This window comes from Pithys albifrons, chromosome 31 (assembly GCF_047495875.1).
Source record: "Pithys albifrons albifrons isolate INPA30051 chromosome 31, PitAlb_v1, whole genome shotgun sequence".
NCBI lineage: Eukaryota > Metazoa > Chordata > Aves > Passeriformes > Thamnophilidae > Pithys > Pithys albifrons.
The window spans coordinates 874,375-1,014,961 of record NC_092488.1 but is presented as its reverse complement, the minus strand read 5'-3'; the positions used below and the strand labels follow the sequence as shown (position 1 = coordinate 1,014,961).

General features: G+C 51.5%; 7 protein-coding genes and 2 pseudogenes across 8 annotated transcripts; 5 read left to right on the top strand and 4 right to left on the bottom strand.

The window, feature by feature from the left end:
- Window positions 1-10,631: 10,631 nt before the first annotated feature.
- On the bottom strand, window positions 10,632-11,597 carry LOC139684096 (olfactory receptor 14A16-like). Its single transcript, XM_071579696.1, has one exon. It carries the CDS (start codon window positions 11,595-11,597, stop codon window positions 10,632-10,634), a length of 966 nt encoding a protein of 321 aa, XP_071435797.1.
- A 17,776-nt stretch (window positions 11,598-29,373) lies between these two features.
- LOC139684095 (olfactory receptor 14A16-like) lies at window positions 29,374-33,133 on the top strand. The gene is made up of 3 exons (XM_071579695.1): window positions 29,374-30,287; window positions 31,530-31,622; window positions 33,106-33,133. The coding sequence occupies exons 1-3, from the start codon at window positions 29,374-29,376 to the stop codon at window positions 33,131-33,133; spliced, it is 1,035 nt and encodes a 344-aa protein (XP_071435796.1).
- Window positions 33,134-64,080: 30,947 nt separating this feature from the next.
- On the bottom strand, window positions 64,081-65,862 carry LOC139684094 (olfactory receptor 14J1-like). The gene is made up of 2 exons (XM_071579694.1): window positions 65,856-65,862; window positions 64,081-64,673 (listed from the first exon to the last, which is right to left on the bottom strand). Exons 1-2 carry the CDS (start codon window positions 65,860-65,862, stop codon window positions 64,081-64,083), a joined length of 600 nt encoding a protein of 199 aa, XP_071435795.1.
- Window positions 65,863-74,251: 8,389 nt separating this feature from the next.
- LOC139684093 (olfactory receptor 14A16-like) lies at window positions 74,252-75,217 on the top strand (annotated as a pseudogene).
- A 15,947-nt stretch (window positions 75,218-91,164) lies between these two features.
- Window positions 91,165-94,370, top strand: LOC139684026 (olfactory receptor 14J1-like). Of its 2 annotated transcripts, XM_071579635.1 has the most exons (3): window positions 91,165-91,309; window positions 92,393-92,581; window positions 93,291-94,370. In XM_071579635.1, exon 3 carries the CDS (start codon window positions 93,318-93,320, stop codon window positions 94,281-94,283), a length of 966 nt encoding a protein of 321 aa, XP_071435736.1. In that variant the 5' UTR covers window positions 91,165-91,309; window positions 92,393-92,581; window positions 93,291-93,317; the 3' UTR covers window positions 94,284-94,370. The 2 variants fall into 2 exon arrangements, with proteins under 2 accessions (XP_071435736.1, XP_071435737.1); XM_071579636.1 differs by lacking the exon at window positions 92,393-92,581.
- A 13,791-nt stretch (window positions 94,371-108,161) lies between these two features.
- Window positions 108,162-109,128, top strand: LOC139684092 (olfactory receptor 14C36-like; annotated as a pseudogene).
- A 6,736-nt stretch (window positions 109,129-115,864) lies between these two features.
- LOC139684091 (olfactory receptor 14A16-like) lies at window positions 115,865-117,147 on the bottom strand. The gene is made up of 2 exons (XM_071579692.1): window positions 116,236-117,147; window positions 115,865-115,879 (listed from the first exon to the last, which is right to left on the bottom strand). Exons 1-2 carry the CDS (start codon window positions 117,145-117,147, stop codon window positions 115,865-115,867), a joined length of 927 nt encoding a protein of 308 aa, XP_071435793.1.
- A 5,490-nt stretch (window positions 117,148-122,637) lies between these two features.
- LOC139684027 (olfactory receptor 14J1-like) lies at window positions 122,638-126,149 on the top strand. The gene is made up of 2 exons (XM_071579637.1): window positions 122,638-122,782; window positions 124,773-126,149. The coding sequence occupies exon 2, from the start codon at window positions 124,796-124,798 to the stop codon at window positions 125,759-125,761; it is 966 nt and encodes a 321-aa protein (XP_071435738.1). The 5' UTR covers window positions 122,638-122,782; window positions 124,773-124,795; the 3' UTR covers window positions 125,762-126,149.
- A 3,712-nt stretch (window positions 126,150-129,861) lies between these two features.
- LOC139684089 (olfactory receptor 14J1-like) lies at window positions 129,862-130,832 on the bottom strand. Its single transcript, XM_071579691.1, has 2 exons — window positions 130,649-130,832; window positions 129,862-130,616 (listed from the first exon to the last, which is right to left on the bottom strand). The coding sequence occupies exons 1-2, from the start codon at window positions 130,830-130,832 to the stop codon at window positions 129,862-129,864; spliced, it is 939 nt and encodes a 312-aa protein (XP_071435792.1).
- Window positions 130,833-140,587: the final 9,755 nt, after the last annotated feature.

Genomic DNA, 140,587 nt, shown 5'->3' with positions numbered 1-140,587 from the left:
AACACAGGTATATATGACCTCAAGTGACCCCGCCCCAGGTGCGGTGGTCTGACTCCAATTGGTTGAGGCTGGAAACATGTCCTTTTAAGGTGAAAACGAAACTTGTGAGGTGGTCCTCCAGACCCACCTGAATTAGAGGCTGCAACATCTCCCCCTTTTGTTTCAAAGAACAAAGCAAAAATGCAAACAACATAATACACATCATGCATATTGCAACTTGAACAGAAAGGCTGAAAATTTTGAAAATTGAGAAATAACATTTTGAAAATTTCAAATTTGCTAATTCAAGACCTAACAGGGTATTTGCAGGTTACACATCCCTACCTCCCCCTCTCTTTTCAAAATAGACTTTTTGGAAGGAGGTACAGTAACCTTTGTAAACTAACACAAACTAATACATGACTAAGACATGTATGTTTGGAATTTGCAAACTTACAACTAGTGCAAAACAAGAAACTTTTCTTTCACGTGTGAAATTGTGGTCCCTCCTGTGCAGTGGTCACCGCACAGACCACTGTAAACAAACTACGAACTTTATTAAATTTTGTGCAAAGTGTCCAAGAGTGCAGAGTGACTTAACTTAGCAAAGAAGCAAGTTCAGTCCAGCTGAACTAAATCTCCTTATGTTCAAGGTCCATTCTCAGAACATCTGTGTGGCCATCACAGAGGTTTGAGAATGAAGCTTTGATTTTTAGTCACCTTATAGACTTCTGGTAAAGCAGTAAACAAGTGTGAATTCACAGAGAAAATTCACAAAGGCTAAACATAACTACTTACATTGTGCAGTGCAATAAGCTTAAAACTGCTCTTTAACTGAAAGGTAACAGAATTTCAAAATCCAGGCTAAACAACATGCTCTTGAACTGGACTGTTCTTGTTTGATTGGACAGTCAATGACTAGTCCTAGGCTACTGCTGCTTGTGGTTGTGGTTGCCATATGGGGAAGGCAGCGTGGCTCCAGTTTCCATGAGCTATTTGACTGGCTGCGCCCCATGGCTTGCAGCCCCTCTGGTTTTTTGGAGGTCCAGTTCCCCACCCCATGTTTGTTAGAGGAGTGCCATCCTTTTTATATTTAGAATGACAATCCTGGGCTTTGTGACCAAGTCTGTGACAACGGTTACATTCTCCAGTGAACCTTTGAGTTCTGCTATATTTTGGTTGTGCTGGACAAGATTTTGTTGTTAAATTCCAGGGTCTTTTCTTCCTTTTTTGGGTGGATTGTTTGCTAAGAGCTGTGGCTAGGGCAGAGGCATGTAGCTTTGCTTTTTCCTCCTCTTCTACCCAGGGCAATCTGGCACAGGCTTCAATTAACTGTACCAAAGTAGCTGTAGCTGGTAGAGAGGCTATGAGCTGTTTGCATTGAGGACTGGCATTATTAATTACCAGATCTTTCAATAATACTGGTTTCATTTCAGGGGTAAGATTTGGAGCCATGTCCAGGGCTTCTTTTACTTTGTCTACAAATTCCATAAATGTTTGTCCAGGTTTCTGCATTACTTGCATATAGGGTAGAGAAGGTTTTCCCTTCTTAGGCAGATTAGAGAATGCGGTCAAAGCAGCATTCTTTGACTGTTGCAGAATATGAATATGTAATGCAGCTTGTGTTTGTGGGTCTTCATAAGCTCCTGATCCCATTAGCTGGTCTAAAGATGCTAATTTTAAGGGATGTCCAGTTTCTAAGTGTATATTTTTTGCCTGTTCCTCCGTTAACTGCTCTTTCCATTTCTGTAGAAATATCATATAAGCAGTAGAAGGTAGAATAAACTCCATTAAAGCTTTAGTGTCTGCTGGGATTAGGTTATTGTATTTTATGAAGGCTGTGATTTGGTTTTTTACTAAGGCATTGTCATAGCCGTATTGAAAGACTACACTGTGTATTTTTTGTGCAATTTTCCAATCAAGTGGCTCCCATTTTGAGCCTTGTGTAGTGTTCATCACAGGCGCAGAAACCAGGGATTGCAGGGAAGGTGAGGGTGTACCTACTTCTGCAGCTATGGATACTAACTCTTTGTACCTTTGCTGGGTATTAAATGTGAGGTCGCGAGGTGGCTTTGTGTCTCCATCTGCAGCATCTGGTACCTGGGTATCAGAAAGCTTTGAAATTAAGTTAGCAGCATTTTTGGACCTTTCAAATCCCTTTTTTACTACATCGTGATTCCCAGCTCCCCCCAGCATGTCCCAAACAGAGGCTTCTTTGTCTGTTGCTCTCCATTCCGGGATGCAGCCGGTGGGTGTGGCTGTTGGTGATGGAGGCTGCAGGTACCAGGTTGCCGGCACAGGGGCAGTCTCTACCGGCGCGGGGGGTTCCAGTGCCGGTGTTGGCAGCTGCGGGCAGCGCGAGGCTATCGGGGAGAGGGTCCGAATTGGTGCTGCAGAGCTTGGGTCCTGCGCGCCCAGCGCTGACGCTTGCACTGTGAATGGCACGCAGTGAAGGGAACGCTCAGGGGGAGCTCCGGTGGCTCTGCTCCACTGGGGAGGAGTCTCTCCCCTCTCCATGACGCGGTCGATCCACGCTGAAGGTGGTGGGGGTGGCGCGGGAACTGATCCGCCCCTGGCCCCTGCGGGCTGCGGCGGACCCGCGCCTGGCGCATGCGCTGTGATTGGCAGGCAGTAGGGAGGGGGGTTGGGTGGTCCTGGCGCCTCGTGGTCAGGGCGCGCCGTTCCTTTGTTTGATTTCGCGGGCTTTGCCATCACGTGGTCTCTTTCTTTTCCTGGCCACGCGGTTATGGCGGGCAGCTGTAGCCCTGCTGGAATGTCTGCCTCAACAGTCTCCTACCGCAACGGAGCGACTCCGGCGTACCCGCGGGGTGACGGGGAGCGCGGCGGCGGGGCGACCCCAGCCCCGAGGTACCCGCAGGGCATTGGCGGCGGCGGCGGTGGAGACGGCGCCGAAGGTGGATGGACAGGGAAAGAGAAACTCCACGGGGTTTGTCCCCCCCTCCACATGTCTCTCTCGGCTGAGGGCATTCCCCATCGCGTCTTCTCGGAGTTATGATTTAAATAAAACTCAGTCACGGTTTGGTTTTCTGCGGCGTGTCTCGTGGGGTTCCAAGGTTGCTGCTGAGGTCCGGCCACTTCTACAACGGCAGCCGGTGGTCCCATTTGCTGTGCACAGGCTGTTTCCTGGTAGTTGTAAGGCGGTGCAAAGACGACTTCTTGGCTTTTTGCGGTGACGAACGGCGTGGAAAAGCTTTGATTCCATGGTTGCTGTGGTCTTGCCGGGTTTTCCGGAGCGGGAGTGGGCGGTGCCGCGTGTGGGTACCGTGACGGGGGTCCCGCAGGCGGCAGCGGTGTGGCAGAGGGGTACTGCGGCGGCGTTTCTGCGAGCGGCGGTGCCCACGGCGGTGCAGAAGGATGTTCAGGGGAAAAACTGCTCTGTAGAAGCTGAGTTTTCTCCCTTCTCTCTGGTAGCTCGAGGTTTTTACGGGCTCGTTCTACCTCTAACAGCATTTTCCTTACAGCTGCATATGACGAAATGAGCTGTAAAAATTCGTCGGGTGCAGTTTTCACTAAATTCCACAAATCTGCCCCAATTTTATCACACACTTCTATGGAAAGCGTGGAATTGGCATCTGTTAGGTGCCCTCGAGTGAAACACCAATCCAAAAATTCCTGTAATGCTTGTCTTTCAATGTTTGTTTTTGTAACACGAGCTAGTTTCTCAAATTTATCAAGCAATAAGTTCGTTTTAGTCGAGTTGGAATTTCCCATGTTTCTTTAACTCACCGGTTCGAAGGTCGTGGTTCCTTCAGTCCATGTTCTTCCAGCAGCTCTCAGGGCCACTACACAAAACTCCCAAGTTTACGGGAGACAGAAGCTCTCAGGGGCTTCTCCACAAAGCACCCAAAAAACCTGGGGCATAGCAGCTCTCGGGGGCCACTTCTTAAGGTTCTAGGCAGGTGTGCAGGTGGGTTTCATGTTCTGAGACACGTTGGGGTCCACCATTTGTTGCAACCATGCCTTGTGGAGACTGCACCCACCAATGTGATGTAAAGCAAATCCCAAGTTTATTCAAAAACACAGGTATATATGTGACCTCAAGTGACCCCGCCCCAGGTGCGGTGGTCTGACTCCAATTGGTTGAGGCTGGAAACATGTTCTTTTAAGGTGAAAATGAAACCTGTAAGGTGGTCACTAAGACCCACCTGAATTAGAGGCTGCAACAGCAGGGCATGAGCACAGCCCAGGTGTGGGCACCTGTCAGAGCCCTGACACTTCTGGCTGTGACTCCAGGAACAACCTCCACTGCTGCAGTGAAATTCATCTCACAGGCCTCACATAGTTCCATTGCAAATGTCCCTGTCTCCTCAATTGCCCTCCTCTGCCTTTCTGTCCCTTTCATCCCACACCAGGAAAGCAGCCTGGGGACCATCTCACCTGAGCAGTCAGAGAGGCTCTGTGAGCAGGAGGGGCAGTGTTCTCTAGAAGGTGCTTTTGTCCCCTTTGACATGGCCCAGAGCACAACTTGGGACTATGAAAACATTCCCAGGCACGAACAGCTTGGAGAGATCTTTGAAGGCAAAAATTGGGAGAGGAAGAATAAAAGAGGCAAAATTAGAGATATGAAACCTGCCCAAAGGAGTTCAGGAGCTTCTCTGAGCAATTTTCCTGCATTCAAATAATTGGTAGGAAATGTACAATGATGAAAAATAATTACACAAGAATTTTCACATAAACAGTGAGTGAATCAGATTAGTACATGTATGTGGTGTTGTCACTGAAAACAATATGAAAAGTCATTGAAATTAAAAACAAACAAACAAACAAACTCGACCTTGTAATGACAGGCCAGGGAGTCTTTAAAATTATCAACTTCTGACTGCAGAGGTTTCAGATGTGTCCTAAAATCCACACTCCTGCCTTCAGGCCATGACCTCCCAGAGCAGCCACCCAGTTGGTCACTGTCCCAGAGGTGCCCCGGGGCAGCTCAAGTACCCAAGGGTGAAAAGTCCCCCAGGGTGTGTGTGAGCCCTTGTGGAGCAGGAGCTGGTGGGCAGGAAGGGACCAGCTGGGGAGGGCAGGGAATCCCCCACCTCCAGCAATGCTGGCCAGGCTGAGGAGGGCCCTCTCCAGCACAGCAGAACATCCTGTCCCCTGGAGGGCTGGGCTGTCAGGTGTGTTCCCAGGGACTGACCGGCCAAGGTGGGCAGGCAGATGCTCAGGGGTCATGAAGGGCATCACAAAGCTGAGCCCATCCAAGTGAAGGATTTAGGTGAGTCAGGAGGAAGTGGGACAAAAGGAATGGAGTATTTGGGGGAGGGAAGAAGAGATGGCCAAAAGAGAGGAAAGATTTAATGAGGTACAAACAGGTTCAGTTCATGCTGAGGGTGTTAAAATAAGGATTATGCAAACACTCCTGATGGACCTTCACCTAAACTTTGTGAGCCATTACAAGTTCTGTTAGGATGTGAATATAACTTGATTCCCCTATTTTTACCTCCAGTCATTTTCTCTCACAAACAAAAGGAACTCTGGGACTCTGTGGAAACTCATGGAATCAAGGGTCCTTTGTGACCCTTTAGGTTCTTAGGGAGCCAAAGGAACTCTGGGACACTGTGGAATGCCTTGTTATCAATCCAGTGGCCATTCTGACACTTGGGAACATCATGGAATCAAGGTTCTGTTGTGACACTGCAGGACCTCATGGAAACCAAAGCCAGTTGTGACACTGTGGAGCCTCATGGAAGGAAAAGGGACTCTGTGAGGCTGTGGAGCCTCATGGAATCAGGAGATCATTGTGAGACTACAGGGCCTCATGGACTGCAAGGAGTCTTGGAACACTGCAGAAACTCATGGAATCAAGGAGTCATTGTTAAACTGAGGGGCCTTATGAAGTCAAAGAGACAATTGTGACAGTGCAGAACCTCATGGAATCAAAGGAATCCTTGGACACTCTGGAATCTGATGTAATCATTGTGCAATTGTAACACTGGGGAAACACATGGAACCAATGGGCCATTGTGACATATGAAGCCTCGTTGAAGCAAAGGAGTCCTGAGACCTTTGGATTCATAGAATCAAGGGACCATTGTCAAGCTGCAAAACCTCAGGGAATCAAAATGCCATTTTGACACTTCAAGGCCTCATGGAACCAAGGGAATCCTGGGGCACTCTGGAACCTTATGGAAATATTTTGCCTCTGGCTGAGCTGCAGTTCATTTCCCCACAGCAGCCCACCCAGTGCTGTGCTTTGCACTGGGAGCTGGACAGGGGTTGAGAACACAGCAGTGTTGTGGCTGCTGCTGAGCAGGGCTGGCACAGCATCAGCTCTGCAACATTCCTTCCCCAGTCGAGGGCAAGATCCTGGGAGGGGACACAGCCAGGCCAGCGGAGCCAGACTGACCAAAGGGATATTCCAGACCATGTGACATCAGCTCAGGTATCAAAGCTGAGGAAATGAGGAGGAATGGGGGTTTTCATTGTTTACAATATTTGCCTGCTGATCAGCCACCCCATGTGCCAAAGCCTGGCTTCCTGGGAGGGGGCCGGACATCTCTGCTGATGGGATGTAGAGAATAAACCTGGTGATTTTCCTCTCCACTTGTGCACTCAAACTGTGGCTTTTGATTTAATAAAGTGCCTTATCCCAATCCATGAGTCATTTTCCATCTTGTTCTCTCTCCCCTGTCCGTCTGGGAAGGGCAGTGATAGAGGGGCTGGGTGGGCAGCCTGTAATTCTCCCAGTCCTCATTTTGCCCTCCTTGAAGATGGGGTTGACATCTGCCTTTTCCAAGGACCCCTGAACCTCTCTGATTGCTCTGGCCCTTTTGAGAGCACAATCCAGAATCACAGGCAAGGGTGATGTGGCAATTTAGGGACACTTGAGCTGCCCAAGGCCACTGAGATGAATCTCACTGGGCCCATGGGGTTTGTTCCTGGAGTCACTCACAGAAATGTCGAGGTCCAGTAAGGCATCCACCTCTGAGCTGGGCTTGTGGAGTCCTCATGCACCCAAGGGTGATCAGAGACAGAGTCTTTCACACCCACAGGGAGATCATTACAGGAGTCACAGTCTCTCCCTGAGCTCCTGCTGCCACTGCCAGGGGCTGGAGGCACCTCAGCCCTGCGGGGTGTCACCTGCTCTGCCCCTGTCTGAGATGCCCCATGGCCTGAGGGATGGACACAGGGAGGTCTGTGCACAGAAACACATCCCAGGGCTGCATCCAGGGGGTTTCCCAGGGGATGTCAGTCCCAGAGGGAAGTGACCGCCAGACACTGCGTGTCCCACAGCCCTTCCCAGCGCCTCCAGGATTAGCTGATGGTGTTTGTGCTGTCTTGGGTTCATCTCCCCCCACACACCCTGTGCATGCTGAAGTCTCCTCTGTACAATGGCAGTGTGGCCTTGTGAGCTGCTCATTTGGTGTCCCCATGGAGGGACAAACAACCTGTCCAGGGTGGGTGAGAGGCCAGTGCTGGGAATGGTGTTTGCAGGGGCTGAGCTGTGACAGCTGCCCTGGGGCCCCTTGCCCAGGGTGTCCAGCAAAGACACAGCCCAGACCCTGCTCTGCTGGTCCTTCAGGTGTGTCCCTGATGCCTGGCTGTGGAAGGGACACTGCTGTGCCCCCTCCTGCTCTCCCACACTTTGGCTGGTCACTGGGTTTTTCTGCAACAGGGCAGTTTCCTGAGCTTGTTCTTGACAACCATGAGAAGACACCAGTTCCTTACAGCCCCAGGGCTTGTTGCCTCCTCACCCACCCCACAGAGCTCTGGAGGTGTCCTACTGCTCTCCTGCACTCCCCATTCCACACCCCTCACTCTCTCCCTGGAGAGCCATGAGCATCCTGTGAGGGAACAGAGCCCCATTCCCAGGGGATGGGTGGCAGGACTTGGCTGTCCTGCTTGGCAAAGCTCATCCAGGTCTTTCACAGCCACATTCCACAGTCCATTTTCCACCTGTACCAGTGACTCTGAGTTGCTGCTTCCCCAGCCCCCAGGGAGGGTCTCCTTGTCTGCTCATTCCCTCAGGGTCTCTTTTCAGTGCTGGCCTGAGTGGGGCTTGCTGACATCCTCAGGAACCTGGAGGTTTGCTGATGAATTTTACTTTTCTAAAGGCTGGCTCAGTCTTCAGATCTTCAGTTCAGGAATTCAGTGCCAGAGGGCTCATTAACATGCAAAACACTCTAATGAGATAAGCCTCTTAGAATAATTTACCATTAAGTCTTCAGTTTTTTGTGCTTAATTAGACACATTTCAGAAGTGTATTCAAAGGGAGTGTATTACAGTGACAGGAAAAATTAAGAAAGATTTATTTTTATCCTTTTTACTTTTTTCCCTCTTTATACACTAATAGCAACAATCTCTAATTGATATTCTTCTCGAGCAGCAGGAAGGGTCTCCTTGTCTGCTCGTTCTCTCCATGGTCTCTTTTCAGTGATGGTATCCTAACCAGAAAAGCCCCTGACAATAATTTACTTTTAAATTTTCAAGTCTTCTGTGGTTAATTAAACAGATCTCAGAAGCATATTCAAAGTGAATATCTTATATTAAAATAAAAAATAGCAAAAATGTTTTTTGTGGTCTGTTTAATTTTTCCTGTTTATACATTAATATCAGCAATCCCTAATTGATATTGATCCTGAGAACCTCCTAATGCAGTCTGAATTGATATGAAAATCAAGATCCTTTATGTCTGACAGTCAATCAGACTTTATCCCTACTCCCCACCCCACCATTCCCTCATCAGACCCCTGGGACTGAAAGCAGCCTTGTGCAAATCTGAGTTTCCTCCAGCAAAGGCTGGACCTGCAGGTTTCAGCTCCTTGGCACCAACTCCCACCTGCTTTACTGAAGGAAGAGCTGCATGAGACACAGAGGGATGTTCATTTATTGTCAGCAAACAAAACCAAAAGAAGGCACAGCTCAGTAGAAAACACAACTCATTGCTCTGCTCTGTATAAAGTCCACATTGCCTCCACTGAAGTCCACTTTCTGCAGGAGGTAGTCTTAGACCAATGGCAAACATGTTCTGTGTGAAGCACAGATCCCAAGGTCCCCCCAAACACTCCCTGCCCCAGATTCTGTCCATATTTGCTCTTTGCACACAGCCAGTCACACACTGAGGTCACAAGATCCCTCGATCCACAGAGGGAGGAAAAGAGAGAAAGTGAACAAAATGGTCTATAGTGCAGAGCTAAATATGCACTTATCCCAAATATTCTGGAGTTACAGGAACTTTCTCAAATATCCTTTGCAACACCTGTTCAGTGGGGAAAAATCTATTTTGATGAACAGGCCCAGGGAGTGGTGGGGAATGGAGTTACATCCAATGGTGTACCCAGGGCTCAGTATTGGGGTCAGTTCAGTTAAACATCTTCATCAGTGATCTGGACGAGGGCATTGAGGGCACCCTCAGTCAATTCGCAGATGACACCAAGTCGGTAGGATTGCTGACCTGCTGGAGGGGCAGGAAGGCTCTGCAGAGGAGTCTGGACAGTCTGGACTGATGGGCCCAGGCCAGCTGGATGAGGTTCAACAAGGTCAAGTGATGGGTCATGCCCTGGGGTCAGAACCATCTTAGATTCTTGGCCATGCTCTGCAACTGATCCCCACAGCCTGTCCTGTGTCCTTAATCCCTCCATTTCCACGGATTCTGTGAGACAAGGGAGCTCTGTGCTCTGGGTATGGATTGAGGTGCCACTGGAGTGGGAAACAAAACTCCTCAGGTTTGAGTTCTTTGGGGTCCAGGAACAAGTGAGATTTAGAGCCACAGAAAGTTTTTCTTCATGGTCAAGACACAAAAATTAAACATGATGCAATTGATAAATACCACAGCTGCTTCCTCAGCTTTCCTCAGCCTCAGCAACCTGGATGACCCACGTCCTTGCTGTGCTGGTCACACAGCCCAGGGTGCTCCTGGCCTCCCTTGCTGCCAGGGCACACGGCTGCCTCCTGCCCAGCTCCTGCCCACCCACAGCTGCCTTACAGGGCTGCTCCCAGCCAGGCAGCTCCCAGCCTGTGCCATGGCCAGGGGAGGCCCCTGCAGGGGCACACACTGCCATTTGTCCTCTGGCATTGCAGGAGGTTCCTGCCAAGATGGGCTCTCCTCCTCCCTCAAGCTTTCCCTGAGCACAGAGGCCTGAGAGACCTTTCCAGTAAAGACTCAGGCAGAGAAGCCATGGAGTCCCTCAGCACCACAGCAGTGTCTGCTGGAATTAAATCCCCCTCCCCATCCCACAGCAGCCCAGCATTTCCCTCCTTCAGCCTTGGTCTCCAGTACAGCCACTGAGGCTCTTTTGGCTCCTGACTTTTCCTGCAGCCACCAACTCCAGGTGAACTTTGCCTTTCCCACAGTCCCACGTGCACAGCTCAGGCCATGCCCAGGAATTCCTTGTCTGTGCCTGGCCTTGCTGTCACCCCCTTGTAGAGGCTCTATAACCCCTTTGTGCCCCACTGCCCCACAGTTGGTCCCACAGCCCCCTGTGCAGCCCCAGCCCAGGTCAGGAGCATCCAGGGTGGGGAACAGCCCCTCTGATGGGATGCCCAGGGCAGTCCTTGGGCTTAGTCACACAAGATGGAGGGGGTAAAAAAGTGGAAGAGAATGAATAATGACATTTTTTGAATAACATAAAATCAGGAGGAGGAAAAGAAGTAAAATTATAAATGCGAACAGCCTTGGTCTCTCATGACATACACTATGAGCCATTGGCAAAGCAAAGCAAGGAGTCTCTGGCTGCTGAAAAGCATCCAGTCATCATTTTCCTCAGAGCATCCTTGAGCTCCTGGTTCCTCAGGCTGTAGATGAGAGGGTTCAATGTTGGAGATACCACTGAGTAGAGAACTGACACCACCAGGTCCAGGGATGGGTAGGAGACAGAAAGAGGCTTCAGGTAGGCAAATAAGACAGTGGTGAGAAACAGGGAGACCACAACCAGGTGAGGGAGGCACATGGAAAAGGCTTTGTGCCGTCCCTGCTCAGAGGGGATCCTCAGCACAGCCCTGAAGATCTGCACATAGGAGAAAACAATGAAAATGAAGCTTCCCAGAAATAGAAAAGCACTAACCACAATGAGCCCAAGTTCCCTGAGGTAGGAGTTTGAGCAGGAGAGCTTGAGGATCTGGGGGATTTCACAGAAGAACTGGCCCAGGGCATTGCCATGGCACAGGGGCAAGGAAAATGTATTGGCTGTGTGCAGCAGAGTGTAGAAAAACACAGTGGCCCAGGCAGCTGCTGCCATGTGGGCGCAAGCTCTGCTGCCCAGGAGGGTCCCGTAGTGCAGGGGTTTGCAGATGGCAACGTAGCGGTCGTAGCACATGATGGTGAGAAGGGAATACTCTGTTGTGATGAAGAAGACGAGAAAAAAGAGCTGTGCAGCACATCCCATGTAGGAGATGTACCTGGTGTCCCAGAGGGAATTGTGCATGGCTTTGGGGATAGTGGTGCAGATGGAGCCCAGGTCTGTGAGGGACAGGTTGAGCAGGAAGAAGTGCATGGGGGTGTGCAGGTGGTGGTCAGAGGCTACGGCGCTGATGATGAGGCCGTTGCCCAGGAGGGCAGCCAGGGAGATGCCCAGGAAGAGCCACAAGTGCAGGAGCTGCAGCTGCCTCGTGTCTGCCAATGCCAGCAGGAGGAAGTGGCTGATGGAGCTGCTGTTGGACATTTGCTGTCTCTGGGTATTGGCACCTGTCCAAGCAGAAAAAGCAGTAACAAGTTACTGTAGATGTCTCTGAAAAAAAAACTATGCCTGTCCTCATGTAAACCCTTTAAATCACCTCTTCTCATTCTCAAGAATTCTTTGGCTGGTCATTTTAGAAGTTCTGGAGAGGCCTGGCTCAGAAAGCTCTAAGGAATATCGAGCTCTGCTGATTTTCTGCAGGAATCAGTTGTACTCTACAACAGCAGATAAATAAATAGGAACTGGGAGTGATGTTTTTTTAAACTCATTCATGGCACTAAACAGCTTCTCAGCCTTGTCACTCACAGTTCAAACGACTGCACAGCACAGCTGTGGACTCATAGTTGTTTTTTGTTTCCTTCCAGTTGCTCCACCACAGGGAGTGGAGTTTTTAAGGCACAAATCCTTTGCATTTATACTCGTGTCTAAGAAAACCTGGCAGGTCCTGTGAATCAAAGGGATCGTCCATTCCTGCAGTGTGGGGCAGACAGTGTGTCCTTCAGCCCTGCTCTCAGCTGCCCAAGGCTGTCACCTCTTTGACCTGCAGGGCAAAGGCACTCAAGTGTTCTCATGAGGAGAAGCTGCACACTGCTGAGAGCTGGTGACTTCAGTTTGCAAGTGCACATCTCCAAACTCCTCATCCTGTCTCATCCTACCCAAGGCAGATCTCAGCTCTCCCCTCCCAGCCAGGGGCACACAGGGCTCATTGCAGCTGCCTGCACACACCTTGCAGCCCCACTGCCATGGCCTCGGTGCTGAGGGGCTGTGGGGAACACAGAGCTGCAATGGCACAGCTGTGCCCTTCAGGAAGGCAGCCTGCAGCACAGCAGGATCATCCAGGGAAAGAGCTGAATGTCCCAGAGGTGTTACATCCTCAGTGGAGAGTCCTGTAGACCCATTGCTTGGAGCTCCCACCTGAGGTGGGAACAAAGGCAGCATGAAGAGGAGGAGAAATGGGGAAATTGTGCCCCACTCCTCTGGACACCCCACAGGGACAAGCAGATGGGCAAAGGGAGTTGCCCCTCATCAGGGCTCTGTGTGTCAAGAGATGCCCCTGACCCCATGGCCTTTGAGGTAGAGGCTCTCCTGGCTATTGGAGGAGATCAGGGGCTTCTTCTGGGAAAAAATCAGCAGAGTAGGAGATGGCCAGAGCTGCCCTAACTGCTCTGCCACGGCATTTCAGCAGCAACTCCCTCTCACTCCCTGCCCAGGGCTCTGCTGCCTGGAGATGTCCCTGCCAGCAGCTGCTTCCCTGTGCCCAGGGCTGTGCCCTGGCAGTGCTCCCAAAGCCCATCCCAGCCCTGGGTGCTCAGCTCTGCCCTGTAGAGCCCTCCCAGCACAGGGCAATGCCCAGAGGCAGTTCTGGCTGTGCTGGGGTTTGGAAGAAGCTCAGAAATTCATGAGAAATGGAATCTCAGTGCCTTCATATGAGAAGAAAAATAAATTGCCATCTCCATCTGCCCCCCCAGCCCAAGGAGAGTGGAACACTCAAAGCACAGACTCTCCCTTCAGGTTAATGCTGCCTTGATGTCTTTATTAATGTAACCTTGGGTGATCTGGAGCTGTGAGCAGCTCTGACCCCACTGCACCCATTCACCTGCAGAAGGACCCTGCCCTGACAGGTGTCACACCTTCATCCAGATCTTATCCCTGGAGCACCCTGGGAGATCCCCAGGAAGGCTGAGAGTGCCCCTGGCAGCAGCAGAGCCCCTGCCCTGACACTCAGTCCCCTGAATGAAGGGACCCTGCTCGGACAGAGAAGCCCTGTGCACCCCTGGCTAAGCACCCACCTTCCCACCCTTGTGCCATCCCCAGAAGAAAGATTTCATGCTGTGTCTCTCTGATGATGCCACAGGTTGTCCTTGCTCTGGAGCATGTCCTCCTCCACAAAAAGGAACCCTGAGAGCCATCCTGCCAAATGTGAGCTGCAGCAACATGTGTGAGCTCTGGGAGAGCCCTCCAGCACACTCCTGTATCGCCCTGAACCCAGAGACTTACTGTGTTAAGGACTGTTCAGGTGATTCCATCAGTGAACTCTCAGCATTCTGACACTCCACAAAGCCTCTCATCAGTGTCTTACTTCTCTCCTCTGCCCTGGGTGTCTGCAGGGAGTGCCCTGAGCCCTGCTGGGCTGTGCACAGGAGCTGCTCCTGGGCAGAGCTGTCTCTCTGTAGCACTGCCCGCTTGCCAGGAGCTCCCTGTGTGCCAGGAGCCCGGCCCAGCTCAGCAGCACAGCAACAGCCCCTGGGGGGAATTTCGTGCTTAATCCCTGAACACCAGGCCCTGAGTGGAACTTGAGAAAACCTCTCAAGAATAGAAAGTCTTCTTCCAACTGCAAAGTTTCTTGTAGATTTAATGGGTCCCACTGAGGGACACAATGGAGAAAATGTCCCCAGCATTCAGTTAGAGCAGAAAACTGGAGGTAGTGATGAAAGGTGGGACAGGCAAAGTAAAGTTGGCTCTGATGGTGAATAAACCCAGATGTATTTAATCGAGAGGTCTAAGCCTTGACCTTGTAAAGGAAATATCACAGCCATGCCACCCAGCCCCTGGGAAGGCAGATCCTGTTCCTCCCTCATTCCTCAGGGCTCTTCGTGGGGCACTGGGATGTGGGGATGTGGAGATGTGAAAAGCCAGGGGCAGGATGATGGGGTGGCATCTCCCAGGCTGCTGAACAGGGTCAAGGAGTCATCCAGCTGGTGGCCGGTCCCCAGTGGTGTTCCCCAGGGGTCAGTGTTGGGTCCAGTCCTGTTCAACATCTTTATTGATGATTTAGATGAGGGGATTGAGACCATCATCAGCAAACTTGCTGATGACCCCAAGTTGGGAGGGAGTGTCGACCTGCTGGAAGGCAGGAGGGCTCTGCAGAGGGATCTGGAGAGACTTGAGAGATGGGCGGATTCCAATGGGATGAAGTTCAACAAGGCCAAGTGCCAGGTCCTGCCCTTTGACCACAACAACCCCCTGCAGCGCTACAGGCTGGGCACAGAGTGGCTGGAGAGCAGCCAGGCAGAGGGACCTGGGGGAACTGAGTGACAGGAAGCTCAACATGAGCCAACAGTGTGCCCAGGGGGCCAAGAAGGCCAATGGGATCCTGGCCTGGAGCAAAAATAGCGTGGCCAGCAGGCCCAGGGCAGTGACCCTTCCCCTGTACTCTGCATTGGTGAGGCCACACCTTGAGTGTTGTGTTCAGTTCTGGGCCCCTCAGTTCAGGAAAGATCTTGTGGGGCTGGAGTGGGTGTACAGAAGAGCAACAAGGCTGGAGAAGGGGCTGGAGCACAAGTGCTGTGGGGAGAGGCTGAGGGAGCTCAGGTTGTTCAGCCTGGAGAAGAGGAGGCTCAGAGGTGAGCTCAGCACTGTCTGGAACTACCTGAAGGGAAGTTCCAGCCAGGTGGGGGTTGGTCTCTTCTCCCAGGCACTCAGCAATAGGACAAGGGGGCACGATGGGCTCAAGCTCTGGCAGGGGAAATTTAAGTTGGAGATGAGAAAAAAATCTTTATAGAGAGAGTAATCAGGCATTGGAATGGGCTGCCCAGAGAGGGGGTGGATTCACCATCCCTGGAGATTTTTCAAGTGAGATTGGACATGACACTGAGTGCCATGATCTGGTAAAGGGACTGGAGTTGGACCAAGGGTTGGACCTGATGTTCTCGGAGGTCCTTTCCAACCCAATAGAATCTATGATTCTATGGTTAATGAGGCCCCAGGGCTGCAAGGGTCACTTGTCTCCTCATGCCATCAGGGGCACACACAGCAGCCATGGCCAAAGTCCTGCACAAGTTGGCTCTGGCAGGGCCTTTCAGCTTCTGCACATCCCTGTCTCCTCTCCAGCCCAGGCTGTCCTACAGTGTCCAAGCCCTGCCCCTTTCCCTGCAGGCTGTTGTCATCCCCCCGGCTGCCCCAGGTCGCTGGCACCTTCCTGCACTGCCATCTCTACCTCCTCCCTGCCTCTTCCTTGGAATACAAAGCCTTGGGCTGATCCAGACTTTTTCTGGGGGCTGTGTTGCACCACAGCACTGCTTTTGGAGAGAAACGCCTTTCTCCCCATGTTTAGTTTGTTTCTCCCCAGGTGCCCTTGGTGGCATTATTTTCTGTCCTGTTGTTTCTGCTACTAAAAAAAAGCTCCCCCATCTCTGAACCCACCCTTCAAGCACTCCTGTGGTTCTCCTCTACTGTCCTCGATCTCCACATCACTGGGCCCTTGTTTCTCAGCATCTGTATACAGGTCATTGCTTGAGGTCCCCACATTCCTACCTTGGAGATCTCTGGTCCCTCTCCAAGGTGTGTAGCCATGTGTAGTGGTTTTAGCCAGGCCTCTAATTGGCTGGCTCAGAGAATCTATGTGGATTGAGAGACAGCTCTCACCTGACTGGGTATCCAAGGAAGTATTTCATACCAGATGACACAAACTTAAGATATGTGTACAGCAGTGGGAGGTGTTAGGTCAGTTCCATCATGGCTGCACTAAGAGGAGGACGTCTGGCAGCTCCTCTACTATGCCAGGCCCTGCTCCGGCTGCTGCTGCTTGTATTTTGTTTGAGTTCAGGGAAGCAGAAATATTTTGTTGTTATACTTTCTCTTTCTGGCAGGGTGTCTTTTAGAGTGCTTATAAATCTGGAGTAATGGGCTTTGTATTAACTGGGGAGTGGGAAGTTATTTCTTGTTATACATAACTTGTGTAAGTGTGTGTTATATTGTAGTTTTCTCTTACTTTTCTCTTTTCCATATAAATACATGTAGTTAGTTTCAGCATAAACCTGGGTTTGAGGGGGTTTTTTCCTTCCTCTTCCTCTTCTTTTTTTCCCTTGGCTGGCTGGGGGAAGGAGGAACCCTTTCACTCTGTCCTGGACGGCTGGTGTTTTACCAGCTCAACCCAGGACAGATGGGGAGGGGGATTTAATTCCAGGAGACACTGCTGTGGTGCTGAGAGACTCCGTGGCTTCTCTGCCTGAGTCTTTACTGGAAAGGTCTCTCAGGCCTCTGTGCTCAGGGAAAGCTTGAGGGAGGAGGAGAGCCCATCTTGGCAGGAACCTCCTGCAATGCCAGAGGGACAAATGGCAGTGTGTGCCCCTGCAGGGGCCTCCCCTGGCCATGGCACAGGCTGGGAGCTGCCTGGCTGGGAGCAGCCCTGTAAGGCAGCTGTGGGTGGGCAGGAGCTGGGCAGGAGGCAGCCGTGTGCCCTGGCAGCAAGGGAGGCCAGGAGCACCCTGGGCTGTGTGACCAGCACAGCAAGGACGTGGGTCATCCAGGTTGCTGAGGCTGAGGAAAGCTGAGGAAACTGCTGTGGTGTTTAGCAATTATGTCACGTTTAATTCTTGTGTCTTAGCCACGAAGAGAAACTTTCTGTGGCTCTAAATCTCACCATTTCTTCGTCCCCCAAAGAACACAAACCTGATGAGTTGTGACTCCCACTCCAGTGGCACTTGCTTGTTCTTATATACCCAGAGCACAGGGCTCCCTTGACTCAAAAAGTCCTTGGAAATGATGGACTAAGGACACAGGACAGGCTGTGGGGATCAGTTGCAGGGCATGCAGGGATTTGGGGTGGTTGTGAACCCGGTACAGGACTCAGCACTTGACCTTGTTGAACTTCATCCTACTGGCCTGGGCCTATCGGTCCAGCCTGTCCAGGCTCCTCTGCAGAGTCTTCCTGCCCTCCAGCAGATCAGCAATCCCACCCAAACTGGTGTCATCTGTGAACTGACTGAGGGTGCACTCAATGCCTTTGTCCAGATCACTGATAAAGATGTTTAACTGAACTGACCCCAGGACTGAGCCCTGGGAACACCCCTGGATGTAACTCCATTCCCAACCACTCCCTGGGCCGGTCCATCCAGGCAGACTTTTACCCAGTAAACAGATACTGCAGAGGATGTTTGATAAGGATCCTGTAACTCCAGAATATTTGGGATAAGTGCATATTTAGCTCTGCACAACAGATCATTATGTTCACTTTCTCTCTTTTCCTCCCTCTATGGTCCAAGGGATCTTGTGACCTCAGTGTGTGACTCACTGTGTGCAAAGAGCAAATATGGACAGAATCTGGGGCAGGGAGTGTTTGGGGGGTCCTGGGGATCTGGGCTTGACCCAGAACGTGCTTTCCATTGGTCTAAGACCACCTGCTGCAGAAAGTGGACTTCAGTGGAGTCAATGTGGACTTTATACAGAGCAGAGCAATGAGTTGTGTTTTTTACTGAGCTGTCCTTCTTTGTCTTTTGCAGCTCTTTCTCCAGTAAAGCAGGTGGAAGTTGGTGCCAAAGAGCTGAAACCTGCAGGTCCAGCCTTTAGTGGAGGAAGCTCAGATTTGCACAAGAGTGCTTTGAGTCCCGGGCATTTGATGAGGGAAATGGTGGGGTGGGGAGTAGGGATAAAGTCTGATTGACTGTCAGACATAAAGGATCTTGATTTTTGTATCTATTTAGACTGCATTAGGAGGTGCTTGAGATCAATATCAATTGAGGATTGTTGATATTAATGTATAAATAGGAAAAAATAAACAGGACACGAAAGATTTTTTTCTCTTTTTTATTTTAATATAAGATATTCACTTTGAATATGCTTCTGAGATCTGTTTAATTGACCACAGAAGACTTGAAAATTTAAAAGTAAATTGTTCTCAGGGGCTTGTCTGGTTAGGATGCCATCACTGCAAAGAGGCCACGGAGGGAATGAGCAGACAAGGAGACCATCCCTGGTATAGGGGGAGCCCCTTATACCGAGCTGGGCTGTGGACTGATGGTCAGAAGAGCTCAGGCACAGCAGCCATCAGAGGGCTTGATCAGAAGGCTCACAACTTAGGGATCTTATTCAAGGTAGATTAACAGACAGTTCTCATAGCTCATAGTAGAAGCAGTTAGTTCCTATTAGTTCCTATGACATCACCTCACATCCTGGTAGATCTAGATCTGACTCACTGTCAGGCAGTAATAACCACACCTTTTATGCATTCTCACATCTAACAAGCTATCACATAATTGGTTAACCAATTCACCTTGCATACACCACAGCCTCTCACTGGTCACAAGCCACCACACATACTCCAGGGAGCTCTGTTCTCTTTAAGGTAGAACTCCAAACCCCTTTCCTTAAGGGATGCACTTACACTCACCCCCACACCCTGGTGCTTGGGAACAATATCAATTAGAGATTGCTACTACCAGTGTGTAAACAGAGAAAAAAGTAAAAAGGAAGAAAATATATCTTTCTTAATTTTTCCTGTCACTTCAAGAAACTCACTTTGAATACACTTCTGAAATGTGTCTAATTAAGCACAAAAAGTTGAAGACTTAATGGAAAGTTAGTCCCAGAGGCTTTTCTTGTTGGAGTGTTTTGCATGTTAATGAGCCCTCTGGCACTGAATTCCTGAACTGAAGATCTGAAAACTGAGCCAGCCTTTAGAAAAGTAAAATTCTTTAGCAAACCTCCAAATTCCTGAGGATGTCAGCAAGCCCCACTCAGGCCAGCACTGAAAAGAGACCCTGAGGGAATGAGCAGACAAGGAGACCCTCCCTGGGGCCTGGGGAAGCAGCAACTCAGAGTCACTGGTACAGGTGGAAAATGGACTGTGGAATGTGGCTGTGAAAGACCTGGATGAGCTTTGCCAAGCAGGACAGCCAAGCCCTGCCACCCATCCCCTGGGAATGGGGCTCTGTTCCCTCACAGGATGCTCATGGCTCTCCAGGGAGAGAGTGAGGGGTGTGGAATGGGGAGAGCAGGAGAGCAGTAGGACACCTCCAGAGCTCTGTGGGGTGGGTGAGGAGGCAACAAGCCCTGGGGCTGTAAGGAACTGGTGTCTTCTCATGGTTGTCAAGAACAAGGTCAGGAAACTGCCCTGTTGCAGAAAAACCCAGTGACCAGCCAAAGTGTGGGAGAGCAGGAGGGGCACAGCAGTGTCCCTTCCACAGCCAGGCATCAGGGACACACCTGAAGGACCAGCAGAGCAGGGTCTGGGCTGTGTCTTTGCTGGACACCCTGGGCAAGGGGCCCCAGGGCAGCTGTCACAGCTCAGCCCCTGCAAACACCATTCCCAGCACTGGCCTCTCATCCACCCTGGACAGGTTGTTTGTCCCTCCATGAGGACACCAAATGAGCAGCTCACAAGGCCACACTGCCATTGTACAGAGGAGACTTCAGCAAGCACAGGGGGTGTGGGGGGAGATGTGAAAGGGAGGAGGGAGACAGAAATGCAAAGATTTCTAGTTTTAACTGTATTAATTAAAAGTTATTAGCTGTAAGCGCTTCCAGACAATCAAATCCTTATGTCCCCAACACTGTCTGTTGACTTAACGGACACCCCACAGGTTGAAAGGGGTTCTGACCTCTGATATGAAGCCACACTCCAGCCAGGGAGAGAATTGTTAGCAATAAGTGCCTCCAGAAACATGAGAGCCTTATGAAAGCAACACTGCCTAAGCACACGGCCAGCACACAGGTCGGAAGGACTTCTATCCCCTGCTATTGAGGCAACACTTAATAGCAACAAAAGAAAAGAACCTTTCTCGCGATGGCTCCCGAAATAACATTTATTAATACAGGTACGTGACAAAGACTATCTGGGTTACTTAGTCGGTGACAACATTCAGCTTCAGGATTGTACAAAATACCCCCCAAAGACACCGGCACAACACACATTTCAAGGGCCACCCCAGCAGTGTCCCACTCCCATAGCAAACTTAACAGAAGATTACTAAACAGAAACACAACAGTTCAACACCACCACTAAACACACTCAATAACCCAAAAGAAAAGCAACAGGGAAAATAGAGCCCCTTCCCATTAACACACATACACCCAGTGAGCTATAGCAAATTATAATTAATAAGGTATAAGAAAATAAAGTAAGAATTCAGTTGCTTACCCCTGCAATGTTGATGGAATCGGGAAGACAGGGTAGCTCTTAGGTTGCCCTCCCAGAGGTGGAAAATTTCTCTCCCCCAGTTGCAGTTAAACTGCCCTTCTTTTTATATCTTTTTTTTCTTCACCAGGTGATTGTGTGACTGATAGTCAATCTGTTGGGGGTGTTGGTGGTGATGCAGATGCCTGAGGGGGTGTCTGGGTTTAGCCTCCTTCTTTTACCAACCCTGGACTGCCCTCCTCCCAAAGTCTTCCCAGCAAAGGGAAAAAAAATGAAAAGAAAAGCAAGAACTCAAAAGAAACTGAACTGCATTAAAACAGAAATTATATTTTCTAACATCTACAACCATGTATGCAATTTGTACACACTATTTGGGGGCCCTCCCCCAGGTGAAAAGGGAAGACTGAACGGGTAACAAGGAATAAGGAGGGACAAAACCAAACCAAACCAAAGGAAACAGACAAATACAATCAAAAGCTTTAAGAAAGGAGGAGAACAGGCAATGATACAATCTCACCATGTCCTGGGCTAGGAAACCAACTGAAACAAGGGACCGTCCAGGTTCCTCCTGCTCCTCCAAGCTTTGCTGGAAGAAGCAAGACTAAACCTCCTTCTATCTCCCCTCCTCTTCTGTTACCTGGAAAACACCTGTGGAATACTTATGTAATATCCACTTCCTTAGTTACTGCTGGTTACTGAGGAAGCTGTGGATCAAACCCAGGACAGGTGGGGTGGGCCCTTGAGCAGTCATAGAAGACATCTCAAAGGAAGGCCAAGTATTTCTTAACACTCCATCCTTTGTTAATCTTATCAGTTTGCCTTGTTTTGTCTTCTGCGGGGAGCACCCCCCAGAGGGGCCTGAGGCATCTCCCTCAACCCATCAGGCCTTATCAGCTCATCACTCCACAGATGGTTGTCTGGATATCTCAAACTTGGGATCTTGGATGCTCTGGGAGGTGTCCAATGAGAGGGAGGTGCTGGTACAGCTCCTGCAGCCCAGGAAACCCCAAAGGGCCTCACTCAGCAGCGCTGTTTGTAGGCTCATCTACTGGCTTTAGTCATCTGCCAATCTCCTCCCTGTCCACAATCCAAGATAGTAATTACTGGAATGTTTCAGAAGTCCAGTAATCATAATACTTTTCAACTTAAAATGTGATTCCAGCAAGGAATGTTCGAGGCCTAAAAAGGGAGGACTGACTCTCTCTCATTTTCCTCCTCAGTTAATCAACAGCATGAACAAGAAGGGGAAAACTGATCTAAAAAGTAGCTTATGAAAACAAAGAGCATGAATGTCATTGTGCCACAATAGGAGATTTCAGGCACCGGGGGGAACAAAATCTCGCAAAAAGTGGTCCAGTTTGTTAGAGGCACAAAATGTATCTGGGAAAGAAGGAGATGATGACTGTAGGTGACACATATTCCCTGAGCCAACAGCAGCCCCATGCTAAGGCTGCTCCCAAAACCAGTGTGGGGCAGGTCATGAGAGAAGGAGGAAGATGTTTTTCTGAAGGTTGGGAAAATTCCCCATTCCAGCTAGGGAAAACTTCATTGGCAATATCTGGTTTTCCTAGTCCCCTTTCCATGGAAAGTTTATGTCCTCCTGTCCCCTGTCACCTGCTTGGACCCCTGTGACTGAGAGTGTTTGTTTCTCTGGTGCTCATTGAAGCTGTGCAGGCAGCTCAGAGGGGTGACCCAGGCAGGTGTGTGTGCCTCTGGCTGCATCCCACTGCCCAGCTGTGCTCTGTGCTCTGGGAAAGGGCAGGAATGCCATCTGCTGGAGGGCAAAGCCGCTCCTGCCTGCAGAGCCCTTTCTGCCTGCACAGGGGAAATGCTGCCCAGCCAGGGCTGCTTTCCTGCTGGGCAGAGAAAAGGACAGGCCAGAAGGCAGGGTAGGGGCATGTAGCTGACAGGGGCATTTGCAGTCAACCAGAAGGGGCAGTTAGGAGAAATCTCACTGGGATAGTGGAGGTTGTTTCAGAAGTCACATCCAGCATGTGCTGGGGTTTAATCTGGTGCCCACACATGACCTGGGCACATGCCCTGCTGACACACAGGGCTATTCAGAGACACAAGTCCTTCCCTTGCACACACAGACAGTTCATTGCAGCAGGTGAAGTGTCTCCCTGGGATCCTGCTGCCACTGCCAGAGCCTGGAGGTACCTCAGCCCTGTGGAATTCTTTGCATTTGCTCTCCCACTTGGACCCACCAGATTCAGCAGTGGTTGTTGGTGTTTGAAGTCCTCGGTATTTATATTGCACTGCAGGTCAAGTCTCGTGAATTCTGAGAGGCAAAGAGATGGTCCCTTAATGCAGAGAGAAGAGCTGCTCTGCCCACCAGTGCTGTTCTCAGCTCCCCTGTGCTGGCAGCTCTGAGCTGGATGAGCATCACACTCCACTGTTCCCCCCAAACAAAACTGCACACTGCTCAGAGCAGAGGAATCCAGGACTCCAGGGCCAAATGGCAGAATAACAAACTCCTCACTTTTTTCATCTTTTCCCTCCCAGACTGACACACAGAGCAGTCATTGCAGTTGCCAAGCAGCATTTCCATGGATTTAGCACTGAGGGGTTTTCCATGGGGATCCAAGGCAGCACAGAGATACTGAGGGAGAGCTGTGCCCTTCTGGAGGGCACCCTGCAGCCCTGCAGGACACCCAGGGAAGCAGCTGAATGTCCTGAAGTTGCATGGAGGGGACTTGGGCACTTTGCTCCCACAGGCACATCCCCAAAGCAGGACCCAAAAGATTTGTGTCTGAACATGAACTGAACCTGCCATCCCCAATAACGAGAACAAGGACAGCACAGGCAACAGGAAATGGCAGTGAAATGCCACAATGCACCTGCCAAGGGAGGAGGGACACACAGAGACAGATGGAAATCAGGGCCTTGTCCTTTCCTGGACTCTGCTGCTGCAGGGCAATGCACACCTGAGCCCCCATGGGCCTGAGGGCAGGGACTCTGCTTAGGCTGGGAAAGGAGCCCGGGGAGGAGCTGATCAGGGAAGGCCTGTGTGCCACAGGGACAGCAGGGAGGTGCCCACATGGCCCTCCCCAGCAATTGTGGCAGCAGCTCCCTCTCACTCCCTGCCTGTCTCTGCTGTGAGGAGCTGTTCCTGCCAGCAGCTGCCTCCCTGTGCCCAGCTCAGCTCCCTCCAGTGCTCACACAGCCCATGCCCACCCCACTGCCCAGGGGCAGCTCTGCATGTGGAGGGGCTGAAGAGCAGATCCCAGACAAGCTGATGTGGCTGAGGAGGGGAAGGTGTTCTGAGTGGATGTGCTTCCTGAGAAGTGTCCTTGGAAATGGCAGAAGCTCGAGGTGAATCTGAGAGAAGCCCAGAGCCATTGCAGCTGAAGGACCTGCCCTGCCCTGCCCATCCCTGCCCTGCCCATCCCTGCCCTGCCGTGAGGGGCTCACTCTTCCCACCCACACATTTGCCCAGCAGGGTCCTGGGGAGCTCCTTGGCTGGGCTGAGCTGACCCTGGCAGGCAGCAGAGTCCCTGCCCCAGCACACAGAGCCCTGGGCTGCAGGACCCTGCTCTGCAGGACAGCCCTGGGCATCTCTGGCTGCACCTTCACCCTCACACCTCACAGCCATCCCTGGGACAAGGTAACCTTCTTGCCCTGTGCCTCTGATGGTGCAGCTGGCAAGTCCTGTTTCAGTCATGTTCTCCTGCTGCACACCAGGAAATCCAGCAGAGCCATCCTGACAGGATTTTGGCAGGTAAGTAAGATGTTTGTTCTCCTCAAGTCCTGGAAGGCCACAATTTGGTCACCCCAAGGCTTTCTCTTCTTCAGGCTGAACAATCCATATTCTCTCAACCTTTCCTCATGGCAGAGCTGCTCCATCCCTCTCATCATCTTGGTGGTCTCCTCTGGACTCTCTCCAACAACTCCATGTCCTTGCTGTGCTGGGACCCCAGAGCTGGAGGCAGCTCTGCAGGTGGGGCAACATCCACCCATGTGTGTTCCTGCAAGTGCAGTGTGGAACCTCATGGAACCAAAGGGACATTGTGACACCACAGAACCTCATGGAACCAAAGGGACATTGTGACACCACAAAACCTCATGGAGCCAAAGGGACATTGTGACACCACAGAACCTCATGGAACCAAAGGGACATTGTGACACCACAGAACCTCATGGAACCAAAGGGACATTGTGACACCAAAGAACCTCATGGAACCAAAGGGGACACTGTGACACTGAACAGCTTTTGCAAGGAAAAAGGGATCATGGACACTGCAGAACGTCATGAAATCAAGGGGCCATTGAGGCACTTTTGGGCCTCATGGGAAAAAAGGAATCCAGGGACACACTGAAAACTCATGGAATCAAGGGGCCATTTTGACTCTGCAGAACCTCATGCATCCAAGAAGTCATTGTGACAATCCAGCCCCTTTGGAACCCAAGGAATCATGCAGAGCCTCATGGAACCAAAGGCACATCAGGACATTTCTGAACCTCATGGAATCAATGGGCCATTTTGTCACTGAAGAGCCTTATGGAGCCAGAGGGACCCTGGGGCTCTGTGGCATCTCTTGGAACCAAGGGGCCTTTGTGACTTGTGTGGGCTGCTGGAAGCAAATGAAGCCCAGGACATTCTGGAACCTCATGGCATCAGGGTGCCAGTGTGGCACTGCAGGGCCTTATGGACCGTGACAGGATGTTCTGCCCTGATCAGGCCCAGAATCTGCTCAGAGAATGCAAACAGTGCAGGCTCTCTGTGCTGAGGTACTGCTGGCACCAAGGTGCTGGTTTGGTGTTGAATTCTGCTAAAACCAGCCTGGTTCACCAGACTATGAGGGTTTGAAGCTGCAGACACTTTTCAGCCTAAATGAAGTGGCACCTCCTTGAACTACAAGGAAATAGCTAGAGATAATTATGACTGCGAGAAAACTGGCAGCAGAACTAAAATATCATAAGAGAGGACCTGAGAAGAGCAAACTGTGGGAATAAACACGCCTAATTTGAAAGATCTTCCCTTCCTATTTTTTCTCCTCCATTTTATTTTGTTTTCTTTTGAGTGTATTACATGAAAAATTAGTTTCATGGCACCTGTGACCCTGTGCTCCTGTGTCTGACACAACCATCGACAACACCAAACTTCAAATACTCATCTGCTTTGTGAAACAGGAGCTGACAGATAAGCTGCTCACTGGCCTGGAAATACATGACTAGCAATCCCTCACTGTGTAACTAGAAAAGCCCAGTCCAAGGTCCATATGGCAGACCCTTCCACAGACTGCCTTGAAGTGTGTGGAGCTTCTCCTGTGGCACAGAGGCGGCTCTTCATGGTCACTGCCCAGGGGTTAAGGGAAGGAGAGAGATCTGGCCTCTTTAGTTTTGTGGTGAGTTACATCAATTTCTGCTTAATGATTATTTCTTTTTTCTGGCTTTGATACAACTGCTTTAAAATCATTGCTTTGATACAGTGAACTGCACTATTTTATGCTATAATATGCTCCACTGGTATGTTTTTAACTTTCCCAGTGCAGTAAATAATTCTGATTAAGATCTTTCATCTGTTCACTTGTCTCTTGTTTTGTCTGTTCATTTGTCACAATAAACAATTGATTTCACGTATCTGATGTGTCATCATTAAAACCTGCAGGAGAAAGTGATTCAATCAAACCTCTATAATTCCTTAAATTTGAACCACAGAGTAAACCTGAGGTTCACATTGTATCCTGTCACACGCAGGCTCCTCTCTGAGGAGCAGTTCAGAAAGCAAGGGGGTCCTTTCTGCACCTCGCAGCTCTAAGAAGATGCCTTCTCTAATAAGCTTTGTTTAAACCTTCCATATTTTCTGTGACCCCATGAGGTTCTACAGAGTCCCCAGACTCCTTTGGTTCCATGGGCTTCCACAGTGTAGCAATGGTCCCTTCATTCCATGAGTTTCCATGATGCCTTAAGTTTCTTTTCATCCCACGAGGCCCCGTAGTGTCAAAATGGACCCTTCATTGCATGAGGTTCAGCAGTGACACAGTGCTGGTTTCAGCTTTTTTTGGCTTTGTATTTGGAAATAGAATGAGAAAGAAATAATGTCACCAAGGGCAGTGAGAGAGGTCCAGACTGGAAACAGGGAGAAAGGAATTTCTTTCTAAGGTCAGAGCTGTGGTGAAACACATCCTCCAGAAGGAGCCTGGATCAGCCCAAGGCTTTATGGAAGAGCCAGGGAGGAGGGAGAGATGTCAGTGCAGGAAGGTGCCAGCCAGGTGGGGCAGTCAGGGGGATGACGACAGCCTGCAGGGAAAGGGGCAGGGCATGGACACTGTAGGACAGTCTGGGCTGGAGAGGAGACAGGGGTGTGCAGAAGCTGAAAGGCCCTGACAGAGCCAACTTGTGCAGGCCTTTGGCCATGGCTGCTGTGTGTGCCACTGATGGCATGAGGAGACAAGTGAGCCTTGCAGCCCTGGGGCCTCATTGCCTCCTTATTCCTGCTCAGCAGCCTGGGAGGTGCCACCCCATCCTCCTGCCCTTGGCATTTCACATCCCCACTTTCCAGTGCCCCAGGAAGAGCCGTGAGCAAGGAGGGTGGAAAAGGATTTTCCTTCCCAGGGGCTGGGGGCCATGACTTGACCCTTTGGAATAATGACACCCATCCATATTTACTCAACATCAGAGTCACCTTTGCCTTGCTTGTCCCCACCTGTCATCACTGCCTTCAGGTTTCTGCACTATCTGGACCTCGAAGGTGTTTTCTCCTTTGTGTCCCTCACTGGGACACATTAACAGTAAAGAAACTTTGAAGTTTGAATCTAACTTTGGTTTCTCAAGAGGTTTCTGGAACCTTCTTCAGGGACTAAAGTTCAGGCACCCAGCATGAAACCCCCCCAAGGGTCATTAAATGCCTTGGGCTGTTGCTGTGCTGCTGAGCTGAGCTGGGCTCCTGGCACAGAAGGAAAAACAAGAGAAGCTTCAACCAAGAGCAGCAACCAAGGGAAGCTTCAAAGAGACAGGTCTGATGATGAGCAGGTCCTGTGCACAGCCCAGCAGGGCTCAGGGCACTGCCTGCAGCCACCGAGGGGAGAAAAACAAAGCTGAGAGAGGTTACACACAGACTGGGGTGTGAGGAAAGTTGAGAGGAGGATCCACTGGAAGAGGAACCTTTCCAGGCTTTCACAGGGTAAGTGCATGAAGGGCAATGTATGTGCAGTTTGTGGAAAGATCTCCCAACGCTGGCACATCCCACAGCCTGGGGGGTCCCTTATGTGGGATATCACAGTGTCTCTGTTGCTGAAGATGAGGATGTGCTGCAAAGCACCATGCCAGGGACATCCCAGCAGGGTTCCCTTCTCCCAGGGATGGCTGCAGGGTTTGAATCCAGGCTGTGCCACCCAGGCTGCCTCAAAGTGTCCTGCAGAGCAGGGTCCTGCAGCCCAGCGTGCTGTGCCAGGGCAGGAGCTCTGCCACCTGCCATGGGCAGCTCTCAGCTGGCCTGGGGAGCTCCCTCAGTGCTGGGGGAGAGGTTGTGGGTGGAAACAGCAAATCCTGGCAGGGCAGGGCAGGGCAGGGCAGATTTCTTCTGCTGTCAAGTCAGAGTTTCATGGGTCAGGGCTCCTCACAGAACCAGAGCACCTCAGAATATTTTCCAGGGGATACTTCAAGGAGAAGGTCAAAGGAAGGATTTCTATCAAGCTCTCAAGCCACATACCTGGCAGTTTGAGTTCCAGAGGCAATTCTGAGCTGCTGCACAGGGGCTGAGAACAACTACCTGGCACTGTTGTTTGGGGGGTGGCAAAGCTGGCTCAGGGTGATGCTGCCCTGAGTGCCCAGTGAGCTCTACCCTGGCCTGTCCCATCTGGATCCTCACTTTGGATTTTCTTGTTTCTCACCTTGCCTGTGTTACTGAGGTTGTTTCCTCCTTCTCTCAGTCAGGCTCACTGGGGATGGGAGTTCAAGCTACAGAGTCAAACACTCATCCTGTCATTCATCCCAGGCAGGTCAGTCCATGGGAATGAGACATTCTAATTTTCCTCTGACCTGTCCTTGTCTGGGCAGTGAAGTCTGTGTGCCTTGAGAACGAGGTGTTTTTCCCTGAATAAAACTCCATTTTTAGGACACTTGCCTCTCTTCTGAGGTGTCCCTCCAAGTTGGCAGCTGCCCTCAAGAATGCAAATTATCCTCATATCCCAATTATGCAGGCTGAAAGCCCCAGTGCAGTGGGGCAGATGCTGTGCCCATCTGAGGAAATGCTGTTGGGTTGGTGAGATGAGCCACGTGTGTCCTTGGGACCTTGAGCCAGGCTGAGACATTTAGTGGTCTGTGATGGATCCATCTGATCTTATGTCTGTTGGCATTTCAGACTGAAATGGGAGTCTAACCAGTCTTTCTCTGAGGAAGGTGTCCAGGGCAGCTGGAACAAGACAAAAGGACAGAGCAGTTCCCTTCACTCTGCACTAAGCCACAGACAATCCTCCTGCCTGGCAGGACCAGCTTTGCTCTCCCTGAAAGGAGCAGAAATGCTGAGGGGTTGTGACACAGGGTTGATGAGGGAAGTCAGAAACAAAACACCCAAAACTCTGCCACTTCCTTCTGGAATCCCAGTTCTTCTCAGAAACTGGGAGTGCAGCAGGTGACAAGCACTTTTGCATTAGGAGCAGTTTCATCTGACACAGCTGAACACCAGGACAGGCCCTGTCCCCACCATGCCCATGACCCACCAGAGCAGAGCAGGGCTGAGTCCTCACAGACAGTGAGCAAAGGGTCTGCTCCTCATGGAAAATGTAGTGAGCACCAAGCAGGGCTCCAGGCATGGAGCTGAATCAGTTTTCTGAAAGAGTGGTGGGTGTGTGCAGGAGGGAGAGGGCTATTGGGTAGTGGGTTTGATTTTTCTCAAAGACATCTGCCCATACTTGACACTGTTGTTTTCCTCCTTGGACAGTGCTCCACATTCATAGGCAGCAAATGTGCAACAGCAGCTCCATCAGCCACTTCCTCCTCCTGCCATTGGCAGACACGCGGCAGCTGCAGCTCCTGCTCTTGTGGCTCTTCCTGGGCATCTCCCTGGCTGCCCTCCTGGGCAACGGCCTCATCATCAGCGCCGTAGCCTCTGACCACCACCTGCACACCCCCATGCACTTCTTCCTGCTCAACCTGTCCCTCACAGACCTGGGCTCCATCTGCACCACTGTCCCCAAGGCCATGCACAACTCCCTCTGGGACACCAGGGACATCTCCTATGCAGGATGTGTTGCCCAGGTCTTCTTGCTTCTCTTCTTCCTTGTGACAGAGTTTTCTCTCCTCACCATCATGTGCTACGACCGCTACGTTGCCATCTGCAAACCCCTGCACTATGGGACCCTCCTGGGCAGCAGAGCTTGTGCCCACATGGCAGCAGCTGCCTGGGCCAGTGGCTTTCTCAATGCTCTGCTGCACACAGCCAATACATTTTCCCTGCCCCTGTGCCAGGGCAATGCCCTGAGTCAGTTCTTCTGTGAAATCCCCCACATCCTCAAGCTCTCCTGCTCACACTCCTACCTCAGGGAACTTGGGCTTATTGTAGTTAGTGTCTGTTTAGTTTTTGGTTGTTTCATTTTCATTGTTTTCTCCTATGTGCAGATCTTCAGGGCTGTGCTGAGGATCCCCTCGGAGCAGGGACAGCACAAAGCCTTTTCCACGTGCCTCCCTCACCTGGCCGTGGTCTCCCTGTTTGTCAGCACATCATTTTTTGCCTACATGAAGCCTCTCTCCATCTCTTCCCCATCCCTGGATCTGGCCCTGTCAGTTCTGTACTCAGTGGTGCCTCCAACACTGAACCCCCTCATCTACAGTCTGAGGAACCAGGAACTCAAGGATTGTCTGAGGAAAATGATGACTGGATGCTTTGCAGCAGCAATAACCTTCTGGTTTTCTTCTGTATAGTGTTTGTAGTAAAACTCATGAAAGGGTCCTCTTGCATTCCCAGGTTTTTCTTGGTGGCCCATGGGTTCCTTTTGCCAGAATGTTGTCCTCAATGAAATAAATTATTTTACTAATGTACTCATCTAATTCCATGTCTATTTCATTAATTTGACTCGTTAAATCTCTAATGGAGTAATTGTTAAATCTCTATATTTAAACAAAATAAACTCTCTTGCAGTAGCCTTGCTCCTCTGGCATTTTTCCTTTGAGACTTTCAGGGAGCTACTTGGCAGTTTCAGCTGTGCAGAGAAGAGTCCCAGCACAGCAGCTCTGCCAGGGAGCACCAGCACTGCCAGGGAGCACCAGCACTGACAGGAAACACCAGCACTGCCAGGGAGCACCAGCACTGACAGGGAGCACCAGCACTGACAGGAAACACCAGCACTGACAGGGAGCACCAGCACTGACAGGAAACACCAGCACTGACAGGAAACACCAGCACTGCCAGGGAGCACCAGCACTGACAGGAAACACCAGCTCTGCCAGGGAGCACCAGCACTGACAGGGAGCACCAGCACTGACAGGAAACACCAGCACTGACAGGAAACACCAGCACTGACAGGGAGCACCAGCACTGACAGGGAGCACCAGCACTGGGCCTTTTCTGAACTGGTCTCTTTGCACTTGGACACTCTCCTGCAGAGCCCCTGTGTTGGACTCAGGCCTTGGTCCTCTGCCAGCTGGGACACAGACCTGCTGCATGTTCATCCTGGGATCACAGGCAGGGACAGGCCATGGGCACTGCTGGGACACAGCTGGGCTCCACAACAGCAGCTCCATCAGGAAAGGGGTTCTCCTTAGACCAAGACATGAAGTCTTGGGGTTTTTTGCAAAGTCACTCACAAGAACATGCCAAGGGATAGACTCTATAGAGGCTCCTTGTTTTGCTTGTTCTCCAGGGGCTCATTGTGCTGAGATCAGGGTCCCAGTCTGGCCTTCAAGGGACTGACATCAGCTTCAGGTTCTACATGTGTGTGGGCAGTGCCCAAGCAGGTGGAGAATGGTCTGTGATTAATGTTTCTGTGGCTATAGAGAATGTGACAGAGCTGGTTGCAGGTGAATGTTTAACTGAACCAACTTGGGAGCTGCCAGGAGAACACAGGGGACCTGCAGGGACAGTGTGTGCCAGGGATCAGCAATAAATGGAGCCCAGTGAGCACAGGCCTGTCCAGGGTCATGTCACCCAGAGATAATACTCTAAATATGGGTGTGAGCCAAGAAGCAGAACCCTGTAACTGCAGGAGCTACAGCAGGCACAGGGAAAATGATCTGCTGAGTGTTCCGTGTTACCCTCAGTGAACACACTACTACTACCCATGTTAACAGTACTGGCAATAAAAGATGGAACTATAACAAATAAACCCCACAAGAGGAACACATGGTGCACAACACCATTGCTCCACTGCTCACCCCTCAGTGCCCAATGCCCAGCCCAGCCCAGGCAGAGCTCAGCCCTTCCTGACCAACCCCCCATTAACACCCTGAGCACGGCCCTCCATCAAAGGGAACATCCCTTGGGCCAGTTGGGCTCAGCTGTCCTGGCCCTGCTCCCTCCCACCTTCCTGTGACCCTGAGGAGATCATTGGAGGCCATGATTGCACAAACATCTCACAGTCTCAGTGTGGAAAGAAAAACCTAAAATACCTTGAAAACCATGAAGGATCTTGAAGCAATAAAGAGCCCTTCTCGGTGCCAATACTGACAAAGCTTCTCAAGGGACTAAATAAAGCAGATCACTGGGGGCCATGATTGCACAAACCCCTGACAGACTCCAAGTCAAAAACAAAACACAAAGAACTTGGAAAAACCTGTCATCCCTTGGAGCCCTGACAGCCTCCCCAGGGACTGGTCCCAGCAGATCCTTGGAGGCCACCATTGCAGGGAGGCAAAGGCTCTGGGCAGCAGCTCAGGTGCTGAGCAAAGCCTGGCTTGGCTGGAGGCAGCAGAAAGGCCCAGCCCTGACTCCCAGCCCCACGGAAGGCACATCCTGTCCCTCACGCCTTGCTCAGAGCCCTAGAGGGGCACTGGCATGGGGGGTGATGCTGAGGGAAGGACAAGGGGGTGAGAGTGCCCAGCCTTCCTGGGGCTGTGCCAGGAGGCCACGAGGCCCCAGAGCCTCAGCACAACAGGTCTGCTCACAGTCTTGGTGGCACAGACGATGCTGTGCCCAAGGGGACAAAGACTTGGGATCTCTTGCATTCTGGCCCAGTCACTTGATGTCCCTCTGTGAATGAACAAACCACCTCTGAGAGGTGCTGGGAATGGTCATTTGGAGGGGGCTGGTCTGTGACGAGTGTCCTGGAGCACCTTGAGCAGGTGTCCAGAAAACAAGGCCAGTCTGGGCCAGTCTCAATGTGAGGCTTTTCCCACTTCTCCCGTGCTAACTCAGCTCAGCCTTTAATACAGAACACTTCTCACATCACCCTGCCACTCCACACATCCTGAGGGTTCTGCACTCCTGTGCCTTGATGCCATCAGTGTGCACTGTGCACCAGTGTCTACTAAAGCTTTGCACCTCTGTGCCAGGCCATTGAATCCACACAGTCCAGTGTGCCTGGTCATCCCTTTCCTCCTCCTGGCCAAAGGCAGGGACCCGCTATTCCTGTTTCTCCCCAGAGGATTCCCTGTCTGACCTCTGTGATGCCAGACCAGAAGTCCCCTCACCAGGATCAACAGAGGTGGTTTCAGTCCTTTTACATCTGGGAGATCCCTGATTGTCTTCTTGTGCCTCTGCAGCAACTACATGGACATCCTTCTTGGGTGACCCCTTCTCACAAGTTTCTTCCCTCTCACTTCACCTCCATGGGCTCCCAGCTCAAAGGTGGGTTCACCTTCCCACTTCCTCATGTCTCCCCCAGTTACACAAAAAGAACCAGAGTTCACCACGTGGCCTGTGCTTGGGGCTCCTTTTCCCTCTGGCTGGGCCAGGAGGGAAATGATCTCCTGGGGTGCCCCTGAGAGCTGGGGTGCTGGCCTGTGGGGATGAGGAATGGCCAGAGTTTCTCCCACATTTCTGATCCAGGAGGATGCCACCTCTACAGCTGGTGTATCCATCTGGGGGGAATACAATGCTGCCAGGCTGCTGGAATATGATGCAGGGGCTCTTTGAACCACTTTCCTCCACATGGCCATTGTGCAAGGAACATCCTCTGAGTCTTTAAGGCATTATTACCTGTTAGGTCACTCTAGATGATTTCCAGCACTGCTAATTCTATCAAGTGCTGGATACCTTCATCTGCATTGCTCCACTTTCTTGGGGAGTTCACAAAATATCCTTTAAAGGGATCTCTTGCCCTCACACTTGAGAAGAACTGTCTCTAGAGACTGCAACCCAAATTTCTCTTCCTTTTCCAATTCTTTCAATTTTCTAATCTCTAGCAAGGGATCCCAGCTGTTGGGCTTCATGACCTTCCAACTGCTCACTATCAGCCTTGTTATCCCAGCATCAAAGCAGTAAGGTAGGAATCCATTCACCTGGCTGGCAACTGGAAACTTTTCACAAGTCTCAAAGTTCTTATGAGTTCCTGGACCGAGTAACTTTGGTTTTCTCTTTGATTTATCCAAGTCCTTTCAAATGTTAATGGACTGGTTTCTTGATCTCCTTTCTCTATCTCCTTCTTCTTTTCCTTCCCCTTTTTTTCCTCTTTCTCCTGATCATTCTCCTTCTCCTTCTTCTTCTCCTCCTTCTTCTTCTCCTTCTCCTAATCATTCTACTTCTTCTTCTTCTTCTCCTCCCTCTTCTTCTCCTTCTCCTAATCATTCTCCTTCTTCTTCTCCTCCTTCTTCTTCTCCTCCTTCTTCTTCTCCTTCTCCTTCTTCTTCTCCTCCTTCTTCTTCTCTTTCTCCTAATCATTCTCCTTCTCCTTCTTCTTCTTCTGCTTCCTCCCTTACTAACTGATGACATGGACCTGTAGCTCAACTTCACCATTTTTTCCTTCTCACTACTGGGGCAATTACTGTAGTTGTGGTTTGAGTCCCTGTCTCAGCCACAGTGTCCTCCCATGCAATTTGGTCCCTGCCTCTCCCACAGTCCTCTGAGAGTGCTGAACTGGGGCTCCAGAGGCCCAGGCCAGGCCCCAGCACAGGGTGAGAAGCTGCTGGGTTTCCCTGGGGTAGGCAAGGCAGCTTCCATCAGGTGATACATCAGTTTGTCAGGGTTGATTACCTGTTCAGGTGTGAAGTCCCAGGTGACAGGAAGTGTCAATTGCCCGAGGAACCTGCCCAAATCCTCCCACACAACCTGCTCCCCAGGAACTGCTCACCTCAGGCCACATTTCATTACCTAAATTTTGTTTTCGGTTGCAGCAGGATAACATGAGATTCCAAGAACTCCATGGTGTGCCAAGAGTATTAGTAACAGTATTAAACACCTGAAACAAGGATGGGCGAGGACCGTGGGAGCCTTTAATGATAAAACCATTCCTATCACTCTCAGGCAGATTTCACCTTCAGGGAGAGGAAGGTCTATTCCTCCATCATCCCCAGAAGATGCTCCCCCAGCAGGACAAGGCCATCAGTGTGAGGGCAAAGCACAGAGCCCTTGTTTGTATTGGTGTGTTCCCAAACTCAGCACAAGGAAGAGATGAGCAGCACAGCTGACAAACTCAAAATTGTGTGTCCCACACAGGAGCTTTGCTACTTGGTAACTATTATTACTGTAGCCTCCAATATATATGTTTCTATATATGTACATATATGCACATATATATGTGTGTGTGTGTGTGTATAAATGTGTCTTTGTCTCGCCTCACACTGAGGCACCAAAAAGATTGTGGTGGGTTGACTTTGGCTGAACACCACGGACTCATCAAGCTGCTCTATCACTGCCCTTCCCAGCCAGGCAGGGGAGAGAGAATAAGGTAGAGAATGACTTGTGGGATTGGATAAGCAGTTCACTAAAATAAAAGGCAAAGTTTGCACACTCCACAGGCGAAGAAGAAAATAAGAAGGTTTATTCCCCACTTCCCCTTAGTGAGCAATGTCTGGCCACTTCCAAGGAAGCAGGGCCATAACACATCTACTGGTTGCTCAGCAGGCAAATATTGTAAAGAATGAATACCCTCCCCTTCCTCTTCCTTTCCTCAGCTTTTATATCTAAACTGATGTCACAGGGTCTGGAATATCCCTTTGGTCAGTCTGGCTCTGCTGGCCTGGTTGCAACCCCTCCCAGGATCTTACCCTTCATTGCAGGGGGAGAAATGTTGCAGTGCTGATGCTGTGCCAGCCCTGCTCAGCAGCAGCCAGAACACTGCTCTGCTCTCAACACCTTTGCAGCTCCCATTGCAAAGCACAGCACTGGGAGGGCTGCTGTGGGGAATGAACTCCAGCTCAGGCAGAGCCAGTGCAGGTTCCATGAGTTTCTGCATTGTCTCAAGGTTTTTAGATCCATGAGTCTCTTCTAGTTTCTCAGTGGGGCCCTCATTCCACAAAGGTCTAAACTGTGACAATGGCTCTTTGATTCCATGAGGTTCCACAGTATTCCATGGCTCCTCTGGTTCCATGAGGCCCTGCAGTGTCACAAATGGCCCCTTGATTCCATGGGGGTCCTCAGTGTCACAGTGACCCCATTGATGCCATGAAATCCCACAGTGTCCCAGGCTTCCTTTGCTTCCATAAGGCCCTGCAATGTCACAATGGCCCCTTGATTCCATGAGGTTCCATTGTGTCCCAGGGTTCCTTTGGCTCCGTTAGGCTCTGCATTGTGACAATGGCCCCAGGATTCCATGAGATTCCTCAGTGTCCAGGGCACCCTTTTTTTCCATGAGTTTCTGCAGTGCCCTGAAGTCCCTTTGGGACTATGAGGCTCTGCACTATTACAGGCCTTTAAACTTGATATCAGGCAGGAGGGCACAATATCAGGCTTGTCCCTGGAAAACTGTGGCATAATAGGAAAAAGTTAAAGGACAGGGGTTACCTGTGAGGGCCCTGTGTGCTGACACTGGCATGGACCAGCCACACTGGGGCACACCTGATGTCTGACAGAGATGGGACAGGCACTTCTGGGATAGTAGAAGCCAACAAGGAAATATTGGAGAAAGTCCCTCAGAGCCAAAGGAGGCTTAAGAGGGAACAGCTGCATCAAGCACAAGCAGCCAACCTTGTTCAGGTGGATGCAAGGAATACCCAGGAGTTGGAAGTGGGCTCAGGGTACTTGGAATGAATGCAGAGAGGTGGTCAGGATATGCAGAAAGGAGACAAGGAAGGCCAATGCCCATCTGGAATTAAATGTGGCCAAAGATGTCAAGCACAACAAGGAAAGTTTCTTCAAATATATTAATAGCAAAAGGGAAACGAAGGATCCTGTGGGCTCATTTCTAAGGGGAGAGGAGACCTTGGAAATAGAGGATGAAGAGGTTCAACAACTCCAACTCTCACAGCCTGTCTCCACCAGAAAGGTGCTCCAGCCCTCTGATCATCTTGCTGGCCTCCCCTGGAACTGCTCCAACAGGTCCATGTCTTCCATGTGCTGAGGACCCTCTGGAGCTACATGAGATGCAGGGGCTGGCAGGGAAATCACCAAAAGTGATTCCCATTCAGAGCAGGTGCATTACAGAGACAGAGAGGTGCCCAGAGCTGGAAGCAGCACTGCAGGTGGGATGTCAGCTGAGCAGAGCAGAGGGGCAGAACTCACCCTCAGCTGCTGCCCATGCTGTGGGATGAGCTCAGGACGCAGGGGGGTTCCAGTCTCTGAGCTCACATTGCTGGGTCACATCCTGCTTTTTATCCACAAGCATCCCCACGTCCTTGTGTGCAGATCTGCTCTTGATCTCCTCACCCCCAAACCTGTACTGGTATCTGAGAGTATTTTACATCATCTCCTTCCCTTTCTACCCTGTCCTTTCCATCCCAGACCTTGGAAGAGGACACTGGGATTCCAGGCTTCCTGTGCCTCCGTTTCCCCTGTGCTCCTTTGGGATGGAGCTCATGAAGCCCTGGCCAGAACCTCTTCCACAAAGTCTTCCCAAAACCCATATTCCTGAGGGAATGACCCTGTGCTCCTCACCCTTCCAGGCCACATGGAGAGTGTGAAGGGGATTTCCTGTGCAGAGACCCCCAGGAGCCCCCTGGGTGCTCTGCTGATTATTGGAGTGTGGGTAGAGAGGCACTGGGTGTGCAGAGGCTGGAGAGGGGAGGGGACAGAGACATGGGAACCCACATGGACATGTGGACACACACATGACCATGGGGACATGCACATGGACACGGGAACACACATGGACAGGGGAACAAACACACAGAAAGACTCAGAGCATTGCTTTGCTGAAGGGGTTTATTGATCATTCCTGGGTGATTGCCAGGGCTGCCAAGGGGTCAGAAGTGTCTTCCAGGGATGATGATCTCCTCATACCACTGGAGAGGGACAGGACATGGGTGTCATCAACAGTTCCAATCCTGAAAGGCAGAGCCCAAAACATCAGCCCCAGTGTCCACTGGGACATGAGAGAGACATTGTCCTTCCCCCATCTGTCTTAAGGGACCTGGAGAAAAGACAGGAATTAAATCCTGAGATCCATGTGGCCCAAAGAGTACCTTAGCCTGGGATGACCTGAAATCTCCCAGAGCCCCTCAGTGCCTTCCTGGTGTCACTGGGGGTCTGCAGAGCCCCCTGAGTGCAAGGAAAGGTGTGGGGGCAGCTCTGTCCAGCTCAGTTGGGACACAGGTCAGGGACAGCCACCTTTGTGTCTATTTGCTGTGCCCACGATCTCCCCAACCCATCACCCAGAACCCTCCCAGGCCTATTTCTGGGTGCTGAGGAGCCTCTGATATTTCTCACCTGGAGAGGCATCCAGAGAGGCAACTGAGCATCACTCGCGCAGAAGCTTCACCTGCTCAGCCACAGGGGGCTGTGGGGAAAGGCAGGATTAGAGACACTGGGATGTACTGGGGCATACTGGGATGTACTGTGAAACACTGGGATGGCCTGGAGGGTCATGGCCATGAGAGGGGCGAGTCTGGGCCCAGCAGGACTCAGGGTACCCACCTCAGACCTCTTCACTCGACCAACATTGACACCTCCCTGTAGAGAGACCATGAGGTGTCACTGGTTCATTCCCACTCCTAGTACATGATGGGGGGGAGAGGGGGGGAACTAAACTGCCCCTCCTCTTTCCCACCCTGTGTGTCCCTCAAATCCAGTACTTACCCCAATACATGCAAGTGCACCTGATGCCGTGGTTGGCTGGGGAAGGAGAGCACAGGTTTAAGCAGGATTGGCCCCTGTGGGGCTGTGGCTGACACAGGTGTCCCCAGCCCCCCTGGGACTGCCCCCTGGAATAAGGGGGAAAATCCCTTCTGCTCCTCCCAATCCCAAACTGTCCAGTTTCCCCTGGGATGCCTGATCCTGCAGGGACCAGGGTGGGGATGGAGACAAGGAGAGCCAGGGAAAATCAGGGTGTCCAAAGAGGATGGGGGTGAGAGGGAGGGCACCCAAAGATGGAGAACTGGGGGAAACTGGGGATCAAACGAGATGGGCATTGGGGTCTAGAAGGGATGGGACTATAAGGGAGGCAGGTGAGGAGGAAGGAATTCCAGTGGAGGGGAAATGGGGAATGAAGCAGGGGATGAGTGAGGTCAGGAGAAATGGGAAAAGGGAAAAAAACTCAAAGGGATTGGGAGGGGCTTTGGTACTGGGGAGTCAAGGAAGGGGATTTAGGGGCATCACTGTCTAATGAAATGGGAAAGGGAAAGGATTAGTGGGGAAAGAGGGGAAGAAATGTTCTGGGAATGATATTCTATGTGTGTGTACTGGGGTGGACTGGGTAGTATGGTAATACAGTGGGGGCCATGAGGAAGGGGCCTCTCCAGGAAACACTGGGGTGGACTTGGAAGCACTGGGATGCCCTGGAAGGTTTTGGCCAGGAGAGGGCAGGGTCTCTTCCCAGAAAAACTGCTGGTACTCACCATGCCAGGCCCAGAAGTGACGGTGCCTTCCTGCAGAGAGACCATGAGATGTCACTGGTCACTGGGGTGTCCCCAGTCTCAGTGAGGGATAAGAGAACCAAACTGCCCCCCAGTTCCCTCACGGGGTGACCCCAAATCCAGGACTTACCTCACCACAGCCACCACCAGCAGCGTTGATGGGGGCCTGCAGAGGGAGAGCAAAGACTTGGTTGGGATTGGCCCTTGCAGGGCTGTGGGGGGCACACAGGTGTCCCCACCCCCCAGCCCACGGCTACACGCCGGTCTGAGCGGGAGTGCTTGGGATTGAGGGTCTCATGGAAATGGGTGACAGAGGGGAAAGACAAGGGGTTGAGAGGAAAGACTGGAGGGAAGCCCCTGGGAAACATCCACGGGAGGACATGTCCCAGTTCAGCCTGGCTACGTCTTGCCCCAGGTCAGCCCAGTTTGGAGCTTGGTCCTGATTGTCCTAATTTCACTGAATTTGACCATGGTCCAGTTTTGCCCAGTTTAGACTCAGTCTTTATCCTTGGATGGGAAAGAGAGGAGATCCTGGGGAGAGGCCTGAGGGGACCAAGAGAATGGGATGGGAAGGTCCAAAAAGGTGGGATCTGGGGGCAGGTAGAGCAGAATCCAGTCTGACTCTGCCAGGACAAAGCTGAGTCCAACCATGCCAGGAGGAACCAGAGCTCCAGCAGCAGGAGTAGAATTGTGGGAAGGGCAAGGACAGAGGGAATTATGCCAGGAACAAAGTGGCATTGACTGAGACTCGGGGTGCTGGGCAGTCCTGGGGGAGTCCCTGGATTGGGAAGGGGCCCATCCCTGAACCTATCCCGGTGGCATCGTAATCTCACCAAGGCATCTGCCGGATGGCTCAGCAGGATGGTGAAGAGCAGGGCCACGCTGAGCACAGCGACCTTCATCTTCCTCTCTCAGTGGGGAGCACTGGGTGAGGCTGGAGAAGGTGAGGAGCACATTTATCCCTGCTGGGACTCCTCCCTGCACCCTCCCCAAGAGCCTTCCAGGCTAAGCCTGACTTGGCACAGACCCCAGCCCTGGCAACAAAGCCAGTCCTGGCATGGATCCAGCCACCTTCCCTGGCATCCATCCAGCTCCCTGCATGGGACACCTGCCCCTGGAAGGGCCCAGGCATCTGAGGGTACAAAGAGGGGGTAAGCAGGAATAAGAAAACAGCTGCACACCCAGTGGGGACAACCCCTACTCCAACACAATCCATCCTCCAACAGCCCCCTAAAGCCTGACCCCCCATCTCCTGGTGCCTGTCCTTTCCCAGAGCTTTCCCTCTGACAACACCAGAGCTGAGCCCAGCCCCAAACCTGGCACATAGGAGCACAATTATCCCTGTTCCCACTCCAGACCCTTGGCTGAATGGGGGGCTGACACTGACCCCTCTGCTTGGGACACCAGGGCCCCAGGATGAGGGAAAACAGGGAGATGGCAGATAAAGAAGTTCACAGGCAATAGTAACAGCCTGGGATCTCCAGTCTCTGGTTAGCTCTGGAGAAACTGGTGAGCACTGGGGAGTGTTGGCACTGGGAGAACAGGGCTTGGCTTTGAGAAATGCTGGGGTGGTTGCAGTGCTGGGTCCAGACCATTTCCTGACACTGCACCCCCAAACTGGTCAAGGCCCAGCCACTCCCTTTCCAAGCACAGCCCAAAGGAGAAGATCCCCTGCCCTGGCCCTGCCCCTGTCCCAACTGGGGACAGTGTGTCCTCCTGAATCACCTGGGTCCTATCTCTGCTGAGCTGTCCCAGACAGGGGGTCCCAGTGACTCCAGTCCAGCAGGGCTCTGGTTGCAGACTGGGCTGGGACTGGGACACAGCTCCCACAGACCCCCCCTCTCCTCAGGGATGTCCCTTCCCTGCCCTCAGCCCACTGCTCTCCCAAGCAGGATGGAACCTTCCCACCTGAGTGTCCCTTGCTCCCATCCCAGCTCAGAGGCCCCTGTCAGGTGTGACCCCCATGGGCAGAGATCAATGACAGTCACTGATCGGGGGCTCCCGGGAGGTGCCAGAACCTCAATTGTCCACTGACATTCAGTGACATTTCCGGGAGATGTTCCACCCTTACGGGACACTGACCATACAGAGAGAGCAGTTGTGGGGCAGGTGGGAAAACAATTCAGGTGACTGACTTGACTATTTGCTTTGGATATTCCTGAGGAGCTGGCAGTGACCTGGAAGGTTTCCCTTTGTCCTCTTTCTGCTTTGTTCCACATTTATTGGATAATTGAGGAACGTTGACTGGGCAGAGGCTCAGGAGAGCTGAAGCTGCTCAGGTGGGCACTTGGAGCCCCTAACACAAAAGGTACCCTTCTGGACAGTCCCAGTGGTGCCATCCCAGAGATGCTCATGGTTGTGAATCAGCAGCTCATTGGAAGAGGGAAATGTCTGCAGTTTGGTGTGGAACGTTGTGGGATGGTGCTCAGCAGGTGCAGGATAGGCCCAGCCACATCTCTCAGGTAGAGCCAGGGCCAGGACTCCCTTGTTTCCAACCTCCTGATACTCTGTCAGGAGCCCCAGTCCTTGTTTGGGTTTAGGTGCCAACTGTTGGATGTGAAAACCATCAGAGGTACCTGCTTGTGTTCTCAATTGTCCAGCAAAAACAGGAGCAGGGCACAGGCCAGAGGAACTGATGGTCAATAGCTCAGAGTCCCAATGGACACAAGTGACCAGTGGTGTCCCTCAGAGCCCACTGTCCCTCAGAGCTGTGGTATTTTATAGCTTGGTTAATGAGGTAGAGAAAGGGATTGAGGGCACCCTTAGCAGGTGACACTGAGCTGAGCAGTGCAGGTGACACACCTGAGAGACACAATGGCATCCAGTGGGACCTGGACAAGCAAGAGAAATGGTCGCATGGGAATCTCCTGAGGTTTAACAAGACCAAGTGCAGCTGCTGCACCTGGGTCAGGGCAATCCACAGTATCAATCCAAGCTGGAGGATGAAGGGATGGGAGTCCCCCGGGACAGGGATCAGGGGGTGCTGGCAGGTGACAAATGGGACACAACCCAGCTCGGAAAGCCCCCACTTCCTGGGCTCATCCTGGGCAGCAGGGAAGGAGGGGAATCTGCCCCTCTGAGACCCAACCTACAGTGCTGCCTCCAGCTTTGGGGTCATCAGCACAGGAAGGACATGGACCTGTTCCAATGGATCCAGAAGAGGCCACAAAGATGCTCTTATTGCTCGAGCACCTCTGCTCTGGAGACAGACAGGGACAAATGGGATTGCTCAGCCTGCAGAAGAGAAGGCTCCAGGGAGATCTTCCAGTGCCCAGAAGGGCTCCAAGAAAGCTGGAGAGGGATTTTGGACAAGGACCTGTAGTGATGGGAGAAGGGGGAATGGCTTCCCACTGACAGAGGGCAGAGTTAGGTGGATGTTGGGAAGAAAATTTTCCCTGGGAGGCTGGTGAAGCCCTGGAGCAGGTTATCCAGAGAAGCTGTGGCTGCTCCATCCCTGGAAGTGTCCAAGGCCATGTTGGATGGGGCATGGAGCAACCTGCTCTAGTGGAAGGTGTCTGTGCCCAAGGCAGGGGGTGGTGTGAGATGGGCATTAAGGTCCCTTCACGCCTAAACCATTCCATGATTCTGTGATATTATGCTGAGATGAGGCAGGTCACTGGCATGGCCTGTAAACCAGTCAGTTATCCCAGTCACAACCAGTACAACAGGACAGAGACCTCCTGCTGAGCCCGGTCCCCCACCATGCAGAGGTACTGAGGGACTCTGGGAACCAGAGGGCAGCAGGAAGTTGGGATGTGAGATGTAAATTTGGGGAGAACAGGGCCCCCTTCTCTCCTCCCCTTTCCCTCTGAGAGTCACTGTGACACCTCCCTGCAGGTCACGGGCTGAGAATGGCCAGGCCCAAAATTGGTTTGAATCCTGAATGTGGGAAAAATGCCACAGAAGGGACTGCAGGGACAGGAGGAATTTGCCCAGGTCCTCCCAGCCTTGCTCAGGGTGGGGAAAGGAGACAGTCCAGGTGGGATCAGCTGCACCTCAGGCACCCTGGTCATGTCTCTCGTTTATCTCTGTCAAACACCAAACTCCAGACATTTCCCTCTTCCAATGAGATGCTGATTCACAACCATGAGCAGGTCTGGAATGGCACCACTGGGATTGTCCAGAAGGGTACCTTTTGTGTTAGGGGCTCCAAGTGCCCCACCTGAGCAGCTTCAGCTCTCCTGAGCCTCTGCCCAGTCAACGTTCCTCAATTATCCAATAAATGTGGAACAAAGCAGAAAAGGGACAAAGGGAAACCTTCCAGGTCACTGCCAGCTCCTCAGGAAAATCCAAAGCAAATAGTCAAGTCAGTCACCTGAAATGTTTTCCCACCTGCCCCACAACTGCTCTCTCTGTATGGTCAGTGTCCCGTAAGGGTGGAACATCTCCCGGAAATGTCACTGAATGTCAGTGGACAATTGAGGTTCTGGCACCTCCCGGGAGCCCCCGATCAGTGACTGTCATTGATCTCTGCCCATGGGGGTCACACCTGACAGGGGCCTCTGAGCTGGGATGGGAGCGAGGGACACTCAGGTGGGAAGGTCCCATCCTGCTTGGGAGAGCAGTGGGCTGAGGGCAGGGAAGGGACATCCCTGAGGAGAGGGGGGTCTGTGGGAGCTGTGTCCCAGTCCCAGCCCAGTCTGCAACCAGAGCCCTGCTGGACTGGAGTCACTGGGACACCCTGTCTGGGACAGCTCAGCAGAGATAGGACCCAGGTGATACGGGTGACACGGTGTCCCCAGGTGGGACAGGGGCAGGGCCAGGGCAGGGGATCTGCTCCGTTGGGCTGTGCTTGGAGAGGGAGTAGCTGGTGCTTGACCAGATAGGGTTGCAGTGTCAGGAAATGGTCTGGAGCCAGCACTGCAACCACCCCAGCATTTCTCAAAGCCAAGCCCTGTTCTCCCAGTGCCAACACTCCCCAGTGCTCCCCAGTTCCTCCAAGGCTAACCAGAGACTGGAGATCCCAGGCTGTTCCCATGGGCTGTGACCTTCTTTATCTGCCATCTCCCTGTTTTCCCTCATCCTGGGGCCCTGGTGCCTCAAGCAGAGGGGTCAGTGTCAGACCCTATTCAGCCAAGGGTCTGGAGTGGGAACAGGGGTAATTGTGCTCCGATGTGCCAGGTGTCCCATGCAGGGAGCTGGATGGATGCCAGGGAAGGTGGCTGGATCCATGCCAGGGCTGGCTTTGTTGCCAGGGCTGGGGGCTGTGCCAAGTCAGGCTTTGCCTGGGAGGCTCTTGCGGAGGGTGCAGGGAGGAGTCCTGGCAGGGATAAATGTGCTCCTCACCTTCTCCAGCCTCACCCAGCGCTCCCCACTGAGAGAGGAAGATGAAGGTCGCTGTGCTCAGCCTGGCCCTGCTCTTCACCATCCTGCTGAGCCATCCGGCAGATGCCCAGGTGAGATTCTGATGCCACCAGGATAGGTACAGGTATGGGACCCTTCCCAATCCAGGGGCTCTTCCAGGACTGCCCAGCACCCCGAGTCTCAGTCAATGCCACTTTGTTCCTGGCATAATTCCCTCTGTCCTTGCCCTTCCCACAATTCTACTCCTGCTGCTGGAGCTCTGGTTCCTCCTGGAATGGTTGGACTCAGCTCTGTCCTGGCAGAGTCCCACCGGATTCTGCGCTACCTGCCCCCAGATCCCACCTTTTTGGGCCTCCCCATCCCATCCTCTTGGTCCCCTCAGGCATTTCCCCAGGATCTCCTTTGTTACCCATTCAACATAAAGGCTGAACCAAAATTGGGCTTACCTGGACCAAGGCCAAATTAAACCATATTAGGACTAATAGGACTAAGCTCCAAACTAGGCCAAAGTGGGACATGTCCTCCCATGGATGTTTCCAAGGGTTGTTCCCCTCAACCCCTTGCCTTTCCCCCTGCCCCCAGTCTCCAGGAGACCCTCAATCCCAAGCACTCCTGCTCAGACCTGTGTGCAGCCATGGGCTGAGGGGGTGGGGACACCTGTGTGCCCCCCACAGCCCTGAAGGGCCAGTTCAGACCAAACCTTTCCTCTCTTTCTGCAGCCCGTTGGAATTGCTGGTGGAGGCTGTGGTGGGGTAAGTCCTGGATTTGGGGGCACCCAGTGTGGGAACTGGGGGCCAATGTTTTCCCCTTATCCCTTACTGAGACTGGAGACACCCCAGTGACCAGTGACATCTCATGGTCTCTCTGCAGGTAGGTGCCATGGCTGGAGCACCTACCCAGGTGAGTACCAGCAGTTGTTCTGGGAACAGACCTTCCCCTCTCAAGGCCAAAACCCTCCAGGGCTTCCCAATCCACACCAGTGTTTCCTGGACAAGGCCCTTCCTCATGGCCCCCACTTTATTATCACACACTCCAGTCCACCCCAGTACACACACACAGGATATCATTCCCAGAATATTTCTTCCCCTCTATCCCCACTAATCCTTTCCCATTGCACTTGACAGTGATGCCCCTAAATCCCCTTCCTTGACTCCAGAGTACCAAACCCCCTCCCAGTCTCTTTTTCTCCTGACCCCACCCTCCTCTTCTTCATTCCCCATTTTTCCTCCACTGGAACTCCTTCCTCCTCACCTGCCTCCCTTATAGTCCCATCCCTTCTTGACCCCAGTGCCCAACACGTTTGATCCCCAGTTTCCCCCAGTTCTCCATCTTTGGGTGCCCTCCCTCTCACCCCCATCCTCCTTGGACACCCTGAATTGCCCTCACTCTCTTTGTCTCCATCCCCACCCTGGTCCCTGCAGGTGAAACTGGACAGTTTGGGATTGGGAGGAGCAGAGGGGATTTTCCCCCTCAGTCCAGGGGGCAGTCCCAGGGGGGCTGGGGACACCTGTGTCACCCACAGCCCCACATGGGCCAATCTGCTTAAACCTGTGCTCTCCTTCCCCAGGGACTCGCAGCATCAGGTGCAGGGGCATGTGTTATGGTAAGTACTGGAGTTGGGGATACCCAGGGTGGGAAATGGGGGGAAATTTAGTCCCCCCATTCTTTTCTGGGAGTGGAAATGAACCAGTGACACCTCATGGTCTCTCTACAGGGGGCTCTCGGTGGCGGTCGAGTGAAGAGGTCTGAGGTGGGTACCCTGAGTCCTTCTATGCCACGACTCTCTTGGGCATCCCAGTGTTTCTCACTACATCCCAGTTTGCCCCAGTACATCCCAGTGTCTCTAATCCTGCCTTTCCCCACAGCCCCCTGTGGCTGAGCAGATGGAGCTTCTGCGCCAGTGATGCTCAGTTGCCTCTCTGGATGCCTCTCCAGGTGAGAAATATCAGAGGGTCCTCAGATCCTCAAAATGGTTCTGGGAGGGTTCTGGGTGATGGCTGAACCCTCTGGGTTGGGGAGATCTTGGGCACAGCAAATGGACACAGAGGTGGCTGTCCCTGACCTGTGTCCCAGGTGAGCTGGACAGAGCTGCCCCCACACCTTTCCTTGCACTCAGGGGGCTCTGCAGACCCCAATGTTACCAGGAAGGCACTGAGGGGCTCTGGGAGATTTCAGGGCATCCCAGGCTGAGGTACTGCAGGGGCCACATGGATGTCAGGATTTAATTCCCTTCTCTGCTCCGGGTCTCTGGGGTAGGGACAAGGCCTCTCTCATGTCCCAGTGGACACTGGGGCTGATGTTTTGGGCTCTGACTTTCAGGATTGGAACTGTTGATGACACCCATGTCCTGTCCCTCTCCAGCGGTATGAGGAGATCATCATCCCTGGAGGACACCTCTGACCCCTTGGCAGCCCTGGCAATCACCCAGGAATGATCAATAAACCCCTTCAGCAAAGCAATGCTCTGACTCTGTGTGTTTGTTCCCTTGTCCATGTGTGTTCCCGTGTCTGTGTGTGTGTCCCCATGTCCATGTGAGTTCCCATGTCTCTGTCCCCTCCCCTCTCCAGCCCCTGCACACCCAGTGCCTCTCTGCCCACACTCCAACAATCAGCAGAGCTCTCAGGGGGCTCCTGGGGGTCTCTGCACAGGAAATCCCCTTTACCCTCTCCATGTGCCCCCCAAGCAGGGCGGGTTCGGGCACTCTGGTGTATCCCCTCAGGGGCCAGGGAAGGTGAGGGGCACAGGGACAGTCCCTGGGAAATCTGGGTTTGGAAACACATCAGGGAACAGCTTCTGGCCAGGGCTTCATGAGCTGCATCCCAAAGGAGCACAGGGGAAGGGAGGGGCACAGGAAGCCTGGAAGCACTGGGTCCTCTGCCCAGATCTGGGACAGAAAGGAGAGGGTATAAAGGGAGCCAGAGGATGTAAAATTCTCTCAGATACCCAGCCAGGTTGGGGTGAGGGGATCCAGAGCAGACCTGCACACAAGGACATGGGGATGCCTGTGGATAAAAAGCAGGATGTGACCCAGCAATGTGAGCTCAGAGTCTGGAAATCCCCCATGTCCTGAGCTCATCCCACAGCATGGGCAGCAGGTGAGGGTGAGTTCTGCCCCTCTGCTCTGCTCAGCTGACATCCCACCTGCAGTGCTGCTTCCAGCTCTGGGCACCTCTCTGTCTCTGTAATGCACCTGCTCTGAATGGGAATCACTTTTGGTGATTTCCCTGCCAGCCCCTGCATCTCATGTAGCTCCAGGGGGTCCTCAGCACAGGAAAGACCTGGACCTGTTGGAGCAGTTCCAGGGGAGGCCAGCAAGATGATCAGAGGGCTGGAGCACCTCTCTGGTGGAGACAGGCTGTGAGAGTTGGAGTTGTTGAGCCTGGAGAAGAAAATTACGTGAGGAGACATAAGGTGGTTTATTAGAAATGTGTGGGTCTGTCAGAAAAGGACAAGGGGTGAGGAATTTGAAATAAAGTAGAAGAGGGTCAGTTCAGATGACAGATAAAGAAAAAGTGTTTTATGATGGGAATGGTGGAACAGTGGAACACATTTCCAGGGAGGCAGTGGATGCCCCATCCCTGGAAACATTCAAGGCCAAGCTGGATGGGGCTTTCAGCAACCTGATATGGTGACCGCAGTCTCTGCTCCCCCCTCCAGGTGACCTCCTGCCCTGTGGTGTTGGCTACCAGAGGGACTGACATCTCTGGCAAGTGCCCCAGAGAGCAGAGGGAACACACAGTAGCTGTGTTAGCAGGGGCATATTCAGATGAAGATGGTGATATTTTGAATCAACACTCTCAGGCCACTCTGCTTTGCCTCTCTCTGTAAGGGTTTGGGGGGGAGGATCCCCCCACTACAAGCCCTTTTAAGGGGGTGCATCCTTCCCATTAAAGGGTGTTTGGGGAGACCCCTCACCCCATATGCCCCTTTTAGGGGGGTCTTGCCCCTTTAGGTCGCTTTGGGAAGAGGCCCCTCCCCACACAAGCCCCTTACAAAGTGGCCTGACCCCTTTAAGAGTCTTTTTGAGGGCACTCCACCACCCTGAAGCCCTTTTAGGGGTGTTTTACCACCCAGGGTGTATGTTTGGGGTTCCCTTTACCATCTCCACTTTAAGACCTCCCTTCAGGCGGGCCATTCTATACCCTCCTCCTTAAAAGGGCAACACCACTCCCCGTTTATTCTCACAGTGGAGCTCGCAGGGGGTTGGGAGTTACGGAGGGGATTTGGTTTTTTGGGGGGTACCTGTGCGATGGGGGGGTATTGGGGGGCTCTTAGTACTTTCTTTGGGGCAGTGAGAGTCCCCCCAGGAATCTCGGGGGGAAAACAGCTCGGGGTACCCCCAGGAAGGGGTTGGGGGAGACCAGAGAGAGTTTTGGAGGGGGTTGGGAGGGGCCCAGGAGGGGGTCGGGGGGTCCCCCAGGACGGGATTTGAGGGGTCTAGGGCTGTTCCAAGAAGATTTTGGAAGGGTTGGGGGGACCCGTCAGGAGGGGGCCCAGGGGAACCCAGCAATCGCAGGAGGAGTTCGGGGGGTCCCCAGGAGTTTTGGGGAGAATTTGGGGGGACCCCCGACCTCGCTCGACACCGCCATGGCCTCGCTGGGGCCGCACGTGGGCGAGGCCGGGATCAATCAGCACCGATCGGGATCGATGGCGACGGCGCCCCACCCCGAGACCGCCTGGCAACCGATGACGTCACTGACATCGCGACGTTCTATTGGATGTGTCACACCAAAGGCGGGTAGAGAGACGAGCACATTCCTCCCAGCAACTGGTGACGTCACAAAACAGCGCCATCCTATTGGCTGCAGCGCACGAGGGAGCCTCAAAACCTGTTCATTGCTGGAGGTGGTGGGGGGAGCAAACCGGGATGGCCGGGAATGGGAATCGGGGGGATTGGGGGCAGGTTCCAGTGCGCAGGAAAGGGGCACAGACCTGTCCCGGCTGTCTCTCAATGGCCCCCCAGCCCATCCCAGTCTTTCCCCTCTCTCTCCCAGTCCCCTCCCAGCCCAGCCCAGTCTCTCTCCTCTCTCCCATTGCCCCCCCCAGCCCATCCCAGTGTCTCCCAGTGCTCCCCGTGTCCATGTCACTGGTGCCGCGGAACTCCCAGCCTGGCCCAGCCCCTGCTCTTCCCCCGGGAAAATACAGCAAAAGCTCCTGGTGGTTTCTTGGAGCAGCAACAAAGTGTTTTGGTTGGATTATTGTGGGAAGAAAAGCGACACATTCACAGTTCAGGGCTGGGCTGTGGCACACAGAATGCAGTCAGGATATAATAAAACTACCATTTTCTTTTTCTTCTTCTGATACAGGAAAAACCAACCAAACAGGTCCTGATATGTGTGTCAAGTCAAAAGGAGGGGAAAAGCTTTTTTGATTTTTAGATGACAGAGACAGATTTACTTTGTAGCAACTGGACAGGTAATGAAACTGGTTTTTTCAAAGGATGCATTTCAAACCTTTTTTCTATAGGTTTTCCTTTAATAGTGTAATAAATTTGCAGTTCAAGGTAATGTAAAATACACGTTTCATCATCTTAACATAGTTTAAATCAAAACAAAATAAAATCTAATAAATACAAGTTGCAAGAGCTGCATCCCTGTCAGTGCTGTGGAAGGACCAGAGAACCCAAAGAGGAATAAACCACAGGAAAGGTCTGAGCAGAGGAAGAGAAAAAAAGGGAAAATATGAGTTCAGAAAGGAAAAAGCTGCCCATGCTTTTGCAAACCCAAAGAATGACAAATGTCTTGTGTGTGATCGCAGCTTGTAGTTCCTGGAAATGGAGAATTTTGTTTAATATTTGTAAATATTTCCCTGGACAACCCAGATAAGTATAGTTTGTAATGCAGGTGATGAACTAATAACTAATAATTTCATGCAAAAATTAATATCTTTTCTTTTTAGCTGGGCCTGCTGATACTGAGGCCCAGCTAAAACTAAAGCCAGAACTACCACAACTATATTCATGCATATATATCTATATATAAAATGAAAAATTACGGACAGTTCTCACTCCAAATTAGGTCCCCTTGTGGTACACAACATGTTTCCCCATCTTTTTGCCTTACCCACCAAGTGCAACCAGGTCCTTGAACAAAAACAATCCCTCAGATGGGTTTGCATTTGCTTGAGGTGGGATTAATCCAAACAGTCTTTCCTAACATGCCTCCCATATGTCCCACAGGGACCTCATCTACAGTATTCAAGAGTTCTTATTGGACAGGGCCAGCTCAATTGGTGGAGCCTCAGGTGGTGACCAAGCAGGTGGCCTTTGGTAAATGCAGCTCCCAGTGTTTGTAATTTCCCCCACTCAGCATCTTCAAGGTGGTTTTCAGCAGTCCATTGCACCGCTCAACTTTCCCGGCAGCTGGTGCATGGGAGGGGACATGATACACCCACTCAAGGCCGTGCTCTCTGGCCCAGGTGTCTATGAGGCAATTCTAGAAATGGGTGCCATTGTCAGACTCTGTTCTCTCTGGGGTGCCGTGTCTCCACAGGACTTGTTTCTCAAGGCCCAGGATGGTATTCTGGGCAGTGACGTGAGGCACGGGGTATGTCTCCAGCCATCCAGTGGTTGTCTCTACCATGGTCAGCACGTGGCGCTTGCCTTGGTGTGTTTGGGGAAGTGTGATGTAGTCAACTTGCCAGGCTTCCCCATACCTGTATTTCGACCACCATCCTCCATACCACAGAGGCTTCACCCGCTTGGCCTGCTTGATGGCAGCACATGTGTCACAGTCACAGATAACCTGTGAGACTCTGTCCATGGTTAGATCCACCCCTCGGCCCCGAGCCCATCTGTATGTCGCATCTCTGCCCTGATGACCAGAGGCATCATGGGCCCATCGAGCTAGAAACAATTCTCCCTTGTGCTGCCAATCCAGATCTAACTGAGGGACTTTAATCCTGGCAGCTCGATCCACCTGCTCGTTGTTACGATGCTCCTCATTAGCCCGGCTCTTGGGTACATGAGCATCTACGTGATGGACCTTCACACTCAGCTTCTCTACCCGGGCAGTGATGTCCTGCCACATCTCAGCCGCCCAGATGGGTTTCCCTTTGCGCTGCCAGCCGGCCTTTCTCCATCGCTCCAGCCATCCCCACAGAGCACTGGCCACCATCCACGAGTCAGTGTAGAGGTAGAGTCTTGGCCACTTCTCTCATTCAGCGATATCCAAAGCCAGCTGAATGGCTTTCAGCTCTGCAACCTGACTTGATCCACCCTGTCCTTCAGTGGCTTCTGCAACTCGCCGTGTAGGACTCCATACAGCTGCTTTCCATTTCCAGCTTGTCCCTACAATGCGGCAGGAGCCATCCGTGAGGAGAGCATATCACTTTTCCTCTTCTGGTAGCTGGTTATAATGGTGGAGCCTCTTCAGCTCGTGTCACCTGCTCCTCTTCTTCTCCAGAGGATAGTCCAAAACTCTCACCTTCCAGGCAGTTGCTGATGAATTCCAAAATCCCAGGGCGATTAGGATTCCCCATCCGGGTTTGCTGCATAATCAGAGTGATCCACTTACTCCATGTGGCATCAGTGGTGTGATGGTTAGAAGGAGCTTCTCTTTTGAACATCCAGCCCAGTACTGGTAGTCGGGGTGCCAGGAGGAGCTGTGCCTCAGTGCCAATCACTTCTGAGCCTGCTTGAACTTCCTCATAAGCTGCCAGGATCTCTTTCTCAGTTGGGGTATAGCTGGCTTCAGATCCTTTGTGTCCCCAACTCCAGAATCCCAGAGGTCGTCCTCGGGTCTCCTCAGGTACTTTCTGCCAGAGGCTCCAGGATGGGCCATTCTCCCTGGCTGCAGTGTAGAGGACATTCTTCGCATCCTGTCCTGACCTGACTGGCCCAAGAGCTACTGTGTGGGCAATCTCCTGTTTAATCTGTTCAAAGGCTTGTTGTTGTTCAGGCCCCCACTGGAAATCATTTCTCTTCCATGTCACAAGGTAGAGAGGGCTTACAATCTGACTGTACTCAGCAATATGCATCTTCCAAAAGCCCACGGTGCCTGGGAAAGCCTGAGTTTCCTTCTTGCTGGTCGGTGGAGACACAGCTGCTGTTTTGTTGATCACCTCTGATGGAATCTGGCCATGTCCGTCTTGCCACTTCACTCCTAGGAACTGAATTTCCTGAGCAGGTCCCTTGACCTTACTTTGTTTAATGGCAAAACCAGCTCTTAGGAGAATCTGGATTATTTCTTTCCTGCTGTGTTCCCCATACAATGATGTCATTGATGTACTGTAGATGTTCTGGAGCCTCACCCTTTTCCAGTGCAGTCTGGATCAGTCCATGGCAAATGGTGGGACTGTGTTTCCACCCCGGGGCAGTCTATTCTTGGTGTACTGCACACCCCTCCAGATGAAAATAAACTGTGGCCTGCACTCTGCTGCCAAAGGAGTTGAGAAAAAGGCATTGGCAATGTCGATGGTGGCACCTCTTGGCTGCCTTGGACTCCAGCTCATACTGAAGCTCCAGCATGTCCGGCACAGTGGCACTCCGGGGGGTGTGACCTCATTGAGGCCACGGTAATCCACCTTCAGCCTCCACTCTCCACTGGACTTCTGCGCTGGCCATATGGGGCTATTAAAGGGTGAGTGGGTCTTGCTGACCACCCCTTGGCTCTCCAGCTCAGGAATCATCTTGTGTATGGGGGTCACAGAGTCTCGGTCAGTGCGGTATTGCCGACGGTGCACTGTGGCTGTGGCCAGCGGTACCAACTGTTCTTCAACTTTCAGCAGTCCCACAGCAGAAGGGTCTTCTGAGAGGCCAGAAAAGATGCTCAGCTGTCTGATTTCCTGTCTGCACAGCAGCTATGCCAAAAGCCCAAAAAAGTCTTTTTGGGTCTTTGAAATACCCACTCCTCAGGTAGTCTATGCCAAGGATACACAGGGCCTCTGAACCAGTCACAAAGGGGTGTCTGTGCCATTCCTTCCCAGTCAAGCTGACTTCAGCTTCCAGTACAGTCAGCTGTTGGGATCCCCCTGTCACCCCAGAAATAGAGATGGATTCTGCTGCTACGTATCTTGATGTCCTCAATATGCATGTCAGCTTAAGCCTTGTATCTGTGTGTGTGTGGGGTGGGGGGTGAGTGTAAGTGCATCCCTTAAGGAAAGCTGTTTGGAGGTTCTACCTTGAAGAGAACAGAGCTACCTGGAGTATGTGCGGTGACTTCTGACCAATGAGAAGCTGTGGTGTATGCAAGGTGAATTGGTTAACCAATTATGTGATAGCATGTTGGATATGAGAATACTTAAAAGGTGTGGATATTACTGCATGAGAGAGAGATTTGCTAGGATGTGAGAATGAGTCAGATCTAGATCTACTGTTGTAATAGGAACTAACTTCTTCTCCTATGAGCTATGAGAACTGTCTGTTAACCTATCTTGAATAAACTCCCTAAGTTGTGAGCCTTCTGATCAAGCCTTCTGATGTCTGGTGTGCCTGAGCTCTTCTGACCACCAGTCCACAACCCAGCTCGGTGTAGGTGGCTCCCCCGATAGGTGTGATGTACCAGGCCATCGAATTCACATGGTCCATAAACCCAAATGTCCCTCTTCTCTGCCTCGCTAGAGGCAGGGCCCCCCTTGTTCTGGTCGTGGAACTCACTGCAGTCTTCCTGTAAATATGACCTGAAGGGCCCTTCAAGAGTGTCCTAGTTCAGCAGGAGGGACCAGCTAACCCTGTGTGGGGGTGATCAAATCTGTGTATTCTACCCCCTCTATTCATTCCCCAAGGACAATGGGCCATTAGCAGCAGCTGCCCAGGGAGCCATTATCACCTTCACACCCAGCCTGAGGGGGGGCGGAGCTGTTAATGGGCCATCAACAGTTCAATACCCCCTGGCTCCCAGAGTTAACCACCCATTGTGTGAGTCCCCACCCAGGGGGAGGGATTGGGTGCTCCCTGAGGGTACATAAGTGGTGGGTAAGAAGACCTCGGGAACTTCTCGTCGGATCCAGAGCAGCAGCAGGAGCTTGACAGGAGGAGATCACCGCTCTCGCCCAGACCACAGCCCTCACCTGCACCAACAGCAGGTTTTTCTTTTCTTTTTCCTCTGGACTTGGGGGAACCACAGGGGTCTCAGCACAAGGGCAAACAAACCCCCTTGGGTTTGTGCCCCAGAACACTGGGTTATACTGCTGGGGTTTTTTGAGTTGAAAGCAATTTCCCTTTTGTGTCAGTGTTGTTATTGTAATATTGTTATTAAATCTTAGCTCTGACTTATAATCTCTCTCGTGGTGAGTTCATTTCCCCTGCTGTTTAACCTTTAAACCAGCACAAAGAGGAATGGACATGACATCACTCTTATACCATCTGGAGTCTTGCCCACAAGAGACCGGAGCAGCATTTAACCTTGAAGAGTTTCTTGTGGTAGTTGTGCCTCTTTTCAGTTCATGTACCCGTGCTCCTAAAAAGAGCTGAGTTTTCCATCCCACTTCCTCATATCTTCTCCATGCTCATGAGGAAAAAACATAGATTGCCATGTGGAGTGTACCCTTTCTACTTGGCTGGGGGATGCCTGCTGCTGATGGCAGAGACTCTTATTTGTCCTGGCAAGATATGGAAGATTCCTTCCTTAATCTTCTCTTCCAGTTCAACCAGTTTTGTTTTCAGAGCTGAGATGTGGGCTCGTAATGGGGCAGTGACAGTGTCTTCATAAATCTCCAGTTTGCTTTCCCAGCACGCCCACCTTGTCCTCTCCTTCTCTCCACTGCCACATTGCAAGGTAGAGAGAATACAGTTCTGCCCCAAGCCATGCAAACTTTAACCACATCTGGGATGTGCACTGTACAGCATCCGGACTTTTAGGGCATCTCTCGTCCTCTGAAAAGATTATCTCCAGTGTGGCTAATTCCCTTAAGCACTGGACACCTTGTTCCAACATGTTCCACTGTCCTTGCTGTACATGGAGGTCCTCATTGCAAAGACATCTCTCCCTCACGCTTGACAACAGTCTCCGCCAGAGGCTGAGAGTTTCCTGCCTTTTTCCAGTCTCCTGGTCAATGACGACATCCCGAGACAGGGATCCCAGCTGCCTTGCCTCACTCCCATCTAGAATTGTATCATTGGCCACGGTGTCCCAGATTCGGAGCAGCCAGGTCAAGATGGACTCATTCGCCTGTCGTGTGAACTCTCTCCGGAGCTCACACAGCTCACCCAGGGATAGGGACCGGCTGATTAGTTCTGGCTCCGTTTCTTCTGCTTGATGTGAAGGTCCTGCCTCTTCCTTGTCATTCCCTATACAAAGTGATTTGGTCTTTGATTTTCTGTTCTGGACAGGGACAATGGCTATTAGTTTCAGTTCCCTTCTGGCTCCTCAACAGTTTGCGTGGACATGATGTTGGTTGATGTATTTCTTTATCTCTCTGGCTCAGCTGTGGTTTGGGTGGACACGCTGCCTGTGCAATTGCTTTTCTCCTCCTCCTGATGGGGCTGTTCCACACCAAGCAGTGCCCGTTAGGCCCGTGAAAGGGCCCAGCAGGTTGCTGTGAGCTGCCCATCTCTGGATCTGCCAGAGCATTTCCCTTTCACGTGGCTTATTCTTCCAACAGGGTCCTGCAGTTGTTCAGGGTTGAATTTCCACATCATTGGAGGAGAGAAACTCTCCAAATACTGGCCCATGTCCTCCCACTTCCCGTGCCACTCAGCATTATCCACTCTCAGGGTAGGCCTCCAAACAACCTCCCTAGAAGGCCCTGTGCTGACCCCTAAGCATGGTGTGTACAGTACAGAGGAGACAAAGCAACACTAACAACGGTATTACACTGTCCTTAATATCAAAAGGAAACTCAATATTCTCAAAGACTGTTGTAGCACGTCTGAAGGGGGAGAAAAAGGTGAAAGTGTGGAAAGAACCATTCCCTTCTGTTACCCCACAGGCTGGGTGCTATTTTTAATGAGGCCCCAGAGGCAGCAACCCAAGCTAGGACAGGCAAACAGGACTGAATACACATTCACAATGAAGCTCACTGCTTCTGATGTTACGATGATATAAAAATAATGTATTAATAACAGAATTTTGGTCCCTCTCCCTGGTCTTAAAAGTGGCATCAAATAGGTAAAAAATTCCCATATGTTGAAATATGAACAGGCTGAGAGACACATCCATGGGAATACATCAAGCAACATGGTAATCAGGGAGTTTCTGTACCCAAATACACAGATGTTTAAAATGAAATTGTAAGTCTGACTTCTCTCTCGTGCCCCACATTGGGCTTTAAAAGATGTGCTGGTTTAAAGGTAAACCAAGAGGAGAAATGAAACCAACATGAGAGAGATGAAGTCAGAGTTACAATTTAATAAAAATATGACAATGAATGCAATGATACAAAGAGAAATTGGTTTTGACCCAAAAACCCAGAAGTATAACCCAGCCCCCTGGGGCACAAACAGAATGGTGTTTGTTGGCCCCTGTGCTGAGTCCCACGTGATTCCTCTGCGTCTAAAGTAAAAGGAAGAGAAAAACCTGTTGGTGCAGATGACAGTCACAGTCTGGACAGGAGTGGTGGTCTCAGTCCTGTTGGGGTTCCGCTTCTCCTCTGGATCTGACAGGTGGTCCCAGAAGTCCCCAAACCCCAAGATTCTATACCCTCTGGTTCAGATGGGAACACCCAGTACATCCCCCAGGGAGGGGAGTTCCACAATGGGTGATCTGACTGTGTCAGTCATGGGGTATATTTGGAGTTGTTGATGGCCCATTAGCAGACATGACCCCTCAGGCTGGGTGTGAAGGCACTCACGACTCCCCAGAGGGGAGTTATCACAGCTCCTCTCTCACAGGTGTCTTTCACACCCAGCACAGATCCTGGGGGGTGTGCCCTGGGGAGCTGCTGCAAATGGTCCATTATTAACAGTTCATGAGAAATGACACAGGGGGTTTAGAATACACAGCTTTGGTCACACCCAGACAGTAATAAACTGGTCTCAGTTTGCTGAACTAGGACAGTTGTGTAGTTGCTAATAAAGTATTTGCCAGCAGTTGGATTAAGTCTCCTAATACAGACCACCATACAGGCTCTCGTTCCATCTGGTGGGTTTAGTGGCTCAGATCAATCCCAATACTTGGTAGCTCGAGCTGGTGCCTCAGCAGAGGGACCTGAACAAAGAAATCCCTGGGCAGGTCCACCCTTACGATCTAAACTGCCCATCCTGCACACAACAGTCTGCACCAATGGAAATATCAGCAGCTGAGGTCTTGTCACTCTGCAATGGATTTGCTGTTTTGTTGCCAAGTGTTTGTCACAGGGTTATTGGTAAAACTGACCGAATTATTGAGGCCAACATTCAAAACTTAATTTTTAGTCATTTATTGCAGCAACAATAGACAAATAATTCACGGCAGCAACTATTAGACAAAGAAGCAAACAGGACATCCTAGGAAATGCCCTGGGCGACCAGCTTAGGAGCCCAGTGCTCCCAGCTGGCTCGCAAAGGATACAAGTTATAGGCTTGGTTTTTATAGACTGTGATTGTTCCTTGTTGTCGCCCCTAATTCAGGTGGGTCTGAAGGACCAACCTACAAGTTTCGTTTTCACCTTAAAAGGACATGTTTCCAGCCTCAGCCTATGGAATCAGACCTCCGTACGTGGGGCGGGGTCACTTAAGGAGATATATACCTGTATTTTTGAATAAACTTTGGATCTTGCTTGCACATCATACTGGTGTGTGCGGTCTCACTAGCGCCTGGTCTGTAACATCTGGTGGACCTCGACGTGATTCAAGACATGAAAGCCATCTGCAGACCTGCCTAGACCCTTAAGTAGTGGCCCCTGAGAGCTGCTGTTCCCCAATTTTCTGGGAGGTTTGTGTATAGGCCCCTGAGAGCTTCTGTCTCCTGTAAACTTGGGAGGTTTTGGAAGTGGCCTTTGAGAGCTGCTGGAAGAACGTGGACTGAAAGAAAAAACCATGACCTTCAAACCAGTGAGTTAAACATGGGGAATTCCAAGTTGACTAAGACGAACTTATTGCTTGATAAATTTGAAAAATTAGCTCTTGTTACAAAAACATTGAAAGACAAGCCTTACAAAAATTTCTGGACTGGTGCTTTAGTCAGGGCATTTAACCGATGCCAGCTCCACGCTTTCCATAGAATTGTGTGACAATATCGGGGCAGATTTGTGGAATTTATCACAAATTGCCCCCGAAGATCTCTTGCCGCTTATCCCGTCACATACAGCTATAAGGAAAATGCTGTTAGAGGTAGATCGAGCCCGAAAAAACTCAAGCTACCTGAGAGAAGGGAAAAGAGTCTCCTTTTGCAGAGCGACTTTTCCCCTGAGCACCCTTCTGCACCGCCGTGGGCGCCGCCGTTCGCGGAGCCCCCACCGCGGTACCCTTCTGCACCGCCCGTGCCGCCCGTCGGACCCCCGCTGCCGTTCCCTTCGGCATCGCCACCGCCCTATCCGCAAGCGCGGAGCCCAGAGCCGAGCCGCGGAGCCAGCGCTGTGCCATGCCCGTCGTTGCCGCCCGCCCCCGCTCCGGGAGATCCGACGAGACCACACCAGCCATGGGACCAAGGCTTTTCCACGCCGTTCGTCACCGCAAACAGCAGAGATATTCAACAGTACCAAGGAGTAAGTGATTTTAATTCATGTTCCAAGTCTGCGGTAGAGCTGCGCGCCATAGCTGAGTTTGAAACCGAAACCATGAGAGGCTTTGAAAACCTCATGGAAATGCCCGCGAAATCAAACAAAGGGATTGCGCGCGCTTACCACGAGGCGCCAGGACCGACCCATTCCCCTCCCTACAGTATGCCCATCAAGGCGCATGCGCGAGGCGCAGGTCCCCCCGCAGCCCGCAGGTGCCGGGGTCGGCTCCACGTCGGCTCAACGGGAGGAATCGGCCCGCCCCCACGGCAGATCAGTTCCCGCGCCACCCCCACCACCTCCAGCGTGGATAGATTGCGTCATGGAGAGGGGAGAGGCTCCTCCCCAGTGGAGCGAAGCCAGCAAAGCCCACCCTGCGCGTTCCATCCACTGTGCGCCGTCCACAGTGCGTGCGTCCCGAGAGCAAGTTCCCACAGCGACGGGCGCGCGGGACCCAGGCCCTGCAGCGCCGGCAGGGGCTTCCCCTGCACCGGCAACCCAGTACCTGCAGTCTTCATCATTGACAGCCACACCCACCAGCTGCATCCCAGCAGCAATGGCGCAGGAAGAAGCCTCTGTTTGGGACATGATGGCGGGAGCCGGGAATCGCGAGGTAGTTAACTTAATTTCAAAGCCTTCTGATACCCAGGTACCAGATTCGGTAGATGGAGCAACAGCGCCACCTCGCGACCTCACATTTAACAGCCAGCAAAGGTACAAAGAGTCTCTTTGGCGGCTGACACAGGTACACCTTCACCTTCCCTGCGACCTCTGGTTTCTGCGCCTCTGATGAACACTACACAAGGCTCAAAATGGGAATCACTTGATTGGAAAATTGCACAAAAAATACACACTATAGTCTTTCAATACGGCTATGACAATGCCTTAGTAAAAAACCAAATCACTGCCTTCATAAAATACAACAACCTAGTTCCAGCAGACACTAATTAATGGAGTTTATTCTACCTCCTACTGCTTATATGTTATTTCTACAGAAATGGAAAGAGCAGCTAGTGGAGGAACAGGAAAAAAATATACACTTAGAAACTGGACATCCCTTAAGATTAGCATCTTTAGACCAGCTAATGGGATCAGGAGCTTATGAAGACCCACAAACACAAGCTGCATTACATTTTCATATTCTGCAACAGTCAAAGAATGCTGCTTTGACCGCATTCTCTAATCTGCCTAAGAAGGGAAAACCTTCTATACCTTATATGCAAATAATGCAGAAACCTGGACAAACATGTATGGAATTTGTAGACAAAGTAAAAGAAGCCCTGGACATGGCTCCAAATCTTACCCCTGACATTAAACCAGCCTTATTGAAAGATCTGGTAATTAATAATGCCAATCCTCAATGCAAACAGCTCATAGCCTCTCTCCCTGCCACAGCTACTTTGGTACAGTTAATTGAAGCCTGTGCCAGATTGCCCTGGGTAGAGGAGGAAGAAAAAGCAAAGCTACATGCCTCTGCCCTAGCCACAGCTCTTAACAAACAATCTACCCAAAAAAGGGGGAAAAGACCCTGGAGTTTAACAACAAAATCTTGTCCAGCACAACCAAAATATAGCAGAACTCAAAGCTTCACCGGGAAATGTAACCGTTGTCACAGGCTTGGCCACAGGGCCCAGGATTGTCATTCTAGATATAAAAACGATGGCATTCCTCAACAAACATGGGATGGGGAGCTGGGCCTCCAGAAAACCAGAGGGGCTACAGGCCATGGGGCACAGCCAGTCAAATACCTCATAGAAACTGGAGCCAAGCTGCCTTCCCCATATGGCAACCACAACCACAAGCAGTAGTAGCCTAGGACTAGTCATTGACTGTCCAATCAAACAAGAACAGTCCAGTTCAAGAGCATGTTGCTTAGTCTGTCTCTCCAAGTTACAAACAAATCCTAAAAGCTGTAATTTTGGTATTTCAGCATTTCTCTCATCAGCCCGTTAACCTTGTTGTCGATTCTCTGTATGTAGTAGGAATTGTTACTAGAATTTCCCGTTCCTTATTAGGGTACGTTTCAAATTCAAAACTGCAACCCTTGTTCATCACATTATGGAATTTAGTTGAACATCGTCAGCACCCTTTCTGTGTACTCACATTCACAGTCACTCAGATGGAGAAGGCATACTTGTTCAAGGTAATGCATTTATTGATCAGGCTGTTTCTGCTGCTGCAGTCACAACACCAACTCCTTTTGAACAAGCTACCCGGTCACATTCCTTTTCCCACCAATCAGCTAAAGCCATACATAATGAATTTGCTCTGTCACGATCACAAGCCAGGGCTATTATTGCTTCCTGCCCTGACTGTGCCAAAATAGCACCCATTCAATCTGGAGGAGTGAACCCACGAGGGTTAGAAGCTCGGAAAATTTGGCAAACTGATGTTACTGAAATTGTATCTTTTGGACATTTAAGGTACGTTCATGTGTCAGCTGACACCTGTTCTAAAGCAATGTGGGCCAGTGCTGACGTCTCCACTGCTGCCAAGGCATGTATTAAACATTGGCTTAGTGCTTTTGCAGCATTGGGTAAGCCTGACATTATCAAAACAGATAATGCTCCAGCATATAAAGGCAAAATATGTGGCACCTTTTTTAATCAATGGCAGATTAATCATGTCAGTGGCATCCCCCATAACTCTGGAGGACAAGCAATCATTGAACGCCACCACCAAGATTTAAAACGCATGGTGTCAGTTTTAAAAAGAGAGGGGGAAATGGAGATGCGTAGCCCACAGAATGTGCTGATGAAAGCTTGTTATGTTTTAAATTGGTTAAACCCAAGGGAGACTAATGATCCCCCAATTTTTTCACGCTTCTCAGAAAATTTACACAATTTCTCAGCCTCAGATGTTCAAGTTGCAGTGTATCAACCTGCCTCGAACATATGGAAAGGTCCCTTTCAGCTGATAACGTGGGGCTGTGGATACGCTTGAGTATCTTCGGATCAAGGCAGTGAGTGGATACCAGCAAAATGGGTAAAGCCCTGGATCTGAAAAGACCCAGCCAAATCTGCAGGGAACAACATGCCTGTTAACCTACAGATGGCAGAGGATCCACAGCTCACTTAACAAGTAATGCTGACACATGAATCTGAGTACTAGTTAAAAAGTCTAACTTCTGACCAAAAGTTTAATTTCACTGTTCAAATAAGTTCACAAAGTGCCTGAAGTGACTGAATCTCAAGGCTTTTCTCAGTCTACGATGGCCACGTAGAACTGAGAATTGCTCTTGTGAAGTTGCATAGGGAATTAGCTCAGCTGGACTGAAGCTAACCCTTGATAAGTGAAGTCACTGCACTCAGACACAATTCATTAAATGTGTTGTTTTGTTTACCATGGTCAGTGTGGTGACGGCCACACGAAATGACCAAAAAGTCTCACGTGACAAAAGTTTTCTTGTTTTGCACTGATTGTAATTTATGACAAATTACTGTGTTAGTTTTGTATTATGTTGTCTGTATTTTCATTTTGTTCTTTGAAACAAAAGGGGGAGATGATGTCGCCCCTAATTCAGGTGGGTCTGAAGGACCAGCCTACAAGTTTTGTTTTCACCTTAAAAGGACATGTTCCCAGCCTCAGCCTATGGAATCAGACCTCCGTACCTGGGGCGGGGTCACTTAAGGTGATATATACCTGTATTTTTGAATAAACTTGGGATCCTGCTTGTACATCAGACTGGTGTGTGCAGTCTCACTAGTGCCTGGTCTGCAATAGTTCCTCTTTTTAGCTTAGGTTTTTTCATTATTGATAATGTCTTAGTCTGTATTTTTAATTAGTCCCTCCCAGCCTTGGCTTGTGATGGCTCTTGATCTTCATCTCATCAGGCTCGTGATAGCTCGTGATGTTCACCTCTGCGTAGGTTTGGCTCTGTTGCTGGGGGGTTGCTTTCTTTTGATTGGACATAGAGTGGTCTTAGGGTGGCTTCAGGCTCTTCTTCTCATGTGCAGTTCACATGTATGATACGCCTGTACCAAGCATTGCACAATATGCTAAAAACAGTCCATTCTGTGGTTTAAGCCTTGCAAGTTCCTCAAAGGGGCGAGCACAGTCACAATGACATAACCAACTTTGCTTTATTAAAAGTAATACAAAAACTTTATATGGAATCATTAACTCAATTTAACAAGGAAATTTTATATTGATCATCCTGTTGTGATGTGGTTGTTACAGCTCCCAGTCCAGGATCTCTGGGCTGTCAATACCAGCTGTGAATTTTTAAGCAATATTTAAGATTCAGCTTTTCCATTCAGTTATTAATGTTTAGATTGTCATCTCCAGATTCCCTATGATCCATCTTAGCCTTTCACAACACAGCCATCAAATTCTGAAAAACTTCAAAAATCTGTCTAACAATTCCAGCCACTTCTGTCAACTTTCAAAGAACAGAAACTGTGGCCCACCTGCTGTGGTCCCAACACTGCTACACAGCAGGACACACACTGAGCAGCCAGAGAGCTGAGGGCAAACACAAGGGCACAGATGGAGAGTGGGGAAGTGGAAAGAGCAGCTCTGAAAAGACCCAGTGCTGGTGCTGCCTGGCAGTGCTGCTGGGCTGATACTCTGTTTCTGTCCCTCTCTGCACAGAGGCTCTGCCCGTCCAGATTCACAGGAGCTTTCAAGGAATGAGTTTTGGCAAACAAGAGTGCAGGATCCTTTCTTTTGCTAAAATGCACAGAGAAGATGATTCCTCATTTCCACAGTCTGTGAGTAAAATTTAGGACATAAAAAGTGAATTAGAAATGGCATAAATAGTGAAATTTCATTGTGCCCAATGTTAAGACACACAGAAGAAAGGAATCACCCCACAAACACCTCCATGAAAAACTTCACAAGTCAGACCGAGCCTGTAATGAGTTACATTATATTCTCTGGAGAAGAAAACAGGCAGTTTATTGCTTCTGAAATCTAAGCAGTCATCATTTTCCTGATGGCATCCTTGAGCTCCTGGTTCCTCAGACTGTAGATGAGGGGGTTCAGGGCCGGAGGCACCACCGAGTACAGAACTGACAGTGCCAGATCCAGGGATGGGGAGGAGATGGAGGGAGGCTTCAAGTCAGCAAATGCTGCAGTGCTGAGAAACAGGGAGAGCACAGCCAGGTGAGGGAGGCACGTGGAAAAGGCTTTGTGCTGTCCCTGCTCCGAGGGGATCCTCAGCACAGCCCTGAAGATCTGCACATAGGAGAAAACTATGAAAACAAAAGAACAAAACACTACACAGGTACAAACAACAATAAGCCCAAGTTCCCTGAGGTAAGGATTTGAGCAGGAGAGCTTGAGGATGTGGGGGATTTCACAGAAGAACTGGCCCAGGGCATTGCCCTGGCACAGGGGCAGGGAAAATGTATTGTCTGTGTGCAGCAGAGCATAGAGACAGGCACTGGCCCAGGCAGCTGCTGCCATGTGGGCACAAGCTCTGCTGCCCAGGAGGGTCCCGTAGTGCAGGGGTTTGCAGATGGCAACGTAGCGGTCGTAGCACATGATGGTGAGGAGAGAGAATTCTGCTGACATAAAACAGACATAGAGAAAGAGCTGTGCAGCACACCCTGCATAGGAGATGGTTCTGGTGTCCCAGAGGGAGTTGTGCATGGCTTTGGGGACAGTGGTGCAGATGGAGCCCAGGTCTGTGAGGGACAGGTTGAGCAGGAAGAAGTGCATGGGGGTGTGCAGGTGGTGGTCAGAGGCTACGGCGCTGATGATGAGGCCGTTGCCCAGGAGGGCAGCCAGGGAGATGCCCAGGAAGAGCCACAAGAGCAGGAGCTGCAGCTGCCGCGTGTCTGCCAATGGCAGGAGGAGGAAGTGGCTGATGGAGCTGCTGTTGGACATTTACTTACTTTTGACAATGGGGCCCATTTGAAAAAAAAAAATTAAAAATAAAGGCGTAAAATTTCAGACTACAAACTTCATTTTTCATAGAAGTCACTCTGACTTAAATACATTTCCTTTTTCTGGTTTGTGCTGGCTGAGGATGATGTGAGAAGCAGGAGCTCTGCCCATGTGCTATTAAGGAGTGACAGCTCTGAACATCATGAGTTATGTCAAACATAAACCATTTGTAATGGAAAAGTTCATCAAACCATTAAAGGAAGGATCCCCAGAACTGCCTGAATACCCACTACCCCAGGGCTGCCTTGGGGGCACATTCCCCCACTCCCTGCCCAGGGCTCTGCTGCCTGGAGCTGTCCCTGACAGCAGCTGCTTCCCTGTGCCCAGGGCTGTGCCCTGGCAGTGCTCCCAGAGCCCATCCCAGCCCTGGGTGCTCAGCTCTGCCCTGCAGAGCCCTCCCAGCATAGGGCACTTCCCAGGGGCAGTTCTGGCTGTGCAGACTACTACAACAGATGGCAATGTCAGACCCAGCCTGAGGATATTGGAAAAGCAACACTGATGCTGCCTCTGAGGCACAGAAAGCTGATTTCTAATATTTTTTGTTTTTCTCTGATCTCAGAGTAAAATTTGTGAAATTTCTGTGCCTTCTCCTGGATTTAGAAATTAATTTCTCTATCCCATTCCCTACTCAGAAATCCAGAGCAGAATATAAAAGGAGCAGGACCCACTCCAATCATGTAGCCCAAGATGTTTTCTGCCGCTTTGATACACCATTTTTGATGGTTCTGTTGTGATTTCGAGGTGTAAGAAGCCCTGTGCCCTGCAGCACTCTGAGAGTGGTAGGAACCTGCCCTCACCTGCCATCGTTTGCTCCTTCCCCACAGCCCTTCCCTCCAGCCCTGTGAGCAGCTCCCCGGGCTGGCTGAGAGCTGACCCTGGCAGGCAGCAGAGTCCCTGCCCCAGCACAGCGCCCTGGGCTGCAGGACCCTGCTCTGCACCACAGCCCTGGCCACCCCTGGCTGCATCCCCAGGCTCCACGATTATTCCAAAGTGCCCCCCAATGGCCCCCTCCTGACACATCCCATCAGCTGGGGCTGTGCCAGCTTTAGGAGATGCCTCCAGGAACTGCCCCTGCATGCCCTGCACCCACAGACTCACTCTGTCGAGAACTGCAAGAATTTCTCTTCCAAGAGCTCTCAGTCATCCTCCCAAACCTGGGCCCTTTAAGCTCTGTGTGTGCCCTGACCATTTCCGTGAGCTGCCCTGGCAGTGCCCTGAGCCCTGCTGGGCTGTGCCCAGGAGCTGCTCCTGGGCAGAGCTGTCTCTCTGCAGCGCTGCCCGCTTGCCAGGAGCTCCCTGTGTGCCAGGAGCCCGGCCCAGCTCAGCAGCACAGCAACAGCCCAGGGCATTTAGTGACCCTCGGGGTGGGGGGTGTGGGGTGTGGGGTGTTGGTGCTGAGTCTCTGAGCCTCAGTCCCTGAGGAAAGTTGCAGGAACCTCTTGAGAAACCGAAGTCAGATTTAGACTGTAAAGTTTCTTGTATTGCTAATGGGTCTCACTGAGAGACTTGACTGAGAAAGCATCTCCAGGAGTTTTTTGGAGCACAAACTTGGAAACATTCATGACAGGTAAGAGAATCACAGAATTATCAGCATTGAAAGAGACCTTCAACATCTTCTAGTCCAGCTATGAACCCAGCACCACCATAATTACCCATATCCCATATGCTAGAGTGAGATGTCCATATCCAGATGCCAGGTGAACACTTCCAGAGAGTCCTTCACCTCCCTGGGTAACCCACTGCAATACATAAACACTCTCTTGGGGTTGAAAGAAAGTTTTTTAATATCTGATCTGAACTGCATCCAATGCAATTTATGGACATTTCCTCTCTTCCTCTCACTATATGCTTGGTAGAATAGACCGACCCCCACCTCACTAAAACCTTCTTTTCAGTCTTTGTAGAGAGCAACGAGGCTCCTCCCTGAGCCTCCTCTTCTCCAGACTCAAAAGCACCAGTTCTGTCAGCCGTTCTGTTTTGCAGTGACAGGCCCAGAACTGGACACAGCACTCCTGGTGGGGCCTCACCAGTGCCCAGTGTAGAGGCACAATCACTTTCCTGACCATGTGGGCCACACTGTTCTCAATAAAGGCCAGGATGCCATTGGACTTCTTGCCCACCTGGGCACACTCTGGCTCATATCCAGCCACTGTCAAGCAGCACCTGCAAGTCCATTCCTGCTGAGCAGCTCTCAAGCCACTCTGCCCTCAGCCTGGAGCATTCCATGAGGTTGTTGTGACCCAAGGGCAGGATCTGGCACTTGGCCTTATTGATGCAGCCAGTCCAGATCCCTCTGCAGAGCCTTCCTGAGCTCCAGCAGATCCACAATCACCCCCACCTTGGTGCTGTCTATGATCTTACTGAGGGTGCACTGGATCCCGTTGGCCAAATCATCAAGAATGATGTTAAAAAGGACCAGCCCCAACACTGAGCCCTGGGGAACCCCACTAGTGACCAGCCCCACCTGCATTTAGTTCCATCCCCCACCACTCCCTGGGCCATCAGCCAGTTTTTCACCCAGCAAAGAGTTCCCTCATCCAAGTCATGAACAGCCAGTTTCTGCAGGAGATGCTGTGGGAGGTGGTGCCAAAGGCTTTACTGAATCGTAGAGAGACGCATCCACAGCCGTTCCCTCATCTCCTGAGTGGGTCATTCTGCCATGGAAGGAGATCAGGGTGGTCAGGCAGGACCTGCCTTTCCCAAACCCAGACTGTCTAGGCCTTGTCCTCTGGTTCTTCTGCAAATGCCATGTGATGACACTCAAGGTGATCTGCTCCATGGCCTTCCCTGGCATCAAGGACAGGCTGACTGCCTTGGAGTTGCCCAGATCCTCCTTCACACAATTCCTGTGGTTGGGCATCACATTTGCTGATTTTGAGTCAGCTGAGACTTCTGCAGTTCATCAGGACTGCTGGGCAATGAGTGGAAGAGACTTGGCCAGTTCTTTCTCCAGCTCCCTCAGTACTCTGGGGTGCATCCCCTCTGGGCACAGGGAGTTGTATTGGTGTCATTAGGACAGGTCACTGCCCATTTCTGCCTGGATTATGGGGGCTTCACTCAGCTCCCCATCACCAACTTCCAGCCCTGGGATCTGGGTATCCTGAGGATGACTGGGTTTGGTGTTAAAGACTGAGGAAAGAAGTCACTAACACCTTCAGCCTCTCCCTCCTCCCCTGACACTGTGCTGCCTCTGCATCCAGAAAAGGATAGAGACTCTCCTGAGCCCTCCTTTTGCTGTCCAGGGATTTAGAGGCACGTTTTTTGTTGGTTTGAAGTGCAGTGAACAAATTCAGTTCCTGCTTGTCTTTGGCCTTTCAAGTTTTTCCCCTCCATAACTTCATCACATCCTCGTAGTCCCTTCAACTTTCCTGGCCCTTCTTTCAGAGGTGGTCCACTCTCTTTTATCCTTTGAGTTACAGCCTAAGTTCTCTGTTTAACCAGGTAGGTCTTTTCTACACCTGCTTTTCTGAGGGCCATTTGGCACAGCCTGCTCATGGAGCTTTGAGATTTCCTTCTTTAAGCACCTCCAGCCTGCCAGAACTGTTTTTTCCTTCGGGACTGACTCCCAAGGAACTCCTTCAAACATTCTCCCAGACAGGCCAAAGTCTGCCCACCAGCAGTCCAAGGTGTCAGTTCTGCTGTCCCCTCCTTCCTTCACCCACAATGGAAAACACCACTATTTCATGGTGTCTGTACCCAGACAGCCCCAACCATCACATCACCCACCAGTCTCAGAATCATAGAATTTTGGGGTGTGAAGGGCCCTTAAAGAGTATTTAATTCCAGCCCCCTGCCATGGACAGGGACACCTTCCACTGGACTGAGCTTCGCATCCAACCTGGCCTTGAAGAACTTCCAGAGATGGGGCAGCCAGAACTTCTCTGCACAACCTGTACCAGGGCCTCACCACCCTAACCATGAGGAATTTCTTCCTAATATCTCATTTAACCCTCCCCTCTATCAATGTGAAGCCATTTCTCCTTGTCCTGTCACTCAAGGCCCATGTAAATAGTCTCTCTCCATCTTTCTTGTTGGGTCCCTTAGGGTCACCCCAGAGCCTTCTCTTCTCCATGTTGAACAATCCCAGTTCTCTCAGCCTTTCCTCATGGCAGAGCTGCTCCATCCCTCTCATCATCTTTGTGGTCTCCTCTGGACTCTCTCCAACAGCTCCATGTCCTTGCTGTGCTGGGACCCCAGAGCTGGAGGGAGCTCTGCAGGTGGGGCAACATCCACCCATGTGTGTTCCTGCAAGTGCAGTGTGGAACCTCATGGAACCAAAGGGACATTGTGACACCACAGAACCTCATGGAACCAAAGGGACATTGTGACACCACAGAACCTCATGGAACCAAAGGGACATTGTGACACCACAGAACCTCATGGAACCAAAGGGACATTGTGACACTTCAGATTCTCATAGAACCAAAGGAAATCTGAACGTTTCTGAACGTCAAGGAGTCAATGGGCCACTGTGACACTTGAGGCCTCACCAAACCAAATGGACACAGGGACACCGTGGAACCTCTTGGAGATATGGGGCCACCATGACACTGCAGGGCCTCAGGGAACACAGAGAACACTGAGACTTTTCAGAATCTCATTGAACCAAGGGGCCTTTGTCTTTTGTGGGGCCTCCTGGAACCAGATCAACCCCAGGACATTTTGGAACCTCATGGCATCAAGGTGCCACTGTGGCTCTGCAGAGCCTTATGGACAGTGACGGGATGTTGTACCCTGATCAGGCCCAGAATCTGCTCAGAGAATGCAAACAGTGCAGGCTCTGTGTGCTGAGTTACTGCTGGCACCAAGGTGCTGGTTTGGTGTTGAATTCTGCTAAAACCAGCCTGGTTCACCAAACTGCAAATACACATCCTGCTTTTTGAAACAGGAGCTGACAGATAAGCTGCTCACTGGCCTGGAAATACAGGACCTGCAATCCCTCACTGTGTAACTTTAAATCCCAGCCCAACTCTCATATGGCACATCCTTCCACAGACTGCCTTGAAGTGTGTGGATCTTCTCCCATGAAGAAGGAGGGTTCTTCATGGCCACTGTCCAGGGGTTAAGGGAAGAAGAGAGATGCCCCTTCTTTAATTGAGTGGTGAGAAATGTCATTTTCTGTTTAATGATTTTTTTCTCTTTGCTGGCTTTGTTACAACTGCTTTAAAATAACTGCTTTGATACAGAGCACTGCAATTTTTTATGCTATAAAATACTCTACTGGTAGGGTTTTAGTTTTCCACAGTGTAGTAAATATTGAAGTAAATGATTAAGAATTTTCATCTGTTCACTTGTCTGTTGTTTTGTCTATTCATTTCTCATAAGAAATAGTTATTTTGATACAGGTGTATCTGATTTGCCATCATTAAAACCTGCAGGAGAATGTGATTTGATCCTACTTCTTTAATTCCTTAAATTTCAACCACAGAGTAAACCTGAGGCTAAGATTGGATCCTGTCACACTCAGGCTGCTTTCTCAGAAGGAGTGTGGAAAGCAAGGGGGCCTTTTCTGCACCTCTCAGCTCAATGAGACAGCTTCTCTAATAAACTCTGTCTGATACTTCTATTTCCCCCGTGACACCACGAGATTCCACAGTGTCCCAAGACTCCTTTCATTCCATGAGCTTCCACAATGTCCCAGAATTCCTTTGCTTCTATGACCTCCTGCAGTGTCCCAATGACCCTTGGATTCCATGAGGTTGCACACAGTGACAATGATCCCTTTGGATCAATAAGACTCTGCAGTGTCACACTGGGCCGTTCATCCCATGAGGTTCCACAGTGTCACACTGGTCCTTTATGCTCCACAAGGCCCTGTCCTGTGACAATGGCCCCTTAAATCCATGAGATTTCACAGTGACCCTGTGACTCCAAGAGGTTCTGCAGTGTCACAATGGTGGTTTCAGCGATAGTGGAGCTTTTATTTTAATAATACAAAATAGAAAGAGAAAGAAATAATGTCACCAAGGGCATCCAAGAAGGTCCAGTCTGGACAGATGGAGAAAGGAATTTCACTCCCAAAACAAGTCCACTGACACAAAACATCACCAAGGACTCTATATCAGCTGAAAGCTTTGTATTCCAAGGAAGAGCCAGTGAGGAAGGAGAGATGTCAGTGCAGGAAGGTGCCAGCCAGGTGGGGGAGTCAGGGGGATGACAACAGCCTGCAGGGAAAGGGGCAGGGCATGGACACTGTAGGACAGCCTGGGCTGGAGAGGAGACAGGGATGTGCAGAAGCTGAAAGGCCCTGACAGAGCCAACTTGTGCAGGCCTTTGGCCATGGCTGCTGTGTGTGCCACTGATGGCATGAGGAGACAAGTGAGCCTTGCAGCCCTGGGGCCTCATTGCCTCCTTGTCCCTGTTCAGCAACCTGGGAGGTGCCACCCCATCGTCCTGCCCTTGGCATTGCACATCCCCACATCCCAGTGCCCCAGGAAGAGCTCTGAGGAATGAGAGGGAGAGACAGGATCTCCCTTTCCAGGGACTGGGTGGCATGGCTGTGACATTTCCTTAACGTGGTCCAGGCTTAGACCTCTGGATTAGTGAAACACATCCAGGTTTATTCAGCGTCAGAGCCAGCTTTACTTTGCCTGTCCCCAGCTGTCAGCACTACCTCCAGTTTTCTGCTCTAACTGGGACCTGGGGACATTTTCTCCTTTGTGTCCCTCAGTGAGACCCATTCAAACTACAAGAAACTTTGGAGTTGCAACACGACTTTGAATTCCTGTGAGGTTTCCTCAAGTTCCACTCAGGGCCTGATGTTCAGGGAGTCAGGACCAAACTCCCACCAGGGTTTGTTGTTTTGATGCTGAGCTGGGCCGGGCTCCTGGCACACAGGGAGCTCCTGGCAAGCGGGCAGTGCTGCAGAGAGACAGCTCTGCCCAGGAGCAGCTCCTGTGCACAGCCCAGCAGGGCTCAGGGCACTGTCTGCAGACACCCAGGGCACAGGAGAGCAGTGAGAGGGAAGTTAAGCACAGTTTGGAAGAAGACAGAGGAGAGCTTGCTTATATCTCACTAGAGGAGAAATTATCACTCTGAAACAGTCAAACTTTAAGGAGGATAAACTTCAGTTCCTGGAGGGATCTCCTAAACTGGCACATCCCACAGCTTTTAGGACCTTCCTGGAGGACTCTCCCAGTTCCTCCAGTGCAGAGGAGGTGGCCACACAGCAGAGCTGGGTTTGCCTCCTGCACCATCCGAGGGACAGAGCAAGGCAATCCCTGTTCCCATTGTGTGCTGCAGGTCTGTGAAGGTGGGTGTGCAGCCAGGGGGGCCCAGGGCTGTGGTGCAGAGCAGGGTCCTGCAGCCCAGGGTGCTGTGCTGGGGCAGGGACTCTGCTGCCTGCCAGGGGCAGCTCTCAGCCAGCCCGGGGAGCTGCTCACAGGTCTGGGGAGAAGCTGTGGGAGGAAGGAGCAGCCCTGAGCAGGGCAGGGTCCTGCTGCTGAGAGGGTGCTGTGTGGGTCAGGGCTGCTCACAGCTCCAGATCTGCCTGGGGACTGCTCTGGAGGACACTTCCTGAGAACAAGGTAAGTCAGGGATTACTGTAATGATAAGAAGTTTACCTGAGTGTGTTTTCAATCTCCTCCTTGGAGCAGAGTGAGATTGTTGGAGGATGAGAGAAGCACAATAGGAGGTGTAATCACAGAATCACAGAATCTTCTGACTTGGAAGGGACACACCAGGACCATCAACACAATGGTTGAACATGTACTGAGACTGCTGATGTGTAACTCTGAGCCAGTCTGTCTTCTGGGATCCTCCTGAAGTGCCTCAGCTATGGACAGCACCAGGATCACCTTTTCTGGGCCCCTCAGGGTTGTTGTGACCTGCCCTTTCCCACCTGCAAAGAGAACATGCCCCAGGCAGTGCCCTGCAGACAGGCAGGTTTCTGTAGGGTTGGGGTGAGTGCACAGAGGGTGGGATGGGACTGGGAGTGCTGAGAGGGAAAAGGCACCTGCCAGGAGGAAAATGTCCAGGCAGCAGGGATATGATCAGGGAATGAAGGGGAGCTAAAAGGAGAACTGCTGTGGGAAGGAGGGCACTGTTGGTGTCTGTGAGGTGGCACAGCTGGGTCAGGGTAACACTGTCCTCAGTGCCTGCTGTCTCTGCCCTGGCCTCTCAGAGAAGGCACCACAATATTTTCCTCTGTTTCTCTACAATTCTGATCTTGTTCTTATTGTCTTGTTCTCTCAGTAAGGCTCTGGGATTTGCAGCATCTGAGTCAGGCACTGCCCTTGTGATTCCTGTCATGCAGGTGTGTCCTTAGGAATGCAATGTTAAAGCTTTCCTCTAACCTGTGGGCTGTGGGCAGTGTGTGTGACAGGGGAATGAGCTGACTCTCCCTTAATGAGCCACCATCCCCAGGGCACTCAGGGATCTCCTTGTCATGTCCTTCCAATCACTAAGCTGCCCTCCTGGATGCAAATCTCTCCTACAGCATATTTGTGCTACCAGAATTCCCCATGGAGAAGCACAGAGATGTTACAACTGAGGAAATGCTGTTGGGTTTGTCAAATGAACTCTGTGTGTCTCTGACAGAAGTCAGTCTTCATCAGAGACCTTCAGAAGGACTGAGACATTTAGTGATCCCTCTGCTCTCAGCACATTCTGGTTTCTTCTCAGGGTACATGGAAGGGTGATTGTCCTCTGATCCCCAAAGGTGCAAACACAGGGCCATTTGGAGTGAGCCTGTCCAGCCACTCACCTTGCCCTGAGCCACAGGAACCCCTTTGCCTCCCACACCTCTCAGTGGCTCAGGCCGAGTGCAGCAGAAAGGCTGGGAATTTCTGACCTCAGAGAACCAGGCATGGAATGTGGGTAGGAAAAACAGTCCTTTAGAACTGGAAGTGCAGATGCCAACAAGCCTTTCTGCATTAGGAGTGATTGCATTGAAAAATCCTGACTGTTCAAGCCAGTCCTTCTGCCACATGAACACAAACCCACTGCAGTGGGGCAGAGATGGCTCCTCCAGGCCCAACACACACAGGCCTGACTGCTCATGGCACACCCAGACAGTGCAAGGGGAGCTCAAATCAGAAACCTGGATGAAGGGTTTTCCCAGAGAAGGAACAAGGGTAGATGAGTCAAAGTGAGACAGTCTATGGGAAATGGCATCAGTGTAGCTCAAACAGCCTGTCCTGACTTGTCCCTGTCTTTTTCTCCATCAACAGGTCCCCATACCCAGAGGCAGCAAATGTCCAACAGCAGCTCCATCAGCCACTTCCTCCTCCTGCCATTGGCAGACACGCGGCAGCTGCAGCTCCTGCACTTGTGGCTCTTCCTGGGCATCTTCCTGGCTGCCCTCCTGGGCAACGGCCTCATCATCAGCGCCGTAGCCTCTGACCACCACCTGCACACCCCCATGCACTTCTTCCTGCTCAACCTGTCCCTCATAGACCTGGGCTCCATCTGCACCACTGTCCCCAAAGCCATGCACAATTCCCTCTGGGACACCAGGGACATCTCCTACATGGGATGTGCTGCTCAAATCTTTCTGCTTCTCTTCTTTTTTGAAACAGAATTCTCTCTCCTCACCATCATGTGCTACGACCGCTACGTTGCCATCTGCAAACCCCTGCACTACGGGACCCTCCTGGGCAGCAGAGCTTGTGCCCACATGGCAGCAGCTGCCTGGGCCAGTGCCTGTCTCTATGCTCTGGTGCACACAGCCAATACATTTTCCCTGCCCCTGTGCCATGGCAATGCCCTGGGCCAGTTCTTCTGTTAAATCCCCCACATCCTCAAGCTCTCCTGCTCACACTCTGACCTCAGGGAACTTGGTCTCCTTGTGGTTAGTGCTTTTCTATTATTGGGATGTTTCATTTTCATTGTTTTCTCCTATGTGCAGATCTTCAGGGCTGTGCTGAGGATCCCCTCTGAGCAGGGACAGCGCAAAGCCTTCTCCACTTGCCTCCCTCACCTGGCTGTGGTCTCCCTGTTTCTCACCACTGTCTTCTTTGCCTATTTGAAGCCTCCTTCTATCTCTTCCCCATCCCTGGACCTGGTGGTGTCAGTTCTGTACACGATGGTGCCTCCAACACTCAACCCCCTCATCTACAGCCTGAGGAACCAGGAGCTCAAGGATGCTGTGAGGAAAATGATCACTGGATGCTTTTCAGCTGCCAAAACCTCCCTGCTTTGCTCTGTCAATGGCTTATAGTGTATGTCATGAGAGACCAAGTCTGTCCACATTTATAACTGTTTTTCCTCTTCTGATGTTACTGTTTTCAATGAAATGTCATTATTAAATTCATTTTTCTACTTGGACACCCATTTCTGTCACCAAGCCCAAGGACTGCCCTGGGCATCCTACCAGAGGGGCCATTCCCCACCCTGGATGCTCCTGAGCTGGGCTAGGGCTGTACAGGGGGCTGTGGCACCATCTGATGGGCAGTGGGACACAAAGGGGCCACAGAGCCACTGGCAGGAGGTGACAGCAAGGCCAGACATAAACAAGGAATTTCTGTCTCCAGCAGAGCTGCACCCTGGCCTTTGGGAGTCCTGTCACCCACAGTCATCATTTCCTTCTTGTCCCAGACACCTTTATGGCCCTGACATACTGCACCACTTCTGCATTCTTGCTCCAGTGCTGGAACTCTCCTGCAGTGACACCATGTCACTGCTGCTCTTTGTGTTCCAAGCCTGATTTTCTGATCCAGCCTTCCCCTTCCTGATCACACTGGCAACCTGTGTGTGCTTCAGAGCTGCCATCCTGGGGCAGCTCCTGCCCAGCACAGGCAGCCACAAGGTCTCTCCACCTGCCCCTCTCACCTCACCAGTGCCACTGTTTTCTGCAGCATCCTCAGCCTTGCCCAGCACAGCCCTCCTGAGAGAGTCTGACACAGCCCTTGTTCTACATCATCCTCAGCACCTGCTCACCCCTCTCACCTACAGCCTGATGGCCAGAAACATTCAGGGCAGGAAGGCACCAGGGAAAGTCTCGGGGCAGCCATGGAGTGCACAAAGGGTGGTGTTCCTGTAGGAAGAAATCCCTGCTGCCTCCCTTCTGAATGGCCCCAAGGAGCTGGACAGGTCTGTGTTGTGTTGTGGGCACTAAACTGGAACTGTGGGATATGGAAAAGGCCTTTGGTTTCAGGGATATTGAGGAGAGTGGGCAGTGTCATTGTGAGTCCTTTCTCAAACACCTTGGGAAGGCCAGAGCCATCATAGAGATTCCTGGGGACTTGGGAAAAGCAGAGATGGAACCAGTTTGCAAACAGGGCAGGGAGGAGGACTGAGAGAGTTCCAGACTGGTCAGGCTCAGCAGAGAAGGGGATATGGCAAGTCCTCTGCAGCCATCTCCAGGTTTTGGAAGGACAAGGGAGGGAGTGCAGAACCCATGTGGGATGGAAAAAAGGGGGTGTTGTGTGCCAAGACTTTAGCAAGAGCTTTGACATGGTCTTCTATGGTGTCCTTATGGCCAGATTGGTGAGAGCTGGAGTGAAGAAGTGGAACCTGTGGTGGGTGGGAATTTGGCTGAACAAAGAGTGTCAAATAAAATCAACAGAAAAAATTCCACTTGGCAGAAACATCCTGGTGAGATCTCCCAGTGATCAGCCATTGAATACCACTGTAGAACATCTTTATTATCTCTCTATACAATGGGACCAAATGCTTGTTCAAGTCCTTTGTGGTTGATGCCACCTTTCAGGGAGGCCTTGAGCAACCTGTCTGGGCTTAAAGAAAAATATTGTGGTGGAAAATCCTATAAAATTAATTCACTCCCCTTTTATTCACCACCAGTACAGAGAGACAAAATAAGAGGAGGTATTAAGTGAAAAAGTAGCAGTTTAGTGAGAAGAAATACAGCAGCAAAGACAACAATATCAAGAGTTCAAAGCAACAAGAGAGAGAGAAATCACTTTGTCTCTCCGCCCTCAACTCCCTTTTATGTATAGATGGTTATCAACTTGTGCTTCCCATTCCCCTTTTCCCCTGGGGGAACAAGATTAAAAAATAAAACCATGGGAGAGAGGGGGCAAAGCAAAATCTGGAAAGTATCTCATCCAAGACAAGTTCTGCTGCCAAAGCAAACGCTGACTCCAGAGGGGCCCAAGGAGCAGCCACGACTCCGGTCCATGTGGCGGTGGGGGGGAGGCAGCGGGTCTGCTGATCCCTTGGAGTTCTAGGATCACACTGGCCCCTTGGCTCCTGAGGTTCTGAAATGCCTCAGGGTTCCTTTGGTTCCACGAGGACTCACATGTCACAATGGCCCCTTGATTCCATGGGATATCTCACTGTCCCCATACTCCTTTGGTTCAATGAGCCCCTGCAGTGTCACAATGGACCGTTGATGTCATGAGGTTCCACTGTGTCCCAGGGTTCATTTTGTTCCATGAGACTGTGCAGGGGCACAGTGGCCCCTTGAGTCCATCAAGTTCCTCACTGTCAGAATGGCCCCTTGATTCCATGAGGTTACTCCATGTCACAGGGCCCCTTGGCTTCCCTGAGGCCCTGAATGTCCAATGGCCTCTTGGTCCCATGCTTTTCCACAGTGTTCCTGGGTTCCTTTGGTTCCATGAAGTCCTGCACTGTCACAGTGGCCCCTTGTTTCCATGAGGCTCCACAGTGTCCCTATGCCATCTGGAGTTATGAGGTTGAACAGTGTCCCCAGGTTCCTCTGGCTCCATCAGGTCCTGTGGCGTCACAACTGCCCCTGGATCTGAAAAGGCTCCTCAGTGTCCCAGGGTCACTTTATTTCCATGACACTCAGCAGTGTCAAAATGGCCCCTTGATTCCATGAGTTTGCAGTGTCATCACAAAGCTGAGACCATCCAGTTGGAAGTTCTGGGGACATTGGGAGGAACTGGGACAGTTGGGGAAGGAAAGGGGAGCTTGGACAAAAGAGAGGAAACATTTTGATGATTTCAAAACATGTTCAGGTCATGCTGAGAGTGCTGAAACACTGACTGTGCAAACACCTCTGATAGACCTTTACCCAATTTCCAACCTCAAGCCCCAACCTAAAAGTGCTGCCTCTCCCAGTGAAAGGAATCCACTGCTCAATGCCAACCTCAATCTGACCTCGAAGGAAAAGCCCAAAGACAGAACTCCAGACTCTTATTTAGACTCTAATGCCCCAATCCCAAACCTGCATTCTTAGTATGAAAGCCAAGCTTTAATCCTAAACAGAACCAAAAAGCTCCTCCCCTAAACATGACTCCAACCCTGTCAGCACAACACCAAACCTCCCTAAACTTCTACCTAATCCTGACACGAACCTCTAAACACCAACCCCTGACAATTAACGACCCCCACACAGCCCTTGGGAGCTGGGCAGGGACCTTGAGGGCCCAGAGCAGGCACAAGGTGTTGGGAGAGGAATGTGAGGTGACCTGGACCTGATCAGCTTGTGGGACACAAGGAGCAGATGGGTGGCAATGCTGTGAGGAGTCAGCTGTGCCTCAGCATCTCAGGGGGCCTGTGGCTGGGAAGGGGCTGCCAGGTGCCATCTGTCACCTCCCTGCCAGGCAGCAGCAGCCTTGGGCACCCAGAGGCAGCTGAGCCCCCTGTGCACACACACTGAGAGCTGCCCCAGCTGAGAGTCCCTCTCAGGGGCCCTGAGGAGCTCTGGGCTCTGGCAATACAAACCTCATGGAGTTTTGGAAGGGAAAGAGGCCAGTCCTGCCCTGGGGGCACAATGACCCAGAGCTGAGGGCAGGGACATGAACAGCTCTGGAGTGACCCTGAGGAGAAGGGCCTGGGCTCTGTGAGGGATGTCCTGAGGCACAGGGGCTCGGGATGAAAGTTAATAAGGACAACAGGACGTGGGGCTGACTTGGGGGGAGTGTGGCCACCCAGACAGGGAAGTTGTCACCCCTCTGGACTCAGCCCTGGGGTAACACTTCTGGACTGGTCTGTCTGTCTATGAGGCTCATCTTGGGGAGGAATGAAGAAGAACTGGAGTTGGGCCAGAGGAGATCAGGCAGGATGGAGATGTTCTTGGTGGTGGAATGAGAAAGAAAGCCACATAGTCAGATTTGGAATGTTCAGAGTGGAGGTGAGGAAATAGAAATATCCCTCAAAGGGGAGCCTTGTGGTGCAAGAGGTCACGCAGAGAGAGTCTGGAGCATGCCATGGCTTTGTGTTCCAGGGAACAGGCAGTGATGGGTGCACAGACATCAGTGAGGGCACAGAAATGCTGCTGGGATGGCTGGGTGGGAAAGCAGGATGGGTGTGTGCAGCCTGCAAGGCCAGAGGAGCAGCAGGGACAGGGCAGGACAGGCTCCAGGAGAGATGGCCAAGGGCTCTGGCAGGGCTGGAAGGCACAAAGGCACCCAGGGCTTTGTCCCCAGCACTCTGACAGGTACCTCTGCCACTGAGGCCACCACAAGGAACTTTCCTTTGAGGGTCTGCACCTTGTTTCTCCCTAACCCCTCCCTTTGGAGACTGGGAGGGGTTGCAGAAATTTTGACATTTGTCATTTCACACCCTCACCCCCTCCTGCCCCACAAACAGCCCTGAGCCAGCAGTGAGGGACAGGACCTGTTGGCCCAGGGCCTGAGACTCAGGCCTTGGCCTTTGTGCTTCCTCAAAGAAACCCAGGGTTTTCTCAGCTTTCCAGGTGCCTGCACAGAGCCTTTGTCTCCCTGCAATCAGGGCCTCCAAGGATCTGCTCTAACGAGTCCCTGGGGAGGCTTTGTCAGTGCCTGCCCTCAGTGGGGCCCATTGATGCTTCAGGAGACTTGGAGTTTGGCTTCTGACTTCTTGAGAACTTCTTCATTGTTTTATCAGTTCCTGAGGACCATGAACTCATCTCCAAATACACAGTAGGGCTCATTAAAGCACAGAAAAATCAATTTCTTTCTCTTCCTTTAATTGACTTCAGGTCTTCAAGACTTGTATTATTTGTAGTTTAGTTAAGAAGGAAAATTTCAATATGGACCTGACAAAAATATTTATTTTTTAATGAATGGGGATGATTTACACAGACACTTCAAATGCAAGAGGGCCAGGGTGAAAAGGAATCAGATACAAAATAGGGCAAAAGAGATTAGCAGCCCTTAACCATTGACCAATTTGACAGTTACCATCTGCTTCAATAGCATTGATTAGCAATTTTAACAGTGACTCAACTGCAGAGTCACAATAACAAGATTCACACCACACTCAATTCACACACACTCACAGGCAGAGATGAGTGGACACATCAATATCTGTGTGTGTAAAGGTACCCATCCAAAATTCTCCTTGTTGTCAGTGAAACACTCCCGTCCAATCCCTTTGTGTTTCCCAAGAGACAAGGGTGGCACCTGGAGGAGTGTGTTTGTTGAGGGGATAAGAATTGTCCTGGGCATCAGCAATGCTCTAATCCCAAATATTCTGGGGTTCCAGGAACTTAATCAAACATTTTCTGCAGCATCTCTTTACTGGGTAAAAATCTGGCTGGATGATCAAGCCAAGGGAGTGGGGGGGAATCAAGTTACATCGAGGGGTGTTCCCAGGGCTCAGTGTTGGGGTCAGCTTAGTTCAATTATTGTTATAAACGACCTTGACAAGGGCATTGAGTGCACCCTTAGTCAGTTTGCAGATCACACCAGGCTGGGTGGGATTGCTGACCTGCTGGAGGGCAGGAAGGCTCTGCAGAGGGCTCTGGACAGGCTGGATCGATGGGCCCAGGCCACCTGGATGTGGTTGAACAAGACCAAGTGCCAGGTCCTGCACTGGGGTCACAAGTACCCCCAGTCCGTGGCAATGCTCTGCAACTGATCCCCACAGCCTGTCCTGTGTCCTCAGTCTCTTCATTTCCAAGAACTTGGTGAGAAAAGGGAGCTCTGTGCTCTGAGCATGGAGGGAGATCCAAGTGCCACTGAAGTAGGAACCAAAACTCATCAGGTTTGTGTTCTTTGGGAGGTTGGGAACTGGTGATGCTTAGAGGCACAGTCCCTTCATTGCCCAGAGAAAAAATAAACACAGTAACATTTCTAAACATCACAGCTCTTTGTGCAGCTTTCCCCAGCCTCAGCAACCTGGATGACCCACGTTCTTGCTGTGCTGGTCACACAGCCCAGGGTGCTCCTGGCCTCCCTTGCTGCCAGGGCACACGGCTGCCTCCTGCCCAGCTCCTGCCCACCCACAGCTGCCTTACAGGGCTGCTCCCAGCCAGGCAGCTCCCAGCCTGTGCCATGGCCAGGGGAGGCCCCTGCAGGGGCACACACTGCCATTTGTCCTCTGGCATTGCAGGAGGTTCCTGCCAAGATGGGCTCTCCTCCTCCCTCAAGCTTTCCCTGAGCACAGAGGCCTGAGAGACCTTTCCAGTAAAGACTCAGGCAGAGAAGCCACGGAGTCCCTCAGCACCACAGCAGTGTCTGCTGGAATTAAATCCCCCTCCCCATCCCACAGCAGCCCAGCATTTCCCTCCTTCAGCCTTGGTCTCCAGTACAGCCACTGAGGCTCTTTTGGCTCTTGACTTTTCCTGCAGCCACCAACTCCAGGGGAGCTTTGCCTTTCCCACAGTTCCACATGCACAGCTCAGGCCATGCCCAGGAATTCCTTGTCTGTGCCTGGCCTTGCTCCCACCCCCTGGTAGTGACTCTGTGGCCCCTTTGTGCCCCACTGGCCCACAGATGGTCTGACAGCTCCCTGTGCAGCCCCAGCCCAGGTCAGGAGCATCCAGGGTGGGGAACAGCCCCTATGATGGGATGCCCAGGGCAGTCCCTGGGCTGGGTCACAGTAAATGGGGGAGCTAAATAGTAGAATGAAGTTAATAATGAAATATCATTGAAGACAATAATATTAGAAAGGGAAAAAACAATGGTAAATGAGGTTAGATTCATCTCTCATGACATAAACTACAGGCCATTGACAGAGGAAAGCAAGCAGTCTCTGGTTCCTGAAAAGCAACCAGTCATCTTTTTCTTCACAGCATCCCTGAGTTCTTGGTTCCTCAGGCTGTAGATGAAGGGGTTGAGTGTTGGAGGCCGCACCGAGTACAGAACTGCCAGGATCAGGTCCAGGGCTGGGGAGGAGAGAGAAAGGGGCTTTAGGTAGGCACAGAAGACAGTGCTGAGAAACAGGGAAACCACAGCCAGGTGAGGGAGGCACGTGGAAAAGGCTTTGTGCCTTCCCTGCTCAGAGGGGATCCTCAGCACAGCCCTGAAGATCTGCACATAGGAGAAAACTATGAAAATGAAACATCCCACAAAACCCCCCCCACTAACCACAAGAAGCCCAAGTTCTCTCAGGTAGGAATGTGAGCAGGAGAGCTTGAGGATCTGGGGCACTTCACAGAAGAACTGCCCCAGGGCATTGCCATGGCATAAGGGCAGGGAAAATGTATTGACTGTGTGCAGGAAACCATAAAAAACCACATTCGTCCAGGCAGCTGCTGCCATGTGGGCACAAGCTCTGCTGCCCAGGAGGGTCCCGTAGTGCAGGGGTTTGCAGATGGCAACGTAGCGGTCGTAGCACATGATGGTGAGGAGGGAAAACTGTACTCCAACTACGAGGAAAATCAGAAAGACCTGTGCAACACATCCCTTATAGGAGATGGTTCTGATGTTCCAGAGGGAGTTGTGCATGGCCTTGGGGACAGTGGTGCAGATGGAGCCCAGGTCTGTGAGGGACAGGTTGAGCAGGAAGAAGTGCATGGGGGTGTGCAGGTGGTGGTCAGAGGCTACGGCGCTGATGATGAGGCCGTTGCCCAGGAGGGCAGCCAGGAAGATGCCCAGGAAGAGCCACAAGAGCAGGAGCTGCAGCTGCCGCGTGTCTGCCAATGGCAGGAGGAGGAAGTGGCTGATGGAGCTGCTGTTGGACATTTGCTGCCTCTGGGCATGGGGACCTGTTGATGTAGAAAAAGACAGGGACAAGTCAGGACAGGCTGCTTCGAGCTAAACTGGTGCCATTTCCCATAGACTGTCTCACTTGGACTCATCTACCCTTCTTCCTTCTCTGGGAAAATCCTTCATCCAGGTTTCTGATTTGAGCTCCCCTTGCACTGTCTGGGTGTGCCATGAGCTGTCAGGCCTGTGTGTGTTGGGCCTGGAGGAGCCATCTCTGCCCCACTACAGTGGGTTTGTGTTCATGTGGCAGAAGGACTGGCTTGAACAGTCAGGATTTTTCAATGCAATCACTCCTAATGCAGAAAGGCTTGTTGGCATCTGCACTTCCAATTTTAAAGGACTGTTTTTCCTACCCATATTCCATGCCTGGTTCTCTGAGGTCAGAAATTCCCAGCCTTTCTGCTGCACTCGGCCTGAGCCACTGAGAGGTGTGGGAGGCAAAGGGATTCCTGTGGCTCAGGGCAAGGTGAGTGGCTGGACAGGCTCACTCCAAATGGCCCTGTGTTTGCACCTTTGGGGATCAGAGGACAATCACCCTTTCATGTACCCTGAGAAGAAACCAGAATGTGCTGAGAGCAGAGGGATCACTAAATGTCTCAGTCCTTCTGAAGATCTCTGATGAAGGTTGACTTCTGTAAAAGACACACAGAGTTCATTTGACAAACCCAACAGCATTTCCTCAGTTGTAACATCTCTGTGCTTCTCCATGGGGCATTCAGGTAACACCAGTGTGCTATAGGAGAGATTTGCATGCAGGAGGGCAGCTCAGTACTTGGAAGGACATGACAAGGAGACCCCTGAGTGCCCTGGGGATGGTGGCTCATTAAGGGAGAGTCAGCTCATTCCCCTGTCACACACACTGATTTGCCTGCAGCCAATAGGGTAGAGGAAAGGTTGAACATTCCATTCCAAGGACACAACTGGAAGGCAGGAATAACAAGGGCAGTGCCTGACTCAGGTTGTAGTTCTCTGTCTGAGACACCAGGGCAGAGACAGCAGGCACTGAGGACAGTGTTACCCTGACCCAGCTGTGCCACCTCACAGACACCAACAGTGCCCTCCTTCCCACAGCAGTTCTCCTTTTAGCTCCCCTTCATTCCCTGATCATATCCCTGCTGCCTGGACATTTTCCTCCTGGCAGGTGCCTTTTCCCTCTCAGCACTCCCAGTCCCATCCCACCCTCTGTGCACTCACCCCAACCCTACAGAAACCTGCCTGTCTGCAGGGCACTGCCTGGGGCATGTTCTCTTTGCAGGTGGGAAAGGGCAGGTCACAACAACCCTGATGGGCCCAGGAAAGGTGATCCTGGTGCTGTCCATTGCTGAGGCACTTCAGGAGGATCCCAGAAGACAGACTGACTCAGAGTTACACATCAGCAGTCTCAGTACATGTTCAAACATTGTGTGGATGGTCCTGGTGTGTCCCTTCCAATCCAGAAGATTCTGTGATTCTGTGACTACAACTTTTATGCTGCTTCTCTCATCCCCCAACCATCTCACTCTGCTACAAGGAGGAGACTGAAAACACACTCAGGAAAACTTCTTATCATTACAGCAATCCCTGACTTACCTTGTTCTCAGGAAGTGTCCTCCAGAGCAGTCCCCAGGCAGATCTGGAGCTGTGAGCAGCCCTGACCCACACAGCACCCTCTCAGCAGCAGGACCCTGCCCTGCTCAGGGCTGCTCCTTCCTCCCACAGCTTCTCCCCAGACCTGTGAGCAGCTCCCCGGGCTGGCTGAGAGCTGCCCCTGGCAGGCAGCAGAGTCCCTGCCCCAGCACAGCACCCTGGGCTGCAGGACCCTGCTCTGCACCACAGCCCTGGGCCCCCCTGGCTGCACACCCACCTTCACAGACCTGCAGCACACAATGGGAACAGGGATTGCCTTGCTCTGTCCCTCGGATGGTGCAGGAGGCAAACCCAGCTCTGCTGTGTGGCCACCTCCTCTGCACTGGAGGAACTGGGAGAGTCCTCCAGGAAGGTCCTAAAAGCTGTGGGATGTGCCAGTTTAGGAGATCCCTCCAGGAACTGAAGTTTATCCTCCTTAAAGTTTGACTGTTTCAGAGTGATAATTTCTCCTCTAGTGAGATATAAGCCAGCCTCTGTCTTCTTCCAAACTGTGCTTAACTTCCCTCTCACTGCTCTGCTGTGCCCTGGGTGTCTGCAGGCAGTGCCCTGAGCCCTGCTGGGCTGTGCACAGGAGCTGCTCCTGGGCAGAGCTGTCTCTCTGCAGCACTGCCCGCTTGCCAGGAGCTCCCTGTGTGCCAGGAGCCCGGCCCAGCTCAGCATCAAAACAACAAACCCTGGTGGGAGTTTGGTCCTGACTCCCTGAACATCAGGCCCTGAGTGGAACTTGAGGAAACCTCACAGGAATTCAAAGTCGTGTTGCAGCTCCAAATTTTCTTGTAGTTTGAATGGGTCTCACTGAGGGACATAAAGGAGAAAATGTCCCCAGGCTCCAGTTAGAGCAGAAAACTGGAGGTAGTGCTGACAGCTGGGGACAGGCAAAGTAAAGTTGGCTCTGATGCTGAATAAACCTGGATGTGTTTCACTAATCCAGAGGTCTAAGCCTTGACCACGTTAAGGAAATGTCACAGCCATGCCACCCAGTCCCTGGAAAGGGAGATCCTGTCCCTCCCTCTCATTCCTCAGGGCTCTTCCTGGGGCACTGGGATGTGGGGATGTGCAATGCCAAGGGCAGGACGATGGGGTGGCACCTCCCAGGCTGCTGAAGAGGGACAAGGAGGCAATGAGGCCCCAGGGCTGCAAGGCTCACTTGTCTCCTCATGCCATCAGTGGCACACACAGCAGCCATGGCCAAAGGCCTGCACAAGTTGGCTCTGGCAGGGCCTTTCAGTTTCTGCACATCCCTGTCTCCTCTCCAGCCCAGGCTGTCCTACAGTGTCCATGTCCTGCCCCTTTCCCTGCAGGCTGTTGTCATCCCCCTGACTGCCCCACCTGGCTGGCACCTTCCTGCACTGACCTCTCTCCCTCCTCCCTGGCTCTTCCTTGGAATACAAAGCCTTGGGCTGATCCAGACTTTTTCTGGGGGCGTGTTGCCCCACAGCACTGCTCTCAGAGGGGAATTCCTTTCTCCTCATATCCACCCTGAATCTCCCCAGCTGCCCTTGGTGGCATTATTTCTTTCTCATGCTGTTTCTCACTACAAAGGAAAGTTTCACCATCTATGGTGGAGAGCACTTCAAGCACTCTCAGGCTTCTCCTGTGCTCTACTCAGTCTCCACACCACTGAGCCCTGGGCTTTCAGTCCTTATCTATTGCTCATGTGCTTGAGGCCTCCAAGTGCATTCATGGGCCATCTCTGCTCCCTCTCCACGTGTTTAGCCATGACAATGCAGAGCTGCTTGTCCAAGAAAGATGGAGTGACACTTTTTGCCAAGGGTTGTATTGGCAGAAGAAGGCACAGTACCTGAAACTGATTGAGGGGAGATTTACATTGGATGTCAGGAAGAAATATTTTATATGAAGGTGGCAGGAACCTGGAATAGGTTGCCCACTAAGTGCAAAAACCCATCCCTGGAGGTGTCCAAGGTTGGGAGCTTTGGGCAACCTGAACTCGTGGAAGGTGTCCCTGGATAATGAAAGGGAAAGTTGGTCGAGAGGCTCTTTCAGGTCTCTTCCAACCCAACCCATTTTATCAGTCTTTCATTTCTATATCTCCAATACCCTCACCACAGTGCTGCAAATATCTGCATACACAATGTCAGCATTTTGATGTGACCCAATCCCCAGAGCTTTATACAAATGAATGAACTGCCATTTTAGAGACATGAATTTCATGGTATTTGGAGGAACCATTCAAAACTCAGAAGTTCCAAAGGAACTAAGAGAAATTTACAACATCTCTGCATGGAAAGCTCACCGAGTACTCTGAGTTGGGCCTGTGGCCTTCAGTGTGTTGGGGCTGCCCTGGGGCTTCTCCTCCAGTGGGATGTGCCCTGGTCATGGAACAGCAAAGGCACTTCCTACCCCAGCAATCTGCATCCTTCTGCATGTCAGGCCCTCACTCACTGTCCCTCACTCTGCTCAGTGTTTGCCTTGGCTCGTGGGTGCACTTGATTAGATCTGCTTGAGTGTTCTGAGGCACAATCCAACACTTATTGCCTTCTGCACCCACAGCATAAGAAATACCACTTGCCCTTTCTATGGGGATGGACCTGATGGATGTTTTTGCATTACTGCTTTTAATTCCCCCTTTTGGAAGATGACATTTTCCCAAGCTGGGTCAAGATGTTGGGATCTTTCACAGTTACCTGAAGTAACTCAGAATCATAGAATGTCCTGAGTTTCAGAGACCTTAAAAGATCATCTAATTCCAACCCCAGTGACATGGACAGGGACACCTTCCACTAGGCCTCATTGCCCAGAGCTCAGTCCAACCTGGCCTTGAACACTCCAGGGATGGGGCAGCCACAGCTTCTCTGGGAAACCTGTGCCAGGTCCTCAGCACCCTCATAGGGAAGAATTTCTTCCTAGTATCTCATCTGAACCTGCTCTCTGTCAGTGTGAAGCCATTCCCTCTTGTCCTGTCACTCCAGGTCCTTGTAAACAGTCTGTGTCCATCTTTCTTGTTTACTCCCTTTGGGCCCTGGAAGGACACAATTTGGTCACCCCAAAGGTTCTCTTCTCCAGACTGAACAATCCCAATTCTCTCAGCATTTCCCCATGGCAGAGCTGCTCCATCCCTCTGATCATCTTGGTGCCTCCTCTGCACTCATTCCAACAGCTTCCTGTGCTGGGACCCCAGAGCTGGAGGCAGCTCTGCAGGTGGGGCAACATCCACCCATGTGTGTTCCTGCAAGTGCAGTGTGGAACCTCATGGAACCAAAGGGACATTGTGACACCACAGAACCTCATGGAACCAAAGGGACATTGTGACACCACAGAACCTCATGGAACCAAAGGGACATTGTGACACCACAGAACCTCATGGAACCAAAGGGCCATTGTGACACCACAGAACCTCATGGAACCAAAGGGACATTGTGACACTTCAGATTCTCATAGAACCAAAGGAAATCTGGACCATTTCTGAACGTCAAGGAGTCAATGGGCCACTGTGACACTTGAGGCCTCACCAAACCAAATGGACACAGGGACACCGTGGAACCTCTTGGAGATACGGGACCACCATGACACTGCAGGGCCTCAGGGAACACAGGGAACACTGAGACTTTTCAGAATCTCATTGAACCAAGGGGCCTTTGTCTTTTGTGGGGCCTCCTGGAACCAGATCAACCCCAGGACATTTTGGAACCTCATGGCATCAAGGTGTCACTGTGGCTCTGCAGAGCCTTATGGACAGTGACGGGATGTTGTACCCTGATCAGGCCCAGAATCTGCTCAGAGAATGCAAACAGTGCAGGCTCTCTGTGCTGAGTTACTGCTGGCACCAAGGTGCTGGTTTGGTGTTGAATTCTGCTAAAACCAGCCTGGTTCACCAAACTGCAAATACACATCCTGCTTTTTGAAACAGGAGCTGACAGATAAGCTGCTCACTGGCCTGGAAATACAGGACCTGCAATCCCTCACTGTGTAACTTTAAATCCCAGCCCAACTCTCATATGGCACATCCTTCCACAGACTGCCTTGAAGTGTGTGGATCTTCTCCCATGAAGAAGGAGGGTTCTTCATGGTCACTGCCCAGGGCTTAAGGAAAGGACAGAGATCTGCCCTCTTTATCTGTGTGGTAAATTACAACAATCCCTGCTGAATGATTGTTTCTTTTTTGCTGGCTTTGATACAACTGCTTGAAAATGATGCTTTTGATACAGTGCACTGCACTATTTTATGCTATAATATACTATACTAGGAGGTTTTTAGCTTTTCCACAGTGTAGTAAATAATTCTGATTTAGATCTTTAATCTGTTCACTTATCTGTTTCTTTCTCTGTCCATTTATCATAATAAATAATACATTAGATATAAGTACATCTGATATGCCATCATTAAAACCTGCAGGAGAAGTGATTCAATCACATCTCTATAATTCCCTAAATTTTAACCCCAAAGTAAACCTGAGGCTAAGATTGGACCCTGTCACACTCAGGCTCCTCTCTAAGAAGGGTTTAGAAAGCAATGGGGTCCTTTCTGCACCTCATAGCTCAATGAGGTGCCTTCTCTAATAACCTTTGTCTAAGCCTTCCATATTTTCTGTGACACAATGAGATTCCACAAAGTCTCAAGACACCTTTGGTTCCATGGGCTTGCCCAATGTCACTATGGTCCCCTGATTCCATGAATTTCCACAGTATCTCAGGTTTCTTTTCATTCCATGAGGCCCCACAGATCCAAAATGGACCCTTCATTCCATGAGGTTCAGCAGTGACACAATGGTGGTTTCAGAGATGGTGGAGCTTTTTTTTCCCTTTGCAGTTGGAAATAGAATGAGAAAGAAATAAGGTCACCAAGGGCAATGGAGGAGGTGCAGACTGGAAACAGGGAGAAAGGAATTTCTTTCCAAGGTCAGAGCTGTGGTGAAACACATCCTCCAGAAGGAGCCTGGATCAGCCCAAGGCTTTATGGAAGAGCCAGGGAGGAGGGAGAGATGTCAGTGCAGGAAGGTGCCAGCCAGGTGGGGCAGTCAGGGGGATGACAACAGCCTGCAGGGAAAGGGGCAGGGCTTGGACACTGTAGGACAGCCTGGGCTGGAGAGGAGACAGGGATGTGCAGAAGCTGAAAGGCCCTGACAGAGCCAACTTGTGCAGGCCTTTGGCCACGGCTGCTGTGTGTGCCACTGATGGCATGAGGAGGCAAGTGACCCTTGCAGCCCCTGGCCCTCATTAACCATAGAATCATAGATTTGATTGGGTTGGAAAAGACCTCTGAGATCATCAGGTCCAACCCTTGGTCCAACTCCAGTCCCTTCACTAGACCATGGCACTCAGTGTCATGTCCAATCTTACTTGAAAAATCTGCAGGGATGGTGAATCAACCCCCTCTCTGGGCAGCCCATACCAATGCCTGAGCACTCTCTCTATAAAGATTTTTTTTCTCATCTCCAATTTAAATTTCCGCTGGCAGAGCTTGAGCCCATCGTGCCCCCTTGTCCTATTGCTGAGTGCCTGGGAGAAGAGACCAACCCCCACCTGGCCACCTGAGGTCACCTCTGAGCCTCCTCGTCTCCAGGCTAAACAACCTGAGCTCCCTCAGCCTCTCCCCACAGCACTTGTGCTCCAGTCCCTTCCCAGCCTTGTTGCTCTTCTGTACACCCACACCAGCCCCTCAAGATCTTTCCTGAACTGAGGGGCCCAGAACTGAACACAACACTCAAGGTGTGGCCTCACCAAGGCAGAGTCCAGGGGAAGGGTCACTTCCCTGGTCCTGCTGGCCACGCTATTTTTGCTCCAGGCCAGGATCCCATTGGCCTTCTTGGCCCCCTGGGCACACTGTTGGCTCATGTCGAGCTTCCTGTCACTCAGTCCCCCCGGTCCCTCTGCCTGGCTGCTCTCCAGCCACTCTGTGCCCAGCCTGGAGCAATGCAGGGGGTTGTTGTGGCCAAAGGGCAGGACCTGGCACTTGGCCTTGTTGAACTTCATCCCATTGGAATCAGCCCATCTCTCAAGTCTCTCCAGATCCCTCTGCAGAGCCCTCCTGCCTTCCAGCATGTCGACACTCCCTCCCAACTTGGGGTCATCAGCAAATTTGCTGATGATGGTCTCAATCCCCTCACCTAAATCATCAATAAAGATGTTAAACAGGACTGGACCCAACACTGACCCCTGGGGAACACCACTGGTGACCGGCCACCAGCTGGATGAGTCCTTGTCCCTGTTCAGCAGCCTGGGAGATGCCACCCCATCATCCTGCCCCTGGCATTTCACATCTCCACATCCCCACATCCCAGTGCCCCACGAAGAGCCCTGAGGAATGAGGGAGGAACAGGATCTGCCTTCCCAGGGGCTGGGTGGCATGGCTGTGATATTTCCTTTACAAGGTCAAGGCTTAGACCTCTCGATTAGTTAAACACATCTGGGTTTATTCACCATCAGAGCCAACTTTACTTTGCTTGTCCCACCTTCCATCACTACCTCCAGTTTTCTGCTCTAACTGAATGCTGGGGACATTTTCTCCATTGTGTCCCTCAGTGGGACCCATTAAATCTACAAGAAACTTTGCAGTTCAAAGAAGACTTTCTATTCTTGAGAGGTTTTCTCAAGTTCCACTCAGGGCCTGGTGTTCAGGGATTAAGCACGAAATTCCCCCAGGGGCTGTTGCTGTGCTGCTGAGCTGGGCCGGGCTCCTGGCACACAGGGAGCTCCTGGCAAGTGGGCAGTGCTACAGAGAGACAGCTCTGCCCAGGAGCAGCTCCTGTGCACAGCCCAGCAGGGCTCAGGGCACTGCCTGCAGACACCCAGGGCAGAGGAGAGAAGTAAGACACTGATGAGAGGCTTTGTGGAGTGTCAGAATGCTGCGAGTTCACTGATGGAATCACCTGAACAGTCCTTAACACAGTAAGTCTCTGGGTTCAGGGCGATACAGGAGTGTGCTGGAGGGCTCTCCCAGAGCTCACACATGTTGCTGCAGCTCACATTTGGCAGGATGGCTCTCAGGGTTCCTTTTTGTGGAGGAGGACATGCTCCAGAACAAGGACAACCTGTGGCATCATCAGAGAGACACAGCATGAAATCTTTCTTCTGGGGATGGCACAAGGGTGGGAAGGTGGGTGCTTAGCCAGGGGTGCCCAGGGCTTCTCTGTCCGAGCAGGGTCCCTTCATTCAGGGGACTGAGTGTCAGGGCAGGGGCTCTGCTGCTGCCAGGGGCACTCTCAGCCTTCCTGGGGATCTCCCAGGGTGCTCCAGGGATAAGATCTGGGTGAAGGTGTGACACCTGTCAGGGCAGGGTCCTTCTGCAGGTGAATGGGTGCAGTGGGGTCAGAGCTGCTCACAGCTCCAGATCACCCAAGGTTACTTTAATAAAGACATCAAGGCAGCATTAACCTGAAGGGAGAGTCTGTGCTTTGAGTTTTCCACTCTCCTTGGGCTGGGGGGGCAGATGGAGATGGCAATTTATTTTTCTTCTCATATGAAGGCACTGAGATTGCATTTCTCATGAATTTCTGAGCTTCTTCCAAACCCCAGCACAGCCAGAACTGCCTCTGGGCATTGCCCTGTGCTGGGAGGGCTCTACAGGGCAGAGCTGAGCACCCAGGGCCAGGATGGGCTTTGGGAGCACTGCCAGGGCACAGCCCTGGGCACAGGGAAGCAGCTGCTGGCAGGGACATCTCCAGGCAGCAGAGCCCTGGGCAGGGAGTGAGAGGGAGTTGCTGCTGAAATGCCGTGGCAGGGCAGTTAGGGCAGCTCTGGCCATCTCCTACTCTGCTGATTTTTTCCCAGAAGAAGCCCCTGATCTCCTCCAATGGCCAGGAGAGCCTTTACCTCAAAGGCCATGGGGTCAGGGGCATCTCTTGACACACAGAGCCCTGATGAGGGGAAACTCCCTTTGCCCATCTGCTTGTCCCTGTGGGGTGTCCAGAGGAGTGGGGCACAATTTCCCCATTTCTCCTCCTCTTCATGCTGCCTTTGTTTCCAACTCAGGTGGGAGCTCCAGGCAATGGGTCTACGGGACTCTCCACTGAGGATGTAACACCTCTGGGACATTCAGCTCTTTCCCTGGATGATCCTGCTGTGCTGCAGGCTGCCTTCCTGAAGGGCACAGCTGTGCCATTGCAGCTCTGTGTTCCCCACAGCCCCTCAGCACCGAGGCCATGGCAGTGGGGCTGCAAGGTGTGTGCAGGCAGCTGCAATGAGCCCTCTGTGCCCCTGGCTGGGAGGGGAGAGCTGAGATCTGCCTTGGGTAGGATGAGACAGGATGAGGAGTTTGGAGATGTGCACTTGCAAACTGAAGTCACCAGCTCTCAGCAGTGTGCAGCTTCTCCTCATGAGAACACTTGAGTGCCTTTGCCCTGCAGGTCAAAGAGGTGACAGCCTTGGGCAGCTGAGAGCGGGGCTGAAGGACACACTGTCGGCCCCACACTGCAGGAATGGACGATCCCTTTGATTCACAGGACCTGCCAGGTTTCTCTTAGACATGAGTATAAATGCAAAGGATTTGTGCCTTAAAAACTCCACTCCCTGTGGTGGAGCAACTGGAAGGAAAAAAACAACTATGAGTGCACAGCTGTGCTGTGCAGTCGTTTGAACTGTGAGTGACAAGGCTGAGAAGCTGTTTAGTGCCATGAATGAGTTTAAAAAAACATCACTCCCAGTTCCTATTTATCTGCTGTTGTAGAGTACAACTGATTACTGCAGAAAATCAGCAGAGCTCGTTATTCCTTAGAGCTTTCTGAGCCAGGCCTCTCCAGAAGTTCTAAAATGACCACCCAAAGAATTCTTCAGAGTGAGAAGAGGTGATTTAAAGGGTTTACATGAGGACAGGCATAGTTTGTTTTTTCAGAGACTTCTACAGTAACTACTTACTGCTTTTTCTGCTTAGACAGGTGCCAGTACCCAGAGGCAGAAAATGTCCAACAGCAGCTCCATCAGCCACTTCCTCCTGCTGGCATTGGCAGACACGCGGCAGCTGCAGCTCCTGCACTTCTGGCTCTTCCTGGGCATCTCCCTGGCTGCCCTCCTGGGCAACGGCCTCATCATCAGCGCCGTAGCCTCTGACCACCACCTGCACACCCCCATGCACTTCTTCCTGCTCAACCTGTCCCTCACAGACCTGGGCTCCATCTGCACCACTGTCCCCAAAGCCATGCACAACTCCCTCTGGGGCACCAGGACCATCTCCTATGCAGGATGTGTTGCCCAGGTCTTCTTGCATATTTTGTTCCTTGTTACAGAGTATTCCCTCCTCACCATCATGTGCTACGACCGCTACGTTGCCATCTGCAAACCCCTGCACTACGGGACCCTCCTGGGCAGCAGAGCTTGTGCCCACATGGCAGCAGCTGCCTGGGCCACTGTGTTTCTCTATGGTCTGCTGCACACAGTCAATACATTTTCCCTGCCCCTGTGCCAGGGAAATGCCCTGGGCCAGTTCTTCTGTGAAATCCCCCAGATCCTCAAGCTGTCCTGCTCAAACTCCTACCTCAGGGAACTCGGGCTCATTGTGGTTAGTGGTTTTCTATTTCTGGGATGCTTCATTTTCATAGTTTTCTCCTATGTGCAGATCTTCAGGGCTGTGCTGAGGATCCCCTCTGAGCAGGGACGGCACAAAGCGTTTTCCACGTGCCTCCCTCACCTGGTTGTGGTCTCCCTGTTTCTCACCACTGTCTTATTTGCCTACCTGAAGCCTCTTTCTGTCTCCTACCCATCCCTGGACCTGGTGGTGTCAGTTCTGTACTCAGTGGTACCTCCAACACTGAACCCCCTCATCTACAGCTTGAGGAACCAGGAGCTCAAGGATGCTGTGAGGAAAATGATGACTGGATGCTTTGCAGCAGCCAGAGACTCCCTGCTTTGCTTTGCCAATGGCTCATAGTGTATGTCATGAGAGGCCAAGGCTGTTCTCATTTATAATTTTACTTTTTTTCCTCCTCCTGATTTTATGTTATTAAAAAAATGTCACTATTCATTCTTTTCCGTTATTTATCCTCTCCATCGTGTGTGACCAAGCCCAAGGACTGGCCTGGGCATCCCATCAGAGGGTCTGTTCCCCACCCTGGATGCTCCTGCCCTGGGCTGGGGCTACACAGGGGGCTGTGGGATCAGCTGAGGGGCAGTGGGGCAAAAAGAGGCCACAGAGCCACTGCCAGGGGGTGACAGCAAGGCCAGGCACAGACAAGGAATTCCTGGGCATGGCCTGAGCTGTGCATGTGGAACTGTGGGAAAGGCAAAGCTCCCCTGGAGTTGGTGGCTGCAGGAAAAGTCAGGAGCCAAAAGAGCCTCAGTGGCTGTACTGGAGACCAAGGCTGAAGGAGGGAAATGCTGGGCTGCTGTGGGATGGGGAGGGGGATTTAATTCCAGCAGACACTGCTGTGGTGCTGAGGGACTCCATGGCTTCTCTGCCTGAGTCTTTACTGGAAAGGTCTCTCAGGCCTCTGTGCTCAGGGAAAGCTTGAGGGAGGAGGAGAGCCCATCTTGGCAGGAACCTCCTGCAATGCCAGAGGGACAAATGGCAGTGTGTGCCCCTGCAGGGGCCTCCCCTGGCCATGGCACAGGCTGGGAGCTGCCTGGCTGGGAGCAGCCCTGTAAGGCAGCTGTGGGTGGGCAGGAGCTGGGCAGGAGGCAGCCGTGTGCCCTGGCAGCAAGGGAGGCCAGGAGCACCCTGGGCTGTGTGACCAGCACAGCAAGGACGTGGGTCATCCAGGTTGCTGAGGCTGAGGAAAGCTGAGGAAGCAGCTGTGGTGTTTAGCAATTGTATCATGTTTAATTTTTGTGTCTTGACCATGAAGAAAAACTTTCTGTGGCTCTAAATCTCACCAGTTCCTGGACCCCAAAGAACACAAACCTGAGGAATTTTGATTCCCACTCCAGTGGCACCTCATTCCATACCCAGAGCACAGAGCTCCCTTGTCTCACAGAATCCATGGAAATGGAGGGATAAAGGACACAGGACAGGCTGTGGGGATTAGTTGCAGAGCATGGCCAAGAATCTAAGATGGTTGTGACCCCAGGGCAGGACCCATCACTTGACCTTGTTGAACCTCATCCAGCTGGCCTGGGCCCATCAGTCCAGACTGTCCAGACTCCTCTGCAGAGCCTTCCTGCCCCTCCAGCAGGTCAGCAATCCTACCGACTTGGTGTCATCTGCGAATTGACTGAGGGTGCCCTCAATGCCCTCGTCCAGATCACTGATGAAGATGTTTAACTGAACTGACCCCAATACTGAGCCCTGGGTACACCATTGGATGTAACTCCATTCCCCACCACTCCCTGGGCCTGTTCATCAAAATAGATTTTTCCCCACTGAACAGGTGTTGCAAAGGATATTTGAGAAAGTTCCTGTAACTCCAGAATATTTGGGATAAGTGCATATTTAGCTCTGCACTACAGACCATTTTGTTCACTTTCTCTCTTTTCCTCCCTCTGTGGATCGAGGGATCTTGTGACCTCAGTGTGTGACTGGCTGTGTGCAAAGAGCAAATATGGACAGAATCTGGGGCAGGGAGTGTTTGGGGGGACCTTGGGATCTGTGCTTCACACAGAACATGTTTGCCATTGGTCTAAGACTACCTACTGCAGAAAGTGGACTTCAGTGGAGGCAATGTGGACTTTATACAGAGCAGAGCAATGAGTTGTGTTTTCTACTGAGCTGTGCCTTCTTTGGTTTTGTTTGCTGACAATAAATGAACATCCCTCTGTGTCTCATGCAGCTCTTCCTTCAGTAAAGCAGGTGGGAGTTGGTGCCAAGGAGCCTTTGCTGGAGGAAACTCAGATTTGCACAAGGCTGCTTTCAGTCCCAGGGGTCTGATGAGGGAATGGTGGGGTGGGGAGTAGGGATAAAGTCTGTTTGACTGTCAGACAAAAAGGATCTTGATTTTCATATCAATTCAGACTGCATTAGAAGGTTCTCAGGATCAATATCAATTAGGGATTGCTGATATTAATGTATAAACAGGAAAAATTAAACAGACCACAAAAAACATTTTTGCTATTTTTTATTTTAATATAAGATATTCACTTTGAATATGCTTCTGAGATCTGTTTAATTAACCACAGAAGACTTGAAAATTTAAAAGTAAATTATTGTCAGGGGCTTTTCTGGTTAGGATACCATCACTGAAAAGAGACCATGGAGAGAACGAGCAGACAAGGAGACCCTTCCTGCTGCTCGAGAAGAATATCAATTAGAGATTGTTGCTATTAGTGTATAAAGAGGGAAAAAAGTAAAAAGGATAAAAATAAATCTTTCTTAATTTTTCCTGTCACTGTAATACACTCCCTTTGAATACACTTCTGAAATGTGTCTAATTAAGCACAAAAAACTGAAGACTTAATGGTAAATTATTCTAAGAGGCTTATCTTGTTAGAGTGTTTTGCATGTTAATGAGCCCTCTGGCACTGAATTCCTGAACTGAAGTTGTGAAAACTGAGCCAGCCTTTAGAAAAGTAAAATTCTTTAGCAAACCTCCAGGTTCCTGAGGATGTCAGCAAGCCCCACTCAGGCCAGCACTGAAAAGAGACCCTGAGGGAATGAGCAGACAAGGAGACCCTCCCTGGGGGCTGGGGAAGCAGCAACTCAGAGTCACTGGTACAGGTGGAAAATGGACTGTGGAATGTGGCTGTGAAAGCCCTGGATGAGCTTTGCCAAGCAGGACAGCCAAGCCCTGCCACCCATCCCCTGGGAATGGGGCTCTGTTCCCTCACAGGATGCTCATGGCTCTCCAGGGAGAGAGTGAGGGGTGTGGAATGGGGAGTGCAGGAGAGCAGTAGGACACCTCCAGAGCTCTGTGGGGTGGGTGAGGAGGCAACAAGCCCTGGGGCTGTAAGGAACTGTTGTCTTCTCATGGTTGTCAAGAACAAGCTCAGGAAACTGCCCTGTTGCAGAAAACCCCAGTGACCAGCCAAAGTGTGGGAGAGCAGGAGGGGGCACAGCAGTGTCCCTTCCACAGCCAGGCATCAGGGACACACCTGAAGGACCAGCAGAGCAGGGTCTGGGCTGTGTCTTTGCTGGACACCCTGGGCAAGGGGCCCCAGGGCAGCTGTCACAGCTCAGCCCCTGCAAACACCATTCCCAGCACTGGCCTCTCACCCACCCTGGACAGGTTGTTTGTCCCTCCAAGGGGACACCAAATGAGCAGCTCACAGGCCACACTGCCATTGTACAGAGGAGACTTCAGCATGCACAGGGTGTGTGGGGGGAGATGAACCCAAGAGAGCACAAACACCATCAGCTAATCCTGGAGGTGCTGGGAAGGGCTGTGGGACACGCAGTGTCTGGAGGTCACTTCCCTCTGGGACTGACATCCCCTGGGAAACCCCCTGGATGCAGCCCTGGGATGTGTTTCTGTGCACAGACCTCCCTGTGTCCATCCCTCAGGCCATGGGGCATCTCAGACAGGGGCAGAGCAGGTGACACCCCGCAGGGCTGAGGTGCCTCCAGCCCCTGGCAGTGGCAGCAGGAGCCCATGGAGAGACTGTGACTCCTGTAATGATCTCCCTATGGGTGTGAAAGGGAAAGATTCTGTCTCTAATCACCCTTGGGTGCATGAGGACTCCACAAGCCCAGCTCAGAGGTGGATGCCTTACTGGACCTCGACATTTCTGTGAGTGACTCCAGGAACAAACCCCATGGGCCCAGTGAGATTCATCACAGTGGCCTTGGGCAGCTCAAGTGTCCCTAAATTGCCGCATCACCCTTGCCTGTGATTCTGGATTGTGTTCTCAAAAGGGCCAGAGCAATCAGAGAGGTTCAGGGGTCCTTGGAAAAGGCAGATGTCAACCCCATCTTCAAGGAGGGCAAAATGAGGACTGGGAGAATTACAGGCTGCCCACCCAGCCCCTCTATCTCTGCCCTTCCCAGACGGACAGGGGAGAGAGAACAAGATGGAAAATGACTCATGGATTGGGATAAGGCACTTTATTAAATCAAAAGCCACAGTTTGAGTGCACAAGTGGAGAGGAAAATCACCAGGTTTATTCTCTACATCCCATCAGCAGAGATGTCCGGCCCCCTCCCAGGAAGCCAGGCTTTGGCACATGGGGTGGCTGATCAGCAGGCAAATATTGTAAACAATGAAAACCCCCATTCCTCCTCATTTCCTCAGCTTTGATACCTGAGCTGATGTCACATGGTCTGGAATATCCCTTTGGTCAGTCTGGCTCAGCTGGCCTGGCTGTGTCCCCTCCCAGGATCTTGCCCTCGACTGGGGAAGGAATGTTGCAGAGCTGATGCTGTGCCAGCCCTGCTCAGCAGCAGCCACAACACTGCTGTGTTCTCAACCCCTGTCCAGCTCCCAGTGCAAAGCACAGCACTGGGAGGGCTGCTGTGGGGACATGAACTGCAGCTCAGCCAGAGGCAAAATATTTCCATAAGGTTCCACAGTGCCCCAGGATTCCCTTGGTTCCATGAGGCCTTGAAGTGTCAAAATGGCGTTTTGATTCCCTGTCAGCTTGACAATGGTCCCTTGATTCTATGAATCCAAAGGTCTCAGGACTCCTTTGCTTCAACGAGGCTTCATATGTCACAATGGCCCATTGGTTCCATGTGTTTCCCCAGTGTTACAATTGCACAATGATTACATCAGATTCCAGAGTGTCCAAGGATTCCTTTGATTCCATGAGGTTCTGCACTGTCACAATTGTCTCTTTGACTTCATAAGGCCCCTCAGTTTAACAATGACTCCTTGATTCCAGGAGTTTCTGCAGTGTTCCAAGACTCCTTGGAGTCCATGAGGCCCTGGAGTGTCACAATGATCTCCTGATTCCATGAGGCTCCACAGCCTCACAGAGTTCCTTTTCCTTCCATGAGGCTCCACAGTGTCACAAAGGGCTTTGGTTTCCATGAGGTCCTGCAGTGTCACAACAGAACCTTGATTCCATGATGTTCCCAAGTGTCAGAATGGCCACTGGATTGATAACAAGGCATTCCACAGTGTCCCAGAGTTCCTTTGGCTCCTTAAGAACCTAAAGGGTCACAAAGGACCCTTGATTCCATGAGTTTCCACAGAGTCCCAGAGTTCCTTTTGTTTGTGAGAGAAAATGACTGGAGGTAAAAATAGGGGAATCAAGTTATATTCACATCCTAACAGAAGTTGCAATGGTTCACAAAGTTTAGGTGAAGGTCCATCAGGAGTGTTTGAATAATCCTTATTTTAACACCCTCAGCATGAACTGAACCTGTTTGTACCTCATTAAATCTTTCCTCTCTTTTGGCCATCTCTTCTTCCCTCCCCCAAATACTCCATTCCTTTTGTCCCAGTTCCTCCTGACTCACCTAAATCCTTCACTTGGATGGGCTCAGCTTTGTGATGCCCTTCATGACCCCTGAGCATCTGCCTGCCCACCTTGGCAGGTCAGTCCCTGGGAACACACCTGACAGCACAGCCCTCCAGGGGACAGGATGTTCTGCTGTGCTGGAGAGGGCCCTCCTCAGCCTGGCCAGCATTGCTGGAGGTGGGGGATTCCCTGCCCTCCCCAGCTGGTCCCTTCCTGCCCACCAGCTCCTGCTCCACAAGGGCTCACACACACCCTGGGGGACTTTTCACCCTTGGGTACTTGAGCTGCCCCGGGGCATCTCTGGGACAGTGACCAACTGGGTGGCTGCTCTGGGAGGTCATGGTCTGAAGCCAGGAGTGTGGATTTTAGGACACATCTGAAACATCTGCAGTCAGAAGTTGATAATTTTTAAAGACTTCCTGGCCTGTCATTACAAGGTCGAGTTTGTTTGTTTGTTTGTTTTTAATTTCAATGACTTTTCATATTTTTTCCAGTGACAACACCACATACATGTACTAATCTGATTCACTCACTGTTTATGTGAAAATTCTTGTGTAATTATTTTTCATCATTGTATATTTCCTACCAATTATTTGAATGCAGGAAAATTGCTCAGAGAAGCTCCTGAACTCCTTTGGGCAGGTTTCATATCTCTAATTTTGCCTCTTTTATTCTTCCTCTCCCAATTTTTGCCTTCAAAGATCTCTCCAAGCTGTTCGTGCCTGGGAATGTTTTCATAGTCCCAAGTTGTGCTCTGGGCCATGTCAAAGGGGACAAAAGCACCTTCTAGAGAACACTGCCCCTCCTGCTCACAGAGCCTCTCTGACTGCTCAGGTGAGATGGTCCCCAGGCTGCTTTCCTGGTGTGGGATGAAAGGGACAGAAAGGCAGAGGAGGGCAATTGAGGAGACAGGGACATTTGCAATGGAACTATGTGAGGCCTGTGAGATGAATTTCACTGCAGCAGTGGAGGTTGTTCCTGGAGTCACAGCCAGAAGTGTCAGGGCTCTGACAGGTGCCCACACCTGGGCTGTGCTCATGCCCTGCTGTTGCAGCCTCTAATTCAGGTGGGTCTGAGTGACCACCTTACAGGTTTCATTTTCACCTTACAAGGACATGTTTCCAGCCTCAACCAATTGGAGTCAGACCACCGCACCTGGGGCGGGGTCACTTGAGGTCACATATATACCTGTGTTTTTGAATAAACTTGGGATTTGCTTTACATCACATTGGTGGGTGCAGTCTCCACAAGGCATGGTTGCAACAAATGGTGGACCCCAACGTGTCTCAGAACATGAAACCCACCTGCACACCTGCCTAGAACCTTAAGAAGTGGCCCCCGAGAGCTGCTATGCCCCAGGTTTTTTGGGTGCTTTGTGGAGAAGCCCCCGAGAGCTTCTGTCTCCCTTAAACTTGGGAGTTTTGTGTAGTGGCCCTGAGAGCTGCTGGAAGAACATGGACTGAAGGAACCACGACCTTCGAACCGGTGAGTTAAAGAAACATGGGAAATTCCAACTCGTCTAAAACGAACTTATTGCTTGATAAATTTGAGAAACTAGCTCGTGATACAAAAACAAACATTGAAAGACAAGAATTACAGGAATTTTTGGATTGGTGTTTCACTCGAAGGCACCTAACAGATGCCAATTCCACGCTTTCCATAGAAGTGTGAGATAAAATTGGGGCAGATTTGTGGAATTTAGTGCAAACTGCACCCGACGAATTTTTACAGCTCATTTCGTCATATGCAGCTGTAAGAAAAATGCTGTTAGAGGTAGAACGAGCCCGTAAAAACCTCGATCTACCGGAGAGAAGGGAGAAAAGTCAGCTTCTACAGAGCAGTTTTTCCCCTGAACATCCTTCTGCACCGCCGTGGGCACCGCCGCTCGCAGAAACGCCGCCGTGGTACCCCTCTGCCACACCGCTGCCGCCCGTGCCGCCCGCGGAAACGCCGCCGCCACAAGCGCGCAGCCCGGAGCTGAGCTGCGGAGCCAGCTCTGTGCCGTTCCTGTACCCATACGCGGCACTGCCCACTCCCGCTCCGGAAAACCCGGCAAGACCAGAGCAACCATGGAATCAAAGCTTTTCCACGCCGTTCGTCACCGCAAAAAGCCAAGAAGTCGTCTTTGCACCGCCTTACAACTACCAAGAAACAGCCTGTGCACAGCGAATGAGACCACCGGCTGCCGCTGTAGAAGCGGCCGGACCTCAGCAGCAACCTTGGAACCCCACGAGACACGCCCCAGGAAACCAAACCGTGAGTGAGTTTTATTTAAATCATAACTCCGAGAAGACGCGATGGGGAATGCCCTCAGATGAGAGAGACATGTGGAGGGGGGGACAAACCCCGTGGAGTTTCTCTCCCCCTGTCCATCCACCTTCGGCGCCGGCTCCACTGCCGCTGCCGCCAATGCCCTGCGGGTACCTCGGGGCTGGGGTCGCCCCGCCGCCGCGCTCCCCGCCGCCCCACGGGTACGCCGGAGTCGCTCCGTTGCAGCAGGAGACTGTTGAGGCAGACATTCCAGCAGGGCTACAGCCGCCCGGCATAACCGCGTGGCCAGGAAAACAAAGAGACCACGTGCTGGCAAAGCCGCGAAATCAAACAAAGGAACGGCGCGCCCTTACCACGAGGCGCCAGGACCACCCAACCCCCCTCCCTACTGCCTGCCAATCACAGCGCATGCACCAGGTGCGGGTCCGCCGCAGCCTGCAGGGGCCGGGGGCGGATCAGTTCCCGCGCCACCCCCACCACCTTCAGCGTGGATCGACCGCGTCATGGAGAGGGGAGAGACTCCTCCCCAGTGGAGCGGAGCCACTGCAGCTCCCCCTGGTCGTTCCCTTCACTGCGTGCCATTCACAGTGCAAGCGTCAGCGCCAGTCGCGCAGGACCCAAGCTCTGCAGCACCAGCGGGGACCCTCTCCCCGATAGCCTCGCGCTGCCCGCAGCTGCCTACACCGGCACTGGAACTCCCCGCGCCGGTAGAGACTGCCCCTGCGCCAGCAACCTGGTACCTGCAGCCTCCATCTCCAACAGCCACACCCACCGGCTGTATCCCAGAATGGAGAGCAACAGACAAAGAAGCCTCTGTTTGGGACATGCTGGGGGGAGCTGGGAATCACGATGTAGTAAAAAAGGGATTTGAAAGGTCCAAAAATGCTGCTAACTTAATTTCAAAGCTTTCTGATACCCAGGTACCAGATGCTGCAGATGGAGTCACAAAGCCACCTCGCCACCTCACATTTAATACCCAGCAAAGGTACAAAGAGTTAGTATCCATAGCTGCAGAAGTAGGTACACCCTCACCTTCCCTGCAACCCCTGGTTTCTGCGCCTGTGATTAACACGACACAAGGCTTAAAATGGGAGCCACTTGATTGGAAAATTGCACAAAAAATACACAGTGTAGTCTTTCAATACGGCTATGACAATGCCTTGGTAAAAAACCAAATCACAGCCTTCATAAAATACAATAACCTAATCCCAGCAGACATTAAAGCTTTAATGGAGTTTATTCTACCTGCTACTGCTTATATGATATTTCTACAGAAATGGAAAGAGCAGTTAACGGAGGAACAGGCAAAAAATATACACTTAGAAACTGGACATCCCTTAAAATTAGCATCTTTAGACCAGCTAATGGGATCAGGAGCTTATGAAGACCCACAAACACAAGCTGCATTACATTTTCATATTCTGCAACAGTCAAAGAATGCTGCTTTGACCGCATTCTCTAATCTGCCTAAGAAGGGAAAACCTTCTCTACCTTATATGCAAGTAATGCAGAAACCTGGACAAACATTTATGGAATTTGTAGACAAAGTAAAAGAAGCCCTGGACATGGCTCCAAATCTTACCCCTGAAATGAAACCAGTATTATTGAAAGATCTGGTAATTAATAATGCCAATCCTCAATGCAAACAGCTCATAGCCTCTCTCCCTGCCACAGCTACTTTGGTACAGTTAATTGAAGCCTGTGCCAGATTGCCCTGGGTAGAAGAGGAGGAAAAAGCAAAGCTACATGCCTCTGCTCTAGCCACAGCTCTTAGCAAACAATCCACCCCAAAAAGGGGGAAAAGACCCTGGAATTTAACAACAAAATCTTGTCCAGCACAACCAAAATATAGCAGAACTCAAAGGTTCACTGGAGAATGTAACCGTTGTCACAGACTTGGTCACAAAGGCCAAGATTGTCATTCTAAATATAAAAAGGATGGTACTCCTCTAACAAACATGGGGTGGGGAGCTGGGCCTCCAGAAAACCAGAGCAGCAGTAGCCTAGGACTAGTCATTAACTGTGCAATCAAACAAGAACAGTCCAGTTCAAGAGCATGTTGTTTAGCCTGTATTTTGAAATTCTGTTAACTTTCAGTTAAAGTGCAGTTTTGAGCTTATTGCACTGCCAAGTTGCCCAGCAGGCTGTAGGGATAAGGACACCTGTCCCCTCAGCTGCTGAACATTTTCTGCAGAATGTAAGTAGTTATGTTTAGCCTTTGTGAATTTTCTCTGTGAATTCACACTTGTTTGCTGCTTTACCAAGAGTGTATAAGGACTAAAAATCAAAGCTTCATTCTCAAACCTCTGTGATGGCCACACAGATGTTCTGAGAATGGACCTTGAACATAAGGAGATTTAGCTCAGCTGGACTGAACTTGCTTCTTTGCTAAGTTAAGTCACTCTGCACTCTTGGACAATTTGCACAAAATTTAATAAAGTTCGTAGTTTGTTTACAGTGGTCTGTGCAGTGACCACTGCACAGGAAGGACCACAATTTCACAAGTGAAAGAAAAGTTTCTTGTTTTGCACTAGTTGTAAGTTTGCAAATTCCAAACATACATGTCTTAGTCATGTATTAGTTTGTGTTAGTTTACAAAAGTTACTGTACCTCCTTCCAAAAGTTCTATTTTGAAAAGAGAGGGGGAGGTAGGGATGTGTAACCTGCAAATACCCTGTTAGGTCTTGAAGTAGCAAAATTTAAGACTTTCAAAATGTTATTTCTCAATTTTCAAAATTTTCAGCCTTTCTGTTCAAGTTGCAATATGCATGATGTGTATTATGTTGTTTGCATTTTTGCTTTGTTCTTTGAAACAAAAGGGGGAGATGTTGCAGCCCCTGACTCAGGTGGGTCTGGAGGACCACCTCACAAGTTTCGTTTTCACCTTAAAAGGACATGTTTCCAGCCTCAACCAATTGGAGTCAGACCACCGCACCTGGGGCGGGGTCACTTGAGGTCATATATACCTGTGTTTTTGAATAAACTTGGGATTTGCTTGAACATCACATTGGTGTGTGCAGTCTCACTAGCGCAGGTTTGCAACACAGGGGCAGGGAAAATGTATTGGCTGTGTGCAGCAGAGAGTAGAGAAACGCAGTGGCCCAGGCAGCTGCTGCCATGTGGGCACAAGCTCTGCTGCCCAGGAGGGTCCCGTAGTGCAGGATGACAACAGCCTGCAGGGAAAGGGGCAGGGCATGGACACCATAGGACAGTCTGGGCTGGAGAGGAGACAGGGATGTGCAGAAGCTGAAAGGCCCTGACAGAGCCAACTTGTGCAGGCGTTTGGCCATGGCTGCTGTGTGTGCCACTGATGGCATGAGGAGACAAGTGAGCCTTGCAGCCCTGGGGCCTCATTGCCTCCTTGTCCCTGTTCAGCAGCCTGGGAGGTGCCACCCCATCCTCCTCCCCTTGGCATTTCACATCCCCACATCCCAGTGCCCCAGGAAGAGCCCTGAGGAATGAGAGGGAGAGACAGGATCTCCCTTTCCAGGGACTGGGTGGCATGGCTGTGACATTTCCTTAACGTGGTCAAGGCTTAGACCTCTGGATTAGTGAAACACATCCAGGTTTATTCAGCATCAGAGCCAACTTTACTTTGCCTGTCCCCAGCTGTCAGCACTACCTCCAGTTTTCTGCTCTAACTGGAGCCTGGGGACATTTTCTCCTTTGTGTCCCTCAGTGAGACCCATTCAAACTACAAGAAACTTTGGAGTTGCAACACGAGTTTGAATTCCTGTGAGGTTTCCTCAAGTTCCACTCAGGGCCTGATGTTCAGGGAGTCAGGACCAAACTCCCACCAGGGTTTGTTGTTTTGATGCTGAGCTGGGCCGGGCTCCTGGCACACAGGGAGCTCCTGGCAAGCGGGCAGTGCTGCAGAGAGACAGCTCTGCCCAGGAGCAGCTCCTGTGCACAGCCCAGCAGGGCTCAGGGCACTGCCTGCAGACACCCAGGGCACAGGAGAGCAGTGAGAGAGAAGTTAATCACAGTTTGGAAGAAGACAGAGGAGAGCTGGCTTATATCTCACTAGAGGAGAAATTATCACTCTGAAACAGTCAAACTTTAAGGAGGATAAACTTCAGTTCCTGGAAGGATCTCCTAAACTGGCACATCCTGCAGCTTTTAGGACCTTTCTGGAGGACTCTCCCAGTTCCTCCAGTGCAGAGGAGGTGGCCACACAGCAGAGCTGGGTTTGCCTCCTGCACCATCCGAGGGATAGAGCAAGGCAATCCCTGTTCCCATTGTGTGCTGCAGGTCTGTGAAGGTGGGTGTGCAGCCAGGGGTGCCCAGGGCTGTGGTGCAGAGCAGGGTCCTGCAGCCCAGGGTGCTGTGCTGGGGCAGGGACTCTGCTGCCTGCCAGGGTCAGCTCTCAGCCAGCCCGGGGAGCTGCTCACAGGTCTGGGGAGAAGCTGTGGGAGGAAGGAGCAGCCCTGAGCAGGGCAGGGTTCTGCTGCTGAGAGGGTGCTGTGTGGGTCAGGGCTGCTCAGAGCTCCAGATCCTCCTGGGAATGGCTCTGGATGACACTTCCTGAGAAGATGATAAATCAGAGATTATTGTAATAAGGTGCTTTCCTGAGCGTGTTTTGAATTTACTCCTTGGAGCAGGGTGAGATTGTTGGGGGATGAGAGAAGCAGAATAGGAGGTGTAATCACAGAATCACAGAATCTTCTGGATTGGAAGGGACACACCAGGACCATCCACACAATGTCTGAACATGTACTGAGACTGCTGATGTGTAACTCTGAGTCAGTCTGTCTTCTGGGATCCTCCTGAAGTGCCTCAGCTATGGACAGCACCAGGATCACCTTTCCTGGGCCCATCAGGGTTGTTGTGACCTGCCCTTTCCCACCTGCAAAGAGAACATGCCCCAGGCAGTGCCCTGCAGACAGGCAGGTTTCTGTAGGGCTGGGGTGAGTGCACAGAGGGTGGGATGGGACTGGGAGTGCTGAGAGGGAAAAGGCACCTGCCAAGAGGAAAATGTCCAGGCAGCAGGGATATGATCAGGGAATGAAGGGGAGCTAAAAGGAGAACTGCTGTGGGAAGGAGGGCACTGATGGTGTCTGTGAGGTGGCACAGCTGGGTCAGGGTAACACTGCCCTCAGTGCCTGCTGTCTCTGCCCTGGCCTCTCAGAGAAGGCACCACAATATTTTTCCTTCTTTCTCCACTACTCTGATACTGTTCTTGTCTTGTTCTCTCAGTGAGGCTCTGGGATTTGCAGCATCTGAGTCAGGCCCTGCCCTTGTGATTCCTGTCATGCAGGTGTGTCCTTAGGAATGCAATGTTAAAGCTTTCCTCTAACCTGTGGGCTGTGGGCAGTGTGTGTGACAGGGGAATGAGCTGACTCTCCCTTAATGAACCACCATCCCCAGGGCACTCAGGGATCTCCTTGTCATGTCCTTCCAAGCACTGAGCTGCAAATCCTAGATGCAAATCTCTCCTACAGCATATTTGTGCTACCAGAATTCCCCATGGAGAAGCACAGAGATGTTATAACTGAGGAAACACTGTTCGGTTTGTCAAATGAACTGTGTCTTTGGCAGAATTGATTCTTCCCCAAAGAGCTTAGGAAAGGCTGAGACATTCAGTGATCCCTCTGCTCTCAGCAGGGTCTGGTTTCTTCTCAGGGTAACATGGAGGAGGTGATTGTCATCTGATCCCCAAAGGTGCAAACACAGGGCAGTGGGGAAGAAGACTGTCCAGTTCTTTACCTTGCCCTGAGCTACAGGAATCCCTTTACCCCCCAGACCTGGCTGTGGCTCATTCTGTGTGCAGCAGAAATGCTGGGGATTTCTGACCTCAGAGAAGCAGGCATGGAAAGTGGCCAGGAAAAGTATTCCCTAAATCCCCTTCCTGCCGTCCCTGTCCTTAAGAACTGAGAGTGTAGATGCTAATAAGTTTTCTGCATTAGGAATGATTCCATCTGACAAATCCAGAATATGCCACATGTCCCCAAACGCACCGCAGTGGGGCAGGGATGGCTTCTCCAGAGCCCACACACACAGGCCTGGCTGCTCTTGGCACACTCAGACAGCCAAAAGGGAGCTCAAGTCAGGGACTGAGATGAGGGTTTTCCTCAGAGAAGGAACAAGGGTGGTTGAGACAAAGGGGGACAGTCTACAGGAAATGGCACCAGTTTAGCTCAAAGCAGCCTGTCCTGACTTGTCCCTGACTTTTTCTCCATCAACAGGTCCCCATGCCCAGAGGCAGCAAATGTCCAACAGCAGCTCCATCAGCCACTTCCTCCTCCTGCCATTGGCAGACACGCGGCAGCTGCAGCTCCTGCTCTTGTGGCTCTTCCTGGGCATCTCCCTGGCTGCCCTCCTGGGCAACGGCCTCATCATCAGCGCCGTAGCCTCTGACCACCACCTGCACACCCCCATGCACTTCTTCCTGCTCAACCTGTCCCTCATAGACCTGGGCTCCATCTGCACCACTGTCCCCAAGGCCATGCACAACTCCCTCTGGAACATCAGAACCATCTCCTATAAGGGATGTGTTGCACAGGTCTTTCTGATTTTCCTCTTAGTTGGAGTAGAGTTTTCCCTCCTCACCATCATGTGCTACGACCGCTACGTTGCCATCTGCAAACCCCTGCACTACGGGACCCTCCTGGGCAGCAGAGCTTGTGCCCACATGGCAGCAGCTGCCTGGACTAATGGGGTTTTTTATGGTTTCCTGCACACAGTCAATACATTTTCCCTGCCCTTATGCCATGGCAATGCCCTGGGGCAGTTCTTCTGTGAAGTGCCCCAGATCCTCAAGCTCTCCTGCTCACACTCCTACCTGAGAGAACTTGGGCTTCTTGTGGTTAGTGGGGGGGGGTTTTCTGGGATGTTTCATTTTCATAGTTTTCTCCTATGTGCAGATCTTCAGGGCAGTGCTGAGGATCCCCTCTGAGCAGGGACGGCACAAAGCCTTTTCCACGTGCCTCCCTCACCTGGCTGTGGTCTCCCTGTTTCTCAGCACTGTCTTCTGTGCCTACCTAAAACCCCTTTCTCTCTCCTATCCGTCCCTGGACCTGATCCTGGCAGTTCTGTACTCGGTGCTGCCTCCAACACTCAACCCCTTCATCTACAGCCTGAGGAACCAAGAACTCAGGGATGTTGTGAAGAAAAAGATGACTGGATGCTTTTCAGCAACCAGAGACTGCTTGCTTTCCTCTGTCAATGGCCTGTAGTTTATGTTATGAGAGATGAAGTCTAACCTCATTTATCATTGTTTTTTCCCTTTCTAATATTATTGTCTTCAATGATATTTCATTATTAACTTCATTCTACTATTTAGCTCCCCCATTTTCTGTGACCCAGCCCAGGAACTGCTCTGAGCATCCCATCATAGGGGCTGTTCCCCACCCTGGATGCTCCTGACCTGGACTGGGGCTGCACAGGGAGCTGTCAGACCAACTGTGGGCTAGTGGGGCACAAAGAGGCCACAGAGTCACTGCCAGGGGGTAGGAGCAAGGCCAGGCACAGACAAGGAATTCCTGGGCATGGCCTGAGCTGTGCATGTGGAACTGTGGGAAAGGCAAAGCTCCCCTGGAGTTGGTGGCTGCAGGAAAAGTCAAGAGCCAAAAGAGCCTCAGTGGCTGTACTGGAGACCAAGGCTGAAGGAGGGAAATGCTGGGCTGCTGTGGGATGGGGAGGGGGATTTAATTCCAGCAGACACTGCTGTGGTGCTGAGGGACTCCATGGCTTCTCTGCCTGAGTCTTTACTGGAAAGGTCTCTCAGGCCTCTGTGCTCAGGGAAAGCTTGAGGGAGGAGGAGAGCCCATCTTGGCAGGAACCTCCTGCAATGCCAGAGGGACAAATGGCAGTGTGTGCCCCTGCAGGGGCCTCCCCTGGCCATGGCACAGGCTGGGAGCTGCCTGGCTGGGAGCAGCCCTGTAAGGCAGCTGTGGGTGGGCAGGAGCTGGGCAGGAGGCAGCCGTGTGCCCTGGCAGCAAGGGAGGCCAGGAGCACCCTGGGCTGTGTGACCAGCACAGCAAGGACGTGGGTCATCCAGGTCGCTGAGGCTGAGGAAAGCTGAGGAAACTGCTGTGGTGTTTAGAAATGTTACTGTGTTTATTTTTTCTCTGGGCAATGAAGGGACTGTGCCTCTAAGCATCACCAGTTCCCAACCTCCCAAAGAACACAAACCTGATGAGTTTTGGTTCCTACTTCAGTGGCACTTGGATCTCCCTCCATGCTCAGAGCACAGAGCTCCCTTTTCTCACCAAGTTCTTGGAAATGAAGAGACTGAGGACACAGGACAGGCTGTGGGGATCAGTTGCAGAGCATTGCCACGGACTGGGGGTACTTGTGACCCCAGTGCAGGACCTGGCACTTGGTCTTGTTCAACCACATCCAGGTGGCCTGGGCCCATTGATCCAGCCTGTCCAGAGCCCTCTGCAGAGCCTTCCTGCCCTCCAGCAGGTCAGCAATCCCACCCAGCCTGGTGTGATCTGCAAACTGACTAAGGGTGCACTCAATGCCCTTGTCAAGGTTCGTTTATAACAATAATTGAACTAAGCTGACCCCAACACTGAGCCCTGGGAACACCCCTCGATGTAACTTGATTCCCCCCCACTCCCTTGGCTTGATCATCCAGCCAGATTTTTACCCAGTAAAGAGATGCTGCAGAAAATGTTTGATTAAGTTCCTGGAACCCCAGAATATTTGGGATTAGAGCATTGCTGATGCCCAGGGCAATTCTTATCCTCTCAACAAACACACTCCTCCAGGTGCCACCCTTGTCTCTTGGGAAACACAAAGGGATTGGACGGGAGTGTTTCACTGACAACAAGGAGAATTTTGGATGGGTACCTTTACACACACAGATATTGATGTGTCCACTCATCTCTGCCTGTGAGTGTGTGTGAATTGAGTGTGGTGTGAATGTTGTTATTGTGACTCTGTAGTTGAGTCACTGTTAAAATTGCTAATCAATGCTATTGAAGCAGATGGTAACTGTCAAATTGGTCAATGGTTAAGGGCTGCTAATCTCTTTTGCCCTATTTTGTATCTGATTCCTTTTCACCCTGGCCCTCTTGCATTTGAAGTGTCTGTGTAAATCATCCCCATTCATTGAAAAATAAATATTTTTGTGATGTCCATGTTGAAATTTTCCTCCTTAACTAAACTCCAAATAATACAAGTCTTGAAGACTTGAAGTCAATTAAAGGAAGAGAAAGAAATTGATTTCTGTGCTTTAATGAGCCCTACTGTGTATTTGGAGATGAGTTCATGGTCCTCAGGAACTGATAAAACAATGAAGAAGTTCTCAAGAAGTCAGAAGCCAAACTCCAAGTCTCCTGAAGCATCAATGCGCCCCACTGAGGGCAGGCACTGACAAAGCCTCCCCAGGGACTCGTTAGAGCAGATCCTTGGAGGCCCTGATTGCAGGGAGACAAAGGCTCTGTGCAGGCACCTGGAAAGCTGAGAAAACCCTGGGTTTCTTTGAGGAAGCACAAAGGCCAAGGCCTGAGTCTCAGGCCCTGGGCCAACAGGTCCTGTCCCTCACTGGTGGCTCAGGGCTGTTTGTGGGGCAGGAGGGGGTGAGGGTGTGAAATGACAAATGTCAAAATTTCTGCAACCCCTCCCAGTCTCCAAAGGGAGGGGTTAGGGAGAAACAAGGTGCAGACCCTCAAAGGAAAGTTCCTTGTGGTGGCCTCAGTGGCAGAGGTACCTGTCAGAGTGCTGGGGACAAAGCCCTGGGTGCCTTTGTGCCTTCCAGCCCTGCCAGAGCCCTTGGTCATCTCTCCTGCAGCCTGTCCTGCCCTGTCCCTGCTGCTCCTCTGGCCTTGCAGGCTGCACACACCCATCCTGCTTTCCCACCCAGCCCTCCCAGCAGCATTTCTGTGCCCTCACTGATGTCTGTGCACCCATCACTGGCTGTTCCTTGGAACACAAAGCCATGGCATGGTCCAGACTCTCTCTGCGTGAGCTCTTGCACCACAAGGCTCCACTTGGAGGGATATTTCTATTTCCTCACCTCCACTCTGAACATTCCAAATCTGTCTATGTGGCTTTCTTTCTCATTCCACCACCAAGAACATCTCCATCCTGCCTGATCTCCTCTGGCCCAACTCCAGTTCTTCTTCATTCCTCCCCAAGGATGGGCCTCATAGACAGACAGACCAGTCCAGAAGTGTTACCCCAGGCCTGAGTCCAGAGGGGTGACAACTTCCCTGTCTGGGTGGCCACACTGACCCCAAGTCAGCCCCACATCCTGTTGTCCTTATTAACTTTCATCCCGAGCCCCTGTGCCTCAGGACATCCCTCACAGAGCCCAGGCCCTTCTCCTCAGGGTCACTCCAGAGCTGTTCATGTCCCTGCCCTCAGCTCTGGGTCATTGTGTCCCCATGGCAGGACTGGCCTCTTTCCCTTCCAAAACTCCATGAGGTTTGTATTGCCAGAGCCCAGAGCTCCTCAGGGCCCCTGAGAGGGACTCTCAGCTGGGGCAGCTCTCAGTGTGTGTGCACAGGGGGCTCAGCTGCCTCTGGGTGCCCAAGGCTGCTGCTGCCTGGCAGGGAGGTGACAGATGGCACCTGGCAGCCCCTGCCCAGCCACAGGCCCCCTGAGATGCTGAGGCACAGCTGACTCCTCACAGCATTGCCACCCATCTGCTCCTTGTGTCCCACAAGCTGATCAGGTGCAGGTCACCTCACATTCCTCTCCCAACACCTTGTGCCTGCTCTGGGCCTTCAAGGTTCCTGCCCAGCTCCCAAGGGCTGTGTGGGGGTCGTTAATTGTCAGGGGTTGGTGTTTAGAGGTTCGTGTCAGGATTAGGTAGAAGTTTAGGGAGGTTTGGTGCTGTGCTGACAGGGTTGGAGTCATGTTTAGGGGAGGAGCTTTTTGGTCCTGTTTAGGATTAAAGCTTGGGTTTCATACTAAGAATGCAGGTTTGGGATTGGGGCATTAGAGTCTAAATAAGAGTCTGGAGTTCTGTGTTTGGGCTTTTCCTTCGAGGTCAGGTTGAGGTTGGCATTAGAGCAGTGGATTCCTTTCACTGGGAGAGGCAGCACTTTTGGGTTGGGGCTTGAGGTTGGAAATTGGGTAAAGGTCTATCAGAGGTGTTTGCACAGTCAGTGTTTCAGCACTCTCAGCATGACCTGAACCTGTTTTGAAATCATCAAAATGTTTCCTCTCTTTTGTCCAAGCTCCTCTTTCCTTCCCCAACTGTCCCAGTTCCTCCCAATCTCCCCAGAACTTCCAACTGGATGGTCTCAGCTTTGTGATGACACTGCAACCTCATGGAGTCAAGGGGCCATTGTCACACTTGCAGGGCCTTATGAAGCCAAAGTGACCCTGGGACACTGAGGAGCCTTTTCAGATCCAGGGGCAGTTGTGACACCACAGGACCTGATGGAGCCAGAGGGACCTGGGGACACTCTTCAACCTCGTAACTCAAGATGGCATAGGGACACTGTGGAACCTCATGGAAACAAGGGGCCACTGTGACAGTGCAGGACTTCATGGAGCCAAAGGAACCCAGGAACACTGTGGAAAAGCATGGGACCAAGAGGCCATTGGACATTCAGGGCCTCAGGGAACCCAAGGGGACCTGTGACATGGAGTAACCTCATGGAATCGAGGGGCCATTCTGACAGTGAGGAACTTTATGGACTCAAGGGGCCACTGTGCCCCTGCACAGTCTCATGGAACAAAATGAACCCTGGGACACAGTGGAACCTCATGACATCAACGGTCCATTGTGACACTGCAGGGGCTCATTGAACCAAAGGAGTATGGGGACAGTGAGATACCTCATGGAATCAAGGGGCCATTGTGACATGTGAGTCCTCGTGGAACCAAAGGAACCCTGAGGCATTTCAGAACCTCAGGAGCCAAGGGGCCAGTGTGATCCTAGAACTCCAAGGGATCAGCAGACTCGCTGCCTCCCCCCCACCGCCACATGGACCGGAGTCGTGGCTGCTCCTTGGGCCCCTCTGGAGTCAGCGTTTGCTTTGGCAGCAGAACTTGTCTTGGATGAGATACTTTCCAGATTTTGCTTTGCCCCCTCTCTCCCATGGTTTTATTTTTTTATCTGGTTCCCCCAGGGGAAAAGGGGAATGGGAAGCACATGTTGATAACCATCTATAGATAAAAGGGAGTTGAGGGCAGAGAGACAAAGTGATTTCTCTCTCTCTTGTTGCTTTGAACTCTTGATATTGTTGTCTTTGCTGCTGTATTTCTTCTCACTAAACTGCTACTTTTTCACTTAATACCTCCTCTTATTTTGTCTCTCTGTACTGGTGGGGAATAAAAGGGGAGTGAATTAATTTTATAGGATTTTCCATCACAATATTTGTCTTTAATTCCAGACAGGTTGCTCAAGGCCTCCCTGAAAGGTGGCATCAACCACAAAGGACTTGAACAAGCATTTGGTCCCATTGTATAGAGAGATAATAAAGATGTTCTACAGTGGTATTCAAGGGCTGATCACTGGGAGATCTCACCAGGATGTTTCTGCCAACTGGAATTTTTTCTGTTGATTTTATTTGACACTCTTTGTTCAGCCAAATTCCCACCCACCACAGGTTCCACTTCTTCACTCCAGCTCTCACCAATCTGGCCATAAGGACACCATAGAAGACCATGTCAAAGCTCTTGCTAAAGTCTTGGCACACAACACCCCCTTTTTTTCATACCACATGGGTTCTGCAATCCCTCCCTTGTCCTTCCAAAACCTGGAGATGGCTGCAGAGGACTTGCCATATCCCCTTCTCTGCTGAGCCTGACCAGTCTGGAACTCTCTCAGTCCTCCTCCCTGCCCTGTTTGCAAACTGGTTCCATCTCTGCTTTTCCCAAGTCCCCAGGAATCTCTATGATGGCTCTGGCCTTCCCAAGGTGTTTGAGAGAGGACTCACAATGACACTGCCCACCCTCCTCAATATCCCTGAAACCAAAGGCCTTTTCCATATCCCACAGTTCCAGTTTAGTGCCCACAACACAACACAGGCCTGTCCAGCTCCTTGGGGCCATTCAGAAGGGAGGCAGCAGGGATTTCTTCCTACAGGAACACCACCCTCTGTGCACTCCATGGCTGCCCAGAGCACTTTCCCTGGTGCCTTCCTGCCCGGAATGTTTCTGGCCATCAGGCTGTAGGTGAGAGGGGTGAGCAGGTGCTGAGGATGATGTAGAACAAGGGCTGTGTCAGACTCTCTCAGCAGGGCTGTGCTGGGCAAGGCTGAGGGTGCTGCAGAAAACAGTGGCACTGTTGAGGTGAGAGGGGCAGGTGGAGAGACCTTGTGGCTGCCTGTGCTGGGCAGGAGCTGCCCCAGGATGGCAGCTCTGAAGCACACACAGGTTGCCAGTGTGATCAGGAAGGGGAGGGCTGGATCAGAAAATCAGGCTTGGAACACAAAGAGCAGCAGTGACATGGTGTCACTGCAGGAGAGTTCCAGCACTGGAGCAAGAATACAGAAGTGGTGCAGTATGTCAGGGCCATAAAGGTGTCTGGGACAAGAAGGAAATGATGACTGTGGGTGACAGGATTCCCAAAGGTCAGGGTGCAGCTTTACTGGAGACAGAAATTCCTTGTTTATGCCTGGCCTTGCTGTCACCTCCTGGCAGTGGCTCCATGGCCCCTTTGTGTCCCACGGCCCATCAGATGGTGCCACAGCCCCCTGTGCAGCCCCAGCCCAGGGCAAGGGCAACCAGGGTGGGGAATGGCCCCTCTGGTAGGATGCCCAGGGCAGTCCTCCGGCTTGGTGACAGAAGATGGGTGTCTAAGTAGAAAAATGAATTTAATAATGACATTTCATTGAAAACAGTAACATCAGAAGAGGAAAAAACAGTTATAAATGAGGACAGACTTGGTCTCTCATGACATACACTATAAGCCATTGACAGAGCAAAGCAGGGAGGTTTTGGCAGCTGAAAAGCATCCAGTCATCCTTTAAAGTAAACAAACTTTCACAGAGAGAAAGGACTTCACAGCACGAATCTCTGAGATTCAAAGTGAAGACATTTTATTTCACACAGCACACGGTTTATATGGGGTTAGAGGTGCATCTTATTGGCTGAAAAGGTCTCACCCCAACACCCTAGAACTTCTAATTGGTTAAAAGCCCATCTCTCACAAGTCCAGTGTTTGTATTATCTCATCCCGATGTTTTGAGGTCCATGTCCAGAGATCAGGAAGGCAGTTGAGACGTTCTCATGAAAACACTTGCAAGGAGTGACCGTCGCCTACCGGACAAACAGCAGGTGTGTGTCCTTGTAGGCTGAAGTATCAGCATGATTTTCACAGAGCTGAAGCAGTTTGGATTGCTCAGAAATTAACTTTTTGCAAGCAATCTCACAACAATCATTTTCCTCACAGCATCCTTGAGCTCCTGATTCCTCAGGCTGTAGATGAGAGGGTTCAGTATTGGAGGCACCATTGTGTACAGAACTGACACCACCAGGTCCAGGGATGGGGAAAAGATAGAAGGAGGCTTCAAATAGGCAAAGAAGACAGTGCTGAGAAACAGGGAGACCACAGCCAGGTGAGGGAGGCACATGGAAAAGGTTTTGTGCTGTCCCTGCTCATAGGGGATCCTCAGCACAGCCCTGAAGATCTGCACATAGGAGAAAACTATGAAAATGAAACATCCCAATAATAGAAAAGAACTAACAGCAATGAGACCAAGTTCCCTGAGGTCAGAGTGTGAGCAGGAGAGCTTGAGGATGTGGGGGATTTCACAGAAGAACTGGCCCAGGGCATTGCCATGGCACAGGGGCAGGGAAAAGGTATTGACTGTGTGCACCAGAGCATAGAGACAGGCACTGGCCCAGGCAGCTGCTGCCATGTGGGCACAAGCTCTGCTGCCCAGGAGGGTCCCGTAGTGCAGGGGTTTGCAGATGGCAACGTAGCGGTCGTAGCACATGATGGTGAGGAGAGAGAATTCTGTTCCCAAGAAGAAGAGAAGCAGAAAGATTTGAGCAGCACATCCCATGTAGGAGATGTCCCTGGTGTCCCAGAGGGAGTTGTGCATGGCTTTGGGGACAGTGGTGCAGATGGAGCCCAGGTCTGTGAGGGACAGGTTGAGCAGGAAGAAGTGCATGGGGGTGTGCAGGTGGTGGTCAGAGGCTACGGCGCTGATGATGAGGCCGTTGCCCAGGAGGGCAGCCAGGAAGATGCCCAGGAAGAGCCACAAGAGCAGGAGCTGCAGCTGCCGCGTGTCTGCCAATGGCAGGAGGAGGAAGTGGCTGATGGAGCTGCTGTTGGACATTTGCTGCCTCTGGGTATGGGGACCTGTTGATGGAGAAAAAGACAGGGACAACTCAGGACAGGCTGCTTTGAGCTAAAATGGTGCCATTTCCCGTAGACTGTCTCACTTGGACTCATCTACCCTTCTTCCTTCTCTGGGAAAATCCTTCATCCAGGTTTCTGATTTGAGCTCCCCTTGCACTGTCTGGGTGTGCCATGAGCTGTCAGGCCTGTGTGTGTTGGGCCTGGAGGAGCCATCTCTGCCCCACTACAGTGGGTTTGTGTTCATGTGGCAGAAGGACTGGCTTGAACAGTCAGGATTTTTCAATGCAATCACTCCTAATGCAGAAAGGCTTGTTGGCATCTGCACTTCCAATTTTAAAGGACTGTTTTTCCTACCCACATTCCATACCTGGTTCTCTGAGGTCAGACATTCCCAGCCTTTCTGCTGCACTCGGCCTGAGCCACTGAGAGGTGTGGGAGGCAAAGGGATTCCTGTGGCTCAGGGCAAGGTGAGTGGCTGGACAGGCTCACTCCAAATGGCCCTGTGTTTGCACCTTTGGGGATCAGAGGACAATCACCCTTCCATGTACCCTGAGAAGAAACCAGAATGTGCTGAGAGCAGAGGGATCACTAAATGTCTCAGTCCTTCTGAAGGTCTCTGATGAAGATTGACTTCTGTCAGAGACACACAGAGTTCATTTGACAAACCCAACAGCATTTCCTCAGTTGTAACATCTCTGTGCTTCTCCATGGGGCATTCAGGTAACACCAGTGTGCTATAGGAGAGATTTGCATGCAGGAGGGCAGCTCAGGGCTTGGAAGGACAGGACAAGGAGATCCCTGAGTGCCCTGGGGATGGTGGCTCATTAAGGGAGAGTCAGCTCATTCCCCTGTCACACACACTGATTTGCCTGCAGCCAAGAGGGCCAAGGAAAAGGTTGAACATTCCATTGCAAGGACACACCTGCATGACAGGAATCACGAGGGCAGTGCCTGACTCAGGTGCTGCAAATCCCAGAGCCTCACTGAGAGAACAAGACAATAAGAACAAGATCAGAATTGTAGAGAAACAAAGGAAAATATTGTGGTTCTCTCTCTGAGACACCAGGGCAGAGAGAGCAGGCACTGAGGACAGTGTTACCCTGACCCAGCTGTGCCACCTCACAGACACCAACAGTGCCCTCCTTCCCACAGCAGTTCTCCTTTTAGCTCCCCTTCATTCCCTGATCATATCCCTGCTGCCTGGACATTTTCCTCCTGGCAGGTGCCTTTTCCCTCTCAGCACTCCCAGTCCCATCCCACCCTCTGTGCACTCACCCCAACCCTACAGAAACCTGCCTGTCTGCAGGGCACTGCCTGGGGCATGTTCTCTTTGCAGGTGGGAAAGGGCAGGTCACAACAACCCTGATGGGCCCAGGAAAGGTGATCCTGGTGCTGTCCATAGCTGAGGCACTTCAGGAGGATCCCAGAAGACAGACTGACTCAGAGTTACACATCAGCAGTCTCAGTACATGTTCAGACAATGTGTGGATGGTCCTTGTGTGTCCCTTCCAATCCAGAAGATTCTGTGATTCTGTGATTACACCTCCTATTGTGCTTCTCTCATCCCCCAACAATCTCACCCTGCTCCAAGGAGTAAACTGAAAACACACTCAGGAAAGCACCTTATTACAATAATCCCTGATTTACCATCTTCTCAGAAAGTGTCATCCAGAGCCATTCCCAGGTGGATCTGGAGCTGTGAGCAGCCCTGACCCACACAACACCCTCTCAGCAGCAGGACCCTGCCCTGCTCAGGGCTGCTCCTTCCTCCCACAGCTTCTCCCCAGACCTGTGAGCAGCTCCCCGGGCTGGCTGAGAGCTGCCCCTGGCAGGCAGCAGAGTCCCTGCCCCAGCACAGCACCCTGGACTGCAGGACCCTGCTCTGCACCACAGCCCTGGGCCCCCCTGGCTGCACACCCACCTTCACAGACCTGCAGCACACAATGGGAACAGGGATTGCCTTGCTCTGTCCCTCGGATGGTGCAGGAGGCAAACCCAGCTCTGCTGTGTGGTCACCTCCTCTGCACTGGAGGAACTGGGAGAGTCCTCCAGAAAGGTCCTAAAAGCTGCAGGATGTGCCAGTTTAGGAGATCCCTCCAGGAACTGAAGTTTATCCTCCTTAAAGTTTGACTGTTTCAGAGTGATAATTTCTCCTCTAGTAAGATATAAGCAAGCTCTCCTCTGTCTTCTTCCAAACTGTGCTTAACTTCCCTCTCACTGCTCTCCTGTGCCCTGGGTGTCTGCAGGCAGTGCCCTGAGCCCTGCTGGGCTGTGCACAGCAGCTGCTCCAGGTCAGAGCTGTCTCTCTGCAGCACAGGGAACACTGAGACTTTTCAGAATCTCATTCAACCAAGGGGCCTTTGTCTTTTGTGGGGCCTCCTGGAACCAGATCAACCCCAGGACATTTTGGAACCTCATGGCATCAAGGTGCCACTGTGGCTCTGCAGAGCCTTATGGACAGTGACGGGATGTTGTACCCTGATCAGGCCCAGAATCTGCTCAGAGAATGCAAACAGTGCAGGCTCTCTGTGCTGAGTTACTGCTGGCACCAAGGTGCTGGTTTGGTGTTGAATTCTGCTAAAACCAGCCTGGTTCACCAAACTGCAAATACACATCCTGCTTTTTGAAACAGGAGCTGACAGATAAGCTGCTCACTGGCCTGGAAATACAGGACCTGCAATCCCTCACTGTGTAACTTTAAATCCCAGCCCAACTCTCATATGGCACATCCTTCCACAGACTGCCTTGAAGTGTGTGGAGCTTCTCCCATGAAGAAGGAGGGTTCTTCATGGTCACTGCCCAGGGGTTAAGGAAAGGACAGAGATCTGCCCTCTTTATCTGTGTGGTAAATTACAACAATCCCTGCTGAATGATTGTTTCTTTTTTGCTGGCTTTGATACAACTGCTTGAAAATGATGCTTTTGATACAGTGCACTGCACTATTTTAGGCTATAATATAGTATACTAGGAGGTTTTTAGCTTTTCCACAGTGTAGTAAATATTTCTGATTTAGATCTTTAATCTGTTCACTTATCTGTTTCTTTCTCTGTCCATTTATCATAATAAATAATACATTAGATATAAGTACATCTGATATGCCATCATTAAAACCTGCAGGAGAAGTGATTCAATCACATCTCTATAATTCCCTAAATTTTAACCACAGAGTACACCTGAGGCTAATATTGGACCCTGTCACACTCAGGCTCCTCTCTAAGAAGGGTTTAGAAAGCAATGGGGTCCTTTCTGCACCTCATAGCTCAATGAGGTGCCTTCTCTAATAACCTTTGTCTAAGCCTTCCATATTTTCTGTGACACAATGAGATTCCACAAAGTCTCAAGACACCTTTGGTTCCATGGGCTTGCCCAATGTCACTATGGTCCCCTGATTCCATGAATTTCCACAGTATCTCAGGTTTCTTTTCATTCCATGAGGCCCCACAGAGCCAAAATGGACCCTTCATTCCATGAGGTTCAGCAGTGACACAATGGTGGTTTCAGAGATGGTGGAGCTTTTTTTTCCCTTTGCAGTTGGAAATAGAATGAGAAAGAAATAAGGTCACCAAGGGCAATGGAGGAGGTGCAGACTGGAAACAAGGAGAAAGGAATTTCTTTCCAAGGTCAGAGCTGTGGTGAAACACATCCCCCAGAAGGAGCCTGGATCAGCCCAAGGCTTTATGGAAGAGCCAGGGAGGAGGGAGAGATGTCAGTGCAGGAAGGTGCCAGCCAGGTGGGGCAGTCAGGGGGATGACAACAGCCTGCAGGGAAAGGGGCAGGGCTTGGACACTGTAGGACAGCCTGGGCTGGAGAGGAGACAGGGATGTGCAGAAGCTGAAAGGCCCTGCCAGAGCCAACTTGTGCAGGCCTTTGGCCATGGCTGCTGTGTGTGCCCCTGATGGCATGAGGAGACAAGTGACCCTTGCAGCCCCTGGCCCTCATTAACCATAGAATCATAGATTTGATTGGGTTGGAAAAGACCTCCGAGATCATCAGGTCCAACCCTTGGTCCAACTCCAGTCCCTTTACTAGACCATGGCACTCAGTGTCATGTCCAATCTCACTTGAAAAATCTGCAGGGATGGTGAATCAACCCCCTCTCTGGGCAGCCCATACCAATGCCTGAGCACTCTCTCTATAAAGACTTTTTTTCTCATCTCCAATTTAAATTTCTGCTGGCAGAGCTTGAGCCCATCGTGCCCCCTTGTCCTACTGCTGAGTGCCTGGGAGAAGAGACCAACCCCCACCTGGCCACCTGAGGTCACCTCTGAGCCTCCTCTTCTCCAGGCTAAACAACCTGAGCTCCCTCAGCCTCTCCTCACAGGACTTGTGCTCCAGTCCCTTCTCCAGCCTTGTTGCTCTTCTGTACACCCACACCAGCCCCTCAAGATCTTTCCTGAACTGAGGGGCCCAGAACTGAACACAACACTCAAGGTGTGGCCTCACCAATGCAGAGTCCAGGGGAAGGGTCACTTCCCTGGTCTTACTGGCCACGCTAGTTTTGCTCCTAAACAGGATCCCATTGGCCTTCTTGGTCCCCTGGGCACACTGTTGGCTCATGTTGAGCTTCCTGTCACTCAGTCCCCCAAGGTCCCTCTGCCTGGCTGCTCTCCAGCCACTCTGTGCCCAGCCTGGAGCGCTGCAGGGGGTTGTTGTGGCCAAAGGGCAGGACCCGGCACTTGGCCTTGTTGAACTTCATCCCATTGGAATCAGCCCATCTCTCAAGTCTCTCCAGATCCCTCTGCAGAGCCCTCCTGCCTTCCAGCAGGTCGACACTCCCTCCCAACTTGGTGTCATCAGCAAATTTGCTGATGATTGACTCAATACCCTCATCTAAATCATCAATAAAGATGTAAAACAGGACTGGACCCAACACTGACCCCTGGGGAACACCACTGGTGACCGGCCACCAGCTGGATGACTCCTTGTCCCTGTTCAGCAGCCTGGGAGATGCCACCCCATCATCCTGCCCCTGGCATTTCACATCTCCACATCCCCACATCCCAGTGCCCCACAAAGAGCCCTGAGGAATGAGGGAGGAACAGGATCTGCCTTCCCAGGGGCTGGGTGGCATGGCTGTGATATTTCCTTTACAAGGTCAAGGCTTAGACCTCTCAATTAGTTAAACACATCTGGGTTTATTCAACATCAGAGCCAACTTTACTTTGCCTGTCCCACCTTCCATCACTACCTCCAGTTTTCTGCTCTAACTGAATTCTGGGGACATTTTCTCCATTGTGTCCCTCAGTGGGACCCATTAAATCTACAAGAAACTTTGCAGTTGGAAGAAAACTTTCTATTCTTGAGAGGTTTTCTCAAGTTCCACTCAGGGCCTGGTGTTCAGGGATTAAGCACGAAATTCCCCCCAGGGGCTGTTGCTGTGCTGCTGAGCTGGGCCGGGCTCCTGGCACACAGAAAGCTCCTGGCAAGCGGGCAGTGCTACAGAGAGACAGCTCTGCCCAGGAGCAGCTCCTGTGCACAGCCCAGCAGGGCTCAGGGCACTGCCTGCAGACACCCAGGGCAGAGGAGAGAAGTAAGACACTGATGAGAGGCTTTGTGGAGTGTCAGAATGCTGAGAGTTCACTGATGGAATCACCTGAAGAGTCCTTAACACAGTAAGTCTCTGGGTTCAGGGCGATACAGGAGTGTGCTGGAGGGCTCTCCCAGAGCTCACACATGTTGCTGCAGCTCACATTTGGCAGGATGGCTCTCAGGGTTCCTTTTTGTGGAGGAGAACATGCTCCAGAGCAAGGACAACCTGTGCCATCATCAGAGAGACAGAGCATGAAATCTTTCTTCTGGGGATGGCACAAGGGTGGGAAGGTGGGTGCTCAGCCAGGGGTGCCCAGGGCTTCTCTGTCCAAGCAGGGTCCCTTCATTCAGGGGACTGAGTGTCAGGGCAGGGGCTCTGCTGCTGCCAGGGGCACTCTCAGCCTTCCTGGGGATCTCCCAGGGTGCTCCAGGGATAAGATCTGGCTGAAGGTGTGACACCTGTCAGGGCAGGGTCCTTCTGCAGGTGAATGGGTGCAGTGGGGTCAGAGCTGCTCACAGCTCCAGATCACCCAAGGTTACTTTAATAAAGACATCAAGGCAGCATTAACCTGAAGGGAGAGTCTGTGCTTTGAGTTTTCCACTCTTTGTGGTCTGGGGGGGAGATGGAGATGGCAATTTATTTTTCTTCTCATATGAGGGCACTGAGATTCCATTTCTCATGAATTTCTGAGCTTCTTCCAAACCCCAGCACAGCCAGAACTGCCTCTGGGCATTGCCCTGTGCTGGGAGGGCTCTACAGGGCAGAGCTGAGCACCCAGGGCCGGGATGGGCTTTGGGAGCACTGCCAGGGCACAGCCCTGGGCACAGGGAAGCAGCTACTGGCAGGGACAGCTCCAGGGAGCAGAGCCCTGGGCAGGGAGTGAGAGGGAGTTGCTGCTGAAATGCCGTGGCAGGGCAGTTAGGGCAGCTCTGGCCATCTCCTACTCTGCTGATTTTTTCCCAGAAGAAGCCCCTGATCTCCTCCAATAGCCAGGAGAGCCTCTACCTCAAAGGCCATGGGGTCAGGGGCATCTATTGACACACAGAGCCCTGATGAGGGGAAACTCCCTTTGCCCATCTGCTTGTCCCTGTAGGGTCTCCAGAGGAGTGGGGCACAATTTCCCCATTTCTCCTCCTCTTCATGCTGCCTTTGTTCCCAGCTCAGGTGGGAGCTCCAGGCAATGGGTCTACAGGACTCTCCATTGAGGATGTAACACCTCTGGGACATTCAGCTCTTTCCCTGGATGATCCTGCTGTGCTGCAGGCTGCCTTCCTGAAGGGCACAGCTGTGCCATTGCAGCTCTGTGTTCCCCACAGCCCCTCAGCACCGAGGCCATGGCAGTGGGGCTGCAAGGTGTGTGCAGGCAGCTGCAATGAGCCCTCTGTGCCCCTGGCTGGGAGGGGAGAGCTGAGATCTGCCTTGGGTAGGATGAGACAGGATGAGGAGTTTGGAGATGTGCACTTGCAAACTGAAGTCACCAGCTCTCAGCAGTGTGCAGCTTCTCCTCATGAGAACACTTGAGTGCCTTTGCCCTGCAGGTCAAAGAGGTGACAGCCTTGGGCAGCTGAGAGCAGGGCTGATGGACACACTGTCTGCCCCACACTGCAGGAATGGACGATCCCTTTGATTCACAGGACCTGCCAGGTTTCTCTTAGACACGAGTATAAATGCAAAGGATTTGTGCCTTAAAAACTCCACTCCCTGTGGTGGAGCAACTGGAAGGAAACAAAAAACAACTATGAGTCCACAGCTGTGCTGTGCAGTCGTTTGAACTGTGAGTGACAAGGCTGAGAAGCTGTTTAGTGCCATGAATGAGTTTAAAAAAACATCACTCCCAGTTCCTATTTATTTATCTGCTGTTGTAGAGTACAACTGATTCCTGCAGAAAATCAGCAGAGCTCGATATTCCTTAGAGCTTTCTGAGCCAGGCCTCTCCAGAAGTTCTAAAATGACCACCCAAAGAATTCTTGAGAATGAGAAGAGGTGATTTAAAGGGTTTACATGAGGACAGGCATAGGTTTTTTTTCAGAGACATCTACAGTAACTACTTACTGCTTTTTCTGCTTGGACAGGTGCCAGTACCCAGAGACAGCAAATGTCCAACAGCAGCTCCATCAGCCACTTCCTCCTCCTGCCATTGGCAGACACGAGGCAGCTGCAGCTCCTGCATGTGTGGATCTTTCTGGGCATCTCCCTGGCTGCCCTCCTGGGCAACGGCCTCATCATCAGCACCATAGCCTGTAACCACCACCTGCACACCCCCATGCACTTCTTCCTGCTCAACCTGTCCCTCACAGACCTGGGCTCCATCTGCACCACTGTCCCCAAAGCCATGCACAACTCCCTCTGGGGCACCAGGACCATCTCCTACATGGGATGTGCTGCACAGCTTTTTTTTTTCGTCTTCTTCATCACAGCAGAGTTTTTTCTCCTCACCATCATGTGCTACGACCGCTACGTTGCCATCTGCAAACCCCTGCACTACGGGACCCTCCTGGGCAGCAGAGCTTGTGCCCACATGGCAGCAGCTGCCTGGGCCACTGTGTTTCTCTATGGTCTGCTGCACACAGCCAATATATTTTCCTTGCCCCTGTGCCAAGGCAATGCCCTGGGCCAGTTCTTCTGTGAAATCCCCCAGACCCTCAAGCTCTCCTGCTCAAACTCCTACCTCAGGGAACTTGGGCTCATTGTGGTTAGTGCTTTTCTATTTCTGGGTTGTTTCATTTTCATAGTTTTCTCCTATGTGCAGATCTTCAGAGCTGTGCTGAGGATCCCCTCTGAGCAGGGACGGCACAAAGCCTTTTCCACGTGCCTCCCTCACCTGGTTGTGGTCTCCCTGTTTGTCACCACTGTCTTATTTGCCCACCTGAAGCCTCTTTCTGTCTCTTTCCCATCCCTGGATCTGGTGGTGTCAGTTCTCTACTCAGTGGTACCTCCAACATTGAACCCCCTCATCTACAGCTTGAGGAACCAGGAGCTCAAGGATGCTGTGAGGAAAATGATGACTGGATGCTTTGCAGCAGCCAGAGACTCCCTGCTTTGCTTTGCCAATGGCTCATAGTGTATGTCATGAGAGGCCAAGGCTGTTCTCATTTATAATTTTGCTTTTTTTCCTCCTCCTGATTTTATGTTATTCAAAAAATGTCATTATTCATTCTTTTCCCTTATTTATCCTCTCCGTTGTGTGTGACCAAGCCCAAGGACTGCCCTGGGCATCCCATCATAGGGGCTGTTCCCCACCCTGGATGCTCCTGACCTGGGCTGGGGCTGCACAGGGGGCTGTGGGATCAGCTGAGGGGCAGTGGGGCACAAAGAGGCCACAGAGCCACTGCCAGGGGGTGGGAGCAAGGCCAGGCACAGACAAGGAATTCCTGGGCATGGCCTGAGCTGTGCACGTGGGACTGTGGGAAAGGCAAAGCTCCCCTGGAGTTGGTGGCTGCAGGAAAAGTCAAGAGCCAAAAGAGCCTCAGTGGCTGTACTGGAGACCAAGGCTGAAGGAGGGAAATGCTGGGCTGCTGTGGGATGGGGAGGGGGATTTAATTCCAGCAGACACTGCTGTGGTGCTGAGGGACTCCATGGCTTCTCTGCCTGAGTCTTTACTGGAAAGGTCTCTCAGGCCTCTGTGCTCAGGGAAAGCTTGAGGGAGGAGGAGAGCCCATCTTGGCAGGAACCTCCTGCAATGCCAGAGGGACAAATGGCAGTGTGTGCCCCTGCAGGGGCCTCCCCTGGCCATGGCACAGGCTGGGAGCTGCCTGGCTGGGAGCAGCCCTGTAAGGCAGCTGTGGGTGGGCAGGAGCTGGGCAGGAGGCAGCCGTGTGCCCTGGCAGCAAGGGAGGCCAGGAGCACCCTGGGCTGTGTGACCAGCACAGCAAGGACGTGGGTCATCCAGGTTGCTGAGGCTGAGGAAAGCTGAGGAAGCAGCTGTGGTATTTAGCAATTGTATCATGTTTAATTTTTGTGTCTTGACCATGAAGAAAAACTTTCTGTGGCTCTAAATCTCACCAGTTCCTGGACCCCAAAGAACACAAACCTGAGGAATTTTGATTCCCACTCCAGTGGCACCTCATTCCATACCCAGAGCACAGAGCTCCCTTGTCTCACAGAATCCGTGGAAATGGAGGGATAAAGGACACAGGACAGGCTGTGGGGATCAGTTGCAGAGCATGGCCAAGAATCTAAGATGGTTGTGACCCCAGGCCAGGACCCATCACTTGACCTTGTTGAACCTCATCCAGCTGGCCTGGGCCCATCAGTCCAGACTGTCCAGACTCCTCTGCAGAGCCTTCCTGCCCCTCCAGCAGGTCAGCAATCCTACCGACTTGGTGTCATCTGCGAATTGACTGAGGGTGCCCTCAATGCCCTCGTCCAGATCACTGATGAAGATGTTTAACTGAACTGACCCCAATACTGAGCCCTGGGTACACCATTGGATGTAACTCCATTCCCCACCACTCCCTGGGCCTGTTCATCAAAATAGATTTTTCCCCACTGAACAGGTGTTGCAAAGGATATTTGAGAAAGTTCCTGTAACTCCAGAATATTTGGGATAAGTGCATATTTAGCTCTGCACTATAGACCATTTTGTTCACTTTCTCTCTTTTCCTCCCTCTGTGGATCGAGGGATCTTGTGACCTCAGTGTGTGACTGGCTGTGTGCAAAAGCAAATATGGACAGAATCTGGGGCAGGGAGTGTTTGGGGGGACCTTGGGATCTGTGCTTCACACAGAACATGTTTGCCATTGGTCTAAGACTACCTACTGCAGAAAGTGGACTTCAGTGGAGGCAATGTGGACTTTATACAGAGCAGAGCAATGAGTTGTGTTTTCTACTGAGCTGTGCCTTCTTTTGGTTTTGTTTGCTGACAATAAATGAACATCCCTCTGTGTCTCATGCAGCTCTTCCTTCAGTAAAGCAGGTGGGAGTTGGTGCCAAGGAGCTGAAACCTGCAGGTCCAGCCTTTGCTGGAGGAAACTCAGATTTGCAGAAGGCTGCTTTCAGTCCCAGGGGTCTGATGAGGGAATGGTGGGGTGGGGAGTAGGGATAAAGTCTGATTGACTGTCAGACAAAAAGGATCTTGATTTTCATATCAATTCAGACTGCATTAGGAGGTTCTAAGGATCAATATCAATTAGGAATTGCTGATATTAATGTATAAATAGGAAAAAATAAACAGACCACAAAAGATATTTTTGCTCTTTTTTATTTTAAAATAAGATATTCACTTTGAATATGCTTCTGAGATCTGTTTAATTAACCACAGAAGACTTGAAAATTTAAAAGTAAATTATTGTCAGGGGCTTTTCTGGTTAGGATACCATCACTGAAAAGAGACCATGGAGAGAACGAGCAGACAAGGAGACCCTTCCTGGTGCTTGAGAACAATATCAATTAGAGATTGCTGCTATTAATTTATAAACAGGGAGAAAAGTAAAAAGGGTCTCCTTGAACTCCTACTACCACTGCCAGGGGCTGGAGGCACCTCAGCCCTGCAGAGCCCCCACCCTGCACACTCACAAACTTCAGATCAACACTGGGATTTTCCTTGCCCTGGCCCTTCCCAGTCCAGCCCCTCCCTGGTCCCCCCATCTCCCTGCCCCTGCCCCAGCCCAGCAGAGCAGCCCAGTCATGTTTGCCCTGAAGCAAGAAATGGAGGAAATGGAGGTCAGGGGCAGTGACCCTGTGTGTGGAATGCTCAGGAGATCTTCAGCTCAGGCAGCTCCTGCAGCCCCAAGGCCAGCCCTGCTCTCCAGGACAGCAGGAAAGACTCAGCCCCAAAGGCTCCTCAGGCAGCTCCTGCTGCCCCAGGGACAGGGCAGCCTCTTTCCATGTCTCCTCTGCACACACAGGCTGTCCTGCTCTTCTCCTGGCACTTCCCATCTCCCCACAGAGCCATTCCCCAGGGAAACACGTCTGTGCTGGCCTGACCAGCCATTCCTGCAGCCCCTCCCCGTGCTCCCCACAGCCCCTGAGCTGGGGGTGCTGCTCTGCAGGGCACGGGGGCTGTGGTGCCCAGGGCCATGGGGGGACTCTGCTGGGCTGTGCTGGTCAAGCTGGGAGGCAGAGCCAGCTGATGGTGGTCCCTGCCACTGACCACCTGCCACACCAGCTCTTGTGTGGCCACAGAGGGTGCTCAGAGGGGTCCTGCCTTGTGCCAGTGCTGGGAGATGGGTCTGGGGGCTGCACTGGATCTAATCTATGAACCTTCACTGACCAGAACATGAAGCCCTCATCAGACTCCTTTTCCAGTGCCTGTCATGGTCTGTGGGGTTGCAGAGCTCCCCTTTGCCAGTTCACACTCAGATGTAGAATATCATCTCTGGGTGACCCCACACCTGAAAGGCCTGTTCTCACTGCGCTGCATTTCTTGCTGACTCCTTGGCACAAACTGTCTCTGCAGGTCCCCTGAGTTCTCCTGGCCCCTCCCAAGTCTCTTCAATAGAAGCCAGGTCTGTCACAAGTTGTAGAGTCCCTCGAGGATTAATCACAGATCATTCACCATGTCCTTGTCACTGGCAACAAACAGCAAACCCTAAAGCAGCACTAAGATCCTTGAAGGCCGTGCTAGGACACTGATCTCATCACACTGAGTCCCATGGACAACAAGCAACACAAGGAGCCTCTTTAGAGTCTGTTTCCTTGGACATGTTATTGAAAGTTACTTTGGAAGAAGTCCAAAGCCTTCCTGCTCTGCCCTCAGGAGAACCCCTTTCCTCATGTAACTGCTGTTTTGGAGCCCAGCTGTGTCCCTCAAGTGTCCATGGCCTGTCCCTGCCTGTGATCCCAGAACAGACACACAGCAGGATGTGACAAAGCTCTGCTGCTCCCTGGCAATGCTGCTGTGCTGGGACTCTCTCTGCAAACAGGAACTGCCATTGGCCTTGCTGTGGTCTCAGAGGAAGGAACTCGGAAAAACAAACTACACAAGTAACTTTTATTTTTCTTAAATATGCAAAGAGAACATTCCCTCATTTACCCAGTCTCCAGATCAAATATTAAGGATAGAGAATTTATGGAAAAATGGGGATCAAAAGTAGAATTACATTGCACACCACTTCAGCAGCAGGAAAAAAAAGCAAAAAAACCCACATAATCACCACCAAAAACCTGAGAAGGCGTGTTGAGTGTATAGTGAGTTCCTCTATGAGTGTTTTGCACATGAAATCAGGCAGTTTTTGCTTCTGAATTGTGTCCAATCATTAGTTTCCAAAGGGCATCCTTAAGTTCCTTGTTTCTCAGGCTGTAGATGAGGGGGTTCATGGCTGGAGGTACCACTGAATATAGAACTGCCACCACAAGATCAAGGGATAGGGAGGAGATGGAAGGAGGCTTCAGGTAGGCAAAAAATGATGTGCTGATAAACAGGGAGACCACAGCCAGGTGAGGGAGGCACGTGGAAAAGGCTTTGTGCCTTCCCTGCTCAGAGGGGATCCTCAGCACAGCCCTGAAGATCTGCACATAGGAGAAAACAATATAAACAAAACAAGCAAATCCTAAACAGGAATTAAGCACAAGAAGACCAAGTTTCCTAAGATCAGAATATGAGCAGGAGAGCTTGAGAATCTGGGGGATTTCACAGAAGAACTGGCCCAGGGCATTGCCATGGCACAGGGGCAGGGAAAATGTATTGGCTGTGTGCAGCAGAGCAGTGAGAAACCCACTGGCCCAGGCAGCTGCTGCCATGTGGGCACAGGCTCTGCTGCCCAGGAGGGTCCCGTAGTGCAGGGGTTTGCAGATGGCAACGTAGCGGTCGTAGCACATGATGGTGAGGAGGGAATACTCTGTTACGATGAAGGAGAGAAAAAAAAAGACCTGTGCAGCACATCCCTTATAGGAGATGGTCCTGGTGTCCCAGAGGGAGTTGTGCATGGCTTTGGGGACAGTGGTGCAGATGCAGCCCAGGTCTGTGAGGGACAGGTTGAGCAGGAAGAAGTGCATGGGGGTAGGTTGAGCAGGAAGAAGTGCATGGGGGTGTGCAGGTGGTGGTCAGAGGCTACGGCGCTGATGATGAGGCCGTTGCCCAGGAGGGCAGCCAGGGAGATGCCCAGGAAGAGCCAGAAGTGCAGGAGCTGCAGCTGCCGCATGTCTGCCAATGGCAGGAGGAGGAAGTGGCTGATGGAGCTGCTGTTGGACATTTGCTGCCTCTGGGCATGGGGACCTGTTGATGGAGAAAAAGACAGGGACAAGTCAGGACAGGCTGCTTCGAGCTAAACTGGTGCCATTTCCTGTAGACTGTCCCCCTTTGTCTCAACCACCCTTGTTCCTTCTCTGAGGAAAACCCTCATCTCAGTCCCTGACTTGAGCTCCCTTTTGGCTGTCTGAGTGTGCCAAGAGCAGCCAGGCCTGTGTGTGTGGGCTCTGGAGAAGCCATCCCTGCCCCACTGCGGTGCGTTTGGGGACATGTGGCATATTCTGGATTTGTCAGATGGAATCATTCCTAATGCAGAAAACTTATTAGCATCTACACTCTCAGTTCTAAAGGACAGGGATGGCAGGAAGGGGATTTAGGGAATACTTTTCCTGGCCACTTTCCATGCCTGCTTCTCTGAGGTCAGAAATCCCCAGCATTTCTGCTGCACACAGAATGAGCCACAGCCAGGTCTGGGAGGTAAAGGGATTCCTGTAGCTCAGGGCAAGGTAAAGAACTGGACAGTCTTCTTCCCCACTGCCCTGTGGTTGCACCTTTGGGGATCAGAGGACAATCACCTCCTCCATGTTACCCTGAGAAGAAACCAGACCCTGCTGAGAGCAGAGGGATCACTGAATGTCTCAGCCTTTCTTAAGGTCTTTGGGGAAGAATCAATTCTGCCAAAGACACAGTTCATTTGACAAACCCAACAGTGTTTCCTCAGTTATAACATCTCTGTGCTTCTCCATGGGGAATTCTGGTAGCACAAATATGCTGTAGGAGAGATTTGTATCCAGGAGGGCAGCTCAGTGCTTGGAAGGACAGGACAAGGAGATCCCTGAGTGCCCTGGGGATGGTGGCTCATTAAGGGAGAGTCAGCTCATTCCCCTGTCACACACACTGCCCACAGCCCACAGGTTAGAGGAAAGCTTTAACATTGCATTCCTAAGGACACACCTGCATGACAGGAATCACAAGGGCAGTGCCTGACTCAGATGCTGCAAATCCCAGAGCCTCACTGAGAGAACAAGACAATAAGAACAAGATCAGAATTGTAGAGACAGAAAGGAAAATATTGTGGTTCTCTCTCTGAGACACCAGGGCAGAGAGAGCAGGCACTGAGGACAGTGTTACCCTGACCCAGCTGTGCCACCTCACAAACACCAACAGTGCCCTCCTTCCCACAGCAGTTCTCCTTTTAGCTCCCCTTCATTCCCTGATCATATCCCTGCTGCCTGGACATTTTCCTCCAGAGAGGTGCCTTTTCCCTCTCAGCACTCCCAGTCCCATCCCAACCTCTGTGCACTCACCCCAACCCTACAGAAACCTGCCTGTCTGCAGGGCACTGCCTGGGGCATGTTCTCTTTGCAGGTGGGAAAGGGCAGGTCACAACAACCCTGATGGGCCCAGGAAAGGTGATCCTGGTGCTGTCCATAGCTGAGGCACTTCAGGAGGATCCCAGAAGACAGACTGACTCAGAGTTACACATCAGCAGTCTCAGTACATGCTCAAACATTGTGTGGATGGTCCTTGTCTGTCCCTTCCACCTCCTATTGTGCGTCTCTCATCCCCCAACAATCTCACCCTGCTTGAAGGAGTAAATTGAAAACACACTCAGGATAGCACCTTATTACAATAATCCCTGATTTACCATCTTCTCAGAAAGTGTCCTCCAGAGCCATTCCCAGGTGGATCTGGAGCTGTGAGCAGCCCTGACCCACACAGCACCCTCTCAGCAGCAGGACCCTGCCCTGCTCAGGGCGGCTCCTTCCTCCCACAGCTTCTCCCCAGACCTGTGAGCAGCTCCCCGGGCTGGCTGAGAGCTGCCCCTGGCAGGCAGCAGAGTCCCTGCCCCAGCACAGCACCCTGGGCTGCAGGACCCTGCTCTGCACCACAGCCCTGGGCCCCCCTGGCTGCACACCCACCTTCACAGACCTGCAGCACACAATGGGGACAGGGATTGCCTTGCTCTGTCCCTCGGATGGTGCCGGAGGCAAACCCAGCTCTGCTGTGTGGCCACCTCCTCTGCACTGGAGGAACTGGGAGAGTCCTCCAGAAAGGTCCTAAAAGCTGTGGGATGTGCCAGTTTAGGAGATCCCTCCAGGAACTGAAGTTTATCCTCCTTAAAGTTTGACTGTTTCAGAGTGATAATTTCTCCTCTAGTGAGATATAAGCAAGCTCTCCTCTGTCTTCTTCCAAACTGTGCTTAACTTGCCTCTCACTGCTCTCCTGTGCCCTGGGTGTCTGCAGGCAGTGCCCTGAGCCCTGCTGGGCTGTGCACAGGAGCTGCTCCTGGGCAGAGCTGTCTCTCTGCAGCACTGCCCGCTTGCCAGGAGCTCCCTGTGTGCCAGGAGCCCGGCCCAGCTCAGCATCAAAACAACAAACCCTGGTGGGAGTTTGGTCCTGACTCCCTGAACATCAGGCCCTGAGTGGAACTTGAGGAAACCTCACAGGAATTCAAAGTCGTGTTGCAGCTCCAATTTTTCTTGTAGTTTGAATGGGTCTCACTGAGGGACATAAAGGAGAAAATGTCCCCAGGCTCCAGTTAGAGCAGAAAACTGGAGGTAGTGCTGACAGCTGGGGACAGGCAAAGTAAAGTTGGCTCTGATGCTGAATAAACCTGGATGTGTTTCACTAATCCAGAGGTCTAAGCCTTTACCACGTTAAGGAAATGTCACAGCCATGCCACCCAGTCCCTGGAAAGGGAGATCCTGTCCCTCCCTCTCATTCCTCAGGGCTCTTCCTGGGGCACTGGGATGTGGGGATGTGAAATGCCAAGGGCAGGACAATGGGGTGGCACCTCCCAGGCTGCTGAAGAGGGACAAGGAGGCAATGAGGCCCCAGGGCTGCAAGGCTCACTTGTCTCCTCATGCCATCAGTGGCACACACAGCAGCCAGGGCCAAAGGCCTGCACAAGTTGGCTCTGGCAGGGCCTTTCAGTTTCTGCACATCCCTGTCTCCTCTCCAGCCCAGGCTGTCCTACAGTGTCCATGTCCTGCCCCTTTCACTGCAGGCTGTTGTCATCCCCCTGACTGCCCCACCTGGCTGGCACCTTCCTGCACTGACATCTCTCCCTCCTCACTGGCTCTTCCTTGGAACACAAAGCCTTGGGCTGATCCAGACTTTTTCTGGGGGCGTGTTGCCCCACAGCACTGCTCTCAGAGGGGAATACCTTTCTCCTCATATCCACCCTGAATCTCCCCAGCTGCCCTTGGTGGCATTATTTCTTTCTCATGCTGTTTCTCACTACAAAGGAAAGTTTCACCATCTATGGTGGAGAGCACTTCAAGCACTCTCAGGCATCTCCTGTGCTCTACTCAGTCTCCACACCACTGAGCCCTGGGCTTTCAGTCCTTATCTATTGCTCATGTGCTTGAGGCCTCCAAGTGCATTCATGGGCCATCTCTGGTCCCTCTCCACGTGTTTAGCCATGACAATGCAGAGCTGCTTGTCCAAGAAAGATGGAGTGACACTTTTTGCCAAGGGTTGTATTGGCAGAAGAAGGCACAGTACCTGAAACTGACTGAGGGGAGATTTACATTGGATGTCAGGAAGAAATATTTTATATGAAGGTGGCAGGAACCTGGAATAGGTTGCCCACTATGTGCAAAAACCCATCCCTGGAGGTGTCCAAGGTTGGGAGCTTTGGGCAACCTGAACTCGTGGAAGGTGTCCCTGGATAATGAAAGGGAAAGTTGGTCGAGAGGCTCTTTCAGGTCTCTTCCAACCCAACCCATTTTATCAGTCTTTCATTTCTATATCTCCAATACCCTCACCACAGTGCTGCAAATATCTGCATACACAATGTCAGCATTTTGATGTGACCCAATCCCCAGAGCTTTATAGAAATGAATGAACTGCCATTTTAGAGACATGAATTTCATGGTATTTGGAGGAACAATTCAAAACTCAGAAGTTCCAAAGGAACTAAGAGAAATTTACAACATCTCTGCATGGAAAGCTCACCGAGTACTCTGAGTTGGGCCTGTGGCCTTCAGTGTGTTGGGGCTGCCCTGGGGCTTCTTCTCCAGTGGGCTGTGCCCTGGTCATGGAACAGCAAAGGCACTTCCTACCCCAGCAATCTGCATCCTTCTGCATGTCAGGCCCCCACTCACTGTCCCTCACTCTGCTCAGTGTTTGCCTTGGCTCGTGGGTGCACTTGATTAGATCTGCTTGAGTGTTCTGAGGCACAATCCAACACTTATTGCCTTCTGCACCCACAGCATAAGAAATATCACTTGCCCTTTCTATGGGGATGGACCCGATGGATGTTTTTGCATTACTGCTTTTAATTCCCCCTTTTGGAAGATGACATTTTCCCAAGCTGGATCAAGATGTTGGGATCTTTCACAGTTACCTGAAGTAACTCAGAACCATAGAATGTCCTGAGTTTCAGAGACCTTAAAAGATCATCTAATTCCAACCCCAGTGACATGGAGAGGGACACCTTCCACTAGGCCTCATTGCCCAGAGCTCAGTCCAACCTGGCCTTGAACACTCCAGGGATGGGGCAGCCACAGCTTCTCTGGGAAACATGTGCCAGTTCCTCAGCACCCTCATAGGGAAGAATTTCTTCCTAGTATCTCATCTGAACCTGCTCTCTGTCAGTGTGAAGCCATTCCCTCTTGTCCTGTCACTCCAGGTCCTTGTAAACAGTCTGTGTCCATCTTTCTTGTTTACTCCCTTTGGGTCCTGGAAGGCCACAATTTGGTCACCCCAAAGGTTCTCTTCTCCAGGCTGAACAATCCCAGTTCTCTTAGCATTTCCTCATGGCAGAGCTGCTTCATCCCTCTCATCATCTTGGTGCCTCCTCTGCACTCATTCCAACAGCCTCCTGTGCTGGGACCCCAGAGCTGGAGGCAGCTCTGCAGGTGGGGCAACATCCACCCATGTGTGTTCCTGCAAGTGCAGTGTGGAACCTCATGGAACCAAAGGGACATTGTGACACCACAGAACCTCATGGAACCAAAGGGACATTGTGACACCACAGAACCTCATGGAACCAAAGGGACATTGTGACACCATAGAACCTCATGGAGCCAAAGGGACATTGTGACACCACAGAACCTCATGGAACCAAAGGGGACATTGTGACACTTCAGATTCTCATAGAACCAAAGGAAATCTGGAACATTTCTGAACATCAAGGAGTCAATGGGCCACTGTGACACTTGAGGCCTCACCAAACCAAATGGACACAGGGACACCGTGGAACCACTTGGAGATACGGGGCCACCATGACACTGCAGGGCCTCAGGGAACACAGAGAACACTGAGACTTTTCAGAATCTCATTGAACCAAGGGGCCTTTGTCTTTTGTGGGGCCTCCTGGAACCAGATCAACCCCAGGACATTTTGGAGCCTCATGGCATCAAGGTGCCACTGTGGCTCTGCAGAGCCTTATGGACAGTGACGGGATGTTGTACCCTGATCAGGCCCAGAATCTGCTCAGAGAATGCAAACAGTGCAGGCTCTCTGTGCTGAGTTACTGCTGGCACCAAGGTGCTGGTTTGGTGTTGAATTCTGCTAAAACCAGCCTGGTTCACCAACCTGCAAGTACACATCCTGCTTTTTGAAACAGGATCTGACAGATAAGCTGCTCACTGGCCTGGAAATACAGGACCTGCAATCCCTCACTGTGTAACTTTAAATCCCAGCCCAACTCTCATATGGCACATCCTTCCACAGACTGCCTTGAAGTGTGTGGAGCTTCTCCCATGAAGAAGGAGGGTTCTTCATGGTCACTGCCCAGGGCTTAAGGAAAGGACAGAGATCTGCCCTCTTTATCTGTGTGGTAAATTACAACAATCCCTGCTGAATGATTGTTTCTTTTTTGCTGGCTTTGATACAACTGCTTGAAAATGATGCTTTTGATACAGTGCACTGCACTATTTTAGGCTATAATATACTATACTAGGAGGTTTTTAGCTTTTCCACAGTGTAGTAAATATTTCTGATTTAGATCTTTAATCTGTTCACTTATCTGTTTCTTTCTCTGTCCATTTATTATAATAAATAATACATTAGATATAAGTACATCTGATATGCCATCATTAAAACCTGCAGGAGAAAGTGATTCAATCACATCTCTATAATTCCCTAAATTTTAAACCCAAAGTAAACCTGAGGCTAATATTGGACCCTGTCACACTCAGGCTCCTCTCTAAGAAGGGTTTAGAAAGCAATGGGGTCCTTTCTGCACCTCATAGCTCAATGAGGTGCCTTCTCTAATAACCTTTGTCTAAGCCTTCCATATTTTCTGTGACACAATGAGATTCCACAAAGTCTCAAGACACCTTTGGTTCCATGGGCTTTCCCAATGTCACTATGGTCCCCTGATTCCATGAATTTCCACAGTATCTCAGGTTTCTTTTCATTCCATGAGGCCCCACAGAGCCAAAATGGACCCTTCATTCCATGAGGTTCAGCAGTGACACAATGGTGGTTTCAGAGATGGTGGAGCTGTTTTTCCCTTTGCAGTTGGAAATAGAATGAGAAAGAAATAAGGTCACCAAGAGCAATGGAGGAGGTGCAGACTGGAAACAAGGAGAAAGGAATTTCTTTCCAAGGTCAGAACTGTGGTGAAACACATCCCCCAGAAGGAGCCTGGATCAGCCCAAGGCTTTATGGAAGAGCCAGGGAGGAGGGAGAGATGTCAGTGCAGGAAGGTGCCAGCCAGGTGGGGCAGTCAGGGGGATGACAACAGCCTGCAGGGAAAGGGGCAGGGCTTGGACACTGTAGGACAGCCTGGGCTGGAGAGGAGACAGGGGTGTGCAGAAACTGAAAGGCCCTGACAGAGCCAACTTGTGCAGGACTTTGGCCATGGCTGCTGTGTGTGCCACTGATGGCATGAGGAGACAAGTGACCCTTGCAGCCCCTGGCCCTCATTAACCATAGAATCATAGATTTGATTGGGTTGGAAAAGACCTCCGAGATCATCAGGTCCAACCCTTGGTCCAACTCCAGTCCCTTTACCAGACCATGGCACTCAGTGTCATGTCCAATCTCACTTGAAAAATCTGCAGGGATGGTGAATCAACCCCCTCTCTGGGCAGCCCATACCAATGCCTGAGCACTCTCTCTATAAAGACTTTTTTTCTCATCTCCAATTTAAATTTCCGCTGGCAGAGCTTGAGCCCATCGTGCCCCCTTGTCCTATTGCTGAGTGCCTGGGAGAAGAGACCAACCCCCACCTGGCCACCTGAGGTCACCTCTGAGCCTCCTCTTCTCCAGGCTAAACAACCTGAGCTCCCTCAGCCTCTCCTCACAGCACTTGTACTCCAGTCCCTTCTCCAGCCTTGTTGCTCTTCTGTACACCCACACCAGCCCCTCAAGATCTTTCCTGAACTGAGGGGACCAGAACTGAACACAACACTCAAGGTGTGGTATCACCAATGCAGAGTCCAGGGGAAGGGTCACTTCCCTGGTCCTACTGGCCACGCTAGTTTTGCTCCAAGACAGGATCCCATTGGCCTTCTTGGCCCCCTGGGCACACTGTTGGCTCATGTTGAGCTTCCTGTCACTCAGTCCCCCCAGGTCCCTCTGCCTGGCTGCTCTCCAGCCACTCTGTGCCCAGCCTGGAGCAATGCAGGGGGTTGTTGTGGCCAAAGGGCAGGACCTGGCACTTGGCCTTGTTGAACTTCATCCCATTGGAATCAGCCCATCTCTCAGGTCTCTCCAGATCCCTCTGCAGAGCCCTCCTGCCTTCCAGCAGGTCGACACTCCCTCCCAACTTGGGGTCATCAGCAAATTTGCTGATGATGGTCTCAATCCCCTCACCTAAATCATCAATAAAGATGTTAAACAGGACTGGACCCAACACTGACCCCTGGGGAACACCACTGGTGACCGGCCACCAGCTGGATGACTCCTTGTCCCTGTTCAGCAGCCTGGGAGATGCCACCCCATCATCCTGCCCCTGGCATTTCACATCTCCACATCCCCACATCCCAGTGCCCCACAAAGAGCCCTGAGGAATGAGGGAGGAACAGGATCTGCCTTCCCAGGGGCTGGGTGGCATGGCTGTGATATTTCCTTTACAAGGTCAAGGCTTAGACCTCTCAATTAGTTAAACACATCTGGGTTTATTCAACATCAGAGCCAACTTTACTTTGCCTGTCCCACCTTCCATCACTACCTCCAGTTTTCTGCTCTAACTGAATTCTGGGGACATTTTCTCCATTGTGTCCCTCAGTGGGACCCATTAAATCTACAAGAAACTTTGCAGTTGGAAGAAGACTTTCTATTCTTGAGAGGTTTTCTCAAGTTCCACTCAGGGCCTGGTGTTCAGGGATTAAGCACGAAATTCCCCCCAGGGGCTGTTGCTGTGCTGCTGAGCTGGGCCGGGCTCCTGGCACACAGGGAGCTCCTGGCAAGCGGGCAGTGCTACAGAGAGACAGCTCTGCCCAGGAGCAGCTCCTGTGCACAGCCCAGCAGGGCTCAGGGCACTGCCTGCAGACACCCAGGGCAGAGGAGAGAAGTAAGACACTGATGAGAGGCTTTGTGGAGTGTCAGAATGCTGAGAGTTCACTGATGGAATCACCTGAAGAGTCCTTAACACAGTAAGTCTCTGGGTTCAGGGCGATACAGGAGTGTGCTGGAGGGCTCTCCCAGAGCTCACACATGTTGCTGCAGCTCACATTTGGCAGGATGGCTCTCAGGGTTCCTTTTTGTGGAGGAGGACATGCTCCAGAGCAAGGACAACCTGTGGCATCATCAGAGAGACACAGCATGAAATCTTTCTTCTGGGGTTGGCACAAGGGTGGGAAGGTGGGTGCTCAGCCAGGGGTGCCCAGGGCTTCTCTGTCCGAGCAGGGTCCCTTCATTCAGGGGACTGAGTGTCAGGGCAGGGGCTCTGCTGCTGCCAGGGGCACTCTCAGCCTTCCTGGGGATCTCCCAGGGTGCTCCAGGGATAAGATCTGGCTGAAGGTGTGACACCTGTCAGGGCAGGGTCCTTCTGCAGGTGAATGGGTGCAGTGGGGTCAGAGCTGCTCACAGCTCCAGATCACCCAAGGTTACTTTAATAAAGAAATAAAGACATCAAGGCAGCATTAACCTGAAGGGAGAGTCTGTGCTTTGAGTTTTCCACTCTTCGTGGTCTGGGGGGGAGATGGAGATGGCAATTTATTTTTCTTCTCATATGAAGGCACTGAGATTCCATTTCTCATGAATTTCTGAGCTTCTTCCAAACCCCAGCACAGCCAGAACTGCCTCTGGGCATTGCCCTGTGCTGGGAGGGCTCTACAGGGCAGAGCTGAGCACCCAGGGCCGGGATGGGCTTTGGGAGCACTGCCAGGGCACAGCCCTGGGCACAGGGAAGCAGCTGCTGGCAGGGACATCTCCAGGGAGCAGAGCCCTGGGCAGGGAGTGAGAGGGAGTTGCTGCTGAAATGCCGTGGCAGGGCAGTTAGGGCAGCTCTGGCCATCTCCTACTCTGCTGATTTTTTCCCAGAAGAAGCCCCTGATCTCCTCCAATAGCCAGGAGAGCCTCTACCTCAAAGACCATGGGGTCAGGGGCATCTATTGACACACAGAGCCCTGAGTAGGGGAAACTCCCTTTGCCCATCTACTTGTCCCTGTAGGGTGTCCAGAGGAGTGGGGCACAATTTCCCCATTTCTCCTCCTCTTCATGCTGCCTTTGTTCCCAGCTCAGGTGGGAGCTCCAGGCAATGGGTCTACAGGACTCTCCATTGAGGATGTAACACCTCTGGGACATTCAGCTCTTTCCCTGGGTGATCCTGCTGTGCTGCAGGCTGCCTTCCTG

Excerpts from the sequence above, each read along its gene's own strand:
- LOC139684027 (XM_071579637.1), top strand. The coding sequence starts at position 124,796 with ATGTCCAACAGCAGCTCCATCAGCCACTTCCTCCTCCTGCCATTGGCA.
- LOC139684089 (XM_071579691.1), bottom strand. The coding sequence starts at position 130,832 with ATGTCCAACAGCAGCTCCATCAGCCACTTCCTCCTCCTGCCATTGGCA. Across the intron at positions 130,617-130,648 it reads CCCCATGCACTTCTTCCTGC|ACCTGTCCCTCACAGACCTG; the intron begins TCAACCTACCCC and ends TCTTCCTGCTCA.
- LOC139684091 (XM_071579692.1), bottom strand. The coding sequence starts at position 117,147 with ATGTCCAACAGCAGCTCCATCAGCCACTTCCTCCTCCTGCCATTGGCA.
- LOC139684096 (XM_071579696.1), bottom strand. The coding sequence starts at position 11,597 with ATGTCCAACAGCAGCTCCATCAGCCACTTCCTCCTGCTGGCATTGGCA.
- LOC139684095 (XM_071579695.1), top strand. The coding sequence starts at position 29,374 with ATGTGCAACAGCAGCTCCATCAGCCACTTCCTCCTCCTGCCATTGGCA. Across the intron at positions 30,288-31,529 it reads CTGAGGAAAATGATGACTGG|AGGCCTGTCCAGGGTCATGT; the intron begins ATGCTTTGCAGC and ends CCCAGTGAGCAC. Across the intron at positions 31,623-33,105 it reads AACTGCAGGAGCTACAGCAG|CAACTACATGGACATCCTTC; the intron begins GCACAGGGAAAA and ends GTGCCTCTGCAG.
- LOC139684026 (XM_071579636.1), top strand. The coding sequence starts at position 93,318 with ATGTCCAACAGCAGCTCCATCAGCCACTTCCTCCTGCTGGCATTGGCA.